This window comes from Panicum hallii, chromosome 1, assembly GCF_002211085.1.
Source record: "Panicum hallii strain FIL2 chromosome 1, PHallii_v3.1, whole genome shotgun sequence".
In the NCBI taxonomy this organism is placed as follows: Eukaryota; Viridiplantae; Streptophyta; class Magnoliopsida; order Poales; family Poaceae; genus Panicum; species Panicum hallii.
The window spans coordinates 55,528,895-55,651,344 of record NC_038042.1 but is presented as its reverse complement, the minus strand read 5'-3'; the positions used below and the strand labels follow the sequence as shown (position 1 = coordinate 55,651,344).

At 47.9% G+C, this 122,450-nt stretch overlaps 13 protein-coding genes, 2 non-coding genes and 2 pseudogenes across 27 annotated transcripts; 8 read left to right on the top strand and 9 right to left on the bottom strand.

Annotated features, from left to right (window-relative positions):
• Positions 1 to 12,266: 12,266 nt before the first annotated feature.
• LOC112878584 (transcription termination factor MTERF8, chloroplastic-like) lies at positions 12,267 to 15,358 on the bottom strand. 3 transcript variants are annotated; one of them, XM_025942847.1, is made up of 3 exons: positions 14,029 to 15,357; positions 12,556 to 12,826; positions 12,267 to 12,453 (listed from the first exon to the last, which is right to left on the bottom strand). In XM_025942847.1, exon 1 carries the CDS (start codon positions 15,236 to 15,238, stop codon positions 14,096 to 14,098), a length of 1,143 nt encoding a protein of 380 aa, XP_025798632.1. In that variant the 5' UTR covers positions 15,239 to 15,357; the 3' UTR covers positions 12,267 to 12,453; positions 12,556 to 12,826; positions 14,029 to 14,095. The 3 variants fall into 3 exon arrangements, with proteins under 3 accessions (XP_025798632.1, XP_025798636.1, XP_025798628.1); XM_025942851.1 differs by lacking the exon at positions 12,267 to 12,453 and having other exon boundaries at positions 12,466 to 12,826; positions 12,928 to 15,358; XM_025942843.1 differs by lacking the exon at positions 12,267 to 12,453 and having other exon boundaries at positions 12,532 to 12,826.
• Positions 15,359 to 19,050: 3,692 nt separating this feature from the next.
• On the bottom strand, positions 19,051 to 20,365 carry LOC112879076 (annotated as a pseudogene).
• Positions 20,366 to 25,202: 4,837 nt separating this feature from the next.
• Positions 25,203 to 27,014, bottom strand: LOC112879075. Of its 2 annotated transcripts, XM_025943413.1 has the most exons (2): positions 25,903 to 27,014; positions 25,203 to 25,554 (listed from the first exon to the last, which is right to left on the bottom strand). In XM_025943413.1, exons 1-2 carry the CDS (start codon positions 26,961 to 26,963, stop codon positions 25,533 to 25,535), a joined length of 1,083 nt encoding a protein of 360 aa, XP_025799198.1. In that variant the 5' UTR covers positions 26,964 to 27,014; the 3' UTR covers positions 25,203 to 25,532. The 2 variants fall into 2 exon arrangements, with proteins under 2 accessions (XP_025799198.1, XP_025799197.1); XM_025943412.1 differs by lacking the exon at positions 25,203 to 25,554 and having other exon boundaries at positions 25,603 to 27,014.
• A 2,761-nt stretch (positions 27,015 to 29,775) lies between these two features.
• Positions 29,776 to 31,814, bottom strand: LOC112898908. The gene is made up of 2 exons (XM_025967224.1): positions 31,781 to 31,814; positions 29,776 to 31,508 (listed from the first exon to the last, which is right to left on the bottom strand). Exons 1-2 carry the CDS (start codon positions 31,812 to 31,814, stop codon positions 30,034 to 30,036), a joined length of 1,509 nt encoding a protein of 502 aa, XP_025823009.1. The 3' UTR covers positions 29,776 to 30,033.
• A 16-nt stretch (positions 31,815 to 31,830) lies between these two features.
• On the bottom strand, positions 31,831 to 33,339 carry LOC112894543. The gene has a single exon (XM_025962293.1). The coding sequence runs from the start codon at positions 33,279 to 33,281 to the stop codon at positions 32,076 to 32,078; it is 1,206 nt and encodes a 401-aa protein (XP_025818078.1). The 5' UTR covers positions 33,282 to 33,339; the 3' UTR covers positions 31,831 to 32,075.
• Positions 33,340 to 33,529: 190 nt separating this feature from the next.
• Positions 33,530 to 33,689, bottom strand: LOC112879199. The gene has a single exon (XR_003226021.1). It is a non-coding gene; the product is annotated as a U1 spliceosomal RNA (small nuclear RNA).
• Positions 33,690 to 34,567: 878 nt separating this feature from the next.
• Positions 34,568 to 36,576, top strand: LOC112878285 (putative laccase-9). The gene is made up of 4 exons (XM_025942737.1): positions 34,568 to 34,681; positions 34,766 to 35,162; positions 35,247 to 36,353; positions 36,446 to 36,576. Exons 1-4 carry the CDS (start codon positions 34,568 to 34,570, stop codon positions 36,574 to 36,576), a joined length of 1,749 nt encoding a protein of 582 aa, XP_025798522.1.
• Positions 36,577 to 37,223: 647 nt separating this feature from the next.
• LOC112879137 lies at positions 37,224 to 37,384 on the bottom strand. Its single transcript, XR_003225962.1, has one exon. It is a non-coding gene; the product is annotated as a U1 spliceosomal RNA (small nuclear RNA).
• A 2,150-nt stretch (positions 37,385 to 39,534) lies between these two features.
• On the top strand, positions 39,535 to 41,904 carry LOC112872584 (annotated as a pseudogene).
• A 3,204-nt stretch (positions 41,905 to 45,108) lies between these two features.
• LOC112893320 (laccase-21-like) lies at positions 45,109 to 48,102 on the top strand. Its single transcript, XM_025960578.1, has 4 exons — positions 45,109 to 45,426; positions 45,976 to 46,372; positions 46,480 to 47,568; positions 47,673 to 48,102. Exons 1-4 carry the CDS (start codon positions 45,301 to 45,303, stop codon positions 47,801 to 47,803), a joined length of 1,743 nt encoding a protein of 580 aa, XP_025816363.1. The 5' UTR covers positions 45,109 to 45,300; the 3' UTR covers positions 47,804 to 48,102.
• Positions 48,103 to 50,436: 2,334 nt separating this feature from the next.
• LOC112885012 (exocyst complex component SEC6) lies at positions 50,437 to 63,124 on the top strand. Its single transcript, XM_025950680.1, has 25 exons — positions 50,437 to 50,773; positions 52,091 to 52,129; positions 52,279 to 52,367; positions 52,497 to 52,587; positions 52,740 to 52,829; positions 52,939 to 53,018; positions 53,581 to 53,673; positions 54,300 to 54,326; positions 54,665 to 54,772; positions 55,477 to 55,615; positions 55,695 to 55,742; positions 56,463 to 56,518; positions 57,210 to 57,318; positions 57,470 to 57,610; positions 57,690 to 57,869; positions 57,987 to 58,070; positions 58,163 to 58,249; positions 59,368 to 59,412; positions 59,505 to 59,583; positions 60,535 to 60,604; positions 61,131 to 61,218; positions 61,586 to 61,675; positions 62,250 to 62,366; positions 62,456 to 62,518; positions 62,720 to 63,124. The coding sequence occupies exons 1-25, from the start codon at positions 50,651 to 50,653 to the stop codon at positions 62,849 to 62,851; spliced, it is 2,268 nt and encodes a 755-aa protein (XP_025806465.1). The 5' UTR covers positions 50,437 to 50,650; the 3' UTR covers positions 62,852 to 63,124.
• Positions 63,125 to 63,485: 361 nt separating this feature from the next.
• On the bottom strand, positions 63,486 to 66,265 carry LOC112885022 (shikimate kinase 1, chloroplastic). Its single transcript, XM_025950692.1, has 10 exons — positions 65,915 to 66,265; positions 65,307 to 65,353; positions 65,148 to 65,202; positions 64,981 to 65,053; positions 64,787 to 64,874; positions 64,586 to 64,668; positions 64,370 to 64,499; positions 64,067 to 64,145; positions 63,882 to 63,946; positions 63,486 to 63,765 (listed from the first exon to the last, which is right to left on the bottom strand). Exons 1-10 carry the CDS (start codon positions 66,102 to 66,104, stop codon positions 63,664 to 63,666), a joined length of 912 nt encoding a protein of 303 aa, XP_025806477.1. The 5' UTR covers positions 66,105 to 66,265; the 3' UTR covers positions 63,486 to 63,663.
• A 2,277-nt stretch (positions 66,266 to 68,542) lies between these two features.
• On the bottom strand, positions 68,543 to 78,666 carry LOC112888921. Of its 2 annotated transcripts, XM_025955319.1 has the most exons (24): positions 77,970 to 78,421; positions 77,741 to 77,865; positions 77,574 to 77,668; positions 77,270 to 77,500; positions 76,750 to 76,837; positions 76,412 to 76,463; positions 75,631 to 75,696; positions 74,885 to 75,045; positions 74,721 to 74,791; positions 74,343 to 74,534; positions 74,215 to 74,256; positions 73,194 to 73,301; positions 72,888 to 72,977; positions 72,697 to 72,772; positions 71,936 to 72,032; positions 71,754 to 71,823; positions 71,470 to 71,646; positions 70,355 to 70,477; positions 69,778 to 69,861; positions 69,451 to 69,635; positions 69,225 to 69,363; positions 69,056 to 69,115; positions 68,903 to 68,974; positions 68,543 to 68,806 (listed from the first exon to the last, which is right to left on the bottom strand). In XM_025955319.1, exons 1-24 carry the CDS (start codon positions 78,419 to 78,421, stop codon positions 68,693 to 68,695), a joined length of 2,970 nt encoding a protein of 989 aa, XP_025811104.1. In that variant the 3' UTR covers positions 68,543 to 68,692. The 2 variants fall into 2 exon arrangements, with proteins under 2 accessions (XP_025811104.1, XP_025811112.1); XM_025955327.1 differs by lacking the exon at positions 74,215 to 74,256 and having other exon boundaries at positions 77,970 to 78,666.
• A 3,538-nt stretch (positions 78,667 to 82,204) lies between these two features.
• Positions 82,205 to 83,934, top strand: LOC112900342 (uncharacterized protein At3g28850-like). Of its 2 annotated transcripts, XM_025969173.1 has the most exons (2): positions 82,205 to 83,642; positions 83,746 to 83,934. In XM_025969173.1, exons 1-2 carry the CDS (start codon positions 82,593 to 82,595, stop codon positions 83,752 to 83,754), a joined length of 1,059 nt encoding a protein of 352 aa, XP_025824958.1. In that variant the 5' UTR covers positions 82,205 to 82,592; the 3' UTR covers positions 83,755 to 83,934. The 2 variants fall into 2 exon arrangements, with proteins under 2 accessions (XP_025824958.1, XP_025824951.1); XM_025969166.1 differs by having other exon boundaries at positions 82,208 to 83,934.
• Positions 83,935 to 92,000: 8,066 nt separating this feature from the next.
• Positions 92,001 to 95,669, top strand: LOC112891966 (F-box/kelch-repeat protein At1g74510-like). Of its 5 annotated transcripts, XM_025959008.1 has the most exons (4): positions 92,001 to 92,451; positions 92,596 to 92,893; positions 93,009 to 93,273; positions 93,939 to 95,669. In XM_025959008.1, exon 4 carries the CDS (start codon positions 94,019 to 94,021, stop codon positions 95,294 to 95,296), a length of 1,278 nt encoding a protein of 425 aa, XP_025814793.1. In that variant the 5' UTR covers positions 92,001 to 92,451; positions 92,596 to 92,893; positions 93,009 to 93,273; positions 93,939 to 94,018; the 3' UTR covers positions 95,297 to 95,669. The 5 variants fall into 5 exon arrangements, with proteins under 5 accessions (XP_025814793.1, XP_025814771.1, XP_025814778.1 ...); XM_025958993.1 differs by lacking the exon at positions 92,001 to 92,451 and having other exon boundaries at positions 92,474 to 92,893; XM_025958986.1 differs by lacking the exons at positions 92,596 to 92,893; positions 93,009 to 93,273 and having other exon boundaries at positions 92,002 to 92,451.
• Positions 95,670 to 98,026: 2,357 nt separating this feature from the next.
• LOC112873471 (RINT1-like protein MAG2) lies at positions 98,027 to 102,081 on the top strand. Of its 4 annotated transcripts, none has more exons than XM_025936448.1 (5): positions 98,027 to 98,448; positions 98,539 to 98,643; positions 99,847 to 99,944; positions 100,350 to 100,424; positions 100,524 to 102,081. In XM_025936448.1, exons 1-5 carry the CDS (start codon positions 98,160 to 98,162, stop codon positions 101,895 to 101,897), a joined length of 1,941 nt encoding a protein of 646 aa, XP_025792233.1. In that variant the 5' UTR covers positions 98,027 to 98,159; the 3' UTR covers positions 101,898 to 102,081. The 4 variants fall into 4 exon arrangements, with proteins under 4 accessions (XP_025792233.1, XP_025792218.1, XP_025792226.1 ...); XM_025936433.1 differs by having other exon boundaries at positions 98,028 to 98,448; positions 100,026 to 100,424; XM_025936441.1 differs by having other exon boundaries at positions 98,028 to 98,448; positions 100,350 to 102,081.
• A 7,173-nt stretch (positions 102,082 to 109,254) lies between these two features.
• LOC112872661 (transcription factor ILI5) lies at positions 109,255 to 110,432 on the top strand. The gene is made up of 2 exons (XM_025935738.1): positions 109,255 to 109,610; positions 109,746 to 110,432. Exons 1-2 carry the CDS (start codon positions 109,500 to 109,502, stop codon positions 109,899 to 109,901), a joined length of 267 nt encoding a protein of 88 aa, XP_025791523.1. The 5' UTR covers positions 109,255 to 109,499; the 3' UTR covers positions 109,902 to 110,432.
• The last annotated feature ends 12,018 nt before the right edge of the window (positions 110,433 to 122,450 follow it).

Sequence of the window (122,450 nt, the reverse complement as noted above, 5' to 3'; positions counted from 1 at the left end):
TGCTTCCTATTGCTTTTGCTTTTGTTGAGAGTGAGAACACAGACAATTGGTACTGGTTCATGGAACGGGTTAAGCTTGCAGTCGTTTGGGATAGGGAAGATGTCTGCCTCATCCATGATCGTCACGCCGGCATACTAAGGGCAATACTAAATTTGCAGGAGGGGTGTGTGGAGACCGGAGAGCCGCCCAAGTGGCGTGATGTTCGCAGTAGGTGGTGCATGAGACACGTCGGTGCAAACTTTTTCAGATAATTCAAGAACAAGCACCTTATGGATATGTTCAAGAGGCTATGCAAGAAAACAAATCAATAAAAAATTAAGAAGCAGTGGCAGAAACTTGATGAACTGACCGGGAAGAAAAGAAGCGAGGACGCAGCAAAAACCAGAACTGCATAGGATGAAGCAGAGGCTTTGTATCCTTTGTCAACCGATACTGCACATACTCGCAGAAGGTCTGGGTCAGCGGTGAAAACCTTTTCAGAATGGATTGAAAATGAACCGAAGGAGAAGCGGGTGTTGCTTTACGATACCGATGGTGCAAGGTACGGCATAATGACCACCAACTTCGTCGAGATTTACAATTGTGTGCTGCGAGGTGTTCGTGGGCTTCACTGGTTGCAATTGTGGAATTCATCATCTGCGGATGTACCGATTATTTTAGGGATCGGTTCACTAAAAATCAGGCATACATGCAAGAATCCTAACATATATTTTAGGAGAATAATGACAGAATATATGACTAAGAAGCCAGCTAGCGCCCAGCTACACCACGTACGACAATGTGGTACACAGGAGCTCAAGTTTGAGGTAGCTCGCAAAGACAGAGCACGACGTGGCATGAGACTGACTTGGCATTTGTATATTTAAACTTATTTGTTATCATACTATTTTATTTTTAATGGCTTCATGTATCGTACTATCGTAATATTTGGATTCTACGTTGCAAAACGTTATCGCTTAACCATCTTAATACGAGTTTTAGATACCGTAATATTCTTCGTAAAATTGAACTAAATTTTTTTATATCTACAAAAGAGTATGGTGAATAAATCTTGTATTTGAAAAAAGTATGAATTTTAAATAGTTTGTAAAATATTAATTCCAACAAAAAATAAGCAGGGGGATGCATCCCGCCCACTGGGCGGGCGGGATGCCTCAGGGGCCTCTTCGCGAATAAAAAATATTTCTTATTCGCGAAGAGACCCTCGGGAGGGGCCTCTGGAACCTCCCGCCCGCTGGATAGGCGGGAGATCCCCGGCCCCACGCCTCCCGTCCGATCAACGGGCGGGAGGTACCTATTTTTTGAATTTTTCCCAACCGGCACCCCTTTTTCGAAATTTTTTTAAGCCCTTTTTTTTAAAATTCCTTGATTAACCCCCGGTGAGGACATCACAATTCTTTGGCCCAAGACGAAGCCCAACGGACCTGCTTCGGTCCACTCATCAGATAAGCTCGTACTACACTCCTCGGCCTATCTCATCGAACGAAGTCATATGCAATGCCACACCCTCTGGTCATGTGCTGGACCCATTACCCCTTCGGGTGGTTACTATTTTTGCTAAAGTCGTTTCTGCTTCGTTTCTACATTATTTAGTTGCCTTTAAATTTACATAGAGATTTATCTTCACTTCCTTTTTTATAGATTTATCTTCACTTCCTTTTTTATACAGTGAAGTATATGCTTGTTAGATTCAATATGCCAAGGTGCTCTTTTTCATGCTCATAAAACGAACTATATTTTGGTGCCTAACAAGTTTTTTAGATAGTTTTATCTTATTTTTCTTGTACCTTCATGTAAAAGAATACCTTTCTCGTATCATACAAGGAATACCTTCCCTCAAGAAATACCCTCGGTCGGGAGGAATCTTCGACGATTTTTCTTTTCATTGATCAGATTATTTTTCACCATTCGTCGGTGATTCAGAGTTGGTTTTTACCTTTTCGGAATCAATTTTTCACCCTTCGGTGTTGACTCGAGGTTGGATTTCACCCGTCGGAATCAACTTTTCACCCTTCGGTATTGACTCGAGGTTGATTTTTACCCTTCGGAATCAACTTTTCACCTTTTGGTGGAGACTCCGAGCTAGTTTTTACCTGTCGGAATTAACTTTTCACCCTTTTGTAGTGACTCAAAGTTGGTTTTTACCCTTCAGAATTAATTTTTTCTCTTTGCTGGTGATTTGGAATCAGTTTTTGAACCCTTCGGAATAAACTTTTCATCCTTCGGTGACTGGAGTTGATTTTCACCCTTCGAAATAAATTTTTCACTCTTCGGAATCAGCCTTTTCCTTTGCATGCTTGTTTTTTACCCCTTGAAGTTGAAGCCCATCAGATCCTCCTCTTCGGAGACCAGACCTAGGAAGGTCCAGGTACGCAGTACTAGCATGCCATGTCGGTGGTCTCCTTTTTAATAAAATGGTAAAAACTCAGCTACCGAGGGGTTTCGAATTATTGGCGGAGCCAAATTCGGGCTTCGGCTTTGTACAAGCAGAAAGGGACGTGGCTAGCTAGCTGCTGTCATCGATGATGAAGTCTTGACTTCATTAAGTATGAAGCAACCGAAGCTTCGGTTTATTCATGGGCTTCGGTGAAATACGAAGCTTTGGTTTATTCATGGGCTTCGGTACAACGCAACCGAAGCTGTCAGCATCATTGGGCTTCGGTTAGTGTGAAACTGCAGCTATTTCACCATTTATCTTCAGATATTTATGAGAATTGTAGACAGCTAACCTTCGGATGTCAGTAATTTATTTCCACCCTTCAGCATAAATAGAAAGTTTCCTAGCAGCCCAACGGAGGAGCTTGGGGGTCGCAGCTTCGGCGGCATCCGGGCTTATTGGGCTTCAGCAGATGCTTCCTTTATCCTTCGGTCATAATAGCCTGAGCAGTATTGGGCTTCAAGTTGAATCGCGCCTTGGCTTACCTGATCAACTGCAGTGCGGCGCTGTTGACTATTGGGCTTCGGCATGTCCATGTTTATGGGCCTCGGCGGCGCAACTTTTGGGCTTCGGTATATTAACTGCAGTTCAACTCCAGAAATGACGAAGGCAATATCTGTATATTGGGCTTCCGTCTGCATGCTAGAGTTTCGGGCCGCCCCGGTTATCGGGCTAGAGCAGCCCATCTCCAGTTCCTATACATAGCTTCGCAGCGCGGCAGTCGCTGAGTTTTTTTGTAAAAAGGGGATTAAAAAAAACAAAATTCGAAAAAGGGGTGCCAGTTGGAGAAATTTAGAGAAATGGGTGCCTCCCGCCCGCTGAAAGGAGCCTCCCGCCCAACCATAGGGCGGGATGCTCAAAAAAAATTTCCAGGGACCTCTTCGCGAATAAGAAAACTTTTTTTATTCGCGAAGAGGTCCCTGAAGCAGGCTTCCCGCCCGGCCACTGGGCGGGATGCCTCCCGCCCGGCCACTGGGCGGGATGCCGTGCACTGCTATTTCATGTGTGTGTGTTTTCTGGCTTCCAAAATTTGTAATAATTCACAGAAAAATCCAAAAATAGCAAAACTAGTTTTGTTAGAAACTAGATTTCAAACTCTATAACTTTTGTTAATGGAGTTTAGTTTGAAACAAAATACTTTTACCCCTATTTTAAAATTAAGATTAAGGACAGTTTATGCTTAACTTTAGGATTTCATGCTTTGTTGTTTATGAAGTTTGGTATGACTATTCTATAAAATCTAGGTATCTTTGTGCAAAGTTTCAAACTCAAATTTGATGTAAATTTAACTTCTTTTATCTTGAATTTTTCAAATTTGAAATGTTAACTAAACCTAATTATAACCCTTTTCTAATTAAAATCTATTGTTATTCTCTAATGTGATATTATTTAATATCTAATATATAGTCAAAGTTCTAAAACCTATAAAGTTCTAAAACCTATAATCTTATGCTCCTGGTCCATTTTTGTTATATTTTTTCTTAGATTATTTGTTTCAGAAACTATTTGAAATTCAGAATTTTTTCAAATATAAGATTCATTCGCCATACTCTTATGTATGCACATAAAATTTTAATTCAATTTTCCAAAGAAGATTACGGTATCTAAAACTCGTACGAAGATAGTTAAACGATAACGTTTGCAACGTAGAATCTAAATATTACGATAGTACAATACATGAAGCCATTTAAAATAAAATAATATGATAATGAACATTACAAATATTACAAATACATGAATCCAAATATTGTGTCTTCAGTCAATGCGGCAAATATTACAAATACGTATCTAGGTCTGATAGAATCTCAACGCAGCAAATATTACATATGAGCAAACAACGTTTAAATAAAATTACAACTAAATGATGCCTGATGACGTACTAGCACTCGATCGGCGACGTCTCCCACTTCTTGATGCAACCGGAGGTCTTCCATCTGTAGCATCATCTGTAGGGCCAGCTTCAGCACAACTGGGGCCAGCATCATTGGTTGGACAACGTTTATACGTGTGTCCAATCTGATTACATGCACTGCAGCGTTGTATCCTCGGACGGAGCTCTGACTCATCCATATCATTACGAATACGCCGTGACTGACGGCGTCCTCTCTTAACCCGTGATGATCTTGGGTCTGGAATATAGATAACAGGATTCGCTGTCTCAGTGAACGATCCAACCAAACGGAACCCATAGATCTCATACTGCCAGGTGCTAGCAATTGTCTCCTTTCTGAAGTAATGTGAAACATATATATCGGCAGGATGTCCAATATCCGCACAAGCAGCCATTACATGAGAACAAGGTAAGTGCAGCAACTTGGGCCTCATGCATGAGCAACAACAAGTTCCATCGAACTTGAGAATGCACTCCTTTACAGGAGTTTGACGTCTCATGCCATGTCGCGCCCTATCTTTAGGAGATACCTCAAACTTGAGCTCCTGTGTTCCACATTGCCGTACATGGTGTAGCCGGGCGCTTTCTGCCTTCTTAGTCATATATTCTGTTACCTTGAATCCAAAATTTCTGTCTGGATCTCGCATGAATATCTGATTTTTAGTGAACCGCTCCCGAAAGTAATCGGTACACCCGCGGACAATGAATTCAACAATTGCAACCAGTGGAAGCCCACGAACACCTCGCAGCATCCAATTGTAAACTTCGGCGAAGTTGGTGGTCATTATACCGTACCTTGCACCATCGGTATCATAAAGTAACGCCCACTTCTCCTTAGGTTCATTCTCAATCCATTCAGAAAATTTTTTCACCGCTGACCCAGACCTTCTGCGAGTACGTGCAGTATCTGTTGGCAAAGAGCACAAAGCCTCTGCTTCATCCTGTGCAGTTATGTTTTTTGATGCGTCCTCGGCTCTTTTCTTCCCGGTCAGTTCATCAAGTTTCTGCCACTGCTTGTTAAATTTTTGCTGATTCGTTTCCTTGCATAGCCTCTTGAACATATCCATAAGGTGCTTGTTCTTGAATTGCCTGAAAAAGTTTGCACCGATATGCCTCATGCACCACCTACTGCGAATATCACGCCACTTGGGCGGCTCTCCGGTCTCCACATACCCCTGCTGCAAATCTAGAATTGCCCTCAGTATGCCGGCGTGACGATCATGAATCAGGCAGACATCTTCCCTATCCCGAACGACTGCAAGCTTAACCCGTTCCAGAAACCAGTACCAACTGTCTGTGTTCTCACTCTCAACAAAAGCAAAAGCAACAGGCAGCAATTGATTGTTTCCATCCACTCCAATAGCTGTCAGCATTTGCAATCTATACTTTCCTGTGAGAAAGGTCCCGTCGATGCACAGGATAGGCCGGCAGTGATGGAATGCGTTAATGCATGGACCCAAGCTGAAAAAGACCCGCTGCAATATGTGGGGCGGACCTTCTCCTCTGTCTAGAGTTTTCAGGTCATAGTAGCTTTCAGGATTTCTCTGACATAGGACGGCCAGCATTCGAGGAACATTATCATATGCAGCCTCGAACGTACCAAATCTCATCTCCAACACCTTTTGTTTTGCACTCCACGCCTTACTGTATAAGATAGTATACTTGTACTTTTCCTGAATGTACCTCATAATAGACTTTGGTTCATATGACAAGTTCTGTACTATCGTCCCGTACATCTCATTTGCGATGTATTGCGACGTGAGGTTGCGATGGCTCTTCTGCACCCCAGGCAAATGACAAGTGTGCTGAGTGACAATGGAGCATTCCCAATAATCTTTCCATTTACCCTTGTAGGCATGCACCCGCCATGGACAGCCATCCTTCGCACATACCACATCGTACTTACGAGATTTGCACTCCACTGTCTTAAACTCTCGCATAAGAGAGAGAGACCAGCACTTAACAGCTTCCTTCACCTCTTCAATTGAATGGTACCTTGCACCCTGATAATTTCATTCTCCCTGCAATCCGAATGCCAGCTAGATCCGTCATCTACGACAAGATGACTGAAGTCACTGCTTATCCAATCTTGAGGCACATCATCATCATCATCATCAGACGAATCGGCATTCATTGCTTCATCCAATTCACGTTCTTCGTCTTGCAGCTGTTCAACAATAAAGGGTATGTTCTCCCCCTCATCAGCCACACATTGAGGTGCTTCGGTGCCACCTGCCTCAATGTTTGCCTCCTCAACTTCTTCATCAATATTTTCATCCCCCGGAGCAACTTCAATGTTTATCAAAGGGTTTTGTTGCACACTGACAAGGAGTACCAGTGGCCATTGCCAATGACTTGCATTTTGCAGATAAGTTAACCAGTCCTCGTTGCTTGCAAGTGGCATCAGCTCCCAGATCAAAGCGTGAGTGGTACGATTTATGACGCATTGAACACTCACAGTGTGTTTCTCCTGATTAATCCTTAATCCCCTCATTAACCAGTTGCATAGGGATTCAAATGTTCTCTCGTGCGGCCTGGTAATTCCTCTAACCGCACAGTTGAATTCACTTAAATCTACCCCATTCGGCCCATAAATCACATTTCCTTCTCCGTAATATATACTGAAAATACCCCTCTCGGAAGACATATCTGTCAATCATTAATAAACTAGTTATACTACATATTAATACACAACGAACGACGATCCTAAATTTCAGATTATATTTTATAGATTCTAAACTATTCAGATTATAAATTATACTAAAAATAAATGAAAATACTAAAAACTATTCAAAACATAACTACTCTAAGAAATATTTCTTAAATTATAGTCATTTTCAAGTACTTATACGGCTAGAATGAGAATATACCTCCAAATCGACGTGTGGACAGGGCTTCGCCGCTTCCTCTTCTCTCTTCCTCTCCTCTCTTTCTCTTTTTTCTGATTTTTGCTGGATAAAATGGAATTTTCGGGGCAGGTTGGGGCTTATATAGCCCATGGGGGGACCTCCCGCCCAACCAAAGGGCGGAATGCCCCTAAGCACAACATCCTGCCCTTTGGTTGGGCGGGATGCCCTCCCAGGGACCTCTCCGCGAAAAAATTATTTGCGAAGAGGCCCTCGGGGGACATCCCGCCCGCTGGTTGGGCGGGAGGTCCCCGGCCCCACGCTACCCGCCCGTTCAGTGGGCGGGAAGCACCCATTTTCCTAATTTCCCCCATCCGGCTCCCCTTTTTCGAATTTTAATTTTTTTTAATCCCTTTTTTAAAAAAAGTTCGGCAGTCGCTCCTGCCGAAGAAAGGAAAAAGGTGAGCCGGAGGAGGTTCAAAATCAGGTACAGTGTATGAGCTTCGGTCTTCACTGCTGAAAGGGGCTCTTCCTGATTTATAGTTGTCGGCATGCACCAATTATTTCATCTACTTTATCATATGCCGCATGCAAGCTCTAACACTCATGAAGTTGATCCTGCACGCTACGTGTTATTAGCCTGCATGCCGTGCTTTGTTAACGACACGTGCACCTACAGCTTCTTGCCAGCAGGTTTTTACCCCTTCGGTTAGGCACAATATAATAATCATCATTGCAAATCATTTTGGAAAATAAAATAAATAAAACAGAAGTAGCTGCCCTGTTTCGGACTTTGCTTCGTTCATCTAGCTTGCACTTTGAGAATAGTATCAGCTTAAGCATATAGTTATTCTTTCGTTAGCTACAAGCACTCTAACGTGTAGTTTTATCTTCCCTCGCACTTTACATAAATAATATATGTGTTCTTTGCACTTTGTGAATAGTAGCAGCAGGACTAGGAACAGTCTATCTCACTACTGCAACGGTGGTTTGTTGGGCTTCGGCGATACTACTATTGGGCTCCAGAGTCTATTGTTTACCACCAAAGCAACCTACTCCTTCGGTTTAAAGGGATGTTATCATCTGCAAAAGGGGCTAAAATGCCCATAAAAAGATCATAGCCCATCCTTACTTTCAAGGTAACGACATCCAATGCCCTGCTTAGTTATGAAATGAACACGTGTTTCTTGGTCCGTCGAGATCTAACCCTTGCACTAACGCTTCGGTTTGAAGAACTTCACTTCTCCTTTTTTGCAGGCTCTTCTCACCAAAGTAAGAAACTCTACTTTTATACCCTTTGTATTTATGTTGGCATGTTCTTATCTCAAGTGCGCTATATGTTTATACTTCGATTGTGTTTTATATCTTATCGACGTCACTTGAATTATCATGCACCATATGCACACTTCATCACATTTATGCGGGATCCTACCTTCGGGTTATTGGTTTCACCCCGAAGCAAAGTATCATATGGAACCTCAGTTATCTCAATCTGTTATTGACTCAAAAATGGCTATGCCACATCAATCAATTTTCCCTATCTATTACACTTCATCAAATTAGTCTCATATAATTCTATTTGGCCTTCGCTACTGCTGGATTCCAGTTATCTTATGGGATTTCCATCACATAAGAAAGTGGGACTCAACCGAAGGTTGTGCCTTGTTGTCAGGATAACCCTTCATTTTTTTATTATCATCATCGCAAAAGCATCCATCCATTCATTCGTCATTCATCTCATACATGCAATCATTGCAATCATATTGCATTACACTGTACGGAAGCGTGGAGCCAAAAGCGCTCACGCTAAAGACTCTCTCGTGCAAAATACCAAAGAGCCATAGGGCCGAGAGTGACTATGAAATGGAAAACAAACCCTCTCGAACAAAAAGCTAAAGGTATTCACAAAATGAAAAAACGAAACCCCCTCGAGCGAAAGGCTGAAGATATTTGTATAAATAAAAAAATGAACCCCTCTCGAGCGAAAGACCGAAGATATTCATAGAAATAAAAAATAAAACCCTCTTGAACGAAAGGCTGAAGGTATTCGTAGAAATGAAAAAATGGAACCCTCTCAAGCGAAAGGCCGAAGGTATTTATAGAAATGAAAAGTGATACCCACTTAAGCGAAAGGGAGAAGGTAAATCGTAAAGTCAAATACGGTTACGTCATTTTAAGGAAAAAAAGGAAGGAAAGAAAGGCCTGCTTTATTTCTATGTAATTTATAACTCTGAATGGAAAAATAAAGTTATATTCATGTAGCCCATATAAAACTTGTAAAACAGATGAAGGTGCCCAAAAGCGTACCATCAACTTCGGCATCTCGACTACTTCGGCCTCTTCCTCGGTGACACAGTTCGACTCGAGGAGCCCGCCATCTACTTCGGCGACGACTACTTCACCCTCGGCCTCATCGATCTGTTCGAATCGAGGGGCTCGGCGACGACTACTTCGCCCTCGCCTTATGAAAGGATCTTGGTGATGCTTAGAGGGGGGTGTGAATAGGCGTACCCAAAAAATCTGAAATTTTTTTCGCAGCAACTAAATGTGTCGGAACTTCCGACACTGTGTAGAAAATACCAACGGGTCCGAACTTCCGACAAAATTAAAGTTTTTATACGAAATTCAAAATTAAACTTGAAATTGCAGAACCTGACTGAATCAAAAGATGCACAATGATACTAGAAGACTTGTGCAGATGATCTTTGCAAGCATAACAACTCGGGTACTAGATGGACACAAAACAAACTCTAAGTCAATTAGAACTAAATAAATGTAATAACAACAAGATATAAGATATTTGTTCCTGAAGTTCACTTCCATTAAGGAAGCTACGTCTCCGTTGAGAAGCTCACAAAGAGTCGGGTCTTCCACTAACCCTTTACCTCACTCAATCAACCACAAAGGAGGAAGGTCACTTACTATAAAATCCACAAAGGATAGGGTAATACAAACTTTTCGGGGCGCACACACACGAGAGGACGTTCCACGGGCGACACCAAACCGTCTAGAAGCAAGCTTCAAGAGTAACAAACGTGAATCGAAGGATGAAGATAGTTCAAGTGCTCTTGAGATGAACTTGGCTACCTTTCACATAAAATTTTAAGTCTCACATCTCAATCTTGCTCTCACTTAAGTCCTAACTCAAATCAACTAAAGGATTAGCTCAAAGAGGGATTGGGAAGGAGTAGTAAATGCTTTTGGAGGTGTTTGTCTCGGGTTAGGTCAGCAGCAAGTGAAGGCGGGCTGAGGGGGTATAAATACGCAAGCTTGAAAAACTAGCCATTAGTGCACTGGTTAAGTGATTGTCGGAACTTCTGACATAGGGTCGGAACTTCCAACAAATTTAAAACAACTGGCCGAGAACCCCTTGTCGGAAGAATCCAACTTCTTCCAACACATACTGAAACATACAGAAAGCTAGGTGCACAGGCGTGTAATTTTGTGTCTCTCCTTGATGGTTAGCATCTTAAATAAGCACTTTGACATATTCATGATATCCATTCACATCTCTCTTAATACTACGGTATTTCCTAAACTCTAAGTAAGGATATTCTTTTAAGATCAACACCATCCTTTTTTAAGAAAATTCGCGTCTTTTCTTGCTCTATTTTATTTTATTGAATTTTAATCTATCCAAAACTCAATAAACTCATTAGCTCTTTAATTTTATATGTCATCAACACCAAAACCTACTTAGGGGGCCAAATGCACTTTCACCCTCGTCGACTGTGTTCGACTTGAGGGGCTCGGCGACGACTACTTCATCCTTGCCCTCGTCGACAGTGTTCGACTTGAGGGGCTCGGTGACAACTACTTCGACTTCACCCTCATTGACGTTTGCTGCTCCGACTATGTACGAAGCACCTTTGCTGCCTCCGCTGTGAACACCGAACAAGAGCGGCTATGGCGAGGTCATGGTGGGACTAACACCTCCTGGCAGACAAGTCTTGCCCGGCGCTCGCGAGCAGAGACCCAAAGACGCTGTTGGCTTTGGTAGGACCAATGCAACGTCATTTCTGCTTCATCTACTTCAACTACGTCGACTACAACAATGTCCCGAGATTCCGACAAACCGCAACCGGCCCCCAAGGCAAAGCTGATGAGTGATGCAAAGAAGCTTCCGGAGCGAAGACTTCCTCAGCTATGAAGCCCGTCTAGCTCAATCGGTAGAGTAAAAGGTACCTTCTGCATCCTACTAAATAAGGACAGGCAATGAAGCTTCCGCCGATCATCATTGCCGAGGACTACTTCGTCGACGAGACCGAAGGTCATCTTTGGTTCAGTTGTAGCTATCTTGTATGTACAAATCCGCCAGTGATAAGATATGTTTGAGCCACTTCATATGTATTCAGCTACTTTGCTTTGTTGTGCCAACTAAATAAAGTAGCTGAGGAGCTACTGTTGGTGAAATGGCTCAGCCCATGTAGGAATGAGCCTCGTAAAAATCCAAGTGCCTATGTATAAATATTGTACCCACTAAACGCTTAGGTGCAAATTGGCACCCTCCCTCTATATCTGTCATCTATATAAAAGACCCTAGATCATTAGGAGCGGGCTTTTTTTTAAGCACTCCACACTTATACCATCCTATCTCTTACTTGGACCTTCAGAGCTCTCTTCATCTCTCTCGGCTGTCTTGGCGGAGTCACCTCCCAACATAGAACTCATGTTGCAGGTTTTCTGACGGACCAAGTGATGAAAAGTTCAGACAGTAACTACTAATTGATGCCTGCATTCCAACCTCCTGTGTGCTATTGAAGAGCATCGCCGGTCGGCGCACGATATACCAAGGATGGGTCCCATCCAACCTCAACCTTCGGTAACTCCACCATGTCGCGAGTGGGTGCGCCCGCGTCAGGCCGGCGGAGGATTGGGGTGGGTAATCGATTGTTTCGACCGAAAACTGTTCGGCGGTGGGAGCGTTGCGGCGGCGGACTGCCGGATTGTGTTTTTTGTGGTGGCCGGAGGTTGTGGAGGGGCGCAACTGAACAAAAGGAGGGTGTGATTTGCTCCTGAGTACTCGACTCCAGGCGCCTAAATTATGCTGATCATTTCTGTAGACTGTAGTAGTGTACAAATCAGTCTGACATGAGGCAAGTTTGTGCGTAAGAAGGTGGGTTGCCTGAAATATTTAACTGTCCAGCAACTCTTAACAGGCTGCTTCCTGTTTCCTTTCAGACCATACATCCTCTTATCTTTTTTCTACAAATAATCCAAAACAGCAACGAGTATCTAGCACACACGGTCTCAACTCCTTTGCGCTCCTACCTCCAAGGCTCCAACAAGAATAAAGAAGATAAATAATTTCAGGGTCATTATCCAGGAGAGACAACAGTTCTGTTAAATGGAAAACATGGCAAGACCTCAAGAGTGCATACCACTTAACTGACAATATGAGCCACAATGCGAGTGGCTTTGCGTTTCTGTTACATGACGAGACGAGAAGCTCGGGCAGCGCTTAGCACTTCAGCAGACCCCACCCGGAGTTCGCCCACAAGTCCACAACGAGCACTCACCAGTACCAGCAATTTGCCAGCAACACTATATTTTGTTATCAAGAACATAGAATCTTCATTCTCCATCACCGTGACTCGTCAGATCCTACTCCGGCCTGCTGTCGCCCATTAGCTCACTTGCCATACATGAATCCTGTAAAAACAGCTCGAGTTCTGAGCGCAGTACAGACTTGCCCAGCAAACAGCTGCTACACAGCACTCACACCTTATAACTGAACAGATCATATGATTTACCATTTGTTGGCGCAATATACCCCAAATATTCAGCACACAACATTCCATGTGCATTTGGCAACGCAATAATTCATTAATAGTCAATAACCTGCTTATCCACATAAATGAAACAAGTGATCGCGCTCTTTTGTGCAAGACACCCTTAGAAATGCTCCTATTTAGCTCAGCATGCTTGTGTTTAGTTCAAACATGAAATCCAGCACTTCATGTTTTCATCATTCTTCATAGGAAAGTCAAGTTTCAACTGAAAAAAAGGTGAAGCCTAATTCATATTCTTCATTAGCTCTTAGACTTCCTAATTATTTTCTGTTCTTTTTCAGACTATATCCCCTCTTATCCCTTAACCTAACGGAACCAAAAAAGCCTACTACCTTTCACAGCACAGCTCCTCTAATCCTTTGCATCCTTTCAAAATTTTCAAATCCCTATGCACCCAACCAAACCATATCTCATCAAATGATCTTCCTTGGTGATGACGTTTCCAAACAAACGAAATGAGCTCAATGTTTCACTGAAACGGAAATTTAACTAACCCAAGTACTCATCATTAGTCCCAGCCTCCCAGGTTATCTTAGCCCAGGTTTCAAGTTTTCGCAAATAACGGCAGGAGCTCTATAGAATGAAAGAAATTACAACTATGGAAAGTAGTCCCATGAAAAGGACGGAAACAGGAGTCGAAACACCCCTTTGAGCTATAACAACAGCAATTTCAACTCAAGAACAACAGTGGCAACAAGAACAAGCATTGAGCTGGACAGCTGGTGCGTGTCCATAGCTATTGTTACAGTCTAAATGTTAGACTAAAGTTCCAAGAAAGCAATAAAGTAAGTCGCTTGACAAAGAAGGACATTTCTACCGAACTGATAGCAATGAGCAGTGTTACATTTCGAAAATCGAAATTCATAAAGCATATTGACTACATACTAGTCTACATAGCAGCAAGTTCACATCTATGATTTGACAGCTATATACTGACTTAGCAGGGAATCAACCTTAGTTCTTTCAAACACCTCAGAGATATCAGCATGCAAGCATGATAACAGAACGAGTATTCTGATAACCAGATATCCTGTCTACAGAGAAAAGGCTGTAACATCTTACCGCATCAACAGAGATCAACTTGCAAGGCAGAATTAATATCCAACAGTTCTAGTTCAGCATCTCCCAGTTATAGTTCAGTGGCTACTTGGCCTCTGCAAGCAGCAGCGTAAGCTTCTATGAGCCCTGGAACACTTTTGTTATAAGGGAGAAGGAACTTTTCCACAAAACCCTCCTCTGTTGTACAAACTGCGTTGTAAAAGTCAAACTCTTTGCTCAGAAACCCCTTTGCCTTCAGAATCCTTAAGACACAATGCCGGGGCCTTAGCCGCCTCTCAATGCTATAACCGAGAATTGCTGGTCTCTGCAAGACGTATGAAGGTTCCAATCCAACCTCCACCTTCAGAAACTCCACTACGCGCCCTATCTTACTCTCTGAACGTGTTAGAACTGCTGGCAGCTTGCACAACACATTGCTCAGCTCGGCCTCAGAGCATCCAATAACCTTCTTCAGGAAACTGAGCTTCGCATTGAGACTCCCAGCATTTAAGCTGTAGAGGATGTACATGGCGTGCTTGAACGTCACAGAATTGTGTGGAACGCCGAGCTCCTCAGCACGCGTTGCAATTTCCTTCACACGCTGTGGCTGCGTTAGGAGCATCCTCGACCGCATCAGAAAGTGCTTGCCAATATCATCATCAGTTAGGCCACATTGGCGCAGGAATGCTATGTTGGGCCTGACAACAGTCTCAAGGTCTGGACGGAATAGGTAGCCGCTCCTGTTTAGGGCGGAGTGCACCCTGTCGTAGGATCCCAAAAACGAGAGGTAGAACGCGAGCCGGGAGATCTTGACAGGGCTAAATAAGACTTCAGGGGCGACGGTGATCAGACGGGAGATCTGGGGAGGCGAGAGGCCGATTTCGCGGAGCTGGGCGATGCGGGGGGTTAGGGTTTCTTCCACCTTGGCGTTGAGGAGCTGCGGGTAACTGGCGACTGCCGCGGCGACGTCGGATTCGGCGAGCCCGATGCCGGCGAGGAAGGCGCGCACGGCGTCTGGCTTGACGGGGGACCTGAGGCGGGAGACGTACTTGGAGACCTTCCGGGCCTGCGCTGGCGTGAGGCCGCAGCTGGAGACGAGGTAGTCCTCGGCGACGAATCCGGCGGGCGGTGTGGCGGCGGCGGTAGTAGATAGGGAGAGGCGGTGGAGGGAGGCGGCTGGGAGTGGGGCGGCCGCGCGGATAGCGGAGAGGAGACGCTGTTTGAGGGTGAGCATTTCGGCGGCGGCGAGCGCTTCTCGCCGAGGGCGTGTGCCCGACCCCGACGGTTGCTAGCTCGTTTGGGCCGGGTTTGGGAGTTTTTTTTTTCTTTTTGGCTCTGGACTGTTTCGGCGGAAGCGGCAGGGCCGGCGACCGCGAAGATTACGGCCTCGCGGCGCGGCATTGGTGCTTTCGTCGTAACTTGCACTCCCTCCATCAACTCTGGTTTCCAAAGCAGTTAAATAATTTCAAATTTATAAAAAATATTAATATCTATATTTTTAAATAGATTTTATATAAAAATATATTACATGATTATCTAATGATACTAATTTTATAATATAAATATTAATACTATTTTATATAAGTTTGATCAAACTTGATTTGAAATTATTTGACTCATCCAAAAGAGTTATATTCTTTTATACACGGAGGGAGTAGGTGGAGATCGAGTCAAAATTGGAGTGGTACTGCAATCCGAAGACAAAATCAGCCCAAGTCAGTTGCAGAATACGGAGAAGCGAAGGCATCAGGATCAATGCCAGCGTTGTCTCACTTCGTGCTGGGACATGACAAATTCATCTATACGTTGCATCAAGGTACCGTAGCATGCCGTACCAAAATTCAGAAACGCTCAGCTTTTTTTCCCTTTCAATTTCACATCCTAGAATGCACACGGTGAACTTGAAAACTTTGGTACTGATACATTCGAAACTACAAAACAAAAGGAAATGGGACAACGAATTACAGCATAGACGGGTTGGTAGCATGACGATAACAAAATCAAATGTGCAATGCATGAGAAGCACTGTAAACAAATCCAGAACAACATGTGTGCCAACTCTAAACCAAAACAAGGGATTTCTTCCTTTCCATTTTCCCCCCGCCAAACACAAGGATACATATGTTAATCATAGTAGTTAGTAGCCACGTGAAAGAAAAATTGGCCTTTTAAAAAAAATAAAAAGAACCAAACTAGTTCGGAACTGCTGTTAGCCCTGCTACAAAAGAACATAGATATGAAAGGTTTTATCTATACGCAGCAGGTATTTGAACTCCCTGCGTATATACAACAGAGTCAGCAACCTCCAGAGCAGGAGCATCAACTGCAAACCTTTCAACTTGCACATTTTGCATTATCCAAAAAAAATAAAAACTAGCATAGTTTGCCACAGCTGCAGCACGGACCTGCACTATTTGACTCTTCAATCTTGCAGAAGCAAGCATTTGTTGATCAATTACGAAAATAGGTGAGGTTCAGGACTGCAGGTAAGTTAATAACCATGGTTGCCTTGCTTTCTGACTATCTACTTGTGAAGCAACATATTTCAAAAAAAATTGTGAAGCAACCAATAAACATCTGAGTTTTTTTTTTCAATTGCACCCAACCCTTATCAGCTCTGAATAATAAGTGGTTGAAGTTCATCGTGAAGACTTAACATGAGCATAGCCTTCTCCAAGACATTAGCACACAATTAGGTCAAGTTATCCTTTAGGCAGTACCATAAGGTAGCCAGAGACCATACATGAAAAATCAAGCAACCACTTAGAAAAACAAATAGACAAGTCTATAACACAAGTGTGCCAGTACATATTGAAAGAACTAATTCAATAGAATATTTAGTCAATTAACCATGCCTAACTACAGCCCTGAAATACCAGCACACTGGAGTTAATCTATGCCATGTTACGATTGAAAAGCAAATGCACTTGAAGTTTATGAAAATGCATTCTTCTTCTCTAGAATTCTAGATTCTTAACATGGGAAGTATGGCGTCAACTAAAGCTGCAAAAAGGTGACAAAGTCCTAAAATGAAGAATTATTGTGAAACAATATAAGTTTATAATAGGTAGTAATGAAACCATAATGGTAGCAACACTAATCATATGGTACAACGGTACCAGTATTTACAAGCATGTTATATGATATGAACGGGGGTGCCCGATCTTCCGTCAGGTGAAGGATAATTTGTTTTGGTCGGAATGCGACACACCGATCCGGCTTCAAGTCAACAACTCGAACCCCGCAATCTTAGCACCGCAACTCCTCTGGTTATCAACCGTAGTCACAATCCGGTTGACCTCGCCGAGAAGGCTAATTCCTGCCTGCGAAACGAAGAACACAAGCAAGAACTCGAAGAAACGCAGCACTCAAATTGAAGTGACAACTGCAGATGGATGATTAAGCTCGAAAGTTGGGGTTCTACAAACAGAAAAACGGCGACTGTTCAAAGACAGATTGATCTAAAGCAAAACCCGAACCGTAATGAGGGCGGTGGCTACTGAGATATAGGGAATAGGGGCGTGGCTTCCCCCTGGACGCGCCCCTAATGGGCTCAACGAAGATACACGGCCCAGAGGCCAAATTACGATGTCGCAGCACCGGAACAGATTCTGGACGCCAACTTCCTCGGACAATTCCCGACGACTCAGAATGAGTTTGGGCCTGAAACCAACGCCAATAGAAGCTCCATGAAATTAGCTTTCCGTCCATACGTGGATCGTCGAATTCGGACTTCGGATGTGGCTTGGGCGTCCAATTTACGTCAGGCTGCTCCTGAACTCCGAGGTGGACTCGAAGTTAAATTGGATTGGGCCTCCATGTGGCTTGGCGGCCATTGCTGTTCCTCCACACCTCCATGCTCCTCTCCACGTGTTCCCTGGACCTCTCCTTAGTTCCTAATCACATTGTAAAAATTAGGTAGCAAACCATTCTCACAATTATTAATAGAAACACTTAGGAGCGAGCTCACCTCTAATTTAATTGTCGCGCGCGAGCTCTTGTGATTGGACCTTGAATGGTTTGAATGTCCAGCGGAGAAACCTCTTGTATATCCATAGGAGTGATGTCCTCATCACTATACATCTATATTTGATAACATATTAATATCAATTCATACTAAGCTCATCTGTAATAGATCCATCAGCTATGAGGTTCAGGTAAAATAGTAGGGTTCACCAAGCAAAAAGAGAAGAACAGTAGACAACCGATCAGGTCATCTAACTGGTTGAGATATATCACAGTATAGATCAAAACACATGACCTGAAACCAGATTTACTGGAAATTCATGTAACAAGATTAACATATCAACAAATGCCAACCTGGGATTTCTTCCTTTCATCGACACACTGACTTCTTAAACATTTTGGTATCAGGTGCCTAATGATCCGAAGACTATCAGTGCAAGCATAAGATTCTCCAAGGGAACATGAGTTGTGCCAACTGCCAAGTTCTCATTTTCTGCTGAAGCTAAACAATGTGATGACTAAAGTACTCCATATAGATTCATACAGTTCAAACAAAAGTAGACAAGCTGCTGCATAAAAGAATTACATTTTGAAACAAATACGCATATCAGGCAATTCATATAGCATCATGCTGTATGAAGTGGCAAAAGATCCCCTTCTGTAACTCCTGGGGGTGCAACTAATATTTTTTAAAAATTCATCAATAGAATGACACTTATAATTCGGGTTATAGCGAAACCTTTTTTTTCTTGATAATGTTATGGTGAAACCTTAGGCTCAGACAAAGTAATGAAACCAGTACCCTTACCGAAGTTGAGAAAATATTACAAGGAATCCATAATACATAGACATCAGTCAAATCTAAAGATTCATTTGCTATCAAATAAGTTAGCTCCACTATAACTAGGTTAGGAGAAAAATATCCTTTATCTTTATACAGGCAGGCTGGACACAAAGCATTAAGCTGCATGAAGCAAGAAAAATTGCAACCGAGAACCAAATTAAGATTTTCCAAACAAGCTACAGGCTTAATCACAACATGAGTAAGCAGTTCGCACAAATTCCGAACAGAAGCAAGCATGATTTAAATTTAACATGTTAATTTATCAACATATGTCAGCATTGGGAGGCAGAATGGGCATTCAACATCTCTATTCCAAGCTCTCACTACTAGATTTCTGGAGGAACTTGCCCTGCACAAGCAGCAGCATAAGCACCTTCCAGCCTTGGAATAGTCACCGAGTAATGTTCTACAAACCTCATTGTGAATCTCTTCTCGGACATATTAGCCACACCGTAGAACTCAATATCTTTCTTCACAAGCCCCTTTGTCTTCAGAACTTTAAGGACATAATTCCAGGGCACCAAACGGTTCTTCATGCTAAAACCTAACAATGTCGACCTATGGACATTATATTCAGTGTCCAGACTCCAGACCGACCTCCATCCTAAGGAATTCCACAGTGCGACCAAGGTTGTCCTCTGATAAAGCCAGAATCGACGGGAACTTGCCAACTGCAGTGCACACCTCGGACTCAGAGCATCCAAGAATTTTCTTCAAGAAATCCAACTTCGCACTGATCCTCCGAGGGCTAATGTTGTAGATGGCCTCCAAGGCATGCCTGAACATCCCTGATCTGTGTGGCACGCCGGCCACGCCGAGCTTGTCGGCACACAACACAATTTCCTTGACTCGCTCTGTTTCCAATAGGAACCTCCTTGGGGCGCGCAACATGAGCCTGGCAATGTCAGAAACAGATAGGCCGCACTACTGCAGGAATGTTATGTTGGGCTTGACCGCACCCTCGAGGTCTTGGTGGAGGAGCAAGGGGCTCCTTCTAAGGGCCTTGTGCACCTTGTCGTAGGAGCCCAAGAAAGAGAGGTAGAATGCAAGGCGGGGGATCCTGGAGAGCACGACGAAGATGTCGGGGACAATGGAAATGAGGCGGGAGATCTGGGGTGGGGAGAGGCCAACTTGGCGGAGCTAAGCGATGCGGGGGGTTAGGGTTTTGTCCACATTGGAGCAGAGGAAGCGCGGGTCCCTAGCGAGGGCGGTGGCGACGTCCGCTTTCGAGATGCCAATTCCGGCGAGGAAGGCGCGGACGGCATCTGGGTTGACATTGGACTTGAGGCTGGGGAGGTACCTAGAGGCCTTGCGGGCTTGCGCTGGTGTCAGGCCGCAGCTGGTGGCGAGATAGTCCTCGACGACGAACTGAGCGGCGGGCGAGGTTGAGGTGGTGCTGGTGCTGTAGAGGAAGAGGAGCAAGCGGTGAAGGGATGAAGCGGCGGGGAGAGGCGAGGCGGCGCGGCCGGCCGGAAGAAGGAGGTGGCTTCGGAGGCGGAGCATTGCCAGTCGCGGCGTCGGCGCCGCGGGGCACGCGCGTGTGGCGTGTCCGACCACTCGAGCAGGCGCCCGTTTAGATGCAGGCCAAATTCCAAATCTATCTAACATTTGGAAGTTGCAATCTAAACGACCCTGCGGTGCAAATCTTTTAGCCCAGCCCAATCATTGCGAGGCCTGCGCGGTGGACGGATAGGCCCCTCGCGCCCGCGCCCCTCAGTCCCCGGCCGTATCCATTCGCAGCACTCGCAAACCCTAGCTTCGCTTCCCCCCGCTCGCTCTCCCCTGGGCGCCGCTCGCTTCCCCCGCCGCCGTCCTCTCCGCCGGCTCGCTTCCCCCGCCGCCGTCCTCTCCCCCGGCTCGCTTCCCCCGCCGCCGTCCTCTCCCCCCGGCTCACTTCCCCCGCCGCCGTCCTCTCCGCCGCCGCCTCGTCCGTCCAGATCTGCCGTCCTTGACCCCGTCGGTGGCGATGGAAGGGTACCCCCATGACGTGACCCAACATGACGACATCGACGCCACCGGTTTCGGTAACTACTCCGGCTACCCCAACGACGACAGCTTCGTCAACCTCTCCTCCGGTGGCGAGACAAGAGACTTCTTGTCGCAGCCGGCGGCGTACTCGCCGATGCTCGGCGTTCCCTCGTCCAGCAACCCCTCTGCTAGCCAGCTGAGGGTGGATTCGCTCGACCTCAACGCCAGCCAGTCCTGGGCAGGCACGGAGGCTTACCAGCGCATCTTGCAGACCGGAGCTGAAGAAGGCGGCAGTGGCACTATCGAGGCGCACCCGCCACGCGTGCCCTCACGCAGCGGCAGGGGTTCCCTGGGCCTGTGTCCCCCTCGCGCCGGTGGAGTTGGAGGGGCCAGACCACCCCCCCCCTCGCGGGGACTCCGGGACCGGTGGTGCCGGCCGCGTCCCTCCTCGTCAAGGTGGATCCACATCCGGCGACGCTGGCTCTTCCAGGGGCCGTGGTGCACGTCGCCGCCTCGAACAGGCCGCCCCCGACGACAGCATGCCTCCTCCCCAAGTGCCGGTATGGATCGATTTCCCTCCCCAAGTCCCCATTGTATCTTTCGTCACCTCCAAACATGACTGCCCTGTACTGCCAGATGTAGTTGAAGTCACTTGTCTCATCAATTTTAATTGTACATCAATTAGATGCAATTTAACTGTACATCAATTCTAATGGTTTGTACATCAACTAGATGCAATTACAGCTGCAAGCATCTCAATTAGATACAATTTTAATTAGATGCTTGCAGTGTTCACATACCTACAATTAGATGGTGCACTCTACAAGTAGTTGTGTTCACATACGAAGATGGTGCACTCTACAATTAGATGCTTGCAGCTGTAATTGATGTACAATTAAAATTGATGAGACAAGTGACTTCAAGCATCTCACCTCCAAATAGATGCTTGTAGGTGAGATACTCTGTCGGCCAAAACATACCTACAAGCATCTCCCAGAGTATCTCAATTTTTACTGTACAAGCATCTGTAAGCTGCATCTAGGTATAAACCATTAGATACTCTGTGAGATGCTTGTAGTATACAATTAGTTGATTCTCTTCTCTCTTTTTTATACAAATAGCCACTTTATTCATGGAAGCACACGACACAGTAACAAACAAACATTGGAAGTTGCAACTAGGACCAAGGATACTACTGCCTATTTGTGTCATTCCCTTATTTTGACCTTTATCTTTCAAGTTCTCTTGGCAAATTGTTATGGCATCTTTGTTCTGAGCATTAAACAACACCGATGAACTTTCCTTGAAATTTACATCATTGGAATCCAGTATGCATTGCGATGCAGGACTCCAGTTGAATTTAAAATTTTCGTTTTTTGTTTAAAAGGTTAGGACATGTTACATGCTAGCTTCAGTCAGTTGACAGATGCAATTAGCTGCTGCAGTCCGTACCTCTATTCTGAGCTTCCGATTACAGTTGCATTTGATATAATTGGAATTCTGTAACGAGTATAATAATTCTGTTTCTGTGCCACTGAGGTTGTTCAATATTTCAGAACAAGCTTGATAGGGCTCAATGGAGTGATTACAACACTCAGGTCTTTTGTCAGCTGTATTGTGACCAGATTGACATGGGGTACTGCAATAGGGGTCAGATGTCTAAGTGGGGTTGGCAAAATCTCACAGAGAAATACTTCAAACGGACAAAGCTGGTACATGATAACGTAACCTTTGGCAACAAGCTCCGAGCACTGAAGAAGGAATGGAGAGCCATACGTGATCTCCAGATCAAGGAAACCGGATTGGGTCGTTCCTCTGATGGTTCTGTCAATGCTTCCGAACAATGGTGGCAAGAGAACAGCCAGGTGCACCATCTTCGTATGTGAACAGAACTACTAAATTAGCTTTGCAAGTTTTGTGACAAACTCTATTCGTTTGCTTTTGTTGTAGGACCAGCAGAAGGAGCTGAAGCATGGCCTTCCTGTCTACCTCCCAGAAATGGACAAGATGTTCCAAGGCGTGTGTGTCACAGGGGAAACTTCATATGTTCCTGGCCGCCGCAAAGGGCCACAGACCATTAGCAGTGACGAAGATGAAGATGGCGGCGACACCACTCCACAGAGCACTCCACACAGTAGTGGCAGCAAGAGGAGCTCCAGCAGCCTTAGCACTCGCAGCACCGGCAGCAGCCCAATCAAGAAGTCCAGGAGCCCAGCAGTGCGTGCAATGCAGTCCAACATGAGGGAGCTCAACATCATTCTGGAGAACAGGATTGCAGCACAGAACCAGATTTGGGCGGATAGGCAGAAAAGAGAGGAACAACTTGAGGAACAGAAGAGAGCCAGGAGGAAGCGAGTGAGGGAGATGGCTAGGCAGCTGGGGGTAGTTGGAGATAGCCGCCTTTGGGTTGGAGTTCTCAAGTTAGTCCGTTCTGATGAGGACATGGAGTCTTTTGAGGAAGCAGATGAAGAAGGAAGAAAATGCATCCTTGCACACCTTTCTGGGGTCGGCAACTAGAACCTCTATTCCATGCATGCACCTGTGTGTGGTTGTGTGGGTGTTGAACCCTGTGATGTTCTTAACTTTATTGTGTACGCTTGTGTTGTGCTAATTTGTTGTGTTGTGCAACTTAATTGTGGTGTTGCTTGTTGATGAATATTTAAGTTATGTGGGTCCCTGTATGTGCGCTGTGTGCATGTGACAGTAGGTTACATAAGGCAAGGTTCTGCTGCATCATTACTTTTCTATATGTGATTATGTACTGATTAGAGCTTTTTCTCTTTGTTTCATGTGTGCAGGAAGCTGACGAACCTTCAGTAGAGGTGGATGCTGATGCTGGTAGGAAGCAGCTGTGGGAGAAGGATTTTTTTGGCATGCTGGCAGAGGAGGATCAGGAGGACATTGCACTGATATATGGTATGTACTCTCAGTATGCCCTCCATTTGGACAAGTTCTACAATAGGGCAGAACATAGAGTGCCCAAGATGAGTGGGTTGGAATGGGTAGAAAACAAACTAGCCAATGAAACCTCATGCTACAGCTTGTTTAGAATGAGTAATAATCTTGCTTGCGGCGGGCCTGAAGGACTTGTACTTTAGATTTATTTGTTCACAGACTATAATAATGCTAGTTATTTCGGATATTTGTTGATTGTATCAAATGTTTGCTCAGAAGTTGCATGCGGTTTGTGCTATGGTACAGTTTTTTTAACTTGTAATATTGTCTGTTCAGAGGATTAGGAAAAAATCTGAGCTACTGAGTACTGTTGCATTTGATACAAACATGCAAATGCTTGCAATGTATGCAGCTGCATGGTGGACTTTCCTTGTGGACAGAGGGGCATTCTGGTCTTTCTTAGACCAATTCAAAGAGTTGGAATTTTGTGTTGCAAAGTTGGAATTCCAAGATTTTCTAACCCTGTGATGTACTTGCAAGTTGGGTTAGAAAAAGTTTGGAATCTAAACAAGGCCCAGGCTGGGCTTTGGTTCGTGGGCCAGGTTTAGTAGAAGCACTTTGCACTATTGTGCCAGATTCTTCAGACCATTATCATCGGCACATATAGCCTGACAGATCACATATTGCTAGAAATACATTCTAAAGCCGAAGATGATGCCGCAGCTTATAAAATGATAATGAAACGTCAACGGTGTGCAATTGAACCTAGTCTGGGTTGCAGAAAATTGGAGTTTATATGTGTATGAAGAAAAATCAAAACCAAGCATGACAAAAGGCTTGAATCCAGGGGATTCAGGTGGCAGAAAAGCTGTTTCAGTTTCTGTCAACCATGAAGAAACATTTCCTCGTTTACCACTGAATGCGTGGTCTTTTGGCAACAGGTCTACGACTGTGTAACTTAAAATAAACCAAGTTTCATACTCGCACAGTGGCATTTTAGTGCAATATGCCCAACTTTTTGGATAAAATTTCAAACAACATGACACAAAATCAACCTTTTTTTTTCTTGGGTAATAATTTGATGGAAGCTATCATGAGGATGCTCATATGAGTTTCGACACACAGCAACAGGAAATGCAGCACCTGATTTTGCCATATTCTTTTTTTTTGAAAGAGAATTACATCCACATTCTTAATCCTATAACTGATACAGAAGGTTCACCTAGCTGAGAAAATGCTCATGGACTCTATAGTTCAGGAAAGGCACCACCTGAAGCATTGATTATATATATTCTTAATCCTATAACCGATACAGCATGTTCACCTAGCTGAGAAAATGCTCATGGACTCTATAGTTCAGGAAAGGCAGCAGCTGAAGCAGTGATTGCATCCATATTCTTAATCTATAACTGATACTGACTGTTCACCTAGCTGAGAAATGCTCATGAACTCTATAGTTCAGGAAAGGCAGCAGCTGAAGCAGTGATTGCATGGGTATTCTTAATCCTATAACTGATACTGAATGTTCACCTAGCTGAAAAAATGCTCAAAGACTCATAGTTCAGAGAAGGCAAGGCTAAGCACATGACTATAAAAACACAATCATGGAAAGAAAGTGAGATTAATTTCTTAACCAACATCATTCTGGATACCAATGGCCTGAGTGAAGCAGAAAGGTGGGCATGAATATTTTGTCAAAAACTGGAACTTGCAATTGAATAAACAAGTTGAAATGAAAAATCAAGGAACCATATTTGTCCCCAAAATCCTAAAACTCAATATACATCCCATGTTTAAAAATTGACAGGTCATAACAGACATGTAAGAAAACACCCCTACACAAATCACAAAGACATTATGTTGTCCCCTGCAAACCCCTGCATGTGTTCAAACATATAAAATTCATTTCAGAATCAGAAGCTAGGTAGACCAAAAAAAAAGGCAAAATGCTTGGCTCATCATAAGTTAGTAAGGTCAACAGTTTCAGCACTTCTGATGCTAGTGGTCAAGTACAAAGTTGCAGAGTGCACATCAGGGTATCTGAATGTGCTAAGAATTAAACACAATTGCTGCCAGTATAGACAGTTTGTCAGCGAAGATTCAAAGCATTGGAACAAACAAACATAATCCTTCATAGCAAGCATCAGGTGGGTATTCTCCCTTTGCAAGCCGATGCATATGCACTGGCAAGGCCAGGAAGAACATCCTTATAAGGATGTATATACCTCGAGTAGAACATCTTCTCGCCAATTGTAACCATCGAGTAGAAGCTCAAATCTTTCCGGATCAATCCTTTCTCCTGGAGCATCTTCATCACGTAATTCCGGGGTGCCAGCCGGCGCTCCAGGCTGTACATCAGGATCGTGGGCCTGCCCTGGATGTACTTGGCATCAACTCCAACCACCTTGGTCAAGAACTCGTACACACGCTGAAGTCTCTCCATGGAGGACGTCAGCACCAGTGGGTTCATTTGCACCATTCTGGCAACCTCAGCATCGGAGCACCCGAATGTCTTGCTCATCATCTTGAGCTTAGAGGCCATCGTCTCCGGGCCGAGGCCCGCCGCGGTCTTCACCGCCTGCCTGAACATAAACGAGTTGCGCGGCACGCCGAGCTCGTCGGCGCGCATGAGGACGGCTCTGGTGACGTCCGGGTAGCAGGTGAGCAGCCTCGGGTTGGTCACGCACATACTGTTAATGTCCTGAACAGATAACCCGCGCTCCTGAAGCAGCCGGATGTTGGTCTTGACCACCTTGTCGAGGTCGGAGTAGACGAGGTAGAAGTTACGCCTGGTGATGCGGAGGAACTTGTCGGGCGAGCCAAAGAAAGATATCCAGAAGCCGAGCTTCGCGTCGATGTTGAAGGTGCGGAAGGCGCAGGGGGACGCACGGACGAAGCTGCGGATCTGCGCGGTGGAGAAGCCGTGGCTGCGGAAGCCGTCCAAGCGGGCCCGCAGGTTGTTGTCGACGCTGCTGTTGAGGATGCGCGGGTCTTTGGTCACGAGGAGCGCGATGTCAGCCTTGGAGAGGCCGAGCGCCGGGCCGGTGAGGAAGGCGAGCACGGCGTCGGCGTTGGCGGGGGATTTCCAGTGGGAGAAGCATTTGGTGGCCTTTGCGGCTTCCTCCCGGGTGAGGCCGCAGGTGGTGACGAGGTAGTCCTCCGCGGCGAAGTGGCTCGGGGAGGAGGAGGCCGCGGCAGCGATGGACAGGAGGGCGCGCTGGAGGGAGAGATGTATGGGGGAGGTGGAGCGGTGGAGGGGGAGGAGATGTTTTTGGAGGCGGAGCATGGTGGCGGCGGGCGGCGGGGAGTGGAGAGAGCTGGGGAATTTGGTGTGGCCTCGTCGTGACCCCGAGTCCCGACCCCACCCGACCCTCGCGGAGTCAAATCTCAACCGGAGATTTGCTTGGCCCAAGTAGGAGGGATTCGGTCCAGTGACTGGGCCGAAAAACAATTGGTCGATTTTTTCTTTTTTTTAAAAAAAAAGAACAATTGGTCGAGACCACAAGTAGAACGAGGTTGCCAATTGGTGGAGACACAAACACACTCCAAAGTCCAAACTCTCCACGTTCAAATCCCTCCGGCAGCTACCTGCACAGCTTCTACCTCTTTACAGAGTCATCTCCATGAGAAAACTCTCAAAAAGGAATTTTTCTCAATCAAACCTGGATCCGAACAGCCATGCAGCGCGCGCGATAAAAGCTTTTTGTCGCCCGCGCGCTGCTGGTCTACTCCGATTGTGGCCCAAATAGAGGTAGCCGGCCCACTGAGACGATTTACGTACAGCCCAATATATATTTCTAACACAGGATGCACTTACTTTTTCTCTACAACATTGGCCACGTACCCACCCTGTTAAGTCATTTTTCTTCTTCAACATTCAATTGATGCTCCTAAGTTTTTGTTTCTTCTTTTCAGCGAGCATTTTTTCTTTTTAGTTCACGACCTGGGGTTCTTTTCCCTTTCTATTTTATTTTCATTCCTTTTCTATTTCCTCCCTTTCTCGTTCTCCTTTCTAATATATATTTACTCATTGATACATTCCTTTCTATTTCAAGTAAACTAGAACTTTTCTTTAATTTTCTTCTTTTTTCCTTCCATGTTTTCCAGAAAACCTACACTTTTTTCTATTTTATTTCTCTTTTCTTTAATATTTCTTTTCCTTTGCTCTTTCTAATGCTCTCTTTTTTATTTCTAATGCTCCAGTAAATATTTCTTCACTAGTATATAATATGTCTTCCTTCTCTTCTCGTTTATTCTTATCTTATTCTCTATTTTCTTTCTTTATTTTTCTTTTACAAATAATTAATGTATTTTTCTAATATGATTTTTCCATTATTTTTTATCTAATATTTTTATTTTATTCTTTACTTTCTTATCCCACTCTTTTTTACATGGTTTGTATCATTTGTATTTATTTTATAATTTTATATTATGAAAAAAAATATCTAAGCTCTGCTATGCAAACCACCTATTCACAATAAGAAGGATAAATTATAGTATAAAACTATTTGATGAGCGAATCATACTCAATTTGTACTAATTTATTTGTATTGTAGATTTATAAATTGGTATGTGAAATGATTTTTTTACCTGCTAATTTGTTTAGCTCATGTATATATGCTTATAAAAATAATTTTTTACGATCTAGATGTATTTGTCTTTATAAAAAATTATTTATCTGTGTATAACTAGTTTGTTCACAACGCAAATTATTTTTTCGCTTTGTAGATTAAATTATTCCGTAATGTTGACTCATTTGTTCGTGATATTCGTTTTTCATTATTTATCTTATACAATCAAATATTCGTGATATATAATATTTTATTCGTTGTACATTATTATTTGTTCGTTATGTTTAACATTTTGTTCGTAGAAAATAATCATTTGTTCGTGCTGTTAAATTATTTGTTCCCGGATCAGAAATTTATTATTGAGTATTAAAAAATATTTTTTAAAAAAATATCGTGCAAACATAGGCAAGTGTGGTCTTATTTTGAAGATCTTGTCATAAGAAAGATAATAGTGCGATCGGAATTTAATTTGGATGCACAGTTTAAGATTTATCAAATTTTTTATATGAACTTCCCTTGTATATGGTTGATGTCATCAATTTATCTCCACCTGCATACATGCATTGTTATTTACATTGTTATTTAGTACTAACAGGTCTGAGATACAGCCTAAAAGGCCGTTCCGTACGAGGGAAAAATTAATCGCGCTTCTGGTGGTGGTTGGCCAAACCACCACCTCAAGTGATGCCTAATGGCACCCGCCTGGGGTTACATGAAACAGAACAAAAGTCTATTAGCCTGTCCAACTGAAGTCGCCTCTCCAGCCACGAGGAATTCTATAAGAGGAGCATTCCTTCCATCCAAAATCCAAACGTCGTTGTATTGCTTGTATTCTGATGAAATGTTTGTCAATGGATGCCTAGGTAAAAGAAAAAAACTCCGGATCCATCAGCAGGGAAGAACATCCCCGCCTGGCCGGGAAAGGAACCTCACCAGTGTATGCTTCTTTGGCAGCCTGGGGCCATTTGCAACCGTTGCACAGGGAGGTGGGCACAAATACAGCACACAAGGTTCGAGCGCCCTGCGTGAGTAGCACCTCTACTGGATGCTCTACCACTAATCTACACACTCATCTGCAATGGATGCCTAGGTAACACCTGAGCATTGTGCATGGCTTGGCTGAGATGGTTCACTTCTTCAAGAAAAACACTAAATTTTGTACTTCCGTATCCCAATGAAAGAAATGCAGACCTTCCTTCATAGTTAATTTGTATTTCCAAGTTATAACCAAGTACTGTGACCAAAGATATTCCGGCCATTAAGCATGAAGGAACAGTACTGATTACTGAAGAGTGATCTACATTAAGCAGCATGGTTACATTTTCTGAATCAATGTAGCTTTTAAAGCACTCCGAAGGCTTTCTTCTACAATCCCTTGTGTTAGAGTGTATATACCAGAACATATTTGACACATAAACGGGCAGCACAATACAAAATGAAGCTCAATGTTAACTTCAGTAAGGACACAACCATGGCAAATTCTATAGGATGATTGTGCCCATCTTATGTTAACTAAAATTTGATAGCAAAAGGAAAACATGGCTTGTACTTTCATATGAAAACCATCACTCAGTTGGAATTTAGAAACGAAACTTTTTATGGTTACCAGCATCAGTTTATGCTGTCGCCTGTAACAGACCTAAGCTAAATGACCATGAAGCTACTTCATCTCCTATATTTCATCAGTACAATGAGTTTTCTTTTGAAACAAGATCAGTGGAATAAGGTTACACAGATACACAATGGGGGCGGAACACACACCTCCAAATTCTCCTTCCACTCCAGTCAATGTTGAAATGCCTCTGGCACCTTCCCCGCACAGGCAGACTCATAAGCATCAGCAAGGCCGGGGATGGAATCCTCATAGGGAGCAACGAATTTCTCCAAGAACTTCTCTTCGGTCGGCGCGACCACATTGAAGAAGCACCGATCTTGTTCAACCAGCCCCTTTTCCTTGAGAGCCTTCAGCACGAGGTGCCGGGGCACTATCCGCCTCTCGAGGCTGTACATGAGGAGCACTGACCGGCGCGCGATGTACTCCGGCGGCAGCCCGACCTCGTTGAGCAGGAACTCAGCGTTCCGGCGCAGCCTCTCCTCGGACGCGACCAGGATCCGCGGTGCCTTGCTGACGGCGAGGTTCACCTCCTCCTGCGACCAACCGAGCGTCTCTTTCAGGACGGCGACCTTGGCATCGACCTTCTCCTGGCCGATGCATCCCGCGGTAGAGAGCGCGTGGCGGAACATCTGGGAGCCGGGCGCCACGCCGAGCTGCGTGGCGCGTCGCACGGCGTCCTGAACGTACTCCGGGTGCATGGTGACGAGCCGTGGCGCGGCAACGAGCAGCTTGGCGATGTCGGCGGCGCTGAGCCCGCACTGCTTGAGGTACGCGACGTTGGGCTCGACCACCTTCTCGAGGTCGGAGGTGAGGAGCCAGTAGTTCCAGTCGCTGGCCTGGAGCAGCCGCTCCGGGGAGCCGAAGAGCGGGAGCCAGAACCGCACCTTGGAGACGAAGCTGCGGCAGAGGAAGTAGCGGCCGGCGATCTGCGCGAGGTGCGCGATCTGGGACGGGGAGAGCCCCAGCGCGCGGAGCTCCGCGGAGATGGGCGCCAGGGACCGGTCGATGCGCGCGCAGAGGACGCGCGGGTTGTAGGCCACGACGGCGGCGACCTCCTTCGGGGAGAGCCCGAGGCCCGCGAGGAAGGCGAGCACGGCGTCCGCGTTGGAGGCGGACTTGAGGTGCGCGAGGCTCTTGGACGCCTTGAGCGCCTGCGGCGGTGTGAGGTGGCAGCTGGCGACGAGGTAGTCCTCGACGGCGAAGGTGCTCGCGGGAGCGGGGGTCGGGGTGGCGGGTGTGCTCGTGGCGGCCGCGCGGGTGAGGGTGAGGCGGAGGCGGAGGCGGCAGCGGGCCGGGAGCAGGGACACGGCGGCGAGGGGGGCGGCGGCGGGGAGGAAGAGGAGAGGCATGGCGGGGGACGAGGCGTGGCAGGGTCCCGTCCATCGAGCGGGTGGTGGCTTTTTGACTTGGGTTGTGTAATCCGCAGCTCGGTGGACGGTGGCGGAGGCGCGGGCCGCAAGCTGCAGGCCGTGCCGTGCGCGGGTGCACCTGGCCGTCCTCGCCCAAAGAAAGGCCAAATGCGTTCGGAATTTGGTGGAACTGACGAGCTCGATCGGAATTTGGTGGAATTTGGTTTCAAATGCATTGAGAAATTTGCTGGGTTGTTCAGATTTGGCTCCTCGGCTGAGATGACCCACAACTAATTCTGGGCCCAATTTTCTTGGTCCCAGTTTGCAGTAGCAACCGAACAAGTTTGGATATTGTTGACACCTCCTTTATCTGCTGTTGGAGCTTGACTCGGAATTGGATAATGGATATGGTTGCAAGGATCTCACTCCTTTTTTTTTTCTTTTCAATTACTACTTCTTGCATCTCACAACAGAGACAACAGAGCATTCAAGATTGAAATGCTTTTATGTCGCTGCTTTTGCTCTCTCACGTTACAGGGTGCAAAGCGAACGCTATATCATTTCAAACTGCTTGTCTTATCCAGCTCCCTGTTCAACTGCATTTGCTCAAGAGTGAAGGCTCAGCAAAATAACAACTGTGCTACGCCAATTCCAATAGCAGTGCCATTGTCCAAGAGTTGCTCGTCAGTTTACACGGATCAGCAGTTTCATGCTACTATCTACTCTTTACATAAAAGCCATTTGAAATGTTTTATATGACCTGTACTCTACATCGGAGTTACATGCACTGGCCGGATAATCTTGCGAAATCCACAGGAACTAGGAGCTCTCCAATTGTCCAGCATCTCGTAAACTTTGGCCAGCTACTGTGCTTCCTTCCTGACAACGGCGGCCTCGTAAACTTTGGCCAAGTTTGGGACTTTGACCAGGAACGGCCTGATGAACTTGGCCACGAATTCCTCCTCCGTGACGGCGGCGATGTTGTTGAAATCCCTGCCGCGCCACAGCCGCCGAGCCTGCAGCACCCTCATCACCTGGAACCGCGGCACGAGCCGCCCCTCCAGGTCGTACCTGAGCAGCGCGGGGAAGTTGGCGACACGCTCCGCGTCCACGCCGACCTCCGTGGTCAGGAACTCCCAGTTCCTCCGCAGCCGCTCCGCGGAGACCGTCAGCAGCGTCGGCATCTTCGCCGCCGCCGTCTTCACCTGCGCCTCCGTCCACCCGAGCTCGTCCCTGAAGAATGCGGCTTTCCAGGCGAGCCGCTCCGGCGTCGCGCTGAACGCCGCGATGATCGCGTCCTTGAACGCCCGCATCTTGCGCGGCACGCCGAACTCGTCGGCGCGGGCCAGGACGGCGTCGACCTCGTCCGGGCCCGCGATGAGCAGCTTGGAGCAGTAGGATATGGCGAACCAGCCGACGTCGTCGTCGGTGAGGGTGCCCTCCTCCTGGAGCAGCGCGATGGTGGGCCTGACCGTCCGGAGGTCCGCGCTGAGAAGGCCCGGGTTGACCTTGAGCGCGGCGACGAGCTTGTCGACGCGGCCACGGAGATACGGGAGCCAGAACTGGACCCTCGAGATGAGCTCGCGTGAGCGGAACACTGCCGCGCCGCAGCGTGCGACGAGGAGGCCCATCTGGAACGTGGTGAACCCGAGCGCGCGCAGCTCGTCCGCGCGCGGCGCGAGCGTCCTCGGCACGCTGCAGGTGAGTATCGTCGGGTCGCGCGCCACGGCGACGGCGATGAGCGGAGGGGAGAGCTCCAGCGCGGAGGCGAGGAAGGCCAGCACGGCGTCGGGCTTGGAGGGCGACTTGATGGCGGAGAGCTCCGGCGCCACGCGGGCGGCAACGTTAGGGTAGAGATTACACCTGGTCACGAGGTAGTCCTCCACAGAGAAGGCGCCAGCTGATGCGGCGGTGGAAGCAGAGGTCGCGTCTGCTGATGCAGTGGTGGAAGCAGAGGTGCGCGAGTCGGTGCAGGGGATGGGGCGGAAGCGGGATGGAGCAAGCGAGGGGGACGGGGAGGATGGCAGCGCCGGGGCGGAGAGGACTGGATGCCTCGGGAGGAGGAGCATCGCAGCCACACCGGCGTGACGGCCTCGAGATGAGCCGGCGGATGGGTATCGGATAGAAGATGGGGGGGGGGGGGGGGGGGCGTTGAGGGGGAGATGGCTCACAGGATGAGCGACTACTACTATTCAAGGAAAAATGACTCCTTAGGCCGCAAAAGCTTCTGGCCCAGGAACTCCATTCAATTAAGATTCCCAAATAACGAGGTGCTAAAGATAAGCACAAGGACCAAAATTTAATTTCTTATAATTGGTAAGGGCCGCGCGAACGCGTACCCCCTCTGCCACAAATTATGACGTCCACTCTCCCACTTGGGGAGATGGTAGACCAGCGCACCCACCAAGTGCAATGTGGGCCATTGATCTAGGCCATGGGCCTTCATGATCGCCCATCGACCCCGTCCAGGTAAGTATGGACGACGGGTGGCCACGGGCTTTGTTATATAGGCCGTCCGCCCGGCCGCGTCGGGTTGCGGCGTCGAGGTGGGACTAAACGGCGCGCTGCTGAGAGAGAAACCACAGCGTCGCGTTTCCGTTGGATCCGTAGTGGACGGTTCAGCAGTGCGGCGCTGAGTAAAGCAAATCGATACCGTGGTGCTGTGATGGGCCGACGAAGTTTCCAGTAGATGGGCCAAGTTTTTTTTTTGCTGTGCCAACTTGGGCTAAGATTTTTGTGTTGTCCAGACGGAATTTGGTTGGACACGGATTTGTCCGTCATCATGATCACGAAAGAGCAACCCAATCGACTTCAGTGCAAAACACAAGCCAGCTCTGATCTTGGGAATGATCATGATAGAACAGAATGTTATCACCCCATGCACAGGAGGGTTTTGCCATCCTTCTGTTCCCAACGATACAACTCACGAGGTTCCAAAAACCATATGCACAAATCCAAAAGCCAAAATCTTGTCGCCCGGCTTGCTCTCTTTTTTACCGTGCCGCCAACGCAGAACATGATAAAATGTACTCCTAGTTAGCTCTGATTGTGACGGATTAGGATTAGGACATGCATCCTCTATGCATTCTCGCGTATCTTCCAGGACTGGCTGAGCCTCCTGGCCAATTCCGCGCGAGTATCGTTCGACACAGCCGGCGCATTGGGATGCACGCTTGCATCCATGTCGCAACAGCCCGTCGCTTTGCCACGTAGGAGGACAGAGTTGGAAGCTGATGGGTGACAGGTATCATCGGAACTATCATGCGGCTCCTTGGCCATTCGTTCATTGATCGGCGTCGTGCGTGTCTCCCTTCCCTATAAAACCTTCTGGCTTCTACGGCTAAAATGTCCGACGATGGCTGTCAGTAGGATGCCGGTGCTTTGGTTATGGCTAGGTGCAGTCTTGACGTTGGGTGTTGCGGTTAGCCTGGCTGAAGGCTCGAGGTCTCCTCGTCACTACGATTTCTTCGTAAGTGTGTCCGACGATCAATTGTCAGTTCGTCGGTGCCAAGAAAAAACTTGCACAATTTACCGGATGAAATTTGGCCTGCAGATAAGGACGGCTAACTACACCAGGCTCTGCCACCGGAAGAGCATCCTCACCGTGAACGGCAGATTCCCCGGGCCGACCATCTACGCGCGCAAGGGCGACGTCGTCACCGTCGACGTTCACAACCAGGGCGACAAGAACGTCACCATCCACTGGCACGGCGTGGACCAGCCGCGGAACCCGTGGTCCGATGGGCCGGAGTTCATCACGCAGTGCCCCATCCAGCCCGGCGCCAGCTTCACGTACCGGATCGTCCTCTCCTGGGAAGAAGGCACACTCTGGTGGCACGCGCACAGCGACTTCGACCGCGCCACCGTGCACGGCGCCATCGTCATCCGCCCCCGGCGCGGCACCAGCTACCCCTTCAAGAAGCCGCACAAGGAGATACCAATCTTCCTTGGTAATAGCATAGCATTCTTGGAGGCGCGTGCCTGATCGTTCAACGCGCTGATTTGATCTAGTACTAAGTTGGACTGATTCGCAGGTGAGTGGTGGAAGGGCAATGTCCGGCAGTTGCTCGCCGACGCTCTTCAGACCGGCGGCGAGTTCCAGCCGTCGGACGCAAACACCATCAACGGCCAGCCCGGTGACCTGTTTCCGTGCTCCAGGGACGGCACGTTCACGCTGCCCGTCGAGCACGGCAAGACCTACATGCTCCGTCTCATCAACGCGGCGCTGGCCAACGAGTTCTTCTTCGGCGTCGCCGGGCACCGCCTCACCGTGGTCGGGACCGACGCGTCATACGTGAAGCCGTTCACCGTCGATCACGTCTTCCTCGCGCCGGGACAGACCGTGACCGCGCTGCTCAGAGCCGACCGCGCGTCGCGCGGCCCGCGGAACACCCGGTACTACATGGCCGCACGGCCGTTGTCGACCAACCCGCTCGTTCTCTTCAACAACAGCACCGCCACAGCCGTGCTGGAGTACACCGACGCCGCTGCACCCCCCAGCTTGGCGACCCCCGACTTTCCGATTCTGCCGGACATCAACGACTGCGCCGCGGCGGACGCGTACACGGCGCGGCTCCGGTCACTCGCCAGCGACGCGCACCCGGCGCGCGTGCCCCGGCGCGTGGACGAGCACATGCTCGTCACCATCGCGATGAACGAGATCGCGTGCGCGCCCGACGAGAACTGCCAGGGGCCCCGCGGCAACCGCCTCGCGGCGAGCCTGAACAACGTGAGCTTCGAGGCCCCGCGGCACACGGGCATTCTCGGCGCGTACTACCACCACCGCTCGGCCGGCGTCGTGCGCGAGACAGACTTCCCAAGCAACCCGCCGCTGCCGTTTAACTTCACGGCCGACGACCTCCCGCCGGAGCTCAGGCTGACGGCGCGCGGCACGAGGGTGAAGGTGCTGGAGTACGGCACGGTGGTGGAGGTGGTGCTCCAGGACACGGCGATCCTCGGCGCCGAGAGCCACCCCATCCACCTGCACGGGTACAGCTTCTACGTGGTGGGAACCGGGTCCGGCAACTTCGACGACGGCAGGGACCCCGCCGGCTACAACTTGGTCGACCCGCCATACCAGAACACGGTGGCGGTGCCCAGGGGCGGGTGGTCGGCGATCCGTTTCCGTGCCGAAAATCCTGGTGCGTGGCTGCGCCTGTGTGTGGTGTTTTCCCATTTCCTACGCCAAGTTTCAGTTCTCACCACTGCCGTTGTGTTGCTCTGTGTTGTCTAGGTGTGTGGTTCATGCATTGCCATTTCGAACGGCACATGGTATGGGGGATGGACACCGTGTTCATCGTGAAGGATGGGAATGGAGCGGAGGAGAAGATGATGCCGCCGCCGCTAGGGATGCCTAGGTGTTGAATTGTTGATGGCGGAAGGTTTGCTGGTTGCATAGATCGTGGAATCGATTTCATATCTCACTTGCTGGCCAAGTCTTGGCCTAATTCTTGTTGGGCCTTGGAAGCGGGTCGAAACTGAACTCGGGCGTCTATCTGAAATGTTTCCTCTTATCACATTAGAATGTGTGGATTGTTCTTCACAATAGATGACAATGTCCACTGATAACAATGCATGAGAACTTCGTTGATTTTAAAATTTGTAATAGATTGTTTCTAATTGTTGTAATAGATTGTTAAGGTGAATTCATGGAAGTAGTGTTGTGTGTGTTATATTCCATGTTTTTGTATATATAAAAGAAAATCGTTGCATCACATAACTGATTTAAGTCGTATGCAAGTCAAATCTTGAAAATAATATTTCCGTGTTTGGGAAAAAAAAAGATGGCACTGTTCACATGAGCTTTGTGCCTTCGTCTCAACAGAGGCACCGAGGCCATCAGCGCTGGTAACGACGAACATGCTTTGGGCCCGAAACAAGACAAAACGGTTCACACTTTGCAGCCCACGACGTCAGCTACGGGGCCAGCTCGGGTTTTCCCGATCGCAGGACCTATGTTGACAACATCTACCTATGCAAGGTCAGGACCAAAGTTTAATTTCTTATAATTGGCAGGGGCCGCGCGAACGCGTACCCCCTCAGCCACAAATTATGACGTCCACTCTCCCACTTGGGGAGATGGTAGACCAGCGCACCCACCAAGTGCAATGTGGGCCACTGATCTAGGCCATGGGCCTTCGCGATCGCCCATCGACCCCGTCCAGGTAAGTATGGAGCAAGGGTGGCCACGGGCTTTGTTATATAGCAAGCTCGCCCGCCCGCAGCTCACTGCGTTACCGAGGTGGGACTAAACCCCACGCTCAGAGAGGAAGAACGTCGTTGCGCTTCCGTTGGATTCGGCGTGGACGGTTCACGCGGTGGGGCTTGGTATGAAGCAAGATGGGGGTGCTGTACTGGGCCGATAAAGATTCCCAGAATATGGGCCGAAGGTTGTGAATTCCTGGGTGCCGGCCTGGACTAGATTTCTTATTCTTTCTATATAAGGAAGATTTTGGACTCGATTTCTGGTACCACATTAAGGCATGTTTTCCCCTCATTTTCATATTTCCGGTTCGATCCCTTTTGCTGTATTCCAGTATCGCACGCTGTGCTCTGGGAGCAGGCATCGTCGGCTGGCGCGTTTGGTTTCCTACAAAATGCCTGCCTGCTGCATCTCATTCATTCAGACGAGCATCAAACGATGGCAGCAGGGCAAGGCCAAAGCGCACTTGCTGTTGCTAATAGACACGTCCAAGATTTTCTCTAACTAACAGAGTGAGCATCGAATCCGGCGACGCCTGAAGATGGGTGCAGATAAGATGCACGCAGTGTGCTGGTTACTGCTATGTGTGCTGCTAACCATTGGAGTCGCAGCTAGCCCTGCCCAGGCCTCCAGAGCTAAACACTACGAAGACGATCTATCTGCTTTGATTTACCAGCCCTCTTCTTCCCTAGTTAGGGCACACTTGGATTTAGCAGATTTTTTTCGAAGCTGCATGTGCATGTACTTAGTTCCTCGAATGCCGCGCCACTCATACACGCATGGCTCATTACGAAGACAATTGACGCCTACCGTGCGCATCCATCATCCATGGTGGCATGGTGCCGACGATGCTGCCCAGTCCTTGCGTGTTCTAGCGCTTGGTCTGCACTTCCGCAGAGAAAGTGTAGCCGCTCCGCCGAACTCATTCGGCTGCTGCTGACGACGACGACGACGGCCTCCTATCGCACCAGAGCCCAGATCCTCTTTTTTTTTCCTGGGCGACGCGGCGGACGGATGGACCGGCTCGGCCTGTCCGCGAGGCCCGTTCTGCCTCCTGTGCGCGGCATTTTCTGGCAACACCGGCCTCTGGGCTCTGGCTCTCCCGACACGCGACACGGCGGGACCCAGCAAGCGGCTCTCGCGAACGATCGAGTCGCCTAGGGGTGCGTTTAGATTGCAACAAAGTTGCAATAGTGACACTGTAGCGTTTTCGTTTGTATTTGATAAATTTTATCTAATCATGGACTAATTAGGCTCAAAAGATTCATCTCGTGATGTACAATTAAACTGTGCAATTAGTTTTTTTTTTACATACATTTACTGCTCCATGCATGTGTCCCAAAATTGATGTGATGGAGAGAGAGTGTAAAAATTATAACATTTGGATGCATCTAAACAGGCCCTAGCTCCGAGAATCGAATCCCTCCACGGCGGCGCGGCGGCGGCGGCGCTCGGGGCACAACGCCAGCACGTTCAGGGCCTGTTTAGATCGTTTTGCATTTTTGCAAAATTTCACTGTAGCAAAGAAATCTTGCTAATTTGAAGTACTAAATGAAGTCTATTTGCAAAACTTTTTGCATGGATGGGTTGTAAATCACGAGACGAATCTAATGATGCTAATTAATCCATAATTAAGCAATAATTAGCGGATGGTTACTGTAGCATCACTGTTGCAAAACATGGATTAAGTAGGCTCATTAGATTCGTCTCGCGATTTACAACCCATCCATGCAAAAGATTTTGTAAATAGACTTCATTTAGTATTTCAAATTAGTAAGATTCCTTTGGCATCTTTACGTTTACAATTTTTTTTGCGTTTTTACGGATGGAACTAAACAGACCCTCATAGCAGCCCCCAGCGTAGGATTGCGCTGTGCTCTTGTCGGCCTTCACGCCGCCCAGGAGAGGTGATCGGCGCGGGGATCCTCTGCCGGGGAGCTGATCCGCGCGCTCGTCCGCTCCGCCGATTCTTGCGCTACCGTGGGCGAGCTCGGGGGCGCCATCTCAGCAGACGGAATATTTGCAGAAAAACACCCCGATTCGGATCGTGATTAATAATCGTGATCCAAATATTTGCAAATTAGATCCTCTATTTGCAAATAATCTGCTAACTCGGATCGCGATTAATAACCGCGATCCAATTATTTGCAAAAAGGTTCTTAGTATTTTCATATAACCCCTGGATGGATAGGAGCTGTTGCAGCCGTGGAGCGGTGCAGTTCAGACTCCAGAGTTCAGGGAAGACGAAGCAACACGAGCCGAGCAAGGCGGCCATGGCGGAGCTCGCCGCGGACCAGCACGTCCGCTACATCGTCACCGTGGAGAAGGTAATGCACCCATCCTCCTCGCCCTCTAGCCCCTGTATCCTCGACTTACCCCGCGCTTCCAACGCCCGTTCTTCTCGGCGCAGAAGAAGGACTCGTTTGAGTCGCTGGTGATGGAGCACATCCGGCTCAACGGCGCCTACTGGGGCCTCACCACGCTCGACCTCCTCCACGAGCTCCACGCCGTCGACGCCGCCGAGGTCGTCGAATGGATCATGTCCTGCTACCACCCTGAATCTGGTACTCCGCCTCCACCAATCCTCTATCGATTTTTTTCCCCTGGTGATTGGATTGTGTAGACATAGTTAATTGATTTGTATGCGTGCTATCTTTGGACGTGTGTGGCGGTGCAGGTGGATTTGGAGGGAACGTCGGGCACAATCCTCATGTCCTCTACACGCTCAGCGCCGTGCAGGTCCTCTGCCTCTTCGATCGGCTCGATGTCCTCGACGTCGACAAGGTTGCTGATTGTATCCTTTTTCCAGATCTTGCATTGGATTCACGCTATTGGAGTATGTTTGTAAACTTGAGATTGCCAATGCCCTAATGAGCAAAGTGAATCCTGCGACCCTGTTGTTAATCTGACTGAACTTGAAATCTAGTTCCTTTTCCTTATCTACATCATGTCAGATGTCTCTGGACTGCAAAATGAGGATGGATCATTTTCTGGTGATGTCTGGGGTGAAGTTGACACTAGGTAAAAGCCCCTTCAAATGATCCTTTGAGTTCCCAATTTCGTGTTTCGAACTTAATACTTTTCCTGTTTCCGTAGGTTCTCATATATTGCCCTACGTACCTTATCATTACTGCACCGTCTGCATAAAATTAATATGCAAAAGGCTGTAGATTTTATTGTTAGTTGTAAGAACTTGGATGGTGGATTTGGAGCTATGCCTGGAGGGGAGTCTAATGCTGGGCAAAGTATGTTTACTTTGACTTCACTGGAAACCCTGATCTGTGGTATTTCTTAGTACTGTTGTAATTTATCATAAATGGGCAAAGTTTGTGTTTCTAGAGGAAGCTATACTATCTCCAAATGAATATTACTGATCTTATATGCATATAGTCTAGCTTCTACTATTGCAGCACTACAACGTACTCTGGATATTGGTGGTATTTTGATTGACTTGTTGTAGTTTCAACCTAATGTTAGCTGTCATTGCCTGAAATTAGCTTTGCTGGATGTGATTATTTCCAAACTCATATATTTTCTGCAAGCTAACGATTTTACAGTGGTTCAAGTAACCTGAATACATGCATTTGCGTACAGTATTTTGTTGTGTTGGCGCTCTTGCAATTGCTGGGTCTCTGCATCACATTGATAGAGATCTCCTCGGATGGTGGCTTTGTGAGCACCAGTGTAAAGACGGAGGACTTAATGGGTGGCCCGAGAAACTGGCTGATGTGAGTTTTATCATAAGTGGTTTACTTTTTGCACTCATTAAACCTTACCACTTTGGATTTAATTAAACTGTCAAATATTCTCAAGGTTTGCTACTCATGTGGGTGCTATCAAGCTTGATAATGATTGATAGAGTGCATTGGATTGACAAAGAAAAGCTTACAAAATTCATCCTAAACTGTCAGGTGACTGTTTATTATTCCCATAAGTGGCATTTGGATAACCATGCAGCCCTTGACTCATAAGTATCAGTTCCAACTCTTCTCATTTATGTTGATCGGCAGGACAAAGAGGATGGTGGCATTTCAGATAGACCAGATGATGCAGTAGATATCTATCACACATACTCTGGAGTTGCAGGTGCTTATTTTCTTTCCACACTGGTATTTTTAATATGTGTAAGGATCTTGTATATGGCACATGGATGAATTATAATTAGGAACACTGCATAACCAGTTAACCTCTCTTGCAAGCAGGGCTTTCATTGATGGAGTACCCTGGGGTGAAGCCTATGGATCCTGCCTATGCGCTGCCGTTGGATGTTATCAATAGGATTTTCTTGAGAAAATAGAATGCTACATGTATGAGATTTGTTCCACGGATGGTGTTGTCTAATGTGGATGCTTCTCTACAGAATCACTGTAGTTAGCTTTGGAAAGAAGTAGCTGAGATGTAGAATCAATTGTACATGGAGTCAGGAACGCATGTTGGAATATCACATCAACTTTTTTGTCGACAATACATCAGCAAGTAACACTTTGGTACTTATCGTTTTCGGCTCCTATTGTTTGTGTCAGCTCGCTCTAATTTTAGCGATACGGTTGGGCCGACGTAGTCACAAAGATGACTGTTTACCCGCTCCAATTTTATCAGCACGAATAACATAAAGGAACACGCATGAATTTTTCCATTGTGACCCAGGCTCTTTGTCCTATGCAAAATATTTTAAAGACGATAGAAAATTTGTCTGTGTTATATTATTAGACGAGAGAAAGAAAAAACAAAAGAACACTAGCAAACACCCCAGGCTACCACGGCCAAAAACAACACCCACTCAAGATGAAAACTACAGAAGAAGAGCAAGGAACGCCTATAAGAGTAATACGGATAAGGAGAACGCAGCATCTGGTTCGCTGGAAAAAGAGCTTTTCTCCTATGCATCTGTTTAGCACGTTTTATTCGAACAGTGCATGTGCCTCTCTTGAGGAGCTCATGTTTGTTTTGAATTCTTCCAGGGCTTTGTATTTTTCCGCTTCTTCTTCTTCCAAACAACCGGAAGTCGATGTCCAAACTCAGCTCGATCTGTGACGAAATTTCCTTCAATCCAATCCACCAATCCATAAAGAAGTAACCGATCAAGGCTCTGACTTGCCAAGCGACTGAAGCCTGGAGGTCACGTCGGCGCGTCTAGAAGACACCCATCCCGGGTGAGAGTGAGATCGAACGGAATACATAGCAGGATTAATTCAGAGACGAACCATCTGTGTTCTGCTTCCCGCAGACTTGGTTGAGCCATTGACAATTTGACCTGAGCATTTCTCTATGTCTCCAGGAATAGTGAGAGACAATTCGACCAGGACAGCATGGATTGAAACGTTCTTTCCCAGGGATGAGACAAGAAACCTTGAAAGCTTCTGCCCACAGGCTGCTCAATGTTCAGACTAGCAACTTGTCAACGCAGAAATTGAATCGTTGCCATACTGCCATCATGTGCAGGGTTGTACTTCTCTGTAACCCTGCTGGTCAAAACGTGGACCAATGCAGACATTCTAGAGCTTCATTTTCATGTAGGACTGTAGGAGTCTAGGAGACGTCTTGGAATGAACACGGTCTTTTATTGACAACTTTTGCCAATAATTTTCGTTGCCATACACCCATGACACCGCGGAATACTATATGACACGAAAGTAAGTTTTGAGACAAATAAAGCTATGTGGTATGTCATTCTCTTATATCTAACCTAAGCGATAAGTTTCGAGAAAAACCTACGCATATGTCACTTTAGCATATCTAATAGGGGCATTATAGCTTTCAAGACAAACTTATGCATCATGTCACTTTAGTATATCTAAGGACCTGAATACTAATGCCTAGTGAGATGTAGTACATGGTAGCCAAAGTTAAAAAAAAAAAAAGATGACGCGGAGTATCTAAAACGTCCATGTCATTTTGAACGAGGGGATGCCCAACCAAATGGCAACTACATCGTGTTCAACCTTTTCAGTGGAACTTGTTGGGCCGCTCCTAATCTAGCCTCCACGCAGTTCGCTCGTTCCGGGCTATTGCCTACGGGCTCACCCGTAGTGCTTGCTTCGTAAGCCATGCATGCACCAGTGCAACCAGCGGAAACGTCTGTTCGCGAATTTCGCTGGTTCAAGTAGTCAAAACGGAACCATTTCCTTTTTTTTTGTTTGGGGGGGGGGAGCAGTCAAAAAGGAACCTGGAAATTGGTCTGCTTTTTGCTTGCGTCTCGCGGAGTTCAAGCAGTTGCTTGAGACATTCGGATGACAGGGACAAGTTACCGATCTCCGGCCGGCCGATCAGACGAGGACGCGCAAGTAGAGGACATTCTCGGTGTTGGTGTCACAGTGTCGCAGGCGTACTCGCCGTGCATACAACTACACAAGCCTCGCAAGCTAGGCCACCTACTCGCCGAGAATCTCCAGCAGCTAGCTGGTTGAACAGATGAACGCTGCACAGGTGTATCTGTGTGCGCGGCTCAGTAGGTAGGTGGTATCAGGGGTTTGGGGGGCGCCCCCCAAATCTTATTTAACAATTTTCAACCATGAATAAATAAGAGGGAGGGGCGGCCGCCCCCCTCCCCAAATCTTCTTTAACAATTTTCAACCATGAATAAAAAAGAGAAAGAAGAAAGGAAGAGGAAGAGGAAGAAAAGGAGAGGAGAAGAAACATGAAGAGGAAAATAAGACCCTCCTAATTTTGCATCCTAGATCCGCCACTCGATGGCATCCTGCGTGCTCTCATCTAGGTACCCTCCGTCCCCATGGATAATCCAAATGCATGAAACCAGCATGTTTTATTAGTTTGTTTGTTTGTTTCGCGTTTGGCGATTGCGTCAAGTTTAAAACCATGGAGGGTTGAAATTTTTGACATGTACGCTGACACTACACACAGCCACGGCTGTCACACGCATGTGTGCGCTACAAAGTGTGGGCTGGGGCTGCATCAGTGTTCGGATCGGAGAGAAAAAAAGAGAGAGATGCACATGTGGATTAGTCTTCTTGATCGCGCAGTCAGCATAGGTTCGTTAACTTATAACCCAGGCACGCTAGCTCATTGGTAGTAGTAGCCAAATTGATCACATCAACCTTCAAAATTAGGTGCACCAAAGAATCTAAACTGCTAGCACGAACCACACTGCTGTAGCTCCGATCCAACAGGCTTACAGGCCGGTAAACAGTCTCGATCTCCACATGCTGTGTTCGTGCTAACATCTCCCGGAACAACGTTACTCCTCCACGTATACGAATTGAATATTGCGTTGAAAACTTGCATGGAGTTCGTTTCCTTGATCTCTGACCCTTCCGGTAAGTTGATGAACAAGAACAATGCATGCTAGCTAGCTTTGCTTGCTTAACCCGTGCTGACGGAAGTGTCGCCGTCATGCCAGTTCCCGGGGAAGATTCAAGCCTAGTCTTAGTCTAGATCGAGCTGCGCTTGGACGTCGTCGTCACGCGCTCGCACCGGCGCGGCCTTCCGCGGCGAAGAGCCGGCCGGCAGGCCACCAATCAACTCACGCTAACGAAGGCGCGCGATGCGTCTCAGGCAGGCGGCTTCCGGAGGAGCCACGTACCATACCATTTTGCTGCGCCGGCGAAAACAAAACTAAAACTAAAACGTGGACAAATGGCTAAGCTAGCGGACAAGACTATCATTTGAAGCGACTAGTTCGTTCGTTCTCTATAAATACGTGCGCATCCGCTTCGGATGATGAGCATCGACCATTATTGCATCATATCGCAGCGAAGCAGAGCACATTGCAGTGTAGCTACCAGCTTTGCTTGCTACTACTAAGCACGTCGTTCCAAGTTTGCTCAGCGAGAGCACAGACATACTCATCAGAGAGAGCTAGCTTTCCTGTCCGATCCGTTCGGCGTCCAGTGTCCGGCCGGCTGCCGGCGACGCCCGATCTATCGGCGATGGGTGGTGTAGCTAAGATGCCTGCAGGGCATTGTTGGTTACTACTGCTAGGTGTGGTGTTAGCATTCGGAGTTGCAGCTAGCCCGGCTCAGGCATCCAGGGCTAATAATCACTACGATTTCTTCGTGAGTCCATCGACCTATATCATTTGAACTCATGAGCTTCAGAGCTGCTTGCATTAACCTGAGTAGCATCTGCACTCACAAATCAACAACAGTAGTGGTGCAAGTTTTATTTGGTTTTGAAATATCTAGGTTAAGTAACGTACGTGATTGCATTCCTTCATTTGCATTCGTCAGGTGTCTTTGTGACTTGTCTGAATTGCGAGAAACTTTGTATATATGATAGGTGCCGATGATAGGTGCAGATTGACCTTTTTTACTCATCTATCTAGAAACCCTTATCGTCTTACTAATCCGTACGTGGTTCGTGGAAGCCACGACTTTACCATTTCTCTTTATGTAAGCTATTGATCGTCATTACTTGAAAAAGGAACAACAATGTCACACGTCTTGGCTTCCTACTGTTAGTCTCTCTTGTTCCATGCATCATCCAAAGGGTGCACCAGCAGCTATCTTTGCTCTAGTACAAACTCCTCATGGCGACTGTTACGCGATACACGCCTTAATTAGCTTGACGAAGACCAGTTTAACGGAGTGTGATATATTTTGCAGATAAAGGAGACCAAAGTCACCCGGCTCTGCCACGAGAAGACCGTCCTCGCCGTGAACGGCCAGTTCCCCGGGCCGACCATCTACGCGCGCGCGGGCGACGTCGTCGTCGTCAACATCTACAACCAGGGCAACAAGAACATCACCCTCCACTGGCACGGCGTGGACCAGCCGCGGAACCCGTGGTTCGACGGGCCGGAGTACATCACGCAGTGCCCCATCCGGTCCGGCGCCAACTTCACCTACAGGATCATCTTCTCCGAGGAGGAAGGCACGCTCTGGTGGCACGCGCACAGCGACTTCGACCGCGCCACCGTGCACGGCGCCATCGTCATCCACCCCAAGCGCGGCTCCGCCTACCCCTACACCAAGCCACACAAGGAGATGCCCATCATCCTCGGTACGGTACATGCATGGATTGGATTTTCAGTACTGCTATGGACTGCTACGACTGATGGTGGAATTCTTCAGTGTTTTGATCTGAATGCATGGCTTAAAAATCTGCAGGCGAGTGGTGGAATGTAGACGTGGAGCAGCTGCTCGAGGCGACCAAGCGGACCGGCAGCGACGTCAACATTTCGGACGCCAACACCATCAACGGCCAGCCCGGGGACCTGTTCCCGTGCTCCAAGAACGGCACCTTCAGGATGCCCGTGGAGCACGGCAAGACGTACCTGCTCCGGATCATCAACGCGGGGCTCACCAACGAGATGTTCTTCGGCGTCGCCGGGCACCGCCTCACGGTGGTCGGCACCGACGGCCGCTACCTCAAGCCGTTCACCGTCGATCACATCATGATCTCTCCGGGCCAGACCATGAACGCACTCCTCGAGGCCGACCGCGCCACGGACGGCTCAGCCAACAGCCGCTACTACATGGCCGCGAGGACGTTCGCGACCAACCCGCAGCTCAGGGTCAACAACAGCACCGCCACGGCCATCCTCGAGTACACGGACGCGCCGCCCTCCGCGGGGCCGCCGGACCTCCCCAGCCTGCCGGCCGTCGACGACATCGCCGCGGCGACGGCGTACACGGTGCAGCTCAGGTCCCTGGTCACCAAGGAGCACCCGGTCGACGTGCCAACGCACGTCGACGAGCACATGCTCGTGACCATCGCCGTCAACCTGCTACCCTGCGGGGCCAACGAGACGTGCGAGGGCCCCAGGGGCAACCGCCTCGCGGCGAGCCTGAACAACGTCAGCTTCGTGGCCCCGTCCGTCGACGTCCTCGACGCCTACTACTACTCGATCCGCGGCGTGTACGAGCCGGACTTCCCCAACAAGCCGCCGTTCTTCTTCAACTTCACCGACTCCCTGCCGCTGGAGCTCTCGTTCACGAAGCGGGGCACCAAGGTGAAGGTGGTGGAGTACGGCGCCATCGTGGAGGTGGTGTTCCAGGACACGGGTATCCTCGGCGCCGAGAGCCACCCCATGCACCTCCACGGGTTCAGCTTCTACGTGGTGGGCCGAGGGTTTGGGATCTTCGACAACAACACGGACCCGGCCACGTACAACCTGGTGGACCCGCCGTACCAAAACACGGTCTCCGTGCCCAGGGCCGGGTGGGCCGCAATCCGCTTCCGCGCGGCAAATCCCGGTGAGAATTTGCGAATTCTGGTTACAAATTTTCAAATGAAATATTAATCTATGCTGTTTATGCGATTTGTTTTATTGACTTTGCGCCATTTTTCTTGTGCTTAGGTGTGTGGTTTATGCATTGTCACTTTGATCGTCACACAGTGTGGGGCATGGATACCGTTTTCATTGTGAAAAATGGCAAAACCCCTGAGGCTCAAATGATGCCGCGCCCTTCTACCATGCCAAAGTGCTAAGAAACCAGGGCGTGAGCTATAACCACGGTTTACAACATGATCAAGCAAGATAGCTAATTGTAATTGATTGATTGATTTTATTATTTGTGGTACATAATTTAAGTATAGTTGTTCTTAAAATAAATAAAGGCTCAGTTGAGATCCATGTAATTTGGTTGGAAGACAAAAGAGTATATTCGCTGTATTGAATAATTGTTTGGTTTCTTTGTATTTACATCTTCAAATGTAATTACACAATGTATCCTATGGAGCTATGGTCTCTATCTCATGAAGACTAATATAAGTATTCATTTTGTATATATTCTTCTGCCATGATCAAATCATGACCAATTTAGCATGCTACCTGATTTTATAAAGAGCAATAAGAGCTCTAATAAAATCATAATTAATTAAAGGAGAATATGATACATAGTTATGTGCTTGCGCCACGTCATCTTGTCCCAATCCTCAGCATTGTTCACATGTATATTGCCACCTAAATGTAAAACAAAATCCCCTAAATCCTATCAGATCAGATTTAAACATCAAATAAATTAGTGTTTGTTCTCGTTTTAATGGAAGCACTCCATTACACCTCACTGGTTGGGATGTAAATGTGTACCTTGCAAGTAGTTCCAGGTCACTCCGTTAGTTTATTTTCTTAATTTTTCTTCCTTTGAAACTCGGATTAGTTCATTTTGATAAATTTTAGATTGACCCAATAGCCTAAAAGAAAAAAGAAAGCTTGCATCCCAATAAGACACTCTAACATATTTTTGAATACAAAGATTATTTGATAAGCCAAATTGATATCCTAATATTCTAACCTAATCCCATTCACCTAAGGCAACATGAAGATATCCTCTGGGTACCGCAAGGAAGCTACCCGTGAGGAAAAAGAAGTCTGATTCCTACTAGGATTCCACTGTAATCCTATTAGGACTCATACCTTGTAATCCTACTAAGACTCCTACCTTGTAATTCTACTAGGAACCCCGTCCTCTGAGATATATAAAGGAGGGCAGGGATATCTAGATATAGATAGGCAGAGAACCAACAGAGAGCAGCCAACATGCAACTCAACACCCAAGCGTAGGACGCAATATACAATACCCAAAAACAGGACGTAGTGTATTACGCTACTCTAGCAGTCCGAACATGTCTAAATTTGTGTCTTGTGTCCTTGCGTTCACCTTCAAGTTTCAGATCCGGCGTCTAAATTTGTGTCTTGTGTCCTTGCGTTCACCTTCAAGTTTCAGATCCGGCGATACCTCACCAAATAATCACCTACCTTATGGTATCTCTGGGTAGGCCGATGGTAAAAACACCGACAGGAGGGGTCAAAAAAACTTCTTCAACATATTTTTACAAATTGTTCGTATAATTTATTAGGGCGTGATTGGTTTGTTGACAAATCCAACCTAGCTCACATATAAGGTCTAGACAACCCCGACATCCAGGCTCAGTGTATGCAAGATGGTGGCATCTTGTTGCCGGTTTGCATAGAGTCAGGCAATGCTCGTAAGTGGCGGAGCTAAGGGGGGCTGGCAGGGGCCATGGCCCCACCAATAATTCATACAAATAAAATATAATTTACTTAATCACTAGTTATTTAAGTTAATCAATGATCATTTAAGTCTTATTTTTCTAGTAACTAGGACTTCTTATCATTTAGCTAGAGCTTGGCTGATTTAAATGTCATATTTAATACAAAAATAAGTTCTTATTTCTACAGATAAACTATTATCTCCGTTCCTTGTAGGTTGTTTAGCTTTTTTAATATATAGTTTTTGCTAGGCATTAGATATAGTGTACATCTAGATACATAGCAAATCCTATATATTTATAAGCTAAAATGATCTGTAACTTTGAACATTGAACAGAGAAAATAAGCATTATGCCAAAATAACAAAAATACTTAATTTATTTTTTGACCATCTGTTGATAGCGGTGAAATATGGTTATTCATACTATACTAAAATATAGATAGGTATTATCATGCTATATATACTTCTACTATAACTATTATTTGGCCTATTTGGAACCGTATCACGAGACAACACTTTTTGAATAAGCGTGTATAGAACCTCTCCATTGCTTCTCAAGTTCGGAGCCCGCATCTTAATCACTATCTAGTACAAAAAAGTGTGTCATATCTTAGCTTTTTACAAGTGCTAATGTTGTAACTTTACGTAAGAATTCCTGACTCCGCCCCAAATGCTCCTATGAGAACCTATATTGTTGCATGAGATAAACATAGATCAAAAGGTACTGCCATAATCTTTATTATGTGCACCTATTTTCACTCAACATTTAATTTCACGTATTAATCTTTCATATCATTTGAAATACATACTAATCATACATTAAAATATCATTGACAAGCTATTCCTCGCATCCCGCGAGAAATGAGTCCCATTTCATTTTCTACGAAGCCAAGCTGCAGGACGTCTTTCTGCATCCGTGAAACCAGTCTCTGGACCTCGCACAACTATTCAAACGCCACCAACTCACATCAGACGAGCTTAGTTTATTTTTGTTTGAAATACGGTATGCAAAATGTACCGCGTGGCGCATTCTCCCCGCGTTGTTTTTTCTTTTTCTTAGAGTGGAGTGTTTGAGTTCGTCAAAAAACGTGAGATCTGGCACCTTACCTGTTCGGCTGTTCTCCCCCGTTTGTCACCTTCAACCACCGGGACCGAAACCACACCACACCAGGTCACCAGCCTTCCTCACGATCTCCGTGTCGCATCTCCACATCGCCCTTCTCCGACCGCCTCCCCACCGGATTCGGAGGCGACTCCCGAGGCAGCGCGGGCCCGGCGGCGCGCAGGCTGCTGGCGTCGGCGTCCTCGGCGGCCGGCGGCCATGGAGGATCTGGGCATCGAGGCGAAGGAGGCCGCGGTGCGCGAGGTGGCGAAGCTGCTCCCGCTCCCGGAGCTCCTCTCCTCCATCGCGTCCATCAAATCTGACTACCTCGCACGGCAGCAGGTGACGTGATCCACCCCGAAACCTCGCAATTTCACTCGCTGTGGTGAATCTTAGGCAGTTGGCGAATGGGTCGGGTAAACCCTGATTGGCATTCTCAGTCTGGTTGCAAGCGACCTCTCCATGTAGTTGCCCCCCTCCGCTCTGAGACCTGATACGCTGCTTCAGTTTTGGCTGCAATTAAGTTCGTGGCGTGGATCATAGCGGGACTCGGCCGGAATCTATTCCTAGCTTATTACATTCGGGAATTTGCGACCAACGACTAGTTACGTACTTACGTGTGCGCGAGTTAGCTTATTATTGTGTCACGTCCGAGAAGTGAGTGATTAAGTTCAATTTCGCCTGAAGTATAGACAATTTGTCCATGAGAAATGGTGATATGGGTTGAAATTATGTGCCACGAAATTCTGGTCTGTATCAGCTATTTAGCTGATATTCACGTAGTTTGGTGAAGTCACGCACAATTTCTCCAAAACATTTATCTGCAGTCAAGCCAGAATTGCTAAGTTTAAAGCATGGGCAGTAGGTTCAACACTTGATGAGCTATCTGCAGCTTCGATATAATTTGTGCTTCTTTTTCAGAGTGGCAGATAATGGTGCTAGCTACCTGATACTGCTAACAACGTTTGAAACCCATGCTTTCAGTGGTTGAATTTCTAACTCACATTTCATTCATAAAATTTAGATAAACAAATATGCACTCACACTTTGTTCAGAAAAATTATATGTTAAATTTTGATAACGAAACAGTGGAGAGATAAACAAGAACAAAATGCTGATATTCCACGTTCAGACCTTTCCTGGTTTTCGTTTGTTTACTTCTTCGCCAGTTAACCAGCTTGTGTGATTTCATTTTTAGGAGAATATTTGAACTGTCCAAAGCTGATCATCACAATGATTATCTTCCCTTTCTAATCACACCATTCTTATGCCTGCTTTATTTCTTTATATTTCATTATTGATTGTAAGCTCGACGTATGTTTTTCTGTTTAAGTGCTTTAATATGCAAATTCATATTTATAAAGATATGTGCAGAAAATGTTTAAATCAGATTATCATCTCATAAAACGGGTTGGGCTGTGGAGCAAGCTTTATCTACTCTTGGGTTTTGGCAATGCTGCATGGGCATTTCTTGGCAAGTTTTAATTGTATATATAAAACTAGAACAAAAGAAAGCACGCTAGAATATGAAATGATCTGCAGAAAATGGTTTGGATATATGCAATGTCTTCTTTAGATTTCATCCTTTTGTCCACTATTTCAATCACCTCATGTACCTCTTTATTGTCTTTGTCTGACTATCTTTTACAAAATTTTCAGACAAATGATGCACAACTCAGTACAATGGTGGCAGAACAGGTATTGGGCTGCCAAACTTATTAACTGAACTATTATTATCATCCTGAGTTATTTTGAGTTACTATTGCTGCTCCCATCATCAATATGTCCCTCTTCATGTGTGTCTGCTGGATGATGAGTTATTTTTGGGTATGCTTGAAAATCAACAGGTCGAGCAAGCCCATGCTGGCATCAATGCTCTAGCCGTATCTCAGGAAACAATAAACAAACTACGTGAGAACTTCATAGATATAGACAAGTAAGCTACTTATCTTGATTCTGCAATTTCCACACTCTTACTTGACTGATATTGTAGACTAGCATACTCCAAAAACCTATATGCTTTTTTTCTTCATTTCTCAGTCTTATTACCATTAATCAATTGCAGGTTGTGTCAGGAGTGTCAAACTTTAATTGAGAACCATGACAAGATCAAGCTCCTTAGCAATGCAAGAAACAATCTGAACACAACTTTAAAGGTTTGCTGACTGGAGTTAGTGATACCACATTACCACTATATTCACACTCTTTTGCATTATGCTATTTACATTTTCTTAATACTGAAAAGATCAAGCTAACCACGTTACAGGACTATGGAAACTTAATTATATGTTTGTTTTCCTGCTGGTAGGATATGGGAGGTATGATGTCCATTTCTGTGGAGGCGGCTGCAGCACGCGACTCATTAACCAACGACAAAGAGTTAATTCACACTTATGAGGTTGATTTTTTCTTCTTTGACTTATCAATTAACACCCTCATTGGATGCCCTAATGGTAATACTCTATTTATCTGACTTTTCTGTGTCATCTTTCTTGTGTTGAAATTAGAGATTAACAGCTCTTGATGGAAAGAGGCGTTTTGCTCTAGCTGCTGCTGCATCTCATAAGGAAGAAGTTGGCAGGCTAAGGTTCTTTTTTAAACTTCAAAGCCTGAACTAGTTTCTAGCTAATATTAATTGTCATGTGAAACACCATCCTTATTTTTTCCCTTTCACCTCCCTAGTTATAAGCTAAGCATTTCTAACAGATTTTGGCTCATGACTTCATTCTAAGGTCTAATAAATCAGTAATTAACTAACTACCAATATCATGTACTTTTGTTACAAAGAAGTTTCTACAGCACTGCATATGCAACTCTACTGAACCAGCCACACTCTACTTTTTTAAGTCTAGTTCATCTGTGGAACATTTAGTTTTTTTTTTATCAACCATGTTTTGTGTCCAATGTACAGGTGATATAACTATTGCTGATAGCACAATAAAAACGACTTGAAGAAAAGAAAACTTATCCTTCATCGATCCGCGTGAGGATATTGAATATTGTATTTAGACTAAAAGTTTACCTAGCTGATACTGAATTTTTCATCTTCAGAACTAGTCTATTTTATAATATTAAAATGCTAAATCTTTCTTGTGGCCTGTATTGCAATTAAGTATAACTCTCTTGATGGATTCTTCTTCACTCCACAGAGAATACTTCGAGGATGTTGATCGAACATGGGAAACGTTTGAGAAGACATTATGGGGCCATATCACTAACTTTTTCAAACTTGCAAAAGAGAGGTACATTTTTTTTTGCTACGTGCATTCTCTATACTGTGTGATATGACAAATGACTTTATAGCTTTATGCATACTTTTAAAATCGAGGCACTGTTTCGGATCCCTAGATTTTGGTCTTATGCGCCTTATGCAAAGTACTAAATATTAGGTCTTGCAGGAAGCAGGTTCCGTTACTATTAAAGACCGATGAAGTAATTGCTTTTCAAAATTGAAAGAAATCCCTTTGAGCAAGGGAAATTCAAATTCTTGAACCCGAACAGAGACAACTATAGGCCATCTTATATTTAAAGCACCCTGTTTCCATTGCTGTTATTTTTTCCTCTTCAGCTAGTGGCTTTTTCTGGAGGGTATCTGCAAATATGATAGGTAGTCAGCTCTAGGCATTTTTCCACCTTGTATTTCATTAGTTAATTAAAATGCATTAACTAAATATTGTATGATCTAAATGGCGCATGTATTTGCTAATTTTACACTTTCTATTTGTTTATCCAAAGAATTGGGAGCTTTCAAAAAAATTGAGTTGATCAATATGGCAATAGTAAACTCAGATTTACATGCTTTAATTACATATAAAGGTATCTCATCTCCTATCTATGCTAGTACTTATACTCACCTTTTCTTTTGCAGCCCTCAGACATTGGTTAGAGCTTTGAGGTACATCTTCATTCTTCAATGTTTGCTTTGATATTTTCAAGTGCCAATCTTGGAGGTGAATAGTTGAAAGGCTAGTAGTTACATCCTGCTTTATGGCTATGTGCCCTGTAGATATAGCTGTGTGTTCTCATGTAAAGATATTTTCCTCCCTCCCTAGCTTACTTCCGCTTTCAAAATAATTTTGTCAGTGAATAGGTTTTCAATAACACAGTTTGTAGAGTTATAGATTTGGTTGTATGTCTATATTTCCTTTTTGTTTTGTAGGAGATATATATCATAGGAGTATAGCACCCAAAGATTTACATTCCTGTATAATTTTTGTTTTTGGACTACTTCAGGGTTGTTGAAATGCAAGAAATCATAGATCAACAAGTTGCAGAAGAAGCAGCTGAGGCCGAGGGTGCAGGTGCTATAGCGACAATAACAAACCAACGTAGAACTGCAAAGTACACTTTTCCTTTTCCTCTTCAGATAAATTTCTGTTCTTCCAGTATGATATAGTTCATGCCTTACAGGAGCACAGTCGTAAATCCTTTTGCTATTACCCTTTATTTTTATGATATTATTGATGAAGTATGTATTAGTGTTTTATGTTTATATCAGCATTTGGACATCTGTGTACCTTACAGTTGTGCCTGAGTTCAGTAAATGAATTTACAACCCTAAAAAAGGTAAATGAATTTACAAGCAATAAAGGTGACAGGGTACCTTTCAGCCATTTTTGCATATTGATATTATTCTGATGATCATGGCATGATATAGGATGCAATCTTTCATGTGTACATATATATGGAACTGCAATTGCATGTTACATAAATCTACCATGAACTGTATGGTACATTTTACCCAACATTGTCCTCATTCCCCCCTTTGGTGTTGCCTTCTGTAGCACTGTATAGATGTTTAACTTGCATGACATGTTTGCTAAAAGACTTGATGACTTGATTCTACTATTGATTATATTGCCTTTTCTAGTGTTCCACACAATTCGACCCTTTAGAGCAGCGCTAGTTTAGTCTATCATCTTAAGGTACCGATACCAACCGACAATCATAACACATGTGAGAAAGCATAAATAATAATACAATTTTACCAGGTTATCTCTTATGTACTCTGATGATTTTGAGTTGCCCTTCCTCAATGTTGGCAGAAAAGGTGCAGGGGCAGCAGCTACCCCAAGAAAGGGCACTCAAGAAAAATCGAAGGTTCAGGGAAAGGGCTACAAGGACAAATGCTATGAGAGTGTTAGGATGGCTGTTGAAGCCCGCTTCAACAAGCTGCTTACGGAGGTACTGCTTCAATCGGTCCAGGATGTTAAGATCTGCTTTATCATTTTCACAGTTCACAGCTAATGTTTTGATCACACAGCTTGTTTTTTCGGAGGATTTGATGGAAGCTTTGGAGGAAGCCAAAGCAGTAAGTACTCTATTTTCTTAGCTTTGCTTATTGACTGACTATTTTCCCATCTGTGAGTTCTAGACCTCTTAAGAGTTATATGATTCATGATGCTGAAGCTTGCATGGTCAAAACCTATCTGCTACATATATTAGTGTTGCTAACCTGGTATTGTCTAATGAGCTCAAGAAGAATTGTCTATTGGTTAAGAAACAAACAAGGATCACATTTCATGCCTGACCATGCAGTATTGTCAGCTTTTAAAACTTTTTTGACATGCATGAATGAAACTGTAGTTGTTGGCCTTATTTAAAAATATTCCTCGTCACAGAAACAGTAGCGTTTTCAACACACATTCCCCCAAAACAGCTTCGACCATTTATTTCTACAAAAATATATGTTACAAACCAAATTAATTATGATATTACGTACTTCTCAAGTCAAGTAGAATTTGTGCATCCTATTTCCATAGAACAAATCCAAAACACATATGGAGATACCGAATTGCAAGTGAACTGAACTGGTTGAATGCAATTTTTAAATTTCTTCTTCTCGGTGTGTGTGTGTGGGTGGTGGTGTTGGTTGGGGGCGGGGGGTGGGGAGTGGGGGGGGGATCTTACCATCCTACTAGATCTGCAATATGAGATCTAGCAATGTATCTTTAGTAAGCATACTTACCTTCATTTACCTAGTGGATCTTTTTGATTTATAGCTCACTACTTTGCTTCTATTTAAATACAGATTGGAGATGAGCTTGGCGATATATATGACTACGTTGCACCATGCTTTCCTCCTAGGTATGTTGAAAACTAGTATAAACTTTAACTACTCCCTCCGTCCCATGAAGAGTGCAATTCTAGTTTTTTTTCAGACAGATTAGTGGTGGCGTGAAAAGACTCTCATACCCTCATTTGTTTGCCACATGCGGTTAGTTTTGACGTGCAAATCAAATCTGACCACTTAATTAGGCAGGTAGTTGAGATCCAATTTCTAGGATTGCACTCTTTGTGGGATTTTTTTCAAACATAGGATTGCACTCTTCATGGGTCGGAGGGAGTAGTTGCTAGATTTAGAATATCTGTTCCATATATAGGAAGTAGGTAACCAGTTTACTATAACTAGACAGTGTGCACACCTCGACATAATGCAATAGGCAGTTCTTGCTGGAACTTTAAAAAAAAAGTATAGCAACACAAAGGCATGTTAAGAGCTCGTAAAATGGCCTAACTTTATCTCAAGAATCCGTTTTTGGGGCTGCATCCAAATACACGTTCATTCTAATTTCTCAACAAGTCAGTTCATATGGAAGTTATGTTATTGCCGAAAAGTAGCATGACAGGGGGTAAAGGGAAGATATTTTTGCTTGTATAGAGTATTGATGATCTGAGAGGAGGGCTATCCTTAGAAATAGTGTTTTACAAAAAATTCATAATTGTTTCCTTGTTGTTGCTGACTTCTTAAATTATCATGTTTCTTACTTCTGCACAGATATGAAATTTTCCAGCTCATGGTAAACCTATATACCGAAAGGTTCATTCAGATGCTAAGACTTCTCAGCGATAGGGCAAATGATATTCAAAATATAAATATCCTGAAGGTACCTTATTTCAAATATCATAGTTTCATGTTCCCCAAGATGAATTGTGGAAACTACACACTTCCATATTGTGTTCCTTTGATTCTTGAATCATGAGTAAAAATGTTTGACTTTTGTTCTTAGCAAGAGCGTTAATGACTGATCACTGTAGGTAACTGGCTGGGTTGTGCAATATCAAGAAAATCTGATTGGTCTTGGTGTGGATGAATCACTTGCCCAAGTTTGTTCTGAAAGTGGTGCATTGGATCCCCTCATGAATATGTATGTCGAGCGTATGCAGGCAACAACTAAGGTACTCCTTTCTAGATCTGTTGAATTGTAAATGAACTCGATCGTGGTAATCATGTATCATTTCTTGTTTTCTTTTGTAGAAATGGTACAGCAACATTTTAGAGGCAGACAAAACACAACCACCAAAAAGTAAGGAGGATGGAAAACTATATACGCCTGCAGCAGTGGATCTATTCAGAATATTGACCGAGCAAGTTCAGATAGTTAGAGACAACAGTACAGACGTCATGCTATATCGTATTGCTCTTGCAGTTATTCAGGTATGTCTATACTTTTATTTTGAGATTATGTAAGTCTACCTGGTTTTTGTGCTATGCTTCATGCTGTTGGAATCTGTTAATATGTTATTTTCAATCTTCTATTTTGGGTCTTTGCAGGTCATGCTTGATTTTCAAGCAGCTGAGAGACAAAGACTTGAGGAGCCAGCTTCTGATGTTGGTCTGGAATCACTATGTGCATTGGTAGCTTTCTGCATTTAGAACTCTATGAGATGTGAATTCTCTGCTTTTCTTTGTTTCTTATTATTTGATTCTTATATTGTGTGTGTGTGCAGATTAACAATAACCTGCATTGCTATGAACTTTCATCAGAGCTAAGTAGCAGTACATTGGAGGCACTTCCACCAAACTATGCTGAACAGGTGAGAATCTGCGACAAAAGCTTTTGCTCTTTCTTAGATGACATTCTTTCAAAGCTTGTTTTAACTTGTCTGGAGACAGCTTTGTGTTTTTTGAGTTTCATAGCTCACGACTCCTTGAAGTTTCTTCTTTCTGAACTTGAAATACCATTGTTTCAGAATTAGGGTTCTATTTCCCAATAGGTGTCAGTTTTTGACTTGTTTCTGAAGAAAAGAAAAAGTCTCCTGTCATTCTGTCAAGGGCCCAGAGAGGGAAAAATACAAATTGAAAAAAAGGGCACAGAGAGGGACTAGACCATATGCATTAGCCATATGGTTCTGGTTTCCTGTAGGGACAAATTTTCTTACTTTTGTCTGGCGTGAGGATAAAGATTCCTGGCAAATATCAGGATACATACTTTATATATGTATTAGTCATATGGGTGTAATTTTCAACATTGACATGGCCAACATGGAACCATTCTTGTGTGTGGTCTAAAGAATAAATTCTTAAATATCACCATACCTTGTACTTGTCTAAGTAGCTAGAAGCATCAGATGTATATTTCTTGGGTTGGAGCATGCTTCACAAATACTCCACCCAGTCTAAAACATGTGACGTTTTGGGTTGTCTTAAGTCAACTGTTTGAAGTTTTGTTGCAAATTACTTTTTATGTGCCGCGTTTTGGACCTTTGCAAATTATACTAGTAGATTTTTTTTCCTCAAAATGTAGTTCCACTGAAGTATATTTTTGCTATGTTCTATAAATATTTGTTTAACAAAAATTACTAGTCAAAAGTTTTATTTGGTTAATCGTGTTGGTGTCCAACATCACTTATTTGTAACTGGATAGACTGCTATGTGTACGCAAATGTTGTTCGTGTTAGTGAAATTCCACTAGAAGCCAATCTTGCCTCCGAATGGGATGTTTGAAATTTGAACAGGGAGAACAAACTGGAATCTGGTCCCTGTTGATTCCTTCTTTTGCTTGGCTGTATTTTTTGAATCTTTGTAAAACTGTAAACATTAACCCTATCTGGAGCTTGATACTAATTGTTTGTGTTGTACAATACTACAATGTTTCTATCTCTCTTCACTCACATTGAGCCTTTTGAGCTATAAGCAAAATATTCTGTTGTAGGTTAATTTTGAAGACACATGCAAAGGATTTCTCGATATTGCCAAGGTTTGTGCTGCATGCATATGATATAGCTATAAATCTATTTAAATCGTCCATCAAACTGTCATTTGAAGCTTTGTTATTTGTTATTTCAACAGGAAGCTGTTCTTCAAACTGTTAGTGTTATTTTTGAAGACCCAGGTGTGCAGGATCTACTTGTGAAGCTTTACCAGAAAGGTAATTCTTTCATAGCAGTCCTTCATTCTCTTTTTTTGGGGTATGTGGTTTGAGAACTCAAATCGATCCTTAGATGGAATGCATCATGAGATAATTCCATGAACTTTGATAGGATGGCCTCATTCCTCATGATTACACTAGTTTGTGTTCATTTGGGATAAGTTGGTGATGGATCTACCCATTCAATTCCTCAAACAAAACAAGAATGTTAGGTTTTGACTTTTTAGCTAGGATAAAATGATTCATCACCATCCAACTGCTCAAACTAAACACTCATTTATGTCAGTTCTTGGTCGATTTTGAACTAATACAACCTGCAGCTCCTTGTATTCCATAAGCGGCTTATCGGCCAGATAAGTGCTTGGAGATTTACAATGCTGCATGCTTACACTACTACAACGATTCTCTCAATCATCTTACTATATTTCACTGGTATTGATGGATTTTCCATTGATGTTGCCTATTATTTTCAACAGCTACTTGCCATATTTGATGCTTATAATCGGTTAGGTTGTTTGCAGTTAACATTCAGAGTCTGTTCATCAGTCTAAAAAGATTCAAGGCCTGGGTAGATAGGAAGCATTGTGATCCATATCCTTAGGATTTAGATTAAACTAAACCCTGAAAAGTTGTAAAGCAATTCTAATCTTCCAAGTACACACTCAAATTCCTTCGAATTTGCCACTGGTTTGGCTGTATTAAACTATGTGCTGGATCCCAAGTATAGGTATATCAATGATGTATGATTCAGTAGTGAGTCCAACATGATTCTGTTAATACCCCTCCCAGTAAGCAAGGTAAATTGATGTACTGTTTGACACGAGGGTGTTAACAATCATATGAACTCTTCTTTGCCTTTTTTTTTTGGTGGCAAAGTGCTTGTAGTGTCTTTTCTTGTCCATGGAATGTCTCGTTGCAATTTGTTTTCTCACACTGATTCTTTCTGTTTAGACTGGATGGAGGGAATGGTCACGGAATATCTCGTCGCAACATTTGCTGATTATTTTGGGGATGTCAAAATGTAAGTTCTATTTTCCTAATAAAATAGTATTAAGTGGCATGAAACTATTTATGAATGTATATTCCCCCGGAAAATCCTGTTTCTTATGTGCATTTTGTTTACCTACACTTTTTTGTGAAGTGCTTCATGGCATAGTTTTGAGAGAAAAAAGAACCACACCATATTCTACGCATCAAGCTAAGTTTATCGTTGGATCCCAACATATCAAGAATAAAAATGCATTTGCCAAATTTGGAAACTCATGTGCAAGTTAATAAGTTCTAAATGCTGATATGGATTTGCAAACATTAGAATTGGTACCTCCAGTGCAATGAATTTTGTCTACAACATTTAATGTTTTATATTTTCATCACATCAGTAGCATTCCTCATAAGCTATGGAGTCTTGGTTGATTGTAACACTTCAAATTTCTGCTCCTGTCAATTTAGTTTATTGAAGTTAAACATTAACAGTCCAGATTTTTGCTGATAATAGTTAGTTGTGTAGCTTTATGTGCTTTAATTTAATATACTCTTGTATTCTTTAGGTATATTGAGGAAAGACCATTTCGAAGATTCGTCGAGGCTTGCATAGAGGAAACAATTGTTGTGTATGTTGATCATCTTCTCTCTCAGGTTTGCAGAAGCACCCTTAATACTATCTGAAATAGTGTCCATGTAAGTTAAATCGTGTCTTACTATACCCTAAATGACTATTGATATCTGGAGGGATCTTTAGGAACACATAAGGTGTATTGACATCCTAAAAGGAAGATTTGTACGGGTTTCCACAAACATGCTATTACTGAACTGTCGCTGTTGTACATTGTGTTCAGTTTGGTCTTTCCTTCTTACCAGATTACTTCCCTGCCCAAAAAGAAAATTCATACAATATGTCGTATTATCTCTGAGAACTGTCTGAGAAAACCTTTCAGAACTATTCTCACAACTGCTGCCCGACATGACCTTTCAATAACTAATGTGTTTCCTTTTGTGCCTGTAGAAAAGCTACATAAAAGAAGAAACAATTGAGAGGATGAGGTTAGATGAAGAGGTGCTTATGGATTTCTTCAGGGAGCACATCAATGTGACAGTAAGTATAGTTTCTGCTGGGAGTTTGTTGTGGTGACAACTACAGAATTGTCTTAATTCAAAGTTTAAGTGCATGCATTTTATTGTGGGGACAACTACAGAATTGTCTTCGTTCAAAGTTTGAGTGTACGCATTTTATGGAAATCAAATTGGATACTGTAACTTTTTGTCACTGAACACCTTTTGTCCTAAGAAAAACTCGACCGCTGAGGGGAAGACCACGCCCACAGCTTTGCACTAAGAAGAAGCTCTTACTGGCCCAGTCGAGAAAAGGCCCCAAAGGCCCGCTTCCGGACAAGCTACACGTGGGCCACGTGCATTTCGCTGAAGGCAACAGCAGTGGTTACATGTATAACACGAACATCCGATGAGGGACCTTTTTTTCATCCAGCCCCGTTTAATTCGCTCCCACGGGGAGTCAAACCCGAGCCTACTAGATGCTATTTAGGCACTCTAACTGCTAGGCTAGAGGCCCTTGCGCACCATCCATTGTCCTAAAAAGACATTTATGAGGGTGATGCTTCTATATTAACCTAAACCAGTTTTTGCTGAAAAGTATTTTTTTACTGCTCCAGAAAGTCGAAAGCAGAGTGCGGATTCTGGCTGATATGAGGGAGCTAGCTTCAGCTGAGAGTTTGGATAGCTTTACTCTCATTTACACAAATATACTGGAACATCAACCTGATTGTCCGGTAATTTTCTGCCTAACAAATACATTCAAATATCAAACGGGCATGTTCATTCCTTTTATTTTCTGCAACTTGACATCTGTGTTTTGTAGCCTGATGTTGTCGAGAAGCTTGTGGCGATGCGAGAAGGCATTCCAAGAAAGGAAGCCAAGGAGGTAAGGACACAAGATTTACCACATCATATGCATCTGCAGTACTGCTTTGTTTTCATGAACCTGTGGGCGGTGGTCCAACAAAACTACCAACTCGTGCCTATTGACAGGGGAACATTTGATTATTATGGTTGTTAGTGTAACCAGTGGTTATAAACGTACTAGTAATTGCTCGTAGATTCTTAATCCCTAATCATTTCTTAGGTTGTACAAGAATGCAAGGAGATATATGAGAACTCGCTCGTGGATGGCAACCCTCAGAAGTCTGGATTTGTGTTTGGCAAATTGAAGTGCCTGACAGCAAAGAAAGGCATATGGAGCAAGCTTGGGCAATAAGGACGTGGTGATTTGGTGCAGAGTGGATTCACGCACCATCAGGGCAAAGACTGTATATTTTACTTCTTTTTGTGATCATTCTTTTGTTCTTTTACCGATGCTACTATTGGTTTCACGTTTATACCATATCAGTGTGTAACTGTGTATGCAGCATGAGATGCAAAAATGTATATTCCGCTTTGCCTAGCTACAGAGAATTTTGGTGTAAAAAACATGTAACGTTTCAAAGCCTAATTATACTTATCCAATAAAATGGTTTGTTAACCGCAAGAAGTTGTCCCTCGTCATGTATTGCTGCTAAGTTGTGCAGTTTTTCGCTCCAAAATGGAAATGAGGCGCCTATAAAACGGTGTCATGCTGCGTGCCGCGATCGTGGGTCCATCGAGCCATCCGGACATGTGGTCGAGGTCCTGCCTCCGCTCGGCCGAGCCCGCCCAGCCGATCGTGACTTCCCCACAACGTTGACACGGCCGTCAAGCATCGGCGTAGCAAACATCAAATGCTGACTGGGCGCCAACGCATAAATTTGATTCACGACGGTCGACGGATGAAGTCCAGATGTTTGTTGAGACGTCCAATGCAGGTGCTCACCAAACTGAGGCGAAACCGCATTCGGCACACAAAAGCAAACACAGGACTGGAGATGGTGATGTTTCGGCTAACGGCACTTCCTTATTCCATTCATTTACAACTTACAACAAAGAGAGGCTTCAGGTCTCTTTCTTACCCTTTTGATGGCACTGCAATGAATAAATAGCTCACGATGCTCTAGGTGGTGGTACACTACGAGGTACAACAAAAAGGGTCAAATTCTACAAGGTCTGTATCCTTTGGACCTGCGATTCGGCTTGCGAGTCACCAGCTGCGTTGTCAGCGGTGTGCTCGATGACGAAGCTCTCGATCTTATGAAGTGACTGCAAAGTAACCAAGAGTGAATATGTTAGGAGTCATGCCGATGATGTGGGAGGTACAAATGAAATTCACGTTGTGCCAAGTGATGCCCTGATAGGCATTAAGAACATATGCATACCTCAATAGCAATATCAGTTGGTGTCAGCTTAGAGACATCATCATGACCCTGTTTAGACGCAATCTCTGCGAATGCCACACACAGACGTGTTAATCCACGGGAACATGGAACAAAAACTTTAATCAAGTGCCAAAGAGGACCATTTGATCATACAGCTAACCATATTATCCAGACGGGAACCTTACCTTCTAGAGAAACTCTTACATCCGCATTTGCATAAGCATCACCCCTTTGCTCTGCGAGCATGCTGAGCTTAGAAAAGGCCTAACATAAAAGGAACTCAGTGAGACATCCATATTAGAATTAACATAAAAAGTGTGAGCAGGCCTACAGATACCACAAATAAAGGCCCAGAATCCAGGGTAGGGCTTCAAGGCTTAAAGTGGATCTATGTAGCAGTTTTTGTCCATGACAATTGGAAGAAACAGAATATATCAAATTTCATGTCAGATTCCAGCATGGAAGAAGTTGAAGGAACAAGTAGCTACCATTGTGTATGGATCACCAGATGGTTGATCCAGAAGAGGACGAGAGGCAGTTCCAACTTTAGCAATACGCCTAGCAAGAGCGTCCAAGGGCACATCTAACCAAACAGATAGGCCCTTCTTCATATATTTCCTGTTAATGCAATAACAGATCACAACATTATTAATTAGAAGCCAAGAAGGCACCCTATTTAAAGCGGAAGAATTAACTCTAGATACCAGTTAACTGGTCGGATAACAGCACCGCCTCCAGTGGCTACAACTAATCTCCGCATTGAGGACAGATCCCTCAAGACACTACTCTGCAAGGCATCAAACAAATTGAAAGGGAAATCAATACTCAAAGCAACCAACACAGATAAACAAAAACTATACACCAAAGAGAGCATTAGAGTAGCAGATAAGTTCAGCAACCGTTACCTCATTGTCCCTGAAGAAGGCTTCACTATGAACCTTGAATATTTGGGCAACTGAAGGCATTCCCACAGCTTGCTCCACCAATTTGTCACTGAAAACATAGTCCAGAGCAGTAAGTCTACCTCTGCATCAGCATGAGCATCTGATAGAAAACCTTCATAAATTGCTATTACTTCAAGATCATAAAAAAGACAAACCTATCAAAGAACGAATAACCCAAGACTTCAGACATAATCTTCCCCACGGTACTTTTTCCAGAACCCATCATTCCTGTACATAGACAATAACTCCTCAATCACAAATTCAAATATGGTAGTTTCATCTAAAAGTTGACATTCTTTAGCAACAGTAGATGAGAACTTACCTACTAAGTAAATACACCTCCCGTTCAAGTAGAACAAAACTTCTTCTGATTTTCTCTGAAATCACAACACAACACTTTTAGGCTGATGCCATAACACGTGCACTCTCCAGAATAATTATCGGTCTAATTTTATTAGGAATCCGAGATATTGGTGAATACCTTCAACAGAAGTGCTTCGTCGACGGAGTTATGCAAGTTTTCATGACCTGGATAAGCGTAAGATCATGGAGAAAATGTCAGTGTTGATATTATGAGTTCTGACTGAATCTGGAGTATGAATATATCACATCGCATGTCATGAATTTCTGACAAAACTAGATTCCTACGAAATGGGCCAACCATAGGGATATAAGCATGGAGCTCCATCATCCCATTTTCCATTTTTCCAATAATCCCAAACCGAACCGATTTATCCATTTCAAACACCCGAGGACGAAGCAAACCACTCAAAGAGCATAGATCTTTTCCCGCGAACCCCTCAAATTAAAATTCCCCCAGAAAGCACCCGAACCCTTGGAGACAAACTCGTTCAGAAAATCCTACGACCAGATCATACGCCAATTCCATGCAACTTGATTACTCGAACAATCATGACCAATCAAAATATGACCGATTCGTATTGATTAGATTAGAATGGGGCGAATCCGCATCAAACGGAACAAAACAAATGCGCTTAAATCGACAGAAAAGAAGAAAAAAATGTCGAATCACGCCAATATGACCACACATAAAGAGGAAAAAAAAGCAGAGAGGCGAAGACCGTGTACCTCCGGACGATTTCTTCGCGCGGAGCGGGGCGACGGGCTTGGACCCGCGAGCCCGCACGGCGACCGCTGCTCCCGCCGGGTCAGTGACCCTCAAGCTCCCGATCGGCGACTGCAGCCCGCCCCGGCGCCGGCCGGTGCCGAAGCCCGCCACCCGCGTCTGCAGCGCCAGGCCCACGCCCCCCGCCTCCATTGCTCGCTCGATCGGTGGTGCTCTGCTGCTGCGCGGGGAGAGGGCGGACGCGGCGACCAGTCAGCTACCTCGGCTGCTTTCGGAGCTCTAATGAAGAGAAGGGGAGGGCGCAGGCGGCAGCTGGTGGCGGCGACGCAGTGGTGGAAATGTGGGGACCTGAAATAGTGCCGGGTGCGCATCGAGCAGGCGGCCTCCAGAGTCCGAGACGGTGCCGAGTAGTTGCGTAAATTCGAGGGGAACTTACCGTTTTGCCCTTGGCATTTGACCTGGCATGTCTACCTACCCTATCGATTTGTTTGTGCCACACGTTTGTTTAGCGAAAAACATTTAGGTTCTGTTTTACTGATTAATTTACATCCTACTATTGACTGCTTTTTGAATGTATAAAAGGAGGATGTTGACAGCTAGGATTTAGTGAAATGTTTGTATCTCTATGGATTATATCGTCTTCCAAAAATTCAGTTTGCTACACTGAAATGAATTTACATTGGGATGTGGCAGGACTTCTGAGAAATATTTTACTATTTTTGTTCTTATTATACAGCACTCCAGCGACTGTCCATTAGGGGTATTTCAGTCAAGAAAATATGAGGGGTTGGTTGGGAATCTTGGCTATGGATTAAGTACGGGGCTGAGTCACCAACCGTGGGGTGCCACGTCAGGCTGACGCGGTTGGTGGGAAGGGGGGCATCTCGGCAGAATCGTATGGTGGACGGATCTGGAATCATTCGAACATGCGAGAAAAGATCACACATTGCGACATTGGCCGTCCCTGCTTCTGCTTCTCATCGCCCTTTCATCTCCTCAATGTTAGTTTCTGGGATTAACTTTTTACCGAACAAGGTTCAGGAAAAAGATGTTGCAACTTCACCTCTTTCCCTATTTTATTTGAGGTAAAGCCCCTCAAAAATAGTATAGTGTGGTATTTACATGGGAAGTCAAGCTGCCCTGATCAATAGAGCAGCCAGCAGCATAGTACATATATGTTCTTGATCGTACCTGCCAGCTTATTAAGTACCGCAGAATCATGAAATGTTGTAGTTAATTAAAAAAGATCAGTTCCATGGCGATCACAACATATTCCATGACATTTTTGCAATTTGCAGAGAATAAAAGTTCAAACGAAGTGGGGTATAGAGTTGTGCCCCTCTTGTTTCTTCAGATAAAGTAGGATCTAGCAATTGTTGAGTTTCTTCAGATAAAGTGGGATCTGGCAACTTCTTTCCTGTTAACTTAAGCGACCAGCCCGACCACCAACCACGCGACTAAATGGCAGCCGGTGGATTGGTCAGATCCAGAGCTAACTCCTTAAGAGTTGCAATGCCATCACGCCACCAACCAAACAAATGTGTTGAACACGAAGTCCAGCAGCCAAAAAGTTTTTTAAAAAAATTCTGGCCAAAGAGACCAAGACTTTGGTTTCCACCAATTACGAGCATAACGCGCGTGCTCTTGGACTTTTGGTGAATATCCTTTTCTTTGATCTTTCCATGTAATGTTACCGCAGCTAGTTGCTGTCACTCCACAAAATGGAACGACGAATACGTCAGTTGGCAACCGGACGAACCGTATAGTTTGGCTGTTTGCCTGTTTGGGTCCTTCAGCTGTTCTCACGACAGCGGCACAATAATATCTTACCCCTTTTACATCGTCGACTCCTTTCGTTCATGTTTATTCACTAGAAATCTGAATATAATTATCTGCGGACATGTGAGGTTGAGCATGTGTTGAACACTTGAGCCGTATGAACGTTTCCGACTTCCTTTGTGTAAGTTCACATGGTCAGCCCACTCGGTCACAAAAAAAAAATGAAAGAGAAACCTGGGCCCTGCAGCTTTTCAAGAAAAGAAAAAAACCTGGGCCCTGAAGCATTGGCTGTGCTGTGCATCTGCACGAACAGAAATAGATTCTCCAGCTGCCCGACGCGACCCCCATCAATGGTGGTGCGCGCCAAATGCTGTGGCCAAGAATTTTGGGAATCGGACTCGTGTGGTGCTGTGGCCTGAGACGATGCGATTTGCAGAATCCACGTTCATTTGTTCCAACTACTCTCTTTGCGTGGACGTAATCTGATAATTAACTGTTGATGAGGGATCGTGTTCGCAATCTCCATCATGGATGACCCAGATGATAGTTCAGTTCTATGTCAGTTGTTTGCCCTCCTAACCTGCACTCCTTAAATAGGACGGCAAACAACAATACAAACTCGTGTGGCCCAAATAGTTCAAATTCGGTTTAAAAAGAAAATCGGGAAGTTATCTTTCAATTTGGTTGAAGAAGCAATGTACTGAGGGAGAATTAAATTAGAATATATATAGAGCCTGAAAAATATTCAGGAGTCATTTGGATCTTGCTAAGCCTAATGTTCCTCCGACGAAGCTTGTAGCTCATTGCATCATTTTCTAAGATGGTTTTTTCTGATTGTGCACCTTCGGGTATAAAGATAGCAGGGAAAATTGGCATTTATTAGATATTTTGTTATTTGTACACGGCTCTAGGTGAGAACAAAATAGACTGATTTCCTATGCTAAATCAGGCATCTATAAATGTTACAGATGATACAGGGTTGGAAAATCCCTACTGCAATGTCAGTTGCCAAACCCAAAGGGCGATTTTGTCCTGCTGCCGCCTTCCCCGTACTGTTCATTCCATTTCCTCAATTCATTCATACTTGTTGCGTCATAAGAAACTGACGGGCTAACCTGAGTTAGGAAAAATAATCAGAGTTAAAATACAATAAAAATAAATAAATAAAGAGTTAAAATAAAATAAAATGATCAGGGTTGGGCTACAGATACCTTAGCTTTCGCTTGTATAAAATCATCCAATTTAAGCGGCCGCAAATAACTGCTTTCGTTACTCGCACCTCCCTAGAAAAGACAGGAATGTATCAGGAACCAAAAGATCAAAGAAAGTTTTGCATGTCTAACAGTTCAAAAGAGCATAAGCACCTTCTTTTCTTCTTCTAGAAGTTCATGAACTGGCCGATATGCGGCAGCTACACATAAGTTCTGCAAACATGAAGAATGAATGGTTGCACAAGAATCAAAAAGAGAACAAACAATTTCATCCTTCTGCATTGAAGGAAACGAAAATATAATGATTTCTCGAGTTTGGTACCTTTAGGTCGCTCCCTGAATAACCTTCTGTGGCATTTGCAAGCTCATCAAACTTAAAATCAGATTCTAACTTTTCCTTAGCAAGTAAAATCTTGAGAATCTTCATTCGGTTCTGTGCATCTGGAAGATCAACATATATCCTGTGGACCACGGAACTGATAAATATCTTGCTAGACGAGCATAGCTTAAATCTGTGTCAGAAGCAGTAACAGGGATTGAGGTGTTACCGTCTAGGTAAACGCCGTATCACAGCATCGTCCAGATCAAATGGACGATTTGTTGCACCAAGAATAAGGATCCGTTGGCTTTCATTGGACCTGAGACCATCCCAAGCTGCCATAAATTCATTTCGCATCCTTCTTGTTGCCTCATGCTCAAATCCACCTCCTCTTGCACCAAGTAAGCTGTCAACCTATAACAACCAACTGTGTTATACCAGGAGGTCATGCAAAACAATCGTATGTTGAACCTTGTCCAAATTTCAGCCCAAGTAATGGGAACAAGGTTCTAGAGTACATAGGCACTTGTTTCTTCTTTCATTTTAGTAAACATACCTCATCCACAAATATGATAACGGGGGCTAGTCGACTCGCAAAGGAAAAAAGGGCCTTCGTAAGCTTCTCAGCGTCTCCAAACCACTGTTTAAAGGAAAGAAAAATTTAAGGGAGTACTTGGTTGGAAAATGAGCTAGCATATGTGCATGGGAGTGCATGTGAATGATCATCTAGGTTAGGATCATGCAAGTTCTTTGGTTGGGATAGCGCTTGTGAATGATCATCTTGGTTAAGATCATGCAAGTTCTTTGGTTGCTAGTACAACGGCATAGAAATTTATTTGTTGCTAGTATATCTTGATGCGCGATTGACCGTAGATGGCCTTGGCGTCTTGAGTTAGACATGTCACAATTGTATGAAATTGACAAAAATGGTGTTTTCTTTGTTCAATTAGATGTCATAAACGTATGGAATTCCACTTTGAGAAAACCAACATTTATGTTAAAAAATACTTCAGATGATAAGTAGTAAGAATCTTACTTTGCAGCTACAATTCACTATACATATGATTACACGAACTAAAAATTAAAAATAATTGGAAAAAATCCATGAAAGGACAAAGGTCAAATGAAATTACCTTTGATGTTAGTGTTGAACCAGTTATGCTGATAAAATTTGCTCCAGCTTCTGTTGCAAGTGCTTTTGCCAAGAGTGTTTTTCCTGTTCCAGGAGGCCCAAAGAGCAAGACACCTTTACAGGGCTGAGAAGGTCCACACAAGTACTTGTTAGAAATTCAGTAAAGCACTTAGACCAATTAGACCAATGAAATTTTCTATGATTTAATCTCAATTGCACATTGAAAAGCAACTGCAATAAAACTAGTGTAAAATACAATTAGGTAAATTAATATGCAGTCAAATATTATAAATTGATAACAATCTAAATCGAGCAGTAGCTTGGATGGTTAGTGCCTCCAGATGAGAGGACAGACACCATGGCTCACCAATTTGTGGGTACCTCCCTAAGAAACTGGTTTCAAGAAGTTTCCAGGCCAGCCAGGTTCGTTACTCTATCTTACAATTAAAATGCCCAGCTGGGAGTCTCTCCCCGTGGTAAAGAAAAGAAAAGAAAAAGATAACAGTCTACTGCCAAAAGAAGGGCTCAGTAATTCATTTTCAACAGATAGTCCAATGTCCAATAGTGGATCACATGCAACCAGCTAAAGGCTATTGGAACATATTGAATGCATCCACAAACTATGCTTAAAATTGTTAGCAATATTGCTATTAGTGCAAAAAGATGCTGCAAAAGTGCTGTGTGAACGGGAATAGGACTACTCCAAAAAGAGGCAGGCAGTCTTTGTTATTGCATCTTTCTCTACTATGGCAACCACATACACAGAATGAATTCAATTACATCATGACCCCTAACAACACAGCATAACCTTGAACTCAGCTATGAAACATGCTTGAAAAAGAATGCTAAAGCAACAGCATCTTAGAAGTATTCCTTTCAAAATATCAAGGCAAAATTGATAATTGATGAAATGATACACTGCGTATTCAAGAAAATATATACCAAGGCAAAAAAAAAGGACCGCAAGAACTAATTCCTTCCCACCTAACCTGAGTTCGTCCCAATATAAAGCCTTATGTTTCTATCTAGAATAAAGCATGCATACTAAGGGTTCCATGATATTTCTAGGAGAAAAGGTGAAGCAAAAATGATATCTAGCAGAAAAGCAAGTCATACCCTTAACAAATTTCCGCGCGAAAAAAGCTCAGGTCTCCTCATAGGAAGAGTGACAAGCTCATCCAATGTCCTCTTGACATCCTCAAGTGCACCAATATCATCAAATTTCACTCCAATTTCATTCGGAGGTACAACGGCGGAAATGAAATTGCGTTCATATTCATCTTTAGCCAAAACCTGAAGGAAACTTGTGAGTTTGGATAGGCATGTAGGACAAGTAGCTAAGATAAATCGTAGAGGTTGAAGAGAAGCTAGCTTTATGGGATAGATAAATGAATCAATACCTTCAGATTTTGAGAGGATTTCTTAGTTGTAATACCCTGTTCCTTTAGTCTCTCGATTGCTATATCCAGACTACACATAAATGTAAAGCAATAGTAATAAGGGACTAATCAAAGTAAAATGACCAACCAAAACAATATTGAATGTTTCCCTAAAAGAATTATTCAATGTGAGGCAGATGTACCTCTCGCGGGGAATGATTAACCTGTCACCCTTGATAGAAGGAAGTGTTGTTGATGATAGATAGTGACTTCTAGCCCATCCAACGACCTTCTCCGCTTCTGCAATGAACAAAAAACTCATTGAGTACTCATCCCACATCAGGTACTCCATACTGGTAATGGAAACCTGTCGAAAGTAATCCTTAATCCTATTTCATTCTTTCAACATGTGCACTTCTGCAGCAGAAAAGTAGGAAAATGAATATTTTTAATACTTTCCCATCTGCACCCAACCAACTATAGCTTTTACGATATCCCGGCCCGGCCCTTCCACATGTGTGAATATCAACTTTCATGATTCATCATGCAGCTGAATTTTACATCATCTTTACATGTGGAAACATATGCTGCCACTATGAAAGCAACACTGTAAAAACATTAATATGGCACCAGGATTCTAGTACACAAAACCAGCCCCAAACCTGCCATTGCCACCTAGGTGAAACTAGAATGCAGGTACAGTTGGTTACAGTTGATGAGGGTTAATGGCACTGCAAGTTAGTAACGGTAGTAGTTCACAACTTTACATGAACAGGCATAGAAGTACTAAACCTGAAAAAAAGAAATAAGAATATTCAAAATAGTTAGTAAAAAATCCTATGTTTTCTCACAGAAATTATTTTTCCCTCCAAAATTTTCTTGCAGTAGTAACAAAATTATCAACCGATATAATATGTATGAAGTTCCAGCACAAACGTGGACTGAAAATCTTGAGTATACATACTTTGTTTTGTTAAAACAACACCATCAGACTTCACATGCAAAAGCTCCACGCAAGAAAGATCATGCTCTTCAAGCACCTGCATGAATCAATTATATTTTGCAGGAAGTCAGAACCACATTAAAGAAGCGGCAATCTGCAAAAACATGTAGGAGATGGATGGGAACTGGGAAGCGCAAGATCTGCATTTAAACCTTGTGTAATTTAACAAGGTTATGCCTTGAAATGATAATTTTCCTATCCTCTTCGATCTGGTTATTAAAAACTCGTAGTTGTTCATCTTCCTGTATGTAAAATAAATAAGAAAAAAAAGTTAGGGACCCTGTGCCCACCTCAAGCTACAGGACACTTGTATTGAAATGTGGGCTGGCACTGCAATTATTGACTGTATAACAAAAGATGCCATTATGGCATTATCATCATCATATGCTGATGGAGTGATATTAATAGTTTGTTTCGGTAGTGCTTCTTTGCAAACTGGATTGGCGAGAGATGCTAACCTCTGGAAGAGGAACAGTGAGACTATTGGTGAAGAGCTTTGATATGTCACTGGACCTTGAATATTTTTGTCCCTTGAGGCCCCCTACCAGCCGCTTCAGGGGTGATGGCTGCATAGAAACATTTCAAATGAGTCGTATTGATTGTGTCATATGAGAATTCAAAAGAGAAACTCAAAGCTTCAATAGACAATATTGAAAAGAAAGCGGATCTCTCAAATAGTACAAAAGAAAATCCAAACAAGTCTAAATATACAGCTTTCACAATTTATGCAAACTACATTTTATTAGGAACTAATAAGTAGTTTTCATTTGGTTATTACGAGTTCATTGAGGCTAAATCAAGCGGGTTTAAGAGCTGTTTGGTTCTATGAAAAAGGTTCCCAATGCTTGCGTTACCAAAATTTCGTGACGCTGGACAATCTTGGCAAGCATTTCGTTTGCTACCAAACTTTGGTAAGATTTTTTTCACCATTGAAAACTCTAGTTCATTTCCTTGCCAAAGTTTGGCAATCCCACAGGTTGCCAAATTGGTGAAAAAAATTGTCATTGACAAACTCTGGTAAGGTTTGGGTTGGCAGATTTGTCACCAAACCAAATAGCCCTTACACCCGGGCACGAACCATGTCCAAGTAATGATCCACGTTCTCTAGTTCTCTACCCACGGAATGCAAAACATATATTATCAGTTATCATTTGCAAATGAAGTGCTGATAACTGATAAAATGGAACTGAATATTGGTGTTTTATGGACCACTTGTAATGCGAAGTGGGTGCAAAAATATAACCACGCAAAGCTCGTGAATTAGTTACCAAAAGAATGGAAATAATCAACCAAGACCCCCGACACACGAACTATAAAACCTATTCAAACATGATTTAACATTAAAAAAAGTGCGAGTAGGGACGTACTGAAGAGATAATACATAGATTTGCATCATAGATGAAAGGAAAAAAATTTAGATCATGGCTGCAACAAAAAGATGCAAGACAATAAACATGTTGAACAATATAAAACAATTACCAGTGACGATAGACGAGAGAGATTGTGGAACATCAGTGCCGGCTGTACATGTCCATAACATGCATAAGAACTTAAAAATTGTTTACGTAATTTGAAACTAAGCAGAAGCAAGAGTTATTAAATCTTACATGTTCCTTATCCTTGGGTGGTGCTGCCATTATGTTCTGCCCACATATCAATACAACTGGTCCAGTAAGTCGGTCAAACATTTCCTCAACTCTTTGCACAAACTCTCTGCGTTCTGATTTTGAAACCGCACTAGATAGCCATTGGGAACTGTCTGGAAAGTAGACAATTATTGGCTCTAGAGATGGCAGAACCTACCCAGAAAAAAGTTCATTCAGCAAGTATATAAAGAGAAATGTATTGAATGAGGCTGACAACACAATGGCAATATTGGAGGATTGAAACAGGTAGCAAGGAGTGGTTCTCATATACATATGAAAAGCACCATGTTTCAAAACTTATGTGAAACATGCATGTCAAGATATATTTTGATAAATCACCTCACAAAGTGCTTCTAGTGCGATATGCCAATCGTCTGATTCAGTATCATGATCATGCGCAATATCCTGAGCTAAGGAACAAGGAAATAAAATAGAATCAAGATGCTGGAAACGTCAGATTAAAACAAAAGTTTGGGTGTCAGTGATACAGAATAGAGAAATACCATCAACCCAGTAAATAGTTGGTTTTGCATTTTCCTCCTTGCTAGTTATGTCTTCATCGTGATCGTGTGATTCCTCTGTAGGTGTAGGAGGATCAAATATGACAGCAACCTGATCCCCATTGATCTCATATACCTCTCCACGCTGTCCATTTGACAAAACCCTGCCATTAATAGCATTAGAAATGTTCCTCTTCATAATCTACAGGGATAATTATTTAGGCATAGTGACAAGCACAAATGTGGGTCTGTTTGTGTCAACAGCAAAGAGTTTTTCTCACAAAAAAGGACCATAATTAAAGATAGAGAATTAATTGTCTAACCAACCACAATCAGGTATTTGCCAGCACATTTCACCAGGGCAGATTTCAAAATCATAAAATACGCAAATTCAGAATGCAAAGTTCACTAAACTGTTTGCCAATGAGACAAACTCCATTCCTAGACTATCATATTTTTCAAATTGGAAGGTAAATTTATGAGATATTCAGCATGTTCCAAATAAAACTGTTGGGCATTATTCAGACCCATAATATGTTCTCTTGTTTTACTAACAATGCATGTCTCAGCTACAAACATAACCAAGTCTTCATAGTAACATTGACAGTTCTACGGATACAGAGAAGATCACAATTACATTTTAACGTTGACATGGAGAAATACTATACAAAAGGGAGGCTAGAACTGGAATTAGGTATGGTGCAAAACCATTTTATCCTGTTCCATGGAAGAATGATATATCCACCTACCTGCCACTAACAAAAGTATAGGCATTTCTTGAGCCATCTTGAGTAGGTATTTTCCCCAAAATGATCCTGTGTATGGCACGCATGGTACATGTTAGTTTTAGTATGTGAATAAAATGAACTTTAGCATGAAGTGCAGATAGTTTATTGTGATATAAAGGATTCATGAAACCAAAACAGAGGTGTGTTTCCTAGTTTCACAAATATGGTGGAGAAAATATATCACAATGCAGCAATGCCAACACATGCACGCATGCTCACTTGCTCATACAAAAGACATAACTTTCCACACCCATACGACCAAACCCAAAGCAACCACCATTGTTTAAGATTTGACTAACAGAACAAAGATAAATGAGTCAAGACCCAAGTCATGGCACCAAGCTAAGAACCAGGTAAGCTCACTCAGATCAACATCTACACTGATATGAAACACATCAGTTGCTTTGTTCTTTACACCCACCAACCTTAATCTAAACAAGGAAAATCTTATCAATCTATTCAACTGCATTAGAGGGTTCCTGTTTATTTCGTGTCACACCTTCCTCCAACAATAAATAACATTAATGCTGCTAATGTTTCCCCTATTCACCTTCAGCGCAGCCTTTTTTTTTTGAGCAAAAATAGCGCACTCAATTGATACCTCTAATACAATTAATGTAGCCCCTAATCATCATCATCTAAACGTGCATTGCTCGGTTACAAGTACACACTTAAATCGAACTCAGAAGTTTATCGTGACGCAGAAAAATTAGAAGGAAGAGAATCAACATCCAACAATAACCTCTGATCTGCTTCAGAAACTGCAGGATCCCCAACATACTTGATCCTATCTCCTGCAAAACAGTATTACAAAAAAAGAAGAAGAGAGATTTAAACTCCAAAATCCAAAGACCCAAAGTTATATGTACGATTCCAAAGAATTTTTAGATGAAGCAGATTTAACTTCATAGTTGTGCAGCTATGTGCAAAGTGGAGCCAGTAAAGAGGGGCCAAGCCTCAAATATGCTCAGGCAGTCATGGGTTAAGTTCAACTAGTAGCAGCTTACTGTTCAATGCAATGTGGTCAGGACAAATTTCGGTCAAGTCCAAAGGAGAAAAAAAAGGATCATGGGAAATTACCCCTTTGGAAAGGCCTTTTCTCTTCTTCTGATGACTCAGGAGTTTCAGAAGCGTCTGATGCTGTGCTTTCTTCAGAACCAACAATTCTCTAGAATGACAAGGGGGGATAAGAGAACTCAAAAGCATGAAATTTACGTAATGAATATCATTAACAAGCGCATATAAAAGAAAATGTTGGTGGTCCTTGCCTTTTCTCTAGTAAGGGGAGAGCAAAACAAAAAACTAAGCCTGCTTAAAAAAATCATAATACAACACTCACAAAAGTTCTCTCAAACATCATGTAGTATAGCAGTTTTATTTTTATCAATTGTATTTTTCCTATCATTTTAAACCTCACTTTCCATGAGATGTTTAATGTTATGACACCCCCTTCTTTTTACAAAGAAACCAAAGGGGCACGGTATCCCCTTTTTTATGTACAAAAAACAGGAAAGCTTTTCAGAACACAGAACCAAACATATGTTTGAGAAACATGAGAAGTAACTTTTTATACAATTGGACAGATATAAGAATATATCACCTTGGCGAATTCCTCGATAGTACAAGGGACCAACTTTTTGAGGTCATCCACAGACTTCTTCAGGTCTTCCACAGATTTGAGAGCATCCTCATCGTCACTTTCACCAGACTTTTCATTGTTGCTTGTCCAATCTTCGTCACCTTCATCTTCCATTTCAGATTCTGAGCCTTCATCCTCGGACTCAGCATGCTCATCCTCCGCCTCGCTTTCTGAGTAATCTTCCCCATAATCCTACGAGTCACTTGAGATGTTAGGTTTGTAAGTTGCAACACGCCTTATACTTTGTAAACATGCAGTATCTTACATATGGTGCAAGAACGCTGCTGTCCAGAACCAGTAGCGGCACTCGCAACTCATGTGCAAGAGCTCTAACAAATCTCTCCCTGTAAAGCTCAGTTCCTGCATTAAACAAATCTCACAACCCAAGCATTTACAGCAACACTAAGTATCTTCATCCTTGCTGCTTAATACCTGGCGAGCTCTGGAGCAATATCCTCCCTCCTGAGGATTCCAGCCGTGAGCCATACTCTGACGTGACACCCTTGTGCCGCAGGTGGGACGCCACGCACTCACTCAGCAGCTGCCTGGCATTCTCACTTGCGATAAAAAAGGAGCAAACAAACATTCACTAGTTAGTTGTCATCTCACTAATGTTACCTTCGTTCAACAAAACGCCGAACAGATGGTGTGCGCGTCTCACTTGACGTAGTACGGAAAATTCTGCCACGAGAGTGTCCCTTTCTCCCACGGCACGACGCGGCGCAGGAACTCGCTGCGGAACCTCTCACGCCTGGTGAGGAACGGCGAATCCCGCCGCTTGCAGCCGGTGAGGAACCTCTCGCCGCTCAGCCACTCCTGCTGGTCCCTCTCCCCGAGCCGCGCGTGCTCCTGCTCGATGCACCTGCCGCTGCTCCCCGCCGCCGACGAGGCCGCCGAGGCGCCATGCGCCTCCGCGCTTCCGACGCCGCCCTTGGAGCTGTAGAACCGGCACAGCCGCCGGGACGGGCCGTGCGGCCGCGGCGCGCCGACCGCGCTGAACCTCCTGACGAAGCAACCTCCGCTGATGCCGCTGGCAGAGATGCCGAGGGAGCTGGAATTGCTCCACAGCGGCGGGTGCATGAGGAGGCAGCGCAGCCGCATCGCGTGGTACATCTCGGGCGGCTCCGGGACCCAAATGGCGGCGGCCTAGATCGCTGGCTTGAGCATGTGGAGGGGAGCTAGGAGAGGGTAGGTGGTGCGGGAGAATTGGAACGAAAGCGGAACAGGGTTGCGGGTGGCTCGGCGGAGACGGTGGCGCACGACTGCGGGCGACGGAGAGGAGGGAGACGGAGATGCCACGGCACCACCGCTCCGCTCCAGGCTTCGGCTAATCCGCTTCTCACGGCTTGCCGCACCTGCTCTGGGTTGGGCCCTAGTTGGATACCATCGGAAAAGGAGTGGACCTTTGGCCCAGATAGATGAAAAGTTATGTCCATCTTGCTAAAGAAAAAAATTAGTGTATTTTCCCCAGCCCATCCTCTCCTCGACCATTTATTGTCATTCCCTGGCCCATGACCAGTGCCTGGATTTTAATCTCGCTACACCAAGGTCGGCCCACACGTCGCTAACTTTGCTATCAATGTCAGGCCCAGAAAAGCAAGGAGGAAAAGAACACTCATTGCGGCCTCTCACAAGTCACAAGGTCAGGTCAGTCACGAGCCGGAAGATCTTAGCAAGCATCGGAATCGATACCTAGAGTGTAGGCTTAACTCACGAGCCATCGAGTTCGGCCGATAAAGGCAGAAAGAACGGGAGGAGTGAGCTGTCTTGGTGAGTGGTCGCCCACGACCACGAGGTCGAGTGGTACTCTCACAAACTTTAGGCGTCCTCTTTTTGCCGCATCATCTCCCTTTCTAGATTCAGCAGGGAGCAACAGCTCACCGAAAAGTGGAGTACTCGTCCTCGCAGTCACTCTACACTCTAGCTTCAGATGACACTGGCAGACGAGTCCTCAGCCTTCATTGTGGGGCTCGATCCTCTACTATTTACGAATATCTTCTTCTTGGGGTCACCGAATTTATCGTCTAACCCCGCCGTACTGCGGTCCTCCGCGCGCGTGAAGAGGAATCCCGATCTCCCATCCCAATCGCAAACAGAGCCAATCCGGCGGATCACGCATGCCTGTCACGCGTTACCGAACCAATCAGGCGACCCCAGATCCACACCCGTTCCGAACCAGGGACTAAAAAACTAGCCCTCCGCGCCACCGGAACCAGACCGTCAGCACAAAAATAAGCTAAGACCCCAAAGGAAGTGCGACGCACTAAACGGCAGCCGGAATCCGACGACAAACCACACCGACTGGGACGGCGAGTGGGTGAGTTGACATGCCACCCACGCCACGCGCACGCGCCGCTCCTGGAAGCGGCCGACGGGCACGGGCGCTCGCCCTCACCAGCTCCTGCTCGCCACGGTCAGCAGTCGCCGGTCGGCGCTCGGCGCCACCAACCAGCAGGGCGAAATAGCACCCGGGTTTCGGGCCCGAGAGCGCGTCGGTGGGTTCGCGGCGCGGCCGCGCGGTTCAAAGCTTGAACTGCTCTGCGCGCGCCAGTCGCCTGGTGGACGAACGAGGACTTTAACGGCGTGCCGCGCGTTGGACCGTGTAAAACTTTGGCCGGTTCCCAGTTCAGACTCCTGAGCTCTCAGTTTCAGACCTTCTCAGTACGTCGCTGATGTACGCGCGCCGGCGGATTGACACATGTGTACGTTACCGGGTGACAGACTGACTGACAGGGACGCCGAGGGCGAGGCCTTGCTGTTTCAGCAGTGCGATCGCGGAGTTTCCGTAGCGACAAAGAGAAAAGGAGCGAGCTGCTGCATTGCAGCGACGAAGGGGACAGGTCGATGCCGCTACGGCGTGGTTCTCGTCGTTCGGCGCAAAGCTTGCCCGCGGCGTCAAATTCAAGTTCAGAATTCACTATTCAGGAACGATGCTCAACTTGCTGAATTCAAACATACAAGGCACAGTACTACAGTAGGCGAAGTGTGTGGTCCGGGAACCGTGTTTGCAGCAGCTTTAGATACCACGCCACCTGACGATCAGATACAGCCATCACTCGAAAGCGTCCCCACAAGTTGTAATCGAGTTCGCGCGCGCATCATCGCTGAAGATTCACATCAACTACGCAGGAGGGGCTAGACTGGTGGAGATCGACCAAGGGTGTGTTCGGTAATCTTTAGAGGGGTCTAAAAAATAGTCCGTTCAATTAGAGGTATAAACATTTTAGATGTATATTAGAGGGGTGTTCGTTTACGGCTCTAAAACGGGAGCAGTGGCGGCGGCGCGGCTTGCGTGGAGGAGCAGGGGGCGGGCGGCGGCGCGGCTTGCGGGGAGGAGCAGGGGCGGCGGCGGTGGAGGGGCCGGAGCGGGCGGCGGAGCAGCGGCGGCGGGGGAGGCGCCGCGGCGGGGGGTGGGCGGAGCAGGGGCGCCGCGGGCGCAGGCGGCGTCGGGGGGCGCGGGCAGGGGCGCCGCGGCGGGAGGGCGGAGCAGGGGCGCCGCGGCGGGGGAGGCGGAGGAGCGGGCGGCGGCGCGCGGGGGAGGAGCGGGCGGCGGCGCGCGGGGGAGGGGCGGTGGCTGGGGAGGGGCCGCGGCGGGGGCGGCGGGGGAGAGGCCGCGGGGGAGGCGGAGGAGCGGGCGGCGGCGCGCGGGGGAGGGGCGGTGGCTGGGGAGGGGCCGCGGCGGGGGCGGCGGGGGAGGGGCCGCGGGCGCAGGCGGCGGGAAGGGGCGGCGGCGGGGGGGAAGAGCACGCGGGCGGCGGGGGGGAAGCGCACGCGGGGAGAGAGGGGGCCGGCGGCGCAGGGGGTGGGGGGGAGAGAGGGGACGGCGGGGCGGCGGCGCGGCGCGGGGAGGAGCAGGGGGCCGGCGGCGCGGGGAGTGGGGGGGAGGAGCAGGGGCGGCGGCGCGGCGGGGTGCGGGGGAGGAGCACGGGGCGGCGGCGGTGCGCGGGGAGTGGGGGGGAGGAGCAGGGGCGGGCGGCGGCGCGGGGAGTGCGGGGGAGGAGCACGGGGCGGCCGGCGGCGCGGGGAGTGGGGGGGAGGAGCAGGGGGCCGGCGGCGCGGGGGGTGGGGGGGGAGAGGGGGCCGGCGGCGCGGGGGGTGGGGGGGAGAGAGGGGCGGCGGAGGAGCGGGCGGCGGGGAGAGCAGGGGCGGCGGCGGGAGGAGCACGGGGGCGGCGGCGGGGGGAGGAGCACGCGGGCGGGGGCGCGTCGGGAGACGAGCCGAGCGGATTAGAGGGCGTTAGAGCCTCCGCCGGCTCTAAAATTTCTGGGAGGTCTAATAGAGGCCCGTTCGTTTCCAAGCCTCTAAAATTTAGAGGTTTGGCTCTATTAGAGGGGAAAACGAACGGGCCCCAACTCATGAAAAATGGATGGAAATCGCATCGCCCGTGGCGCTCCGGCACCGCGTCGCCGCTGAGGTGACTGACACCGTACGAACCCACCCTCGCCGATGCTCCCGATTTGACAGGTACGGCGTTCACCAGCGTACGGCCGCTCGCTCAGTTGCTCCGTGCCCAAAGCACATGTGAGCGCAACGCGCCGCCCGGAACCCAAACTCCTGTGCGCCGCGCGGGCGATCGCGGCGCGCGTTCTGAGACGCGACGCCCTCGAGCTCGAGTGCCCGATCCGATGCTGCACGGTTCTCTCCCGCCGATGCGGATAACCCCGGTGGGCTCCAGCCTTTCGCCGCCGCCACGAGCCGCTCCCCGGCGGGCACTGGCACACGGGAGGTTCCATTCCCGGCGGGCAATGATGCCACCCACCTGGCGCGGGCGGGCGCTCGACGCACGCCACGAGCCCACGACTCCCAACCGGAGCGCGCGCGAGTTATTACGCTTTGCGCGCGGACACGGCACGCGGGCCGCCCCCACCGCCCGTGAACCGAAACGCTCCGGCCGCGCTTCATTTACTCGCGCGGCTTAAAGCGTTTCCTACCTTCCCTTCCCCCTCGCATCGCATCATCCAGCCTCGCCACAGATCTCGCCCCAACTGCTAGCAGCTTCCACTCGGCCTACCTCCCCGCCCGATCGCCGTCGAGCTCCCCACACGTTCGGCTGACCCCATCAACGCTGCTAGGATTGGTGGACAGGGCGGGGCGGAGGCGACGCGCCCAGCTACCAACCCGCGGCTTCCTCTGAACTGGCCGCAGCTGTTCTTGGCCCAGCTGCTCTCTTCTTGTCGAGGGATGGTCCAGCGCTTCGAGAAGTCTCCGCGCCGACATTGAGCTGTGCCTTGGCTCTGCCGATTCGTGGTGGGTTTTTGGATAGTACAGTGGTGGTGGGTGTCCGATGGGCTGCACGGGGTCCAGGCACGCGCTGCGCGGCGGCGGCCGGTCGCCTTACGCGCGGAGCTGCTCCGGGCCGGTCACCGGGGGCGTGCACCACACCGTCGCGCTCAGGTCATCCACGCTCGGGTCGCTCAGCCTCGACCGGGACGAGGACATGATGAAGTGGCGCGACGACGGCGGTGCGGCCAAGACGCCGCCGCTAAAGCAGCAGCTGCTGGTCAGGCGGCAGAAACAGGTGCCGGGCTCGCCGGCCAAGACGCCGGTCCGGGAGCCCGAGGTGATCAACGTGTGGGAGCTCATGGACGGCCTCGACGACAAGGAGGAGGAGGAGGGGGCCGACGCCGGCGGCGAGGATCGCCGGGAGAAGTCGGCGCCGGGATCGCCGGAATTCGATCCGGACGTCATAGCGGCGTTCCGGAAGGCGCTTGATGAGATGCCCCCGCCGCCGGATGACCCGGGCAAAGAGGAGTGCGCCAAGAAGCCTGACGACCCGGTCGGCGACGAGGCGGGCGTCAAGAAGCGCGAGATACAGAGGTTCCCGGGCATCGTGCGCGCCCGGGTCAGCGCGTTCCAGCAGAGGATCGACGCGAAGCTCGCCAAGCTGGCGCCGCCGAAGCCGCCGGCTCCCCCGCCCCCGCCGGACAGCGCCCGGAAGGTGGTGCTGTACCTGACCAGCCTCCGCGGCATCCGCAAGACGTACGAGGACTGCTGGTCCACCCGGTCCATCCTCCACGGCTACGGCGTGCGCGTCGACGAGCGCGACCTGTCGATGCACGCCGGGTTCAAGGACGAGCTCCACGCCGCGCTGGGCTCCCCACCGGGCAGGCTCCCGCAGGTGTTCGCGGACGGCAGGCACCTGGGCGGCGCCGAGGAGATCCGCCGGATGCACGAGGCCGGCGAGCTGTCGAGGGCGCTGGAGGCCTGCGAGATGGCGCCCCCGCCGAGCGCCGGCGGCAAGGGCATTGCCCTGGACGCGTGCTCCGGCTGCGGCGGCGTTCGGTTCGTGCCCTGCGAGGAGTGCTCCGGCAGCTGCAAGGTGTTCCTCGAGGAGGTGGGCACCTTCAGGCGGTGCCCCGAGTGCAACGAGAACGGCCTCGTGCGGTGTCCTCTCTGCTCCTTGTGAAAAATCTGAGAGCTGGCTTGTTGTTTTGCAGGATTGCTGAGGAGTGCTTGTCGTTTTAGTTCAGGGTTTGTACAGAAGTTACACGCATTCGTAACTTTAGGACTGATGAAGCAACAGATGACTGTATTTATGTTTCATTTCTCGCTCGCCGGATTTGGATGTGTACGAGACATGACAACAATCTTCTGAAGAACAGAACAGATATGCATTGCATTTCTCACATCGGAGGCAAACTGTGTGATAAGAGTTGTGCCGGTTGAACCTTTGAGGACAAGGCGGGATCTTTGGAACCTGGTGGTGCCAATGGAAGTAGCTGGCTTTTTTCGGTAGGTTGCTGCTGCCTTCCGTGAAATGAAGCTCTGAAAGGCTCCCTTTCTGTGTGATGTGCCATCTGAACCAGGGGGATGCGTGCGTGATCCGGACGAAGATGCGACAACGCAGGTGGCCGGTGTTTGTCGCGCGCGGAGACGGCAATGGCACGCGCGCGCCGTCTCCGGCAGCGCGGCAGCGTGTACGAACTGCTGCGGGGTCCTACCAACACCAGGCGGAGGCGCGGGGTAATCGATGTCCGGACCTCTCGCCGGTGACACACAGGAGCACAAGCACGTGTCAACTGTCATGGCTTCCCCTTCCAAAGAGCACGAGCTAAAAGATGAAATGCGATGTACGGAGTCGTAGCTCGTCGACGCTTTAAGGACTGATCAGAAGTGTCGAAGCGTACGAGGAGCGCTGAAGCTGTGGAACAATGTACAGGACTCTGGTATTCCCAAACGTTCTGTGTCGGTGCATCGGTGTGTCAGGAAGTTATGAAATGGGTGGAATAAATCAGGGGCGAAGCCAGAAAATGAATAGAGGGAGCAACGTGTAGGAAATTGTTGATTTGGGGGTGTCGAATTCAAGATTTTTCATTCAAATATAGTGAAAGAAAATCCATGGCATAAATCATAAACCATTGGTGCGTACTGCGTGCCGTATCGTTTCATACTTCCATTCCATAGTCCCCAAGAACACGGCTGCAGCCTGCAGCCTATCCTGCGAGTTGCGCGAGCGATTGCCATACGCTAGACTGGGCCACAAGGAAAGCCAGAGGTAGCAGCAATCAGATAGGGCCAGGTCCAGGGTGCAGCAGGCCCTAAATCCGGCTGACAGAGAGGGGGCTGGTACACAAACAAGCCGGCCGCTGGGCCGAATGTTTTGTCCCAGCCTACGCACAGCTACGCTGCTGCGTCCGACAGCCTATGATGAGTCGAGTTCGCTGCAGTCTGCAGACAGCCAGGCCTAAAGGACTAAGCAGATGCAACGCATTAGACAGCCCATCAAGTTGGTTCTCCTCCACGCGGCCATGATTTTCTTTCATATCATTTCCGAAACAAATCCTTGCTGGTAATGATCGGATCAAGGAAGAGCCCACGAGATAATTTCAGACAGAACCTGCCGCGCCCAGTCCCCTCATGTATATAGAGCCTATCTCTCCTACTAGGTAGCCTGTCAAGCTCGATCCAATTGGATTCCTTAACGTGACCATCTCACCGGGACCCTCTGATGATTATTCTCTGCACACGCCACTGCTGCGCCCAGCCTACTACCCTGTAGGTTGTAGCAGCCATGAATGAAAGACACTACTAGTAGCTCGCTAGGCGCTAGCTATGGTTACATGTCTTGCATCAGATTAGGGGTCTAGGTCGATCAGCGCGAGGCCACCGCAATTATTTGGGACAATGCATGAGAAGGCGACACCAACCGATCCATGGCTGGCCCCCCTTTTCCGTCGCCCGGACCGGGCCAGCTTTTTTTTTTTTTGGTGTCATGCAACGCACTGCATGCAGCCTCCTGCTGTACGTGACGGCGACGGATTTTTGGCGTGGGAGCAATCATGCGACCGTGCGTCGCGACGGCAAACCGTCTGCCGCCGTAATCATGCCCTCCATGCACGACCGGGACAGACAAGCTCTCACTACCGGATTGGCTTTTCAGATGCAGCTCTCGAGTGGTAGGCTCGGTGCTACAGACCGGGAAAAAAAAATCGACGAGCACAGCAACAAAACATCTAGCAGCTCACGTGCTGTAGCTGCAGCGAGTGAAATCAGAGGAGAGTGGGCCCGAGCCCAAGAAGACGACACTGCGATGAGCGCTGCAGGGCGGTTGGGCCATCTAGAAGCGCCATTGGTTGGCTCGTCAGTTTGTTGTGATCTGCTGTGCACTTCGAAGCTGGCCGCCGCTTCCGTCAATCTGCGGTTTCCATTGCGCGACCGGCAAAAAACTAACACTCTCCGCGCGTCGCCCACCGAGCCGGGAGGCTACGCGTGTAAAGCACCCGGCCGGCCGGCTTTGTCTGGTTATCGCCTGTCACCTCCGTGCTCGGGGGTTCGTGGAGCGCTAACTGCCCCGGTCACTTTCTTATCCTTTCCTTTCCATCCAAGCGGAGGGATGAGCGAGATCGGCTCGAGTGAGATGGGACGTTAACCTCCATCGATCATGGCGTGCATGGCCCTGTGATCTGATCTGATCCGATCTCTCTCGGTAATTACGCGACAGATCGGACAAAAGAAGGGAGTCGGAGTCCACATCCAATCCGACGCGAGCCGCGCGGTGATGGAATGGGAAAAGGCGAGGCGGCCGGTGCTGGAGCCGCGTGCTGTCAACAAGAGGATTTGGACTCGGCAGCAGCGCGAGCAGCAAAGAGATCCGGCGCCTTTCCTCTGCTTGCTTAAAGGCCAAACCAAACCACATCCACTAGTGCGGGAGCTTTCCGTCCAGTTCTCACGACGCCTCCGCATCTCTACCAGTGTCCATCTATCTTGTCGCGCCTTCTTCGTTCCCTGCGGTTTCCAGCGTCGCGCTACAGTAGCAGACTACCAGGGCGTGAGGCCGAGAGCAGCAGGCACGCACGTCCTGTGATGAAAGGGATCGAGTACATACGGATTCAGACGGCGCGGCTGGATGAAATTTTTTGCCAAAGTTCAGTTGAGTCAGAGATCAGGCCTACTGCCCTAGATGCGTGAGCTCGCTTTGTTACCCAGCGTGAAAAAGATTACTGTATGGGGGAACTGGCGAAGAGCGCTCGCTCCCACCCAGGCGGGTGATTGGCCGGATCGGTGAATGGGAAGCGCTGCCATGGCACCCTGTCCCTGTCGTTCAAGTTGGGGGAGGTTGGCGCGGAGCGCGGGCCCGCCACTTTGGTTAACCATCCCCTTCTAGTAGATCGGGAAAAGAAAAGAGAGACGGCAAAGCGGGGGGAGAAAGGAAAAGGCGCCCGGAGGCGTGGCCGCATTGGCCAGCAAGTAGCCGCGCGACGCAGACCGGACTCGGACGCATCTGTCGCCGCCGCGCCCAGTGCGCTCGCCATTTCCGTGAGGGGCACGCGGTGCCGCCCGCCCGGCGCCCGGCTGATTTCCCACGGCTGCCGCCCGAGTCTGGGTTTGGCAGAGGTCGCGACGCGTACGAAGGGAAAGGAACGCCCGCGCACGTCGAGCCAGCCCGCCGCGTGCGCGTCTCGCTCGATGCCGTTGAACGGGCCCCGTTGCCGTATCGGGAAAGAAGTTGTGCAGCCTTTTTCCAGCCGCTCTCCCCCAGCAGCCTTTCGCCGTGGTGGTGGCGCGCGTGCACGCGCAGCGGATTGGCTCGCCGTGCGAGAATTCCACCCCGCGCGCGCGGGCACCACCGCACCGGGCAGAGTGCGTTGCGTGCTCGCCTCTCGGTCCTGAGTGGTTAGTACGTGTCGTATCTGTGGGGCTAGTACGGCGGCCGATACCGACGGGGCAGGGGTGCGGCCGCCCGTGCAAGCAAGCCTACGCCGGCTACCGATCGACGCGAGGCGCTTTCACCCACGCTTGACAAATGGACCCCGGGCGACGAGGCGGTGACGGCGGAGGTCGTCCCTCATCGTCATCGTTGTCGTGCTGGCCACACCCGGCGCCGGGTTGAACCGGTCGCGGTTCAACTCCATCCAGCTAGCTGCCCGGTGTGCGTGACGCCGAGCCCGGCGCTGAATTCAAACTTGGAACAAATCGCGTGCTACGTGTGGTCGAAGCGCGGCATGCTCCGATCGCGCCGCGCCGCGCGAGACGACCGGCGGGCGTCGCGGTCGCATGGCTGGAGCTGGCGCATGGGGATGGAGAGGGATACGGTTCCCACCGCAGAAACGTGTGGAAATCGACGGAAAAGGACGCGCGCCGGCCGCCGGGGAACGGGAACGGGATGGGGGATGGAGGAGGGGGCCGGCCAGCCGGAAGGAACAGGGGGCGCCAGAGCTGCCACGTCGCGGGTCGCGGCCTACTTGCGTGCGCCCGGCTGGTTCCCCTGTCCCGGCTCTTATCATTGCGAGAGCGACGTCGGGGCGGCACGAACGCGGGAGGAAATTGGCGGCAGGTGGAAGGATCCAAGCTCCTTTTTGCGCCGCCCACATGTAACGAGCAATCAATTTGACGTTGGTGACAACACATGCCTTCTGCTGTTTCAACTACACACGTTTACTGAAACAGAAAGGTAGGGGAGGGTATGCCAGGGGGTTTGAGCCTATGCGAGTGTCAAGTTTAAACAGTCGTAGTAGTCCTCCAGTGCATGCTTGTAGGTGCTCCTGGGAACAGTGGAATGTGGAAACGCAGAGGAATACCTCGAGGCTACATTATTTTTGGCATGGATTCTTCACAGTTAGCAGTTTTTTTAAAAAAACAAAACAAAACAGGCAAATGACGAGGAAGAATTCACAATGTGACAGGGACACATATTCTATCTCAAATGCTCTTCTGTAGTGACACTTCTATTTGTGTTTCTTTTTCTCCTTTTCGGTTAGTCTTCAAGCTGCAAAATCATTATGCATATATTCTTTTTTTTGTATTTATTAATAATGCCTCACTTTTCTATTTAAACGGTGTTCGTGATCAAAATTTGACTGAATCTTTGTCCAAGAAGGATACAACTATATAAAGCTTTTTCTTTGTGGACCATGAGAATGGCGCGCAGCAAATTAGAACTCTTATCTATGTCAGCATCAAATTTTAAAGTATTCTGAACAAATGTAAAGAATAACACACAGTATCATTTTTTGGTTATTGCTACAGTATCCACCAATGTATTATACTTATCCAGTATCTGGTTCCATATAAATTATCACTTTTGACTAATAATAATATTCTTTTAAATATCTGCATAAGTAGAATGAAAATAAACTAATTATCAGTAGTATATTTCTTATGATAATACGTCAAGCATGTTGGTATATAAAATTACCAATCAAATGTACCCTGCAAAAATGATTAATTACATGTGCATTTCTTAACAATTAGAGTACAAATATTAAAAGTCAGCATTGATAGTTATTTGACACCAAGATTTTTCAACTGCTGAATGAAGTATAAATTCAGGTCATTGACTAACGTGGAGTCCTGAGTGCTCCATCCTTTATGTGGGGGGAATGAAAGCATTCTTCCCTTTGACCCAAACTAATTTCAGTTGGACCAATCTTCAAATATTCCAGAATTGACAATTGGCAAACCCAACTTAAAGAATTGATTGACATCTATCTGTTTGCTCGTCCTAATCATGACATGCTGGTCAACTTGTTTTAACCAGAACGAGCATAGAGAAGCTATCTTGTTGGTGATACAAAGCATTAATATGCCTCCTTGATGTACATTCTTTCAGTTCGTGCTATGTCAAACATAAAGAAATCCATACAAAACATTTGGGCTTCCAACACGTCTATGCTGACAAATCGCCAGCTCATACCGTACATCGATTTGTCATTAAAAAAATAATGACAGATGTCAAACAAACAAAAGAAATGATGAAGATCACGGCTTGCAAAAACTAAGTTTGATTTGGGAGGTTGGTAAGTAGTCCTACTCGACGACCTTTTCTTTTGCAGTATGTCCACATCACAAGTGGGACGATGTATGGACGTTTACTTCTTCGTTTGGCTTGACAGATTTTAACATGGCTTCCTATCAATCACAATCTCGAGCTTATTTAACTTTTGCTTTCGAGTAAGCTCTAGGCCAAGGTATGTACGAATAACTTTTTCTTTTGAGAAACATACTACATGCCTCGTGCGAGCCACAAATAGTGATGTTAAACCTGGGGTTAATTAACTATGATCTTAGCTTAACTTTCCCCGTAACAAGGTCAAGCCTACGAATTATAGTATTAAAGATGCACCAGGCCGGCCTTAGCTTAATTATTTCCCCTCTTCCTCCTTTGTGCTGATTCTCATAAACGAGACATTTTTTTCGACAAAACAACAGCTCATTTCATATTCATCCATATAGTATATTCTTTTCAGAGAGAGAGAGAGAGAGAGAGAGAGAGAGAGAGAGACAGATAGAGAGAGACAGAGCATGGTACCCCTTCGTTTGGATAGCAAAACAAACTGGCTTTCCCCGTTGCCTACGATTGCTTCTTGGTTGTTCTAGCTTGTTAGAAGCCTTTGCCTAGCCAATCATATGCCCCGTTGCCTTCAAACCATAGGGTTCGCCTAACCTTTATGCTAGGGTAGGTTATCCCGACGCATCGCACAAGGAAAAACAGAAACAGGCTACGTGGATCGCCAGGGAGAAAGAAAGAGAGAAAAAAGAAAAGCTGGCCAATCATGACGAAATACTCCGGCCTCGATCGTTAAGCAACCAGCAGCTAGAAAGAGCACATCCCAGCAGCGATGAAGCTGAAAGCCGGCGCTGATCATCGACGGAAACAACACCAAAGATCTTTGCCGATCGAAACGCGCGAGGCGCCACCCCTTCTTTCCCCCCTGCCTAACCATGCCTCGTCCTTCCAGGAAAAAAACGTAGCTGTTTTTCTCACCCAAAGAGGAGAAAAGGAACGGGTCACAAGTCGCAACCCGAGGGTTCATGCTCGAGAGACGTGCTTGGACCCGCGAGCGAGCCGCCGTGCGCCGGCGCGGCGGAGGATGCCGGTGCGGGCACGGCGCCTCCTCCACGCCGGCCGTTAGCTAGCTAGAGTTACAAGGTCGCCGCCCGGGCATGGTCGCCGCGTAGCTTGGCTGCGCGTGCCGGCCGGCCCGTGGAAAACAAGGGGGCGTCCACGGATTAGTTAGTTGGATTGGACAGTCTCTCGGGTGGACGACGGCTAAATTAAACGCGGCCTAATGATTTCCAGCGGCGAAACAACCGCGGCAAATGGCTCTCGGGTGGACAGCAAAGGCCGTCTGGTTTTTGGAAGAGGACGGGAACCTTTTGGTTTCGTTTCGGGGTCAAGGAAAACTGAGATATTATTAGTGGTAGAGGTGAAGTCCTACACGCCGCGCCCAAGGAAGTACAGCTCGGAGCGTGCAGAAAACGAACTCCGGACTGTGTGACCTTCTTCGCCGCAAAAAAAGAAGAGGAGAAAACGAATCCAAGCAAAGGCGTTGCGGCTGTTCCAAGGAGAAAAGGCGAGGGAAAAAAAAGAGAGAAGATGCAAATTAAAGAAGGATGCTGACTGCAAGTACGTCACGTTTGATCCAACTACAGTACCCGTTTAATTGCAACAACCTTTTGCGCCCTTCCGTTTCTTCGGAGCATCACATGTTACTCAATTCTAGCAGCGTTTAACTTGAAACAATGTGGTTTCCGAAGGACTCCTACCAAACGACCACGAAATGAACTCCCCCGTTCGAACTCGAGAAACGACCTGGTATTCACCGGATAACTAGAGATGCGATCATGGCTAAGCGTGTTTACCAAGAAGAACGCGTACGGCGACACAAATCAGCATGTGTTTATTTTCTGCATGCACCGGCCAATACGCGCGTCGAATCGGTACCGCCGAGGTTAACGGCTACCGATCCTATCCCGTCTCGATCCTGTACGAGGCGAAGCTGCAGCGCGGCGCAAGCTAAGCTAGTTTACAGCAGGAGAGAACAAAACACAAGCGCGAGGTCAAATCCGAAGGGGACACTCGCCGTCTCGCGAACGGGCCGGAGCGCAACGTCCAGCCGGAATTGAATAAATCAATGCCCCGCCCCGCCCCTGTGATTACCCGCCGCGTCCACGTGACGGCGACCCGGCCGGCCACACGCAGCGGCATTTTTATTACCAATTCCAAGCAATTAAATTTCTCTTATTGAGCCAAGAAACAAAGAATTAAATTTCAGCTGCGAGTTTCTTTCAATTCCGTTTGTTAATTATTAGTTAGTTAAAGATTGATGGATGGAGTAGATGAGTTTGGGGGCTGCGACGGCAGCGGCGGGGAAAAGCTTCATGTAAAATGTGCGTGGCTGACCGTCCAAGCGGAGCGCAGCGTCAAAACGCAACGGCAGCGCCCGCCCGCCCGCCCGCCGTTCATGTGGGGGGCTTGGCTTTGCCGTTCCCGTTCCCGTTCCCCCATAAACTCCACCTCCCCCGCATTACTGCGCCCCCATCTCCGCCTCCGCCTCCTCCTGCGCCTGCTGCTCCGGCTGAGGCCCTCCTCTCCTCTCGCTCCCTCCCTCCTCGTCGCGTCCCACATAACTGCGCCTGCGCCGCCTCCGCCTCCGCCTCCTTGCAGTGCCCCCCGGCCTCTCCTCGGCGCGCGCTGCCCCGATCCCGCCGGAGTGCCCGCGCCGACCGCCGGCGAGGAGCTCCGGGCGGCTGGTTCGCCGTGACCTCGCGGGGCTGCGTCTTCGTCGTCCGGTGGTTCTCGCCCGGCGTCGCTGCTTCCGCGAGTGGCGCCGTGTCGGCGGCACATGCCGGCGGCGGTGCGGGAACGAGGCGAGGGCGGCGCGCCTTGTCGCCGCGCGGACTGACATGACTTGAGCCTTGAGGTGCGTGCGGTTGCTGGCTAACCTGCTGGGAAAAAAATGGGGTGATAAGGGAATGGGGGCGAATTCAGGAGATGATGCTAAAATTTATCAACCGAATCATGAAGCTGAGTGCTCTATTTCTAATTTTGTGAAACCGCCATGTAGCAAATCTGGCTCGATAACCGTTCGCTCATCGTCCTCTTCATCGCCGGTGCCGGCGCGGCAGAACCCGCCCGCGTCCAGCATCCGCCCACCCAAGCACGCCAGCCACCTCGAGAGGTCTACCCTCCTTGTGGTTGGTGCTGCTGCCAGCGCCTCCTTCCCGTCCCTTAATTGGTATGGGATGCCATGGTGTGGAGATCCATCCGGACTTGGATTGGTTTCTTTCTTGTTAAGGACCCCTAGCTTGCTTGGAGGAATTTTCCTGGAGTGGGGTTTTGTTCCGGGAGATCTTTTATCTGACGTGAGCAATCAAATCCAAATATTCATTATTCTTCATCAGTGTTAGATTTGCTTGCTTAGGAGTATCCATCCATCCATCAATGGTTCTGGTTCAGTTATTTGTTTCTGCTCTGCAGCGCGCGTAAATTCGATCTCAGTTGACGCCACGGAACTTTGGTCCAAGGCACTGGTGCAGTTTATTTTCTCAAGGAAATTTCGCAGTTTTTACCGACTCCTCATGTCCCACTCAAAGTCCGGCCCAGAAGTTTTTTTTTGTCTGCAATGAAGATTACCGTCCAAGAAGATACTTTTGTATTATGCTTTGGTCGTACCAAAATGGAATATCGCCACTTAATTACCAATAAGCCAAATTAGGCTGATAAAGTAACAAGCACGAAAAAGGTCCAGAATTGGGCGGTGAAGATATTGCCACCACTCTTTTGTTTTCATTGTATAAACTAATGAATGTACATTCTGAGAATAGTAACACTGTTCCTGTTTAAAACCGTGTAACTTCATAAGTTTGGATTGTGGAATAATTACTAGCACAATAAGGGAGACCATAATATCAGGCATAGTATTTCTGATATGAGATGGGATGGGCTAAGGATCAACTTTGAATATATCTTTTTAGTTTAGCTACATGAGACTTCCCCAACATAAATACACTATCTGCTATCCAAACATATAATTTTCTTTGTTTCTATTAGGTATTTATTTGAACTTTTCAGAGAACTGTTGTAACTGAATTTAGTACTGTAGCTTCCTGTTAATACGATTCTTTGAGGCTTTAAGATAGGAAAATAGTTCAGAGTTCTATATGAATCACAATCTATTTCCTAGCCATCCTCTTTTGTCAGTGATTGGTTTTGTGAGGGCTAGTGGTGTATCATTTACTGATTTAGTGACGTTTGATCAGGCTTTCCTCTCAATTGTAATAATCAAAATTGTTTAAGCTGACTGATGCTTGTAATCTCTAGCAAATTATAGTGATTTGTTTACCTAAAATAGTTCTATTGTTTCATTGCAATTCCTCGTGACATGTTTGTCTTTTTGATCTCTTGCAGATTTAGGATGTGTACAGAAGGGCTGTGTTCTTGTGTATAGGTTCTCTTTCTATTGATCAACCGTTGCAGTTTCTGACGGAATGTTGGAGGGTCAATCTTGCCTGATATCAAGGTCACTGCGAAGCTCCTGTGAGCAGGAATCCAGACTAGCTTACATGACTTTCCACCTCCTCGAGATCACGAGGAGTAAGCGCCCACCTGCAAACCTGTCTATTGAGCACGACGTTGCTGCAGTGGCAGCGTTGACTAAACGGACCAAGTCCGCTGAGAACCAGAAGGGTGAGCCACTGGATAGTCAGGGCAGTAATGATCAGGGCGATTCAGATTCAAGCGCCCTGATAAGTTCCATTGGTCGGGATAACTCTATCAACTGCCTTGCCCGTTGCTCTCGTTCTGATTATGGTTCTATTGCATCACTCAACCGAAGCTTCCGGTCACTTGTCCGCAGTGGTGATCTGTACAAGGAACGTCGGCAGCTAGGGATTTCAGAACACTGGGTCTACTTCTCCTGCAATGTGCAGGAGTGGGAGGCGTATGACCCCTATCGTTCACGGTGGATGACGCTTCCAAGAATGCCCCACAACGAATGTTTCATGTGCTCTGACAAGGAGTCACTTGCTGTGGGCACTGAACTTCTGGTGTTTGGAAAGGAGATTCTTTCACATATTGTTCTGAGCTATAGCATTCTGACAAATTCATGGTCGCGGGGTGTCGAAATGAATGCCCCTAGATGTCTGTTTGGATCAGCTAGTTTTGGAGAGAAAGCAATTATAGCTGGTGGCATGGATGCTGATGGACGGGTGCTTCGCTCTGCTGAGCTGTATAACTCTGAAACTAAAAGATGGATAACACTTCCAAGCATGAATAAAGCTAGGCGGATGTGTTCTGGCGTCTTTATGGATGGAAAGTTTTACGTAATTGGTGGAATGACCAGTAACACGGAAGTCCTTACTTGTGGAGAAGAGTATGATTTAGATAGAGGTACCTGGCGGGTGATAGAGAACATGTCTGAGGGGCTCAATGGGGCAAGTGGTGCTCCTCCGCTTGTCGCTGTAGTCGAAAATGAGTTGTATGCAGCGCAATATGCAGGAAAGCTAGTAAGAAAGTACAATAAAATGGATAACTCATGGACAACACTGGGTGAGTTACCAGAGAGACCTGAAGCTGTGAATGGATGGGGCATTGCATTCCGGGGCTGTGGAGAGCGGCTTTTGGTTATCGGTGGACCAAGAGTGTTGGGTGGTGGGATGATTGAGCTCCATTCTTGGATCCCAAGGGAAGGTCCATTACAATGGCACATGATCGGAAGCAAACCTTCTGGTAACTTTGTTTATAACTGTGCTGTCATGGGGTGCTGATCTGTTCTCTCTCAAACATACCGTCGACAAGAAAGATTGTGATATTGGTTTTATCATATGGCATAAAGCACTGATTCTACCTGATGGGTAATCTCTGCATTCTTTTTGACATTTCAGATTTTACTCAAGGTTCAATAGAGTAGTCAGGTCCATGTACTCGTTAATAGTTACCCATTGGTTTCTGTTTTCAACACATTTGATTTGCAGTACCTTTGCTCCATATACTCTGTTGAAATGAGTTCTCTGAGATGGATGCATATAGGCTGTAATTGAGATAACCGTGCATCTATATGATTGTATCTTGTTCTGAACCGTGTCAACATTATAGTTCTATCGTGCAAATGTCTCCTGACAAGAACAGCATGAATTAAAATGTTCATCTGTACGCTTCCCAACATGAATTGGAGCACCGACCTTCCATGTGTGTAGTGCGCCTTTAAATCCTTTGAAACAGTTGGTGCTAAAGTCCTTCCACTTTCTTTCGAGAAATAGGGATCCTACGCTAACTTTGTTGCTTAGCCTATGAGATATTATTATCTAGTGTTAGGCAGGTGGCCATATTATTATATTCCGAGATGGCGACAGCTGCGGCGCTAATCAGTAAGTAGACCATTGTCTGGTCCGTGCTCTGCATCGTGGAGATTGGGAGGCCATGTTTCGTTTGTCGACTTGTGCCTATAATTTGCTGATCGGTTTGTTTGTACCCCATCAGTTTGCAGCATATCTATGAAAATCTGCTGATTTATTTCTCTGTCTTTTTAAATTATTTTGCATCCATTCGCGATTGCATAATTGGCTACAGCATCATCCTACAAGATTAGGGAAAAAGATAATTCATACCAAAAATGCGCACTGTATCCACGTAACTGAATCTGCAATAGAGTAGATCTGTCTTGGCCGGTCCTAATTATTGCGCTGTCTCTTGGCAATCATTTCTGTTCGTCGAGCATATTTCTTTTCTGCTTTGGCAGCAGCACTCCGGATCCTCATCCAGTCATCCTTGCGTTCAATTCCATGCCTTGGTATTCAGTGTTCTAGCGCTGCTGTGGCCTCTGTATGGTATCACTGCGCAACAACCCCTGGCGTCCTGCCTTGATGACGAGAGCCCAGAATCATCATCCCCAGGCTGCAGGCCTGTCGCTGTGCAGTTTCCGTTTCTGTCCACGCGGGTTCACGAAAATGGAAGCCAGGAAGGCAGCGAGATCCATGACACGAATCACGGATGATTGGACCCAGCTCGCAGCGGTTTTCCCTTTTACTTTTTACAGTCCTTGCAGAGCCGTGCGGTACGGTGGTGCAGCGCCCGTGGGCAGCAGGTGGGCTGCAGGCTGCTGCTGCCTCGTCGTCCTCCCCTGCGCTGCGCTGCCCAGTGCCCACTTCCGGCTTGCTGGCTTGGTCCCGTTGCGAGCAGAGCGCACGAGCGGAGGTGGAGCGCACCACGAGCGTACGGTGGCAGCGACGCAATCGTATCCTGCGGACGTTGGGTGGAAAGATACTCCCGTCATCTACTGCAGCGATGGGACGGGAAAATCCGCGAGCGTAGGTTTCGCAGGCCAGGTTGGGCACGGTATGCAGCCTGCCTGCAGGCGTGTGGTGTGCAAACCCAGGCCAGGTTTTCTCCTGGCTGCGCACCTGGATGGCTGGATGGAACTGCATGGCTCTGGGAGACGGGGACAGTCGAGACCTGGGGCAGTTGAGCTCCCGCTCTCGAGTGTTACGTGCTGTCCTGCAGGTACACGACTAGACGTAGTGGCGTGCTCTGTCTCATGCGGCCTGCGGCCGGGGCGAGCGGCATGGAGGCTGTGTGCCTGCATCGCACGGCTTCCCGCGCCATTTCCCCTGCGCCTGCCGTGCCCGTGCCCGACCTCTGTGTAAACGTGCCGGCGCTTTGCCCATGGGCCATGGTGCCACTGTCTCTCTGTCTCTGGCGCCTGGTCCTCCGATCCGGGCATCCGGCTGTCTCCTGCCCCCGCCGCGCCCGTACGCCTAACGGCAGCTGCATGCAGCCGCCTCGGCTGATTCGCTCTCCTCCTTCCTGGCCTGCACCGCGGGATGCGGAAGAGACGACTGCAAAAGCCAGCCTGACGCGGTCCCGGCCGGTCCCAGGCATCGAAACGGCTCGGAGTGGACTCGGGTCGGCTCTTCTCGGGGCGCGCCGCGGCCTCGTCGTCGTCCCGGGCGGGTGATCTGCACCTGGACCACCCACGCGCCCCGCCGATGCGTGCGGGCATGTGTGTGATTGATGCGCCCGCACGACGCGTACGACGGCCGCGGCAGCGTACGCTCACCTACACCTGCGAGCCTTCTCGCCTTCTCGGGATGCGTGACGGTATGGGGGATGCTAGGCGGGCATACCTGTCTGATGCTCGTCGGCGGCGAAGCGCCCGACGAAGACCTGACGGGTGGCCGCTCGCTCTGGGCCTCTGTCGTCGCCGACTCGCCACTAGGGCCCAGGGAGGAAAAGGCCGGGAAAAAGGGGCGGAAAAAGAAAATCTCAGATGGGCCGGCTGGAGGTGAAGTGTTGAAGCAGCATTCAGCCCATGGCCTAAAAAGCCCGTTTGTTATTTGGGTCCACCACCACAGTCCCGCCCGTACGAAAATTAGGCCCCTTGGCCCATGCTCCATATTTTTCTCTTTATTTTCGTTTCATGACTCGCTAACGACTGACGAGCAAACGGCCCAACCTGTTGAAACTCGCATCAACCGTGCCCGCTCAAATTAACGGCTGCGATTAGTTAGAGCTACACAAAGTAAAGGCCATCTTGCCGGTCGTCTTCTTCCCCGGTCTCCTCAGCTGTTCCCCCATCTGCACTCCTCCTGAATCCTGATCCAAACCCTAAGCCGTGGTGTGATCCGTTCCGCCATGGAAGCGGCAGCTCCACCACCTCCGCTCCCTCTCCTCCCAGACTCCAACCCAGGGGTCCGGTGCTTCCTCGACGGCCGATTCCGCTCGGCGGCCGACCTCGCCACGGCCGCCGACGTCGAGGCCGAGATCCGCGGGCGCTGCGCGGAGCTCGAAGCCTTAGTATCCGACCTCTCCGTATGCATATACGAAGCTGCTGCAGCGTACTCGTCTTGCCGCGAGGCCGCTGGTTTGGCCCTTCGGGGCGTCCGCGACGGGCTTGGTGCCCTCAAAGCCTCCATCTCCACAGGTATCTCGAACACACACTCACGAGGATTCTCAAATTGAGAGCTTACTAAGTAGATTGCTTCTGTAATTTTGTGATATTCTGCGATTTTAGGGGTTGGAGAAGAGGTGGAGGTTGGAACGGAGAAGATGCAGTTTGAGCAACTCCCTGCTCTGGCCTCCGAGGTGGCGAGGGTGGAGATGGTCAGAGAGTACGCCGGTGAGTATAGAAGTTCTGCAAAGTAGATTCCCACTGTGCTTGAGATTTTGAATCACTGTCTCCGTGCTGCCAATTTTCCTCATTAAATTTATACTCCAAGCATTAGAATACACTCCAAGCATTAGAATACGTGCTATGAACCTATGATGTAAGTCTAGTATGTGTTCCATCCAATATCTGTTTGGTTAAGGCGGCTATGGGTTGAACGATTATGTTAGGCATATAAGAGGAAACATAACGTATGCATGATGTTGAAATAAGTTGGTGTTGGTGATAGAAGCTGCTGTTTGGTTTGGTTGATAATTATGTTTGGTTGGTGTAGATCTAGCCTGATACCACTTGGAAGGATGATGATATCTCTCCTTGCACTAAGCCACTAACTCAATCAATTGGCACTGGATCTGGTTGCTCCCAAATGGGGACTTAATTTCATCATGTGGATATATGTATTGCCTTTGTTCTCATAATTAACTGGAAGTGATGGGGAACACTATGTTGTGGTGTCCACTGAGCAACAGGGTTCCTCATTCACTAGTCGCGACTACCTAATAGTCCTTCTCTAGGTATTCTGTGTACAGCTACAATAGTTTTGACAACTGTATTGCAATAACAAAAGCCAAATGGATTCCAACTTCATAATAGTGTCTGAGCAAAAATGTTAGCTTGTTCATCAGGGCTTCGGATCGGCCATATTGAAACAACATAGGCGGAGTTTGTTGATAATTGGTAGATTCGTAAGTTGTTTGGGTGTGTTTCATCATCTTACTTATTCATGTTAATCCTAAAAAAACAATCCGAAATTGTTGCGGTCTCTTTTTTCTCCTATTCATTCTTTCGTGCTAGCTAAAATCAAGTGTTCTTTTAATGTCTACTCTTCTTTGAATCCTGAAAGAAGATGTAAATTATATGTCATGGTATTGGATGAAAAAGTTAGTTGGTCTAAGCTATTATACTAATTTAGTATTTGTGGAGAAGGGTAATCTTGGACTTGTATGAAGATGATAAATTTAATTGTTAAAACTAATTTAACCAAACTCCTACGTATTCCAACTATTCCACTTGGTATTGGATATCAATTATGACAATCTGCTATTCATATCTCCGAGCCCTTATATTGGCTTCTTATTTTTCAGAATGTCTCTGTAATACTTCATTGTTAACTTTGCAACTGGTGTGTTGTTAACGGTAGGTTATCCTATACAGAAACGGCTCTAAAGCTTGACAGTTTGGTGGGTGATGTAGAAGATGCTGTATCTTTTTCTGTCACTAGAAAACTGAAATCTGTTGGGGACAATTCAGAGGTATGGATCTTGTCATATTATCATTCTTGGGACAGTCAACTTGACAGCTGCTAATGTTTGTATTGCCTATATTTTTCCCAGAAAACACATCATGTTGTGATTGGATATCTTAGAAACATAGAAGATATTTTAGCTTCGGTAACCATGACTAGACCACAATGGGCTTGCCTTCTATCTGCCGTGGATCACAGAGTGGACCGATCTTTAGCTATACTAAGACCACAAGCCATTGTTGATCATCGAGCTCTTCTGTCATCCCTTGGCTGGCCTCCTTCATTGGCTGGCTCCAAATTTTCAAGTATTGATTCAGGGAAACAAGCAGAGATTGTGAACCCATTGTTTTCAATGACAGGTGACCTGAAGAGCAAATATTCTGAGAGCTTTCTTTCACTATGCCACCTGCAGGAACTGCAGAAACGCAGAAAAGCTCGACAACTGAAAGGGCATAATGTGGGCAATCAATTACGTCAACCATTATGGGTAATTGAAGAGCTAGTAAATCCAATATCTACAGCAGCACAACACCATTTCTCAAAATGGACTGACAAGCCTGAATTTGTTTTTGCTCTTTCTTATAAGATACTTAGAGATTTTGTTGATTCGATGGATGAGATTCTACAGCCCCTTGTGGATAAGGCCAAACTTATTGGGTATAGTTGTAGAGAGGAGTGGATTTCAGGAATGGTCATTGCATTGTCTTCATACTTGGCGAAAGAGATATTTCCTAAGCAGATTGAACTTCTTCAAGAAAGTAGCTCAAGCGATGCAGGCTGCACCCCATATCAGGCTAGAGTCTCATGGCTCAGCCTTGTTGATCTGATGATATCATTTGACAAGCGAACTCAAGATTTAATTTCAGGTACAGGACTGCTACTTACGGTAAAGGATGATGACAATTGGCAGAGGATCTCAGTCCTCTCTGTCTTCTGTGATCGGCCAGATTGGCTTGAAGTGTGGGCAGAGATTGAGAAACAAGAGACTCTTGATAAATTGAAATCAGCAATGGAGTCAGAGAAAAATTGGAGTACAAGGAATGAAGGAACAATGCTTGAGTATGGATCAGATGATTACAAGTCTCCAGTAATTAGCGCTGCCGTTCAGCAGAGCTTGTCTTTGCTAATCGATCGTGCTCGTCCTATCCCAAGCATTGCACTTAGAGCAGAATTTATTAGGATGTCTGCTTCTCCCATTATATCTGAATTCCTTGGTTACTTGCTCCGGAGGTGTCAAGAAGCCGAGGGACTAACTGCTCTGGCAGATGATAATGCTCTGCTCAAGGTATCTCAATCCATCAATGCTGCCCGATACTTCGAATCCACGTTGACAGAATGGTGTGAGGATGTTTTCTATCTTGAAATGGAAAATTTATCTGTAAATGGTGAGGGCGGGTGTATCTTTCAGCTAGAGATAAATCATCTGAAAGAGTTCAGAGTGGAATGGGTTTCAAAGATTACCACTGTCATTTTACGTGCATTTGATTCTCGTTCTCGGGATTATCTGAAAAATAAGAGGCAGTGGCAGGAGAAATCAGAGGGGCCTGCTGTATCCAGAGCCTTCATAGAATCTTTAGACTACATGCAAGGGCAGCTATCTAAACTGGAAGGTGGCCTAAATGCCCTTGATTTTGTGACCGTATGGAGAAGTGTCGCAAGTGGGGTAGACCAGCTGCTTTTCTCCAGCATTTTAACAGGTGGCACAAAGATTAGCAATGGTGGAGTAGAAAGGCTTCAGGGCGACCTGAGCGTTTTGTTTGCTGTATTTTCAGCGTGGTGTCTAAGGCCCGAAGGCTTCTTCCCAAGACTGTCCGAGGGACTGAGGTTACTGAAGCTTGACGATCAGCAGGTCAGAGATGGCGTGTTTACAGATAAGAATTGGCTGAGAGAACATGGTATTAGGCATCTGACAGCTGCTGACACTGAGAAGGTAATAAAAAATGGGGTGTACGAGGCATGATAACAAGCTCGTAACTAACATCAGTCTCAAGGTGCAAAAGGAATTACCTTATTCGAAAGAGTTTACACTGTTTTACTTCATAGTTTATACAGACTTGTATCTTCTCATCAACAGATCCATTCGTTGCTTGGTTACTGGTGTAATAATGTACACTATTGAAATATATATGGAGACAGATGAAACATGTTATTGCCAGTACTCTCTTGTTTCTTTTTACAGAAAAGGCTGTGCACCCTCTCCCCTCCCTGGAAGGGCCAAGAAAGCAGCTTTTCCCCTAAAGCTGTGCACCGTTGGGGAACTGAAGCACACCGAAGGCTGGTGAATCAATGTGCTTTTGACGGCCTGCCTCTTTCAGGGAACCGCGCACTTCCCTTTTCTTGGTCCGCCCCAGTCGCGCTGAACCTACAGAAGCATGGAGCGGCCCTGCACATCCGCGCAGAGCAGATTCACGAGAAGCCATGGCATGCGGTCCATCCATGGAAACATTTCGCTTCAGTTTCAGCTTGCTCGCAATCGCAAGCCACCTCGCCCCGTCCGTCCCCAGTTCCCCACCCACTTGGCGCAACGTGCGCTCGTGCCTCTCACACGTCGCCGGGCGCACCGCCAGGCCCGACCCAACCACAACCGGAGCTAGCGTTAATGCGGCGGAGGGGGCGCAACAACTTTTCGCTGCACGGCCTCGGGCCCGAGAGACTCCGGGAAGCCCCGCCTTAATCAGGGTGTGCCCGCGTGCCTCCCGGCCCCGAACCACCGCCGGGCTAGCGATGTCTGTCAGCCGCCCACCTAACCCTGGGCCTTGGCCAGAGCTCAACGATCGATGGCGGAAAAGATGGGTGGCCGGAGAGGGGGGACAGGCGGAGGCGTTCCGGCCGCTGATACGAGCGATCCGGCGGGCGGGCCGGGCGCGCGCGGCACTAGTAGGTGCGCGACCTGCTCACGCGCAGGGGCGGGCAGGCAGGCCACCTTGCCGTGTGCCGTGCGGGCCTCCGTGCAGCCCGCCCGGCCACCACCACCGCCCGGTCCCCGCGGCCCCCCGACGGCACTCGCTCCGTCCCGGGCGGTACCCGCGCGCGTGGCCGCGACGGGCGCCGCCCCGTGCTACGTACACGTACGCGCGGCGTGCTCGTCTCTCTGGTCTCCGGCCACCTGGTCTCCGCGCGCGCCGGGCCAAACGAAATATGCATGCGCACCGTGACGCCGCCGCACAGACATGCATGTGACGAGACGACGGAGGGAGTGGCGGCGCACTGGCGTGAGGCACTGAGGCGTGTCAGGCGCTGGTGCGGCCGGCACGCGCGCCTACGGTAGCTAGGAGGCTAGAAGTGTAGGCCTGGAGGGAGATCGATCGTCCCATGCTGACGTGACAAGCGCGCAGCTGCTCCGTCCCTGATTGGCTCCGTGGAGTTGACGCCGCCGCCACGCCTGGTACCGGCCAGCTGCGCCTGATGGATGGATAGGCACGAGCCGGCCGATCCGCGCGGCGGTGCATGTGAGGTGGCCCTCAGCGCATCCAGGGCTGCTGCTAGCTGCACGATGCGTGTGGATCAGCCGTGTAAAACTAACAACCTCAAACGCATACATGCCCGGGTCATGGCAATGCAGATGCGGGCTGCTGGAATCCACGAGAATCCTCGCTAAATCTCCACGGATCTAACGCTTTGATGACACGCATAACCACTGACCAACTGGGCGACCGTGCACGGGCTAATATATAAGCTGGTCCTCCAGGGGCTAGATAGAAGAGACTGGACCAAATTTACGCCCGGGGCCGTGGGTACATTCTACTGCATGGGAGTTGATGCGAGCAGTTCCCTATATGTATCCTGGGACCAAGCCAAATTGGATACGTAGGGCTCGGACCATGAGGTCCACGCGACACATCTGGGACTGGGACTCTGGGCGAGGGTTATAGGGAGAGTGGTCCGGCGGCCGGTCCCGTGGCGATGCTGGTTACGGCGGCGATAACTGCTGGCTGGCTGGCTGACGGCGGCGGTAACCGCGCGTGTACGCCGCCCCGGCCCGCTCCTACGACACTGCTGCAGGTTGCAAAGGCTAGTCGCCTAGCTACTGTACGTACTGCATGTCTGCATGGGTGCTATTAGGGAAGTTTAATAACACAAACGGCGGCCGCTGTAAGGCCTCTCTCTTAATTTATTAGTATAATAGTTAGCTTTTCATCATTAATATATATCCATTTCTCTTTCACAAAATTTCTTGATTCTTATACCAAAATCGGTCGTAAGGTTATAGCCCGTTTCTCCTCCCTCTTCTTCTCTCTCCTCCACCTCAACATTCAATCTGGTTACAGCCTGTTATAATACTTGGCTCTCAGAAAATTTCATTATGCTTGTAAGACGATATAATGGTAACTTCTCTCTGTTTCTCCTTTTTTTTTTGCTTATTCACCATGTTGTTGGACCGCCGCCGGGACCCAACAGGAAGGCAAATGGGGGTATGGTACATCTGTTCCGACAAGCGACAACGTAACTTCTTCACATGTCGTAACGACGTAAATAGGCTGCCTTCTCAACTGCAGGGCGTGTTTTGCTGGCTTTTTTGTCATCAGCTAAAAGCCTGAAAGTCGTCACTTTCCTGCATGCAGGGATGCCAGCAGAATAATCGAGAAACTGTTCATACCAATAACAAGTTCTCCGGCCAAACAGAGGTCGCCGTCTTTGGTAGCTATCGAGCTCACAGCGGCGCGGCGGACACCGAAGAAAATATCGTGTGGCTCGCCGACCGACCGACCCCATGCCACGGTCCGTGTACAGCGTTGTGTGTATCTCTAGCTTAAGCCAGTAGTGTCGATCGACGGCGGCACGCAATGCAATCAAGTCACTGCAGGATGAAAAATGCGCGGTCGGCTAATCACGTGACAGGACGGGATTTAAGAATTCGAGAGGAGGTTCATGCATCAAGCTCGCCGCCCGGGCGTAAGACCCAGAGGAGTCGAGACCGCCGGCAGTGGGGGCAGCCGTGCGCTCATCTGGTCGGATTCACACACCTGTTTTACCCCGACCGTGCAGGGGATCCAATACTATACGATGGTCCACGCTGCGCCCAGAAACAAAACTGCTGGTCAGTCAACTCGTTTACCTGGATCCTATCTAATCTAGAAAATAAACTAGTCATCATATCTATCCTGTCAAATAAACTACTACGGTGACCTCGATCACCGCAGGATTACGTGAGAAACAAGAGCAGCGCAGAGCACGTACGTACGGCGTGCTGTGCGCCCGGGTAAGTATCTTCAGATCCACGAACATTTTGTGCTACTCGCTCGTTGCCGGCCGGCCTTGACCTCGGCAGAGATATTTTTCACACTCGCCGCTGGTGCCGCAAGCGCAACGCACCCCCACATGCACCGGCACCCCGACCAAACACACAACCACCGGCGGGGGCCGGCACCGTCCGTATCCGTGCGATGATGGAGCACGCAACGCGTGCGTGCCCCGCCCGCGCGTAGCTCCGGCGGGCGTGGCTGCTTGCGCAGTTGCTCGCGCTGGGTTAGCTACCTCGTAGTAGCGCCAAGCGTACGCGTACTTGCTGCGGTAGGAGAGAGCACCTGCGCGGCAACTGCCGAAGGGATCGGAAGAGCGCCGAGGCGGTTGCTTGTGACGTCGGGCACAGGCACGTGTGGGAGCCCACGGCTGCCTTCCGCGCCCGCCCATGCAATCGGGTCCGCCCCCATGCAATAAACACCGCGACGGCGACGCGCAACTTGGCCCATCGCTTGCCACTCCCTCTCTCTGCTTCTCTCAAGCTCCCTCCCACCACAGTGACCACACCGTTACCACCACCTCGAGCTGGCCGCCAATGGCTACTACCCTACCCGCCGCCCCTGCTTCCTAGAAACTACCACAGGATCGGACCGCAGCTTTGCCGGTCACCACACGTAGGTCCCCAAATGTAGGAGCACCCCAGTACGTGGTACGGCCTCCCCGCCCCGCCCGGTACGATATGTAACTGCTAGCTCACAGGCCTGCAGGCCTAACCATACACATTTCGAACCCTAGCGCCAGAGGCAGTGGCTACTGGCTAGTAGTAGTTGCGAGATGGCAGCAGATGTTTCTGCTGCAGCTCCGCGCCGGCTGCCTTTTCAGAGCCGAGGCCTTTTGGGCGGGGGCGCGAGCGAGGACGTACAGTGGAACGAACAGGACTCTGCAGAGGGGGCCTCCGCCTCCTGCCGCCTGCCGGCCGGGCACCCACACACAACGCACGCGACTGTTCCTTGTTGCCTTTGCCGTACAGTATATCTTTGCGAGCATCGGGCGCCTCGCGTTTAGGCTGGCGCCGATGGAGGGCGATACCGCCCCCTGTCGCCCCAGCCCAGGCGAGAGGCAGGCGAGAGCGCCCGCTCTCCTCCGCGTTGGTAGACGCGCGGGGACATCAGGCGGGCGGCAGCGAGGCGATGTGCTGGCGTCGGGCGAGAGGGGTGGAGCGGGAGTGACGTGGCGCGTTTCTATTGGTCTACGTGAAGGTTGAAATAATTAAATTTTGAAAAAGAAAAGCTGACATGGAGAAAAGAGAAGTGAGAGCTGGCACTATATCCTGTGCATTGGAGGGGTGGGGTGAGAGTGAGGGTGAGAGCTGACGTGGCGGAGCGATATCTTCCTACGCCAGTGGACTCAGCGTTAGGCAGCTGCTAGGCCCCGCCGGCCGCCGGCCGCCGGCAAACTTACCGATCTTAGACCAATGGTCAGTTCTAAACCAGTTTAGAGAGTTTTTTAATCGGTGAACAGTACCACTGACGAGCTAGTGCTCTGCTCATCGTCGGTTCTAACACTTCTCTATACAGTTCTTTTTTATAGGTGCGTTTCTTCTAGCACTTGCTTGGCCTGTGTGCTACTATACGCCTTAGACGAGGATGGACCGGTAGGATGTGCATCCGTGCATGTAACGTACGCGTCGGTTGCTCGCTGCTGCCTGCTGATGAGTGATGGCTTGCGCGCGCGAGCCAAGCCTACAGTTGCGCGCACAGCGACCGCGTGCGTACCGGAAAAAACCGGTTTTGGCAACAGCAGGGGGTAGGATCCAGAAAGCAGTGGTACCGGCCTGCACCCCCTCCGCCGCACACGCATTATCCGTGAGAGAGAGAGAGAGAGAGAGAGCGAGCGCGAGGGAGGGAGGCTGTGATGTGAGCGGCGGCCTCCCTGTTGCTTGTGGTGGTGTAGCTAGTGTGCCAAGCAGAGAGAGAGAGGTAACCCGGTCCGGTCGCGGCTTTGTCAAAAATAGGGCCTGGGCCTGCCCGCTAGCGCCGTAGACACGCAGCGCACCAGTGGTGCATGTCCGCATGGAGTGACAGGCACGTTCGTTTGTTGTCAGCATTTACGCATCGGCCGGGCGGTGGTACTCCTCCCCCGACTGATCGGCCGTTTTCTGTTCGGCTAGCTCTAGCTGGTCCGGTCACCTCACGGCCCCTGTTATAGTACCACACGTTGTACATAGAGCCTAGAAGAAAATGGACAGGTACTAGTACCTAGCTGCTAGGGCCGTACTGGTAAGAAAGAAAGAAACATCCATGCTGGCCAGAGGGCGCTGCTGCTCCACGGCTGCGCGGCAGGCAGGGACGGCCGACGTGCGCGTCCTGCGGCCCCCGCGGCCCGGGAGGCTGGCGCGCGACAGGCGTACGTGCCGTGTAACGCGATCGCACGCCAGGGGCGCGTGACCGACCGACCCATCAGATTGGCCGGTGGGTAGGCGCCCGACCCGGGTCGCCGTCGCCCACACCCCCGGGGGCGCGGGGGCACGCCCCTCACATGGGCCTCCCCTCGCCCCGCCCCGCCCCGCCCCGCCCGCCACAAGTGGCAGCTGTCTCGCCCGCCCCACAGCTCGCTCCCACCTATCACGCTAGCGAAGCAGAGGCGGCCAGGCGTCCGCCCCCGGCGCGACCGGCCGGCCACCCGCGCGCCCCGTGTCGTGGCCGTGTCTCGTTCTCACGCCCAGCCTCCACGACACACGGCCGCGCGCGGAGCGAACGAACCCTCGACAGCGCCCGCGCCGCGCGCACATGTTTCTTCTCTCTCGACGCGACGGGGCCGGCCGGCCGGATCGCCGCCGGAGCACCAAAATAGAGAAGGGCCGCCGCCGCGCCGGCGCTGGGGCCGCCCGATACGATCGATCCCTCGCCAGCCTGACCAATCTGCCCGAGCCGGGGGCGCACCGCATGCACGCGCCACGCGGCCGTCACGTGAAAGCGTTGGCGCACGCCGTCCGGTCGGGGCCCTGCCTGAACGCATCCATCCGACATGGCAGCGGCGCGGGGGTTCCACGTCCCCTCCCCCCACCCGCCGAGAGATTTGCGTGCGTTCGGTAGACGCGGCCACAGCCCGGGCGCATCACGCTGCCTGCCTGCCTGCTGGTGCCGCGAGCCCGACAAACTCGGGCGTCCGTCCGTGCGCCCGATCACGCTCCTTGATTATCGTGGCATGGCGTCAAGGCTGTCATTAGTGTAGCATTTTATACGTATTTTTTTCCCCTCTCCTTTGCTGCTCGATCGGATGCTAAACAAAATAGCGTGGTGTGGCGACGACGCTGGAGTCCGCGGACATCAGGCGCACGTACGCCCGCCGCTAGATGCAGGGCACCGGGGGGCGACAGGGCATCTCTCGAGTCTGCTGCCGAACGTGCTGCTCGACCCGACCCGGCCTTTTCTCTAGCGGACAGACACTGTGAAACTTGATCCCGTTTTATTTAAGACTCCCGATGATTAGAGTCGTTGTGCGGCTGCTGCACGTATGCGCGCAGTACAATAATGCGGTTCTGAACTACTGATCCGAAATCTGATCCAGCGAGCAGCAAGGGGCGTGGCTGCAGTAGCATGGATCACGGCATCAGTGACGAAGCGGGGAGCTGACCGCCTGAGGAGCAACCAAAACCCCCCCTTTTTTTCTTTGTTTCTTTGTTCTTGCCGATCGATCGGCCAACACTCGACAAGTCAACATGGGTGCGGGTCGTTGGATCCAGCAAGAGTTTCCTTTTTTTCCCTCCTTCCTTTGATGGTTTTCCTTGTGAATGAATACGGCACCGCGGCAACTCAACTTGGGCACGTGGCAAGTGGCGGGTGGTCATAGCATATTATAGCCATCCGGGGCCCATGGGCTGCCAACCGGTGGGCCACGCATGCGAGCAGTCTCCGCGGTGATTAGGCAGAGAGAGCACGCGGGGCCCAACTAGCAGCCCTCCCTCTTCTCCTCTCCTCTCATCGCAGTCGCCGGCCGCTGCTCTCTTCCTACACCACAACACACACAAATGAATTCCGCTTCCGATCCGCGCGCCCCAATCCTGGATCCACCCCCGACCCAGCTCGTTATAAAGGAACCCTCTCCCTTTCTGTCTCCCTCACAACTCACTACGGCCCTCCAGCTACTGCAGAGCGACCTCCGAGTCCAGCGGCCGGCTAACCCACAGCTTCCCGTTCTCGCTAGCTAGCCAGCCAGTCAGCCCGAGCGAGCCACCGGTGGACGCAGACGAGACGCTAGCTACCTTCGTCCTCAAGCTTATTAGCCTCCGATCCTGCTGCCTGCTGCGAAAAGTGTTGCTTTGCTTGTCCCGGCCGGCGGCGGCGACGTACGACGACGAGAGATAGCTGAGCGAGCGAGGATGTCGAGCCGGAGGTCGTCGCGTGGCAACATCTCCGAGGACGAGATCAACGAGCTCATCTCCAAGCTCCAGGCCCTGCTCCCCAGCTCCCGCCGCCGCGGCTCCGGCCAGGTGCGTCGTCGCCGCTAGCTGCGAACCGACCCTTCGACTCGCATTCTTCGCATCATTCGCTGCGCGTGCTTTTCGTTTCTTTCCCTGTTTAAACAAAGCGTCTAATAATGCGCTTGGCGTGGACGTGTAATGCAGGCGTCGACGACGAAGCTGCTCAAGGAGACCTGCAGCTACATCAAGAGCCTCCACCGGGAGGTGGACGACCTGAGCGACCGGCTCTCGGACCTCATGTCCACCATGGACAGCAACAGCCCGGGCGCGGAGATCATCCGCAGCATCCTCCGCTCCTGATCGCGCCTTCGTGCCGCGCGCGGCGGCGGCCTGCTCGCCGGCCGGCCGCGAGAGGAGGTCAACGGCGACTACTACGACGGCCGCGGCCATTCTCCGGCCGGCCACGTGCGGGCTCAATTAGCTAGCTAGGGTATATATAAATATATATATCTACAAATATGTGTATCTTTCTCTTCTCCCTTTTACTACCTGTCGATCGATCTCCATAGATCTGAGATCATCTGGCTAGCTAGCCCCATACCAGAATGTACTAGCTGCACGCACGCGCATGATGATCTCCCTGCTAAGCTTCACCGGGTAGGACGCTAGCGCTAGGGCCTAAGCAAGCTAAGCTTTATCCACCCTCGCTCCTCACTTAAGCTCGCCGACCTCCATGTGATCTCTCTGTCTGTCCTCCGCGCTAGCTCTTCTTTTGATGCCCTGTTTGTATTGTTGTCCCTGTAAATTTAGTCGGTGGCTTGGATCGAGTTGGCTAGCTCTCTTCAGACAACCGACCGACCACTACTACCTAGAGCAAATTGATTATCATCATCATGGTGTACTGCCCCAGCTTTTAACCGCTTTAATTACTTGCGACGTACTACGAGAAAGTACTTCATTTTTTTTCTTCTCATCACTCATGCTGCCATGGTTAGCTCACCAAGATGTGCAACCGCTCTGTGTGTAAGTACTCTATGTAGATAGCCAGCCAAACGACGATGCCCTCTCACCTCGATCTCTAGCTGCCTTCCATGGCTAGCTCTACTTTCCTCCCGGTGCTTGCTCCCGGCTACGTGCTCTCCGTACGCAGGCACGTGAATTGAAACGCCCCCGTTTACTTGGAGATAGAGTGCGGCGGCACGGGCATCATCCCTACTTGCATTGGCAAGACGTGCATTGTCACGCTCACGCTTGCGTTCGACGGTGTTGTGATGTTACCACTAGCTATAACAAGCTAGCTAGCTACGAACCGACGACGACGGCGAGCGAGCATACGATCGGTGCATGGACGCCGACGGCACGCCACTAGCAGCTTGCCGGGCGTCGTGACAAAGCCCCGTGCCAGCCGCGCGCGTGTCGACCTCCCACCCACTTGGACCTGTCGACCCTCCTCTTAATTCGCCGGCCTGAAAGGAACCGGTCGACGGGCGGATCAGGAAACCAAACGGCCCGCTTCAACTGCGTGCCTCGGTTCGCCTCGGCCGGTAGCGCCCGCGACGCCGCTGTCCGGCGGCGATGACGGCCCCTAACAGACCGAGAGATGCGTGCGCTCCCTCCCTCCCTCGCCGCGGCGCCGCGCGCCCCCACATGCCGCGGTCGACCCATCGGCGGCGAGAAGTCAAGCTCCAGTGCCGCCAAAAGGCGCCGGCCTTTCTTGCCGTCCCAGTGCTTGCTAGCTACTACCTATCTCCTCTAGCAGCCTGCGTACGCCCGGTACCCGGCCTGCTGTGCCTGTGTGCGTTCGTTCACTGTGTGAAATCTCTCTCTCTGGTTTGGCTGCACACCAAACTACTATGGCCACATCCAACGTAGCAGGCGAACGTGCAAACGGGGGCGGCAGCCCGGAACGCGCACGGCTCTTTCGCATGCATACGCGTGAACAGTGGCTCTCCTCTCCTGCAAGGGGGGTTATTTATGGACGCATGTGCCCTATCGCAAAGCAAGGCCCGTTTACGCGCTAAGATAGACGATGGCATGGCCGGTCACGCACCCCGCCCGGCACCATGGCTAAGCCCTGCAAGGAACCCCACATGGCACCAACAGTAGTGGTGCGCTAGCCGTGGAGGCTGCCCAGGGACACACGACGAAGAAAAGAAAAAAAGAAGGGTAAGACGACTTTGCATTCTTTATTCCCGTCGTCGTCGATCTTTCCTGGGCATTCGAGCACGTATGTCCTTGTCGGCCATGGATCGGCAGCTTTGTTATAGTTTTGGTTGAAGCTATGTGTGCAGGTAGACGTACGTAGGTAGCGTGGTAGTGGTAGTACTTAGCGTTTGGTCGATCTAGCAGTAGAGGCTGGAGTGGAGTGGAAGAAGCGAGCTAGCTTGCTGGGAGGGGTAGGCGGTGCAGTAACTACCACTACCAGTGCAGAAGAGGAGGTACGGTCCAGGAGGCTGGTTGGTCGTGGATGCGGGGCGGCAGGGCAGCCAGCGTCGCGTGAATAGAACTATTGCGCGCGCGTACGGCCTCGGCGGTCAAAAAAACGCGAGGGCGAGAGCGAGGACTGCTCCTCCCGCGCCCTGCGTCTAGTCAAGATCTGACCACTCAGAGCTAACGACTGCCTGCCAGTGCCAGAGGCATCTTTTCACATGAGAAAGTGGCATAGTAAATCTCTGCCCGGCCGGCACTTTTAGGCCCTGGACCAGCCTACATCATATGTTGCCATCGGCCAGCAGCTGCGAGTGCCCTCCGTCCGTCAAATTTTTTCCTATCCTATTGCCCTTTTTTATCTGATGAAAACCCGATGGATGGAAAGGTCGAGCGGCGCCTGTTGCACACTCGCGTGTCATCTGCATGCTGGGAAAGATCGACCTCTACCGGATCGAATCCGCTTGCATCTGCGAACGATATTCCTGACACACGCTGCGGAAAGTCTCGGCGCCCGCTGCCCCCCCGGGCCAGCAGCTGCAGCTTTCCAGCCAAAAATGATTGCCCCTTCTTTGACCCAACACGGCACTAGCGCGATCGGGTACGTACTTGGGCATGTACGCGCGACAGGACCGCGACGACCTGCGTACAGTGCATACACGTTCCGGCGCCAGTGGAAAATGTGCTGGGCGCAGGCGCTAGTCCGTAGTGCCAGTCCAGTCCACTCCAGCAGCCGCGCGATATACACATATATATCATATATGATATCGGCCTCCAGGTGCGGCCGCGCTGGTCAGAGGCGAGGCGAGGCAATGCACAGCAAAGGACAGCGGCATGTGCCGCGGCAGTGGTTATTCGTGGTCGCGGGAGTGGCCGGGCCGGCGCGTCGTCCCTGCCCTGCCTGCGCAGGCGCCGCGGCGTCGTGGGAGCAGAGGGAGGGAGAGAGAGTGGGGGAGAAGGACAGGGCGCTTTCGGCGGCCCCACGCCGGCGGAGGGGGGGGCTCGTCTAACGGCCGGCCGGCAGGGCAACCAGACCAGCAGGAACCACCGCCGGGCCCGGCCCCCGGCTGCGGTGCGGTTACAGCGGAGCGGTTGGGCGCCGCCGAGGGGACGGTTAAAAAGGCTGCAGGGGCCAGGGACAGACGGGGGCTGGCAATGACGGGTTCGCCCCTACCGGGCGTGGCAACAGGATCGGAAAAAGGCTACGCCGCGCTAGCGCCCGGTAGGGGCGGGACTGGGAGGCGGAGCCTGATCGAACCACGGGCCGCTTCCCTAGCGCGCGCGGCAGTTGCGCTGAGGCAGGCGATCGCAGGGCGGCCCAGATTGCCACTCGCAGAGATCAGCCAGAGTAGAAGCAGGAAAGTTAGCTAGGGGTAGGAAAGGCTACGCTGCCCATAGTACATGGTTCTGCAGAAGGGAGGCGTGTGCAAATTTGCACGTACGTACGGATCAGTACTTGTAAAATGTGGCGGGTATGGCCTATGGCTTAGCTATACGGAGTACAAGTGGCAGTCTTTGGGTATACCAGCTGTTTGTACACCAAGAAAACTTCTGGTGTCAGTGTCGCTCTCTTTCTTCTCTATGCTCTCGTCAAAAGTGACTCTTCGGTAATTCGGTTTCAAAAAAAAAAAAAGAAGAAGAAGAAGTAGCTAGCCGTTCTAGAGGCGCGGCAGGGCCTAAATCCTGAAGATTTAGGGGCCCAGGGCGGGAGTAAAACATTGGACCCTCTTTAATATTTAATAGTAGTAATAAAATAATATTAATAAATATTCTATGTGCATGAAGTATTTTCTACATTTGCTTTAAAGTTTTTTTTGTCATTTCTAGATGCGTAGTCTTGATGATTATGACTATGCTGAAAATTTAATAAAATAGTTAGTAATTGAAAGTAAAGCTGGTACAGAACCATGAATATTTCGTTAATTTACAGAAATATTATGTATTACTAGGAAGGACTCTCCAAAACCAAATATCATCTATCCATCACTAATGTCCAATCAATCGATTATTATCTATCTATTTGAATGAACATTCGATGCTGATATGCTTGTCACTCATAAATCAAAGATGAAATATCAATTCATCTAATTGTCTAGATCCCGTGAGAGCCAGGGGCTTAGGGCAAAATTAAAAATTCCTACCTTCTCTTATGCAGTTGCAGCCTTGCTTTGCTAGCTGCCTGCTTACTTGCGGCCCTGGCTAGTACCGGTCTATTCTCTGATTGAATTGGCAACGGGGAGACTGAAAAACCACGGACTAACGGAGGATCTTAGCAGGCACAGATGCGCTATGCCAGCATACAGCGTCGTTATCTTTTCATTCACCGAGCATGTGCAGCGTCGTGTATACTTGTTATCGCCATATTCTGGACGGGCCAAAAGCGGGCCGAGGAGCAAGATGGGCCTAGGAGAAGGTTACGGTAAGCTTGCGGATCGGATCCTGTACGGGTGTTTGGGGCCAGTAAGGCCGTGTAAACTCAGATTTAGGCAGTTAGGATTCGTGTCGTGTTTGGTTAGGGTTAGTTAAAGAGAACAAGTCTACGGACTATAAATATATACCACGAATAAACAAGAAAGAGAGATCATTCATCAACAACTCACGGCGCATCGCCTCCCTTGTTCCAGGGTTCTCATCGGGTAAGTGCCATGTGGCCCCGATCACGCTCTGCGTGATCGGGGAACGCATTGCCCTTGTTTGTTAGTTTCATATGTTGCTCGTTCTGAAGCCTTGTAGATGGCGAGTAGCATTAGTTATCATAGCGCGCCTAGAGTAATGTTATTTTATTTATATTGTGATCATGCTCTGTTCGTTGCTCTTGCGCGCTTTGCGATCATCGTGTTCGATCATGAATGCGATGGTTGCATCTTGCTTTGTTTATGTTAATAGATCTAATCCGTTATGGCTAGTTTCTATCCATTAGAGATTTGGCTCGATATGTGCATGATTAGGCCTTGCAAACGAGTTGAAAGTTCCGGCAGTATGCTGGTATCGGATCGTAGCCCGAATATAGGTTTCCCTAGTAATCGGCTCCTCAGCTGTTTTTAGGACCTTTGTTTAGGTTGTTTGCTTCGATGCTTTTGCGTATTCGTTAGGCTCAATTACGTGTAAGATGTTCCGACCGTGTAGTGAGGGCTCAGTTATCGTGGATTAGATTAGATCGATGTTTATGAAGCAAGCTTTATCTCATTATTATATATATATTTTGCCTGTCCCAAAGATCCGATCCGGTATTGATGCAATCGGCTCTTTATAGCCGATACCGGGGAGGAGTGATGAGCCGATCACGGCTCGGATTAACCTTTATAAGTGTCTGCGCTTGCAGGAATTTTACGAATCACACCTTCCTGATCGGGTGCAGGATCAGGTGGCACGCCTAGCGACTCCAAGCCAGGGTGTGCGCCAGATCGCTGGGCCGTTGACCGAGGGACCGGGGCCCACCAGCCGTCCCGGGAGCCTCCCGGCTCCTCGTGTTGCCTATCGTTGCTCGCCGGTGGGTTTTGATCGACAACACATTCTGGCACGCCCAGTGGGACACTCTTCATCGACTTCGTCATCATCATCGGCATCATCTTCATCGACTCCGTTATCTTCGTCGACCCCGTCAGTGGTGGTCAACAAGATGACAAGGGACGATCCAATCACTTACGAGAAGCTCTCTGCTGAACACAAGCAGAGGTACGATGAAATCAAGACTCAATTTGAAGCCGATCTCATCGGCTCTTTCGAAAGGACTCGCAGCCATGGTGTCAGGTGGAAGGGATTTTCACCTGAAGGAGCTCTTGATGGAGTAGATCTATCTGTTCCATCTGAAGATCGTACTAGAGCGCTGCGTCAGGAAGTGAATTATGCGGTGGCTCATTCATTGCACCGACATTCTGAAAGTTTGGTTAATGCTTTCGAGCGTGTGGCTCTGCGTGTGGTCCAGGAGATTATGAAGCATCAACATTCTCCAACCGGGCCCACCTTGGGGAGTCATAAAGGAGAACTGCCGTTCCAAACCAGACCTCCATTACCTTATGCACTTGCAGCTGCAGAATCCCATGGTGCTCCAGCTTATGTAGTTTACAAGGTGGGTGGTGACTCCATGGATCACCAGTTCTTCAGCGAGCCACCTAAGAAGATCCCACATGGTTATGTATGTGCGTACATACCGGACAGCAACAACCCGGTACATTCTGCACAGAAAGCAATTGGAGGGGTTTCTGGAGCTAACGCGGACAAACAAGCGTGGCTAGCGACTTATGCTACCGGGCCGAGTCATGACAGTATGCACTCGGCCCCTGGGTCACAAACAGCGGAGCAAATCAGCACTATCTTGAGGGATCAGTTTGGCATATTACCAAAGAGGAGAGCGATCGGCTATACTAAGCCGTATCCAGGTGATTATGATCTAATCCCATTGCCACCCAAGTATCGGCTCCCCGAGTTTACCAAATTCAGTGGGGCAGAAGGTTCTAGCTCTATCGAGCATGTGAGCCGATATTTGGCACAATTGGGTATGATTTCTATATCGGATCCGTTGCGAGTGAGGTTCTTCTCACAATCGCTTACAGGACCAGCCTTTGGATGGTATACGTCACTAGGTCCTGATTCTATCCGTACCTGGAAGTAGCTGGAAGAGCAATTTCATATTCAGTATCATTCAGAAGCTGCGGAAGCAGGAATTGCCGATCTGGCGCAGCTCCGACAGAAGCGTGGAGAAACCGTAGCAGAGTTCATTCGACGCTTCAGGGAGATGAAGAACAGGTGCTATTCAACACGGATCTCAGAAAAAGAAGCTGTTGAATTGGCATCAGTAGGATTATTAAAGCCGACCAGAGATCTGGCTTTTCAATTGGAATACACCTCTTTGGCGCATCTGGTCCAGAAACTGTCGACGTATGAGTAGCGTCATCCTGAGTTATACCAAGAGAAATTTAAGCGTCAAGTAGCGGTAGCTGACACGGAAGAAGCCGATGACTCTGAAGAGGAACTGGAGGTATCGGTTGCTGAGTGGGCTCGTGGTGCAAATCCTGTACCTTGTAAGTGGCTGAAGCAAACTGGTCATGCAAAAGGGTTTGATTTTGATGTGAGCAAAGTCGAACAAATCTTCGACTTATTATTAAAAGAAAAGTAGTTGAAGTTTCCAGAAGGACATAAACTTCCCACGGCACAGGAGTTAAAAGGAAGATCGTATTGTAAATGGCACGACTCCTTTACCCACGGCACGAGTGATTGCAAGGAGCTCCGTCGGCAAATCCAATCGGCTATTGAACAGGGCCGATTGATCCTGGGACAGACCGCCATGAAGGTAGACACTCAGCCTTTTCCTGGCGTAAACATGGTGGAACATCATGACCGGTCTGCAAGGCGACAACTAGACTTCGCGTTCGGCATCAACATGGCAGGGGTGGCATCGCGACACCAGGCCAAAAATAAGGAGGCCAATCCCAGCAATTGGCCCCAAAAGGAGAAAAAAGAGTATGTTTCAGAAGAACAAGTAAGGTATGTAAGGAATCGACAACCAACTTCTTCTGATCTTCTCAGGAAATATGAGTACCAGTACCAGCAGCGCCTCCGGCGGGAATCTGAAGATGAGGAATATGAGCATCGCACCGGGAAGCGTTTGAGGAAGCATGAAGATGCTCGTGACCATTGGTACTGCCCATTCTTCAGGTACTGTTGGGATTCCGGTATGAACCGACTGCCTACTATCAAGGATTGCCCAGAGTGTGGATCTATGAAGCCAGAGGCAAGGGAGTCAATTTTCGGGCGGTTAGGACCTGCGCCAACTCAGCAAGAGCGGGTTCGATCACCATGAAGGGAAGATGAAGAAGAGGATAGGTATCATCGTCCACGTTGGTGCCCGGATGGACTAAACCGTTAACAAAAGCGCAGGGTTCAGAGGCTGCGTAGTTTGGAGGAAGCTGAGGCCAGATACATCGAGACATTGAAGAAGGCGCGACCGGATCTTGCAGAACAGGTTCATTATGTGCAGGAAAAGAAGCCGCGCGCTTCAAGGAAAGAATGGCGGCCCAAGTCGACGAAAGCCGATAAGAAGGTATCGGCTGATACAAACATGGTTTTTGTACTTCCTGCAGAATTCCATGCTCGGACCTGCGAAGAGCCATCAGTAGCCCAGCTTGATTTGGGACCACGGCCGGTGATATTCGAGAAGCCAGAAGCCAAGAATTACAAGCACTTGAAGGCATTGTATCTTAAAGGGTATATCAATGGTCAGCCCGTTAATAAAATGCTGGTGGATACGGGAGCGGCAGTCAACATTATGCCATACTCAGTTCTGCGCCATTTGGGGCGGTCCACCGGAGACCTGATCAAGACTAATGTCACGTTAAGTAATTTTAATGGGCAGACTTCGCAAGCTCAGGGTGTCCTCAGTGTAGATCTCACTATTGGGAACAAGACCGTCCCGACTTCATTCTTCATCGTCAACAGCAAAAGTACCTACAATATCTTACTCGGCAGGGACTGGATTCACACCAACTGTTGTATCCCCTCTACAATGCATCAATGTTTGATCCAGATGGAGATGAAGTGGAAGTAGTTCAGGCAGACGATTCAATCGAGATCTCGCATGCCGCCATGAGCATCTGGGATGCGGAGGATCAAGAGTCGATTTCAGGGATGAGCTTAGAAGGGTGTGATCGCATCGAGGCTACAAAAAACGGAGTAAGGCTGGTCTTATCCACTGGCCTTACGGAATAGGAAAGCTGCATGAGGAAAGTCTTTACGATGTACCTATTGAGGCCAATTCGCGCAATCGGCCCCAAAAAATTGAATTTTTGATAACAGGTGTTTTACATAGTTGTTATGGAATGGCTAGCGCTGACAGCCGGCCTTATTCTTTTCATAAAAACTTGGAAAGTAATGAGATATGTGGATCGGCCGATACTACCGATCGGCTGGAATTCGTTTTACTATCTTGTCTTCCCATTTGCAGCATTGATCTGACAGAGGACGGGAAGTTAGGGTACGGTTTCACGTCGGCTGATGAACTTGAAGAAATAGATATTGGCCCTGGGGATAAGCCGCGGCCAACGTTCATCAGTAAGAAATTGCATCCGTCTTTGCGAGAGCCGATGATAACTCTATTAAAGGAATATGCCGATTGCTTTGCCTGGGATTATACGGAGATGCCTGGGCTAGATAGGAGCATAGTGGAGCATCGGCTCCCTCTCAAAAGTGGATTTCGACCGTTCCAACAGCGCATACGTCAGATGAAAGCTGATGTCTTGGTCGAAGTGAAAAAGGAAATAGAGAAAATGATAGAAGCTGGATTTATCAGGGCTTGCAGATATGCCGAGTGGATTTCAAGTGTTGTACCCGTACAGAAGAAAGATGGCCGGTGGCGGGTTTGCGTGGACTTCAGAGATCTCAATAGGGCCACTCCGAAGGATGAATATCCAATGCCTGTTGCAGAAATATTAATCAATGCGGCTGCCGGTCACAAGATTTTAAGTTTCATGGATGTTAATGCTGGATATAACCAGATTTTCATGGCCCCAGAAGACATACACAAAACTGCATTCAGAGTATCAAGAGCGGTGGGTTTGTTCGAGTACGTGGTTATGACCTTTGGTTTGAAAAATGCCGGTGCAACATATCAGCGTGCCATGAACCACATCTTCCATGACCTGATCGGCAATCTGGTGGAAATCTACATCGATGACGTCGTAGTAAAGTCAGCTTCGGTCGAGTGGCATCTGGATGATCTATGGCAGGTTCTGGAACGAACTAGAAAGTTCGGGCTCAGGATGAACCCAAAAAAATGCACCTTTGGTGTGACAGCCGGGCAGTTTTTGGGTTTCCTGGTTCATGAAAGAGGAATAGAGATTGGCCTAAAAAGTCAGGAAGCCGTGCGTACTATGGTGCCACCCACTACCAAGAAGGAGCTCCAGCAACTTATCGGCAAGATTAACTTCGTCAGGAGGTTTATTTCTAACCTATCTGGGCGGATTGAGCCCTTTATGGAATTAGTGAAAATCAAAACCAATGAAGAGTTCCGCTGGGGGGCAGAACAACAACGGGCATTCGAGGAAATCAAAGAATATTTGTCGAAACCACCTGTGTTAGTGCCACCACAGCAAGACAGGCCATTTTACATATATTTATCGGTCGGCGATACCTCTATTGCTTCAGTGGTGGTGCAATTGTACGATGGCAAAGAGAGGGTGGTGTTTTATCTCAGCAGAAGGATGTTGGACGCCGAAACAAGGTACTCTGACATGGAGAAACTTTGCCTTTGTTTATTTTTTACATGCACCAAGCTTCGCCACATCCTGCTATCGGCTGAGGTAATCATCATTTGCAAATCGGACGTTATAAAGCATATGCTATCGGCTCCTGTGTTGAAAGGCCGATTGGGAAAGTGGATGTTTGCATTATCAGAATTCGACATCCGATATCAACCCGCGAAGGTAGTTAAAGGGCAGGCGTTGGCAGATCTCATTGCTGAGAGGGTTAATACCAATATAGCAGCGCTTTCCGTACGAGCCTGGGCCATGTACTTCGACGGATCCGTCTGTGGAGATGGATGTGGAATCGGCATCTTGCTGGTATCGCCTCGGGGGGCAACGTACTCTTTCTCGATTAGGTTACCTGCCATTTGTACTAATAACTTTGCAGAGTACGAGGCGGTACGTAAAGGTATGGAATTGCTTCTGGAGGCTGGAGCTGAAGCTGTAGAGGTCTTTGGAGACTCAAAATTGGTAATCTCCCAACTCACAGAGGACTACAGGTGTGAAAGTGAGCTATTATTTCCGTTGTGGGTGCAATGCCAGGAATTGATAGTCCAGTTCAGGTATATAAACTTTTATTGGATACCTAGAGCTCGGAATGTAGAGGCCAATGATCTCGCGCAGCTGGCTTCAGGATATAAAACCGATGGGTCAAGTCATCAGGTGTACTTCCTGGACCAGGGAGATTGGAGAGCCGATATCTTCAACTACTTGAAGGATTCGGCTCGGGGGGCACCCAGAAAGATACGGTATAAAGCCATGAGGTATGTCCTGATAGGAGATGATATGTTTTACAGGACCTTGGAGGGACTGTTGCTTAAATGTTTAGGGCCGATCGAGTTCAATCGGCTCCTGCATGAAGTTCACGAAGGAACGTGCGAGACTCATCAGTCAGCTCACAAGATGAAGTGGCTAATCAGGCGATCAGGATACTACTGGCCCACTATGCTTGAAGATTGTTTTAAGTATTATAAAGGGTGTCAGGCGTGCCAGAAGTTCGGAAAAGTCCAGATGGTACCAGCGTCCGTAATGAATCCCATTATTAAACCGTGGCCGTTCAGAGGCTGGGGCATGGATATGATCGGCAAAATTAATCCTCCGTCTAGCAAGGGTCATCAGTTCATTTTAGCTATCACAGATTATTTCACCAAATGGGTAGAGGCAGTCCCGATGAAGTCAGTAGCATCCAAAGATGTGATTCAGTTCGTCGAGGAATATGTTATTCACAGATTTGGGATTCCACAGACTATAACGACAGATGGTGGCTCGGTTTTTATTTCAGAAGAATTCAAGAAGTTTGCTGCTGATATGGGTATCAAGCTGATTAGGTCGTCTCCTTATTACGCTCAGGCGAATGGGCAAGCTGAAGCATCCAATCAGAGCCTTATCAAGTTGATTAAGAGGAAGATCGATGAATACCCCAGACGCTGGCACGAAGTCTTGTCGGAAGCATTATGGGCATATCGTATGTCTTGTCATGGGGCGACAAAAACATCCCCTTATCATTTGGTTTACAGGCAGGAAGCCGTGTTACCATGGGAAGTTACAGCCGGGTCCAGGCGCATAGAATTCCAGAATGATTTGTCTGCTGAAGACTATGCTACTCTGATGAGTGATAATGTGGAAGATCTCACAGAACTCAGGCTGTGGTCACTAGAGAATATTAAGGAGAATAAGGCTAAAGTAGCTCGTGCATATAATAAAAAGGTTAAACCAAAGGAATTTCAAGTAGGAGACTTGGTTTGGGAAGCAGTATTACCATTGGGAACTAAGGACGCGGCATACGGCAAGTGGTCCCCAAACTGGTGTGGGCCGTACAGGGTTGACCAGGTCCTACCTGGGAACGCGTGCATGCTTGAAGAATTGGACGGCGTCAAGTTTCCAGTAGCAGTCAACGGCCAACACCTTAAGAAATACTTCCCAAGTATGTGGGCTAACGAACAATGAAGCCGATGGCACCCATCAGGCAACTAGTAACCAGTAAGCCGATGGCACCCATTAGTTGACGACGTTTGGCGTTGGCAAGACAGGAAACGGAAAAAGGGCCGACGAGCGTGATCGGCTCGTACGTTAACAAAAGGGATTAGAGCAGCCGATGCAGTGTCATCGACTTTAGAAGTCTGCTCGTGGCAGTCAAGCATCATAAGTTATCAAATAGCCGATGCGTCACCATCGACTTTAGGTTCACTACATAAAAACACATAAGAGCACAAAGTTTATCTTGGACAGGTTTGCTGAAGGAAAG

Excerpts from the sequence above, each read along its gene's own strand:
- LOC112878584 (XM_025942851.1), bottom strand. The coding sequence starts at position 15,238 with ATGCTCACCCTCAAACAGCGTCTCCTCTCCGCTATCCGCGCGGCCGCC.
- LOC112879075 (XM_025943412.1), bottom strand. The coding sequence starts at position 26,963 with ATGCTCCGCCTCCAAAAACATCTCCTCCCCCTCCACCGCTCCACCTCC.
- LOC112898908 (XM_025967224.1), bottom strand. The coding sequence starts at position 31,814 with ATGCAGTTGAACAGGGAGCTGGATAAGACAAGCA. Across the intron at positions 31,509-31,780 it reads GGAGCTGGATAAGACAAGCA|AATTAGTTGTGGGTCATCTC; the intron begins GTTTGAAATGAT and ends AATTGGGCCCAG.
- LOC112894543 (XM_025962293.1), bottom strand. The coding sequence starts at position 33,281 with ATGCTCCTCCTCCCGAGGCATCCAGTCCTCTCCGCCCCGGCGCTGCCA.
- LOC112878285 (XM_025942737.1), top strand. The coding sequence starts at position 34,568 with ATGGCTGTCAGTAGGATGCCGGTGCTTTGGTTATGGCTAGGTGCAGTC. Across the intron at positions 34,682-34,765 it reads CTCGTCACTACGATTTCTTC|ATAAGGACGGCTAACTACAC; the intron begins GTAAGTGTGTCC and ends TTTGGCCTGCAG. Across the intron at positions 35,163-35,246 it reads GGAGATACCAATCTTCCTTG|GTGAGTGGTGGAAGGGCAAT; the intron begins GTAATAGCATAG and ends ACTGATTCGCAG.
- LOC112893320 (XM_025960578.1), top strand. The coding sequence starts at position 45,301 with ATGGGTGGTGTAGCTAAGATGCCTGCAGGGCATTGTTGGTTACTACTG. Across the intron at positions 46,373-46,479 it reads GGAGATGCCCATCATCCTCG|GCGAGTGGTGGAATGTAGAC; the intron begins GTACGGTACATG and ends AAAAATCTGCAG. Across the intron at positions 47,569-47,672 it reads CTTCCGCGCGGCAAATCCCG|GTGTGTGGTTTATGCATTGT; the intron begins GTGAGAATTTGC and ends TCTTGTGCTTAG.
- LOC112885012 (XM_025950680.1), top strand. The coding sequence starts at position 50,651 with ATGGAGGATCTGGGCATCGAGGCGAAGGAGGCCGCGGTGCGCGAGGTG. Across the intron at positions 52,130-52,278 it reads GTACAATGGTGGCAGAACAG|GTCGAGCAAGCCCATGCTGG; the intron begins GTATTGGGCTGC and ends GAAAATCAACAG. Across the intron at positions 59,584-60,534 it reads TGTGAAGCTTTACCAGAAAG|ACTGGATGGAGGGAATGGTC; the intron begins GTAATTCTTTCA and ends CTTTCTGTTTAG.
- LOC112885022 (XM_025950692.1), bottom strand. The coding sequence starts at position 66,104 with ATGGAGGCGGGGGGCGTGGGCCTGGCGCTGCAGACGCGGGTGGCGGGC. Across the intron at positions 64,500-64,585 it reads GTTATCCGACCAGTTAACTG|GAAATATATGAAGAAGGGCC; the intron begins GTATCTAGAGTT and ends TTGCATTAACAG. Across the intron at positions 63,947-64,066 it reads TGTAAGAGTTTCTCTAGAAG|AGATTGCGTCTAAACAGGGT; the intron begins GTAAGGTTCCCG and ends TGGCATTCGCAG.
- LOC112888921 (XM_025955319.1), bottom strand. The coding sequence starts at position 78,421 with ATGTACCACGCGATGCGGCTGCGCTGCCTCCTCATGCACCCGCCGCTG. Across the intron at positions 77,669-77,740 it reads ATTGCTCCAGAGCTCGCCAG|GAACTGAGCTTTACAGGGAG; the intron begins GTATTAAGCAGC and ends TGTTTAATGCAG. Across the intron at positions 76,464-76,749 it reads GAAAAGGCCTTTCCAAAGGG|GAGATAGGATCAAGTATGTT; the intron begins GTAATTTCCCAT and ends ACTGTTTTGCAG.
- LOC112900342 (XM_025969166.1), top strand. The coding sequence starts at position 82,593 with ATGGGCTGCACGGGGTCCAGGCACGCGCTGCGCGGCGGCGGCCGGTCG.
- LOC112891966 (XM_025959008.1), top strand. The coding sequence starts at position 94,019 with ATGTTGGAGGGTCAATCTTGCCTGATATCAAGGTCACTGCGAAGCTCC.
- LOC112873471 (XM_025936425.1), top strand. The coding sequence starts at position 98,160 with ATGGAAGCGGCAGCTCCACCACCTCCGCTCCCTCTCCTCCCAGACTCC. Across the intron at positions 98,644-99,846 it reads GATGGTCAGAGAGTACGCCG|AAACGGCTCTAAAGCTTGAC; the intron begins GTGAGTATAGAA and ends TATCCTATACAG. Across the intron at positions 99,945-100,025 it reads CTGTTGGGGACAATTCAGAG|AAAACACATCATGTTGTGAT; the intron begins GTATGGATCTTG and ends TATTTTTCCCAG.
- LOC112872661 (XM_025935738.1), top strand. The coding sequence starts at position 109,500 with ATGTCGAGCCGGAGGTCGTCGCGTGGCAACATCTCCGAGGACGAGATC. Across the intron at positions 109,611-109,745 it reads GCCGCCGCGGCTCCGGCCAG|GCGTCGACGACGAAGCTGCT; the intron begins GTGCGTCGTCGC and ends CGTGTAATGCAG.